General features: G+C 39.8%; 3 protein-coding genes and 2 long non-coding RNA genes across 11 annotated transcripts; all 5 read left to right on the top strand.

The window, feature by feature from the left end:
* Positions 1–2,878: 2,878 nt before the first annotated feature.
* Positions 2,879–19,232, top strand: LOC124864588 (lipopolysaccharide-induced tumor necrosis factor-alpha factor homolog). 2 transcript variants are annotated; one of them, XM_047359424.1, is made up of 5 exons: positions 2,879–2,899; positions 13,878–14,082; positions 14,259–14,294; positions 18,592–18,736; positions 18,868–19,232. In XM_047359424.1, the coding sequence occupies exons 1-5, from the start codon at positions 2,894–2,896 to the stop codon at positions 18,971–18,973; spliced, it is 498 nt and encodes a 165-aa protein (XP_047215380.1). In that variant the 5' UTR covers positions 2,879–2,893; the 3' UTR covers positions 18,974–19,232. The 2 variants fall into 2 exon arrangements, with proteins under 2 accessions (XP_047215380.1, XP_047215381.1); XM_047359425.1 differs by lacking the exon at positions 2,879–2,899 and adding an exon at positions 4,238–4,389.
* Positions 19,233–31,222: 11,990 nt separating this feature from the next.
* LOC124864102 lies at positions 31,223–38,288 on the top strand. The gene is made up of 3 exons (XR_007037259.1): positions 31,223–31,360; positions 37,579–37,815; positions 38,231–38,288. It is a non-coding gene; the product is annotated as an uncharacterized LOC124864102 (long non-coding RNA).
* A 1,065-nt stretch (positions 38,289–39,353) lies between these two features.
* LOC124864101 lies at positions 39,354–40,381 on the top strand. Its single transcript, XR_007037258.1, has 2 exons — positions 39,354–39,512; positions 39,923–40,381. It is a non-coding gene; the product is annotated as an uncharacterized LOC124864101 (long non-coding RNA).
* A 12,204-nt stretch (positions 40,382–52,585) lies between these two features.
* LOC124864948 (lipopolysaccharide-induced tumor necrosis factor-alpha factor homolog) lies at positions 52,586–58,814 on the top strand. The gene is made up of 3 exons (XM_047359890.1): positions 52,586–52,793; positions 58,300–58,444; positions 58,576–58,814. The coding sequence occupies exons 1-3, from the start codon at positions 52,586–52,588 to the stop codon at positions 58,679–58,681; spliced, it is 459 nt and encodes a 152-aa protein (XP_047215846.1). The 3' UTR covers positions 58,682–58,814.
* Positions 58,815–64,065: 5,251 nt separating this feature from the next.
* spag9a (sperm associated antigen 9a) lies at positions 64,066–112,008 on the top strand. Of its 6 annotated transcripts, none has more exons than XM_047359731.1 (31): positions 64,066–64,556; positions 68,346–68,466; positions 71,832–71,902; positions 71,991–72,079; positions 72,208–72,358; positions 75,933–76,019; positions 92,176–92,296; positions 93,196–93,289; positions 93,371–93,492; positions 95,870–95,884; positions 96,162–96,219; positions 96,330–96,482; positions 99,576–99,627; positions 99,716–99,846; positions 99,930–99,986; positions 100,841–101,005; positions 101,089–101,218; positions 101,750–101,839; positions 101,944–102,060; positions 102,157–102,331; positions 102,414–102,629; positions 105,487–105,718; positions 105,826–105,942; positions 106,183–106,263; positions 107,445–107,512; positions 107,676–107,824; positions 107,906–108,077; positions 108,244–108,357; positions 109,194–109,370; positions 110,108–110,245; positions 110,557–112,008. In XM_047359731.1, exons 1-31 carry the CDS (start codon positions 64,257–64,259, stop codon positions 110,673–110,675), a joined length of 3,882 nt encoding a protein of 1,293 aa, XP_047215687.1. In that variant the 5' UTR covers positions 64,066–64,256; the 3' UTR covers positions 110,676–112,008. The 6 variants fall into 6 exon arrangements, with proteins under 6 accessions (XP_047215687.1, XP_047215685.1, XP_047215690.1 ...); XM_047359729.1 differs by having other exon boundaries at positions 75,930–76,019; XM_047359733.1 differs by having other exon boundaries at positions 64,068–64,556; positions 75,930–76,019; positions 105,511–105,718.
* Positions 112,009–144,179: the final 32,171 nt, after the last annotated feature.

The raw sequence follows: 144,179 nt of genomic DNA, 5'->3' as shown, positions 1-144,179 counted from the left end.
TCATAAAATTAGCATATTTCATCCGACCAATAAAAGAAAAGTGTTTTTAATACAAAAAACGTCAACCTTCAAATAATCATGTACAGTTATGCACTCAATACTTGGTTGGGAATCCTTTTGCAGAAATGACTGCTTCAATGCGGCGTGGCATGGAGGCAATCAGCCTGTGGCACTGCTGAGGTCTTATGGAGGCCCAGGATGCTTCGATAGCGGCCTTTAGCTCATCCAGAGTGTTGGGTCTTGAGTCTCTCAACGTTCTTTTCACAATATCCCACAGATTCTCTATGGGGTTCAGGTCAGGAGAGTTGGCAGGCCAATTGAGCACAGTGATACCATGGTCAGTAAACCATTTACCAGGTTTTGGCACTGTGAGCAGGTGCCAGGTCGTGCTGAAAAATGAAATCTTCATCTCCATAAAGCTTTTCAGCAGATGGAAGCATGAAGTGCTCCAAAATCTCCTGATAGCTAGCTGCATTGACCCTACCCTTGATAAAACACAGTGGACCAACACCAGCAGCTGACACGGCACCCCAGACCATCACTGACTGTGGGTACTTGACACTGGACTTCAGGCATTTTGGCATTTCTTCCTCCCCAGTCTTCCTCCAGACTCTGGCACCTTGATTTCCGAATGACATGCAGAATTTGCTTTCGTCCGAAAAAAGTACTTTGGACCACTGAGCAACAGTCCAGTGCTGCTTCTCTGTAGCCCAGGTCAGGCGCTTCTGCCGCTGTTTCTGGTTCAAAAAGGGGCTTGACCTGGGGAATGCGGTACCTGTAGCCCACTTCCTGCACACACCTGTGCACGGTGGCTCTGGATGTTTCTACTCCAGACTCAGTCCACTGCTTCCGCAGGTCCCCCAAGGTCTGGAATCGGTCCTTCTCCACAATCTTCCTCAGGGTCCGGTCACCTCTTCTCGTTGTGCAGCGTTTTCTGCCACACTTTTTCCTTCCCACAGACTTCCCACTGAGGTGCCTTGATACAGCACTTTGGGAACAGCCTATTCGTTCAGAAATTTCTTTCTGTGTCTTACCCTCTTGCTTGAGGGTGTCAATAGTGGCCTTCTGGACAGCAGTCAGGTCGGCAGTCTTACCCATGATTGGGGTTTTGAGTGATGAACCAGGCTGGGAGTTTTAAAGGCCTCAGGATTCTTTTGCAGGTGTTTAGAGTTAACTCGTTGATTCAGATGATTAGGTTCATAGCTTGTTTAGAGACCCTTTTAATGATATGCTAATTTTGTGAGATAGGAATTTTGGGTTTTCATGAGCTGTATGCCAAAATCATCCGTATTAAGACAATAAAAGACCTGAAATATTTCAGTTAGTGTACAATGAATCTAAAATATATGAATGTTAAATTTTCATCATGACGTTATGGAAAATAATGAACTTTATCACAATATGCTAATATTTTGAGAAGGACCTGTATGTTCTATAGGTCCTGCCATATTCTGTTATTTTCGACACTTGGGTATTGCCATATATTTCATGTACTTGTGCTCATTATTCTTAGGTGTATTTCTTTAGTTCATTCTTTGTGTTTATCTTGCGATCCTTTTACATTTAGATTGTTTCCTGATAGTTCTATGTTTGGCATTTTGTCTAGGGTTTCTTGTTCAGCACTGTTCATGTTTGTCTTTTTCCTGTTCTCTGCTCTTTTCTTCTGTCTCAGCTGCTCCACATTTCCTCAGATTGCTCTGCCTTTTCATTGCCTTCGCTGCAGTTCATTCTCTCTGATTAGCTCTTCTGGTTTGCCTGTCATTTACCTCTGCCTCAGTATATGCACTTATATACAGTTTATAAGTGTATATACTGGTTCTCTTTGTTCCTCACTGGTTCCTTCTGTTTTTCTGCTGTCTGGTCTGTTTTTTACTCCATCTCTAATTTCTCTATGGTTCAAGTTGTTCCTACTAGTCTGCTTGATTTTGTATGGTCTTTTAATTTTAACCGTCCTCACGTTGTTTGTTCTGCATTTGAGTCTTTACCGCCTCAACATTCCAGAGATATGTTGCAAAAACCTAAGAGCTCCATCTTGAACACATGTTAAAATGTTCAGTTTCTTGACTACCACTAGAAAAATACAGACTTGGTACTGCATTTAGAGGAAAGGACTGCTAGGAAAAAGCCTAATATTTCTGAAAAAAAGTTACAACCTTGCAACTTTGAGAGACCCACAAGACCCCTGGAACAATGTCTTCTGGACAAAAATAAAAGCCAACTTAAATATTTTTTCCTCCATGTTTGATGAAGTGATGATTTTAATTGTTTTTGCTGCCACAGGACCCAAACATCTTGCAGTCACTGAGTCAAGCATGAATACTTTGTCACATAAATTTAAGACGACATGTCTGACAGTTAAAACTTGGTCCAATCAGAGTACTCAGTAGGGCCATGATCCCATAGACTGCAGCAATCTACAAAACAATCTCTGAATAGAAGGCAATCACAGGATTGCAATGGCCAAGTCAAAGTCCACACGTCAACCTGAAAACCTGGGGCTGCAACTTCAGAGAGTTGTGGAGAAATAAAACCTCGTTTTACTTCTCCACAGCTGAATTGACACAATGTTGTAAAGACAAGTAGGCCTTGAGAACAATGTGAGAGACGGATGGAGTCAAGCAGGAGACACCTACTTCAAGTTGTGGCAGGTAAAGCTTTTCTAACTAGATATTGAATAAGATAATGTACTTTGTTTTTACTCATGATTGCATTAACAGTCATTGAAACCTTCTTTATTCCACTCTATTTTCCAACTATGAATATAGTTCCAAGAGCTACCTGCTTCCATGCTGCGGATGAGAAAAAAAGTCTATAGAAATATGGTATTTATTCTTGCCTGAAACTGTTATGGTCAGCCAGATATAGGACCCCAGAATGCAGACCAGAAAGCCGCATGACGGTAAGTGTAAAATGATTTAATTAACAAAAAACTCACTCATAGAAGAGGCAGGAACAAAACAATGAACGGGCAGGCAAGACAGGCATGGCATGATCAAAAAACAAGACTTGAGCATGAAAAATGAAAGGATGTTTCCGCGACGACTAACTGAACAAGGCGTGTTTAAATGGAGCATGGTAAAGGTGGAACACAAAACTGATTAACATGGTGCAGGTGAACCGAATAAACTTAATTGACAGAACAAAACGTGACTGGAGCAAAACATGGCTTGAACAGAAGGCAAATCCAAGGAAACAAACTAATAGAAATATAACTAGAAACACATGAAACAAAAGCATAACCAGATCCAAAAACTTAACTTGACCGCACATGAACTAGAAGACAAAAACTAAAGCATGACTAGGAAAATAATAAACAGAGACATGATTAAAGACTGGAGCAGTGAAAAACATAAGGAAAAAAACCAGAAACCAGAAACCAAACAACCCCAAATCATAACAGAAACAGAAACTAGTGTATTTTGCATTTCAGGTTAGTCTAGGTGTTTGCATAATGTTCCCATGACAGTCCTGTGACCTCTGAAGATCCTCTGTCTCTTTCTTTTATGTTATCAATGGAAAATCATGTGGAGAAAAATGAATCATTGACCCTCACTCAAAGTGCTCAAAGTTGTGTACATAGCAAAGAAACTGACACGTATCTATTGTTGTGCAAGAGTCGGAGCACTAAGAGCTATAAAGAACGTGTCATCTCTTTATAAAAGATTGTGAAATCCACTTAAAATTTTACTATCAGTGATCTGATTTTATTTGGAATCTATGTGTAAAGAATGTCATGGGTTTCAACCTTATTCAGAAATTTAGGGCAGCGAATGTATTCTATTTGATTAAAACGTGTGGAAAGGATTAAATTGTTTGTCTTTAAATCACTCTTGCATGTATCCTGCTTAACTGAAATGGGTGAAACTGTCTCCACTAACAGATGCGAAGCCATAGAAGGAAGTTTACAGGACAGAAATAAGCTGTGGTTATTTTTAAATAAAATATTCAACTGTGATATTTGGATCATACAGTTGTTATTTGCATTGTGTTTTTTAACTCATAGATTTGGCTGAAAATTCAGCTAAAAAGCAAAAATAGCTAAAAAGGGGAAATTGCCTTAAAAGACTATCTTAGATTTTCTTTGGGTATATCATTTTGTCTCCTATATATGTATATTTGAAAAGCTTTCAAGTGAACAAGGCATTGCTTCTCTTTTTATTGCGGTGTGGCCCTGGTCACATGGGAAAAGAAAAAAAAGTAGAGCAGAACCATACATATTTCCAGTAAATCACTGAAAGAAGCAGGAAATGGTCATGCTCCTGATTCATTTCACAGCAAATATTTAGTCTTGGATTTGTTGCACTTGTTAATCATTCAAAACAAGACAAACTGAACAGAAAAACAGTTTATCTATTTCTTTTGTTGCTGTTTTTTCATTCGGATTCACTGGTAAGTTAAACTTGTTTTATATTTCTATACTCATAATATTAAGCAGCTACTGCCATGTTTATTAATTTTGGTGTTTTGTACTGAATTTTTATATAAATGAGAGGGGATTGCTCTTGTTTCTGTAACTGATTTCGGAGGAATGTAGAATGGGATTCAAAAAGGCTTTGTACAAACAAAGTAGGCCTGTCTGCAATGACCAGGAAACAGGGCTGTACTACCAGGAAAGCACTGAGCCACTGTTGCTTGGACAAACAACCTCAGGAAAGCTGGGAAAAGTGCTCTGAGCAATGGAAACCTATAACACAGACTTTCCAACTAAGTAAATGACTGACAGGATAAATTACTTCCTTATTGTTGCTGGTTATTGCATTCAATGTTTTTTTATTTTATTTTTTATTTTTTTGTGTAACTTCATCCTTCTTGCCTAGTCATTTTCAGCTCATAATATAAATAACTAATTTGCTGAGAAAATGTGTAATTTCAAGAAATGTTAGATAGTAAAATAAAATAAAATGTTAACCAAAGGTTCAAAAAAAATTTAAATCCACAGGTTACTATTTTTTTTATTTATTTCAGTGATGGGAACAATATAAAAAAAATGTGTCCCTGATAACTATGATTGACTTCTCTTCGTCAGTAGAGACAGAGTACAATAAAAAAGGGAAGAAACCTTTATAATATGAGCTACAACAGAATTTATTTTTCCCTTTGGGATAAATAAAGTATTTTTCGAATTTGAATTGAATTGAAGGGGACATAGTGAGTTCAGTCAACTTTTATAAAACAAAATGTTATTGTTTGCACAAGGACTTAATTTTGGAGTTAGTTTGTGATTAACTCTATATTCAGAACAATGTTAAGTCACTACAGATATTACTAAGAAGTAGTAATTTTGTATGGCCATGAAAGAAAATTCAAAATGTCAACATTTGAACGTAGCCAAGTCAAGTCAAGTTTATTTATATAACCAGTTCAAACAGGTAGAAAACTAAGCTTCACCTGCCACCAGTCGGTACCTCTTTTTTGGAGAACAGTCCACAGAAATAGCAAAACCACACAACTATTTGTATCTAGTCTAATCTCTCTCTAAAGGTTTGCATACTCTGATCAGGGGCATGGATCTAATTGATTTGAATGCTATTTTATTGATTTATATGATTATTTGTTTCCATTTCTTTTCCAGGGTGGTATAATTAGAAAACACACACCTTTATCAATTGCCACAAACTCAATCACGTTTCGCTCAATCTTGATCCTTTATGTTTTTTGAGTTACATTTGAACATCTCCATCAATTTCCTTTAACTTGAAGATGACGGTTTGGGTCAGATGGTTGAAACATGGCTAGCAACTAGTGATACTGGGAATTTTGTCATCGATCCAATACCAATTAAATATGGGGCTAGTATCGCTGAAACCATTACCATTACTTTTCTTGAAATGTCATGATCATTTAATAATTTTATGATTTTTCCTTTGGTTAGTTGATGAATATTATAATAAAACATGACAATTTTAGGCAAATAAAAATGTTGTTATTAACTAATTACAACAATATAAAAAAAAGGTAACAGTAAATCCCAAACACACATCAAAATGATTTCAGATTGGTTAGACCAGGCTAAAACTAACATTCCTGAATGCTCTTATACAGGTCCTTCTCAAAATATTAGCATATTGTGATAAAGTTCATTATTTTCCATAATGTCATGATGAAAATTTAACATTCATATATTTTTGATTCATTGCACACTAACTGAAATATTTCAGGTCTTTTATTGTCTTAATACGGATGATTTTGGCATACAGCTCATGAAAACCCAAAATTCCTATCTCACAAAATTAGCATATCATTAAAAGGGTCTCTAAACGAGCTATGAACCTAATCATCTGAATCAACGAGTTAACTCTAAACACTTGCAAAAGATTCCTGAGGCCTTTAAAACTCCCAGCCTGGTTCATCACTCAAAACCCCAATCATGGGTAAGACTGCTGACCTGACTGCTGTCCAGAAGGCCACTATTGACACCCTCAAGCAAGAGGGTAAGACACAGAAAGAAGACCCTGAGGAAGATTGTGGAGAAGGGCCGATTCCAGACCTTGGGGGACCTGCGGAAGCAATGGACTGAGTCTGGAGTAGAAACATCCAGAGCCACCGTGCACAGGTGTGTGCAGGAAGTGGGCTACAGGTACCGCATTCCCCAGGTCAAGCCACTTTTGAAACAGCGGCAGAAGCGCCTGACCTGGGCTACAGAGAAGCAGCACTGGACTGTTGCTCAGTGGTCCAAAGTACTTTTTTCGAATGAAAGCAAATTCTGCATGTCGTTCGGAAATCAACGTGCCAGAGTGTGGAGGAAGACTGGGGAGAAGGAAATGCCAAAATGCCAGAAGTCCAGTGTCAAGTACCCACAGTCAGTGATGGTCTGGGTTGCCTTGTCAGCTGCTGGTGTTGGTCCACTGTGTTTTATCAAGGGCAGGGTCAATGCAGCTAGCTATCAGGAGATTTTGGAGCACTTCATGCTTCCATCTGCTGAAAAGCTTTATGGAGATGAAGATTTCATTTTTCAGCACGACCTGGCACCTGCTCACAGTGGCAAAACCACTGGTAAATGGTTTACTGACCATGGTATCAATGTGCGCAATTGGCCTGCCAACTCTCATTCATACACCTAAGGGCAATTTAGAGTTACCAGTTAACCTAACAGGCATGTCTTTGGACTGTGGGAGGAAGCTGGAGTACCCGGTGAGAACCCACGCATGCACGGGGAGAACATGCAAACTCCATGCAGAAAGACCCCAGGCTGGGAATTGAACCCAGGACCTTCTTGCTGCAAGGCAACAGTGCTACCAACTGCGCCACCGTGCAGCCCGAAATACTAATTTCTTCCCACGAAATATATACGTGCGCACGAAATACTAATTCATTCCTACGACATAGGTATAATGTGCGCACAAAATACTAAAACAGCGCACTTTCTTAAATATACGGAACAAAACAACAACTGGATGGACAGGGATAGTCTGATCGAGTTTTATTTGAGGCTGGGGAGGAGCTACAAAGAGGTTCCAAAAAGCCTGGCATTGCAAGGAATTCTCATTAGTGAGAGGAATTTAAATAGAATATTGAGAGCCAGGTGTTAACCCTGGTCGGGAAACACAGGGGAGATGCTTCCTTCAGGGACGAAATGGTTGTTCACTTCAGGGTTAACTCCCTGTACTTGTGGGTCATGAGGGCTGAGACTTCTGTAATAGTGAAGGGACCGGACTGCTAAAGCAGCTGAGATTTTAATAACTGTACTGCACACTGATTGTACGTCAAATGTATGATGGCCAGCTGAATTTCCTCCCCGGTCGTTGTCGTGCAAACTGCCAAAACACACAGCCGCATGCACACTCTTCTTTTCTCTCTGCACTCTTCTTCGTGGTGCCAGTCTGACAGCACACAGTACCACGGCACGTATGCACACATAGACATTTACACACCCACTGTACACTGAGCTCCATCACTTGTGAGTTACACATCTCCTGCAACACAGGTCACTTGATGCCTACTTTGTGGGAACAAATCAGTACTTCATGGGCAAAAATTTGTATTTATGGGAAAGAATTAGTATTTTGTGGGAACAAATTAGTATTTCATGGTAACCTGTATATTTTTTTCCCCATGTCAGTTCCAGGGCATCGTACTCTTGAGCACAATCCTGTTAAAAATATGTGGACTATCATTAAACAAATCTGTACTAGGAAACCAGTCACTTTAAAAAGGATTCCTAATTCTAGAAGAGTGATCAAACATCAGGCCGAATTACCTCAGAAGCTTCTTGATTGCTTCAAACTGGATGTGGTTACGGTTAAACTGGTAAAGATATTTATGTATATATTTGTATTCCATCCTAATAATAAACAATTCAAATGGAACATTAAGAGCCCTTAATTATAAAGATTGGTGCTGATATTGGGTGTATGTAAACCTTTGACTGGAACTGTATTAGAGACAGAAAACAAGAGCAAACATTTCTGAGAAAAATCAGAGTACAACAAAGTTCCAGCATTGTAATGGATAGACATTGAGGGGATAGTGGGATGCTCCTTTTGTACTCGTAAGTTTTCTGACTTTCAATTTGGAAAACTGAACTGAAATGCTCTCTAAAATTTTACTTTCCCATTCAGCTGTGACTTCAACATCCAAAATTGCAGCCCTTATGGAAAAAGGAACAGAATTTTTTTTTTTTGATTTGCATCATTGACAACTGACTTCTCTGTAAATCAGTCACACACAAAGTATTGTTCGGTATGCTAATAGTGCTAATAGTGCTAATAGTAGTTAGACTAGTCATTTAGCACAACAGGTCTTTATTACTCCCCTTTAGGCAAGTAAATTTCCCTTGCCAGCTTCACCCTGTAAAAAATGCTACTGTAAAACATCCCCTGAAGGAAGTTAAAAATTACTCATGTAATCCAGAAACAGAAGATATTTTTCCCTCTGTCCATCAAAAAAGACCAATTTACAGAGATTTGGCTGAACTCTTTTACTGTGGCACCAGTTTCATGTTATTAAATTAGTACTCCTCTTCTTGCTCCATGTCCTCCCCCTCCTTAGGTCTGCCTGTATGTTGGCCAGCAGCTCAACTTTCTTTGCTTCCTCCTTTAACTTCTTCTTTTGTTGGTCTTGGCCACTGACTATCTGTCATGATGGAATAATTCTCATGGAATAATTCTAGATACAGCTCCACCTAAAATTATTCGGCCCACATACTTGCAGCCGTTTGCAACAAGCGAAACAAAATTAAATAGCTTAACACAATTAATGTTACAAGTGGTTTTTCCAAATCAAACAGGAAATACAGCTTTAAAGGACTATTACAGGCTATAAATAATTTGCCCTGCTCTTGACAAGCGTCTCAGTAGAGCACCCACTTGCTGTTTCAGCCTTCTTCAAATGTAAATCATAGCCAGCTTCCAGGTGCATTCCTAAAGAATCGTAGCCCACTCCAGATGGGAAAATGCCTCCAGTCCATTAATATTAATAAGTTTGAGTGTTGTGGCCACTCTTCACCTCCCACCAGTTACTGTGATGGGCACTAAAACTTTCTTTGTAACCAAGCCTAGGTGGACTTTGGGATATGCTTGGGACAATTGTCCTCTTTGGAAGGTCCAATGGCTCAGGTCCAAAGATTCAGTGTCCTCACATGCAGCCTGACATTTTTTCCAGCATTTCTTGATGGTTGATTGAATCCATCTTGCCCTGTTCCCCCACTCACTAAAGGTTTCAAGCACTGATTGTTCTTGTCAAACAATCCTGGACTCTGTGGTTCAATTAAAAACCAGGCAGTCCAAGTCTAAACCTCAGCCAGAAAGGGAATGTCGCTGAGGACAAACTGCAGGAGTCACATCAAATCATGAAAGAGTGCTGACGTCAGTACCAGAACACGGTTGAACGGGTGAAAAAAACATATTTTGAAAATGTCAGGTCATCCATCAGACATAACCCTTGTGTATTATTCAACACAACTGACCCTGTTCTTAACCCTCGTCAGAACGCCTGTTTGGAAGCATCAGCTGAAATATGTAATAATTTCGTAATGTTTTTTCTTCAAAAAGTTGCCGTCACAAGGGCTCTTATTATATCTCCTGACTCTGACCCATCTGTCTCAGCCCCTTGCTCTGCTACTTTTATTTATTTTGATCCTGTGGCACTTTTTTTTGGAGGATGTGGTGAGGCATCAAGCGCCCCATGGGATCTTCTTCCTTCGTGATTCTTTAAAGAGGTCTTTCCCAGTATTGCACAACATTTTGTTACCGTTATAAATTGTAGTCTGTCCTCTGTCCCTGCTAAACCTAAACTCGCAGTAGTTCAACCTCTTCTTAAGAAGCCTGGTCTAGATCAATCCCTACTGGCTAACTACAGACCTAATTCTAAGCTGCCGTTCATTTGAAAACTTTTAGAGAAGATTGTGTGCTGTCAACTAAAATCACTCTTGGAAAAAATTGCACTCTGGAAATCTTTCAGTCTGGTTTTAAAGCCTGATGATTTGGCACCCCTGACAGCATATTTTAAACCAACTGTCACTGACTTGGGTTTTAAATTGGACAATGATTTTAAATTGGACAGTCACATTAGAGCAAATGTAGGGTCCTTTTATCACTTAAGACAGATGGAAAAAGTGACATCTTTCCTGTCCAGGAAACTCTTTGAAACAACAATCTATGCTTTTATTGTAACGGACTTTAAGTTGTAGTGATTGCTTGCGCTCTCATCTGCAGATGGTTCAAGAAGCTGCTGACGTCTCATGACTGGTACTCCAAAAACAGAGTACATCACCCCTGTTCTGGCCTCACTCCACTGGTTGCCTGTTTTAGAGTTCAATTAAATTTATTATTTTTGTTATTAAATGTTTGAATGATCTTGCCCTGCCGTACCTCCTTGACCTTCTTCATCCCTACTGGGGCGACGGTAGCGACAGTGACGACAGTGGTAGAGGTTCCTCCTTTAGCTGGTGGGTTACTGGCTCGAACCCCCGCTCTGTCTGTCTCAGTCGTTATGTTCTTGGGCAAGACATTTTACCCGCCTTGCTTGCTGATGGTGGTCAGAGGGCTCGGTGGTGCCTGTGTATGGCAGCCTCACATCTGTCAGTGTGCCCCAGGGCAGCTGTGGCTACATTGTAGTTCACCACTGTCAGTGTGTGAATGTGTGTATGAATGGGTGAATGACTGATTGTAGTGTGAGGCGCTTTGGGGTTCTCAGACTTGATAAAGTACAAGAGAAGGTCATTTTACCAGCCATATGACGTTAGGTCAGTATGGGGTCAGTCATTGAGTTCACTGTTTTGTGAACTCACTTTTCTGTGGAAACTAGAAACAGTGATGGTGCCGCTTTTGCTTTAAGTTTAAAAATTACCGACAATGTTTTCAACTGAACAGACCAGGTATTTGAGTTGTTCATTAGTTACATCAAGAACATCTGATGCAACTAATTAAGCCCTTCACTAGTTTTTTTCAAAAACTAACAGCAAACACTCATTTTCACAATATATTTTTTCTATTTCCTTTTCTATTTTAAAAATTGTTACAACTTATTTTGTTGTGTTTATATGTTTTTTCTGTCTTTCTGATTCTTGTGCTACCACTCACCTGTTTCGCATAAGTAATTTATATCACAAGTAGCATTCTTCTGCATTGTGTTTGTTCCAATCCTGTCTTTTATCTGTGGTTTTGCTCCCAACATACTGTTAGTGGAATTCTACTCTGAAATTACTCAACTACTCAAAAAGACTTTACATGTGTATCATTTATGCTTTAAGAAGCTCTTGCACTTTTCTTTCACCTGCCTCCTCAGGATTCTGTATTACTTATGCATTTATACAGCCTCTCAATGATTCCACCTGTTGCATTGAAAAGATCTAAAAGCTCTTCTGTCTTTTTGCTGATACTAAGACTTTTATTGTGGCAAATTAATGCTGTTGTGGAATAGTTTTGTGCTCATAAAATGAGGAGGCAGACTTACACATTTGATGAGAAAATTCAGGTAGACAGTGGAGTGCTTTTGCTTTAAGATATCAAAACATCTGCTATATATTGGAGTATTTTCTGTGTATTACAAGGGATTTTAGTAAAATTATTTGCGATTGGAGTAGTTTTTTGTGCATTTTGGGGGATTTTAGCTAACTTGTTGATTAGAAGAGCACATTTATCAGCTTTTCTTTGACTTTATTGGAGTTGAAGGGTAATTTTAAGCTCTACCACCTTAATAGTGGGATGGGCACTGTGATGCTGCAACACACAATGTTGCTCCCAGTCATGCAAAGCTGACACTCATAAATTGTTTTACTACCAGGTCTTTCTGGGTAGACCAAAGGAAAAACCTGCCTTCAAAAGAAAAGCCCAGAGATTTTCAAAGGTAAAACCTGGCATAGACAAAACAAAAGCTGTATCTTGCAGTGTCATTATTGTATTAACAGGTATTTCTAGTCCAACCATTAGTGTTAATCAGAAAGATAGTAGCTTTGCACAATTGGTAGCTACACTGTGTGGTGTAGCATAACTGTTCCCATTTCCTACTGCTTTAGTCGCTGATTGCAAATGTTAACAATTGAAACTATTAAGAAACATAAAATCTTTACAGACGCTTTTAGGGTGTATTCACACCAGGAAAGTCATTTGGTCCGCTTGTTTGGTCCGGACCAAAACGAACTTTATTTTTTTCATTTGGTGTGGTTTGTTTTCACATTGTACTTTTTGCAACTGAACTACTACTTGTAAACAATGTCACGCGGGTGACGATCATTGTTCCCATTGGACAGAAATGACGGGGGCGGGACAGAGCTCAGACCCGGAAATTGAGGAAAACATCTGTAGACGTGCTGCGTGCAGCACCTCTATTCTGCATATTTATGCCGTTATTACAGCTGCAATATTATTGTGAGACTGAAGTTCAGCTCATTCAACACAGACTTTGAGATGTTCCAATTTTAATGTTGGAACCCCGTCGGACAATGCGTGCTGAACGCCGACGTGTCTCCTCCCACAACAAGCCAGTAGTGTTGCTAAGCAACACACAGTTTATCAGGTACGATTACCTTACAACACACACCTTTGCTACCGGCTACGGTGGCTTTTTATGTCCAAAGAGACGTACGCTTTTTGTATTCGGTTTGTATTCAGACCATAAGCGAACCGCACCAGAGACCGTTTGGAAGCGGACCGAGACCACCTCAAAAAGTGGGTCTCGGTCCGGTTATTTGGTCCGGACCAGGGTTCGCTTGAGTTTATTCACACCTGCGCACAAGGTCCGGACCAAAGGGGGAAACAAACTCTGGTCCGTTAAAAGCGGACCAAAAGTGGCAAGTGTGAATACAAAAAATATAAAGCAATAGTTGAATACGGACGGGAGTAAGTAACTTCATTCTGTGTCTCGTTCAACAAGAAGGCAGCCAGGATCCCGAATCTGTTAACAGGGAAAAAACTGAAAAAAAGCAGTTTTTGGGTCATCTGAAACCGGGTTATTGCTCTTAAATCTGCTTTTTACATTAAAAACATGTGGGTAGTAGAAAAAAGGATGTGTTTGAAAATGTCCGGTTTCCACCACTTTGGTATGGGTAGGTGCTGAAGTGTCTTACTTCCTTCCACCATAGTTCTTCATTTCAGGGAATCTCAAATGTATTTTTCACCAAACATGAAACACTCCTTTTACTCAAAGAAGGAACAATTTCATGGGATCTAGTTTGCATTTTATAAAGTATGTGCTCTCACTTCTACTTACACATGGTTATGAGTGCTCATTTATTTCATGTAAAATGCATGTAAAAAAAAATACAGCACTTTCAATGGCACCAGAGGACTTTCACAAATCATTAATGTTAAATGAGTTTGCTTTCATGTTTGCGGTTCCTGTACAACCCCAGTCCTTCTAAACATGACAAAAGTTCACAGTTTGTGGATTTATTCAATAACCTTAAATATATATTGGCTTCACACATATTTGTTTTGCAGGTGGGATTTCTAAAGATGGAAAAAGGACCCCAACCACAGGATCCGGCTCCACCCTACCCCGGCCCTCCCTTGAATCATAGCGGTACCGGGCCTCAGCCAGGGATGTACGCTCAACCAGGCTATCCTGCTCAACCAGGCTATCCTATTCAACCAGGCTATCCTGCTCAACCAGACTTCTCCGCTGTCCCTGCTGGATACCAGGGAGGTATGTGATCACTTCTTAACTATAGTATTACACAGTATATTCTACATAGTTTAGGACAAAATCCTTAAACTGCTGAAAACACAATATAGTGCTTGTTGATGGAGAGTTTTGTGTGTTTTTTTTTTTTAAAGACACATTTTTTCTTGTTTTTCTGATTTGTTTCTCACAAATTGCAGGTGTTGCTTTTGCTCCTGTCCCAGATGCAGCAGCAGGTGAGGCGGCCTGGTCCAGGAACATAGTGTTGCATGTAAAAAAAAATTGACATTCCATAAGCTATTAATCAAAATAGCTGAGGGTGGAGCTTTATGGTTTAGGCCACACACCACACTCACACGGTAACATGTCCTGAATCTGTTTTCGTTCTCATTTGTAAACCACAGTTGCTGCATGATTGAAATCTCTCACTCTAGAAGAATGGGACTGTTTGTTGGATCTGGGCGTTAACAGAAAGCTTCTGTTCTTGTTTTGTTTTGTTCAACTTCACTTTCATGTTCATCAAACCAATCTTTCACCAGTCTTACTGTGTGTATTGGTGCATTGTCATCCTGATACACGGCACCGCCTTCAGGATACAATGTTTGAACCATTGGATGCACATGGTCCTCAAGAATGGTTCGGTAGTCCTTGGCAGTGACGTGCCCATCTAGCACAAGTATTGGGCCAAGGCAATGCCATGATATGGCAGCCCAAACCATCACTGATCCACCCCCATGCTTCACTCTGGGCATGCAACAGTCTGGGTGGTACGCTTCTTTGGGGCTTCTCCACACCGTAACTCTCCCGGATGTGGGAAAAACAGTAAAGGTGGACTCATCAGAGAACAATACATGTTTCACATTGTCCACAGCCCAAGATTTGCGCTCCTTGCACCATTGAAACAGACGTTTGGCATTGGCATGAGTGACCAAAGGTTTGGCTATAGCAGCCCGGCCGTGTATATTGACCCTGTGGAGCTCCCGACGGACAGTTCTGGTGGAAACAGGAGAGTTGAGGTGCACATTTAATTCTGCCGTGATTTGGGCAGCCGTGGTTTTATGTTTTTTGGATACAATCCGGGTTAGCACCCGAACATCCCTTTCAGACAGCTTCCTCTTGCGTCCACAGTTAATCCTGTTGGATGTGGTTCGTCCTTCTTGGTGGTATGCTGACATTACCCTGGATACCGTGGCTCTTGATACATCCCAAAGACTTGCTATTTTGGTCACAGATGCACCAGCAAGACGTGCATCAACAATTTGTCCTCTTTTGAACTCCGGTATGTCACCCATAATGTTGTGTTCCTTTCAATATTTTCAGCAAAACTGTGCTCTTACGCTGCTAATTGAACCTTCACACTCTGCTCTTACTGGTGCAATGTGCAATCAATGAAGACTGGGTACCAGGCTGGTCCAATTTAGCCATGAAACCTCCCACACTAAAATGACAGGTGTTTCAGTTTCATTGTCCAACCCCTGTATATCCTCTGTCAGTGCAAACACTGTTTTCTTCTCAGATGTGATAATTACTGCTTTACATGTCAATATACCAGAAATGCCTTCTGTGTTTTGTTTTTCTTCCCCATAAAATACGTTGTTGGATTGTTTTAGTATAAATTTATGCCTACTCAAATGTTAAGAAGGCTGTACATTTCTTTGTACATTCACCAGAGGTCAGGATTTCCCTATAGTTACTGACAGAATGGAAACTTGATGTTAAGGTGTCAACATTACATGCTGTTGTCCACAAAGAACCCCGTCAACACATTCCTGATTATATTTATCAACTATTTATGAATTTCATACATTTTCTTGTTACAGCCATGAACTTCAGTGTATTTTATAGGGATTTTATGAATCAGACCCACACAAAGTAGTGCAATATTGAGAAGTAGAAGGAAGGAGATTGATGGTTTTCACACCTTTTTATTAATAGAAATCTCAAGAGGGAATAAGGCATAATGAAAACCAAGATACACATGACCTGGGACAGGGACAGAGTTGTGGAGAAGTTTAAAGCAGAGTTAGGATATAAAAACAAGATTAAAATCTTGGAACATCTTACTAAATACAACCCTTCATCTGAAAATGGAAAGAATCTCTCCAAACACTGAATGTTCATGGACATAGTTTGTATTGCTATTTTAAGATGACAGTTCCGTTTGTTAAATTAGCCCAGAAAAATATCATGAAAATATTTTTATCCCTGGGTGCTGCCCAAATTTTACCACTTCATCAAACCCAGCCATTTAAACTACATGTACATATCAAAAGTCATCTATATACAGATGTTCTGTATTCACTGTTCAGCCATATTCACACTACTTAGCAGGAAGGCAATTGTGACTTTTTTGTTTATTCAACAAAAATTTGAGGGGGGTGGCCGTCCGCCTAAACTAACAGGCCGGGCAAGTGTGGTTTAATTCAAGAAGCAGCCATGAGGTAACTCTACAGGAGCTGCATAGATCCGCAACTCAGGTGGGAGAAAGTGTTGGCAGTCAAGCATTCCACAAACTACTATATACTTTATTGAAACAGTAACAAGAAGAAAGCAATTGTAAAAAGACTTGAGAATTTCAGTTTCCTACAAGCTGTGTAAGTTACACAGCAAAAAAGATGCCTAGGTCAGATAAAATCAAAATGTAACATTTTGTAACCTAAATGCATAATGCCATGTTTGGTGTAAAACTGCACAACACATTCAACAAACCATCCCTATGATGAAACATAGAAGTGGCAGCATTCTGGTGTAGGGAGGCTCGAGCAGGGACAGGAAGCTGGACTGAGTTGATAGGAAGGAGAATGGAGATAATATACAGGGAAATCATAAAAGAAAACCTGTTAGAGGCTTCAAACGACTGGAGAATGACGTGAAGGTTCACCTTCCAGCAGGACAACTCTAAACATACAGCCACAGCTACCATGGAATGGTTTAAATTAAAACATATTCATATGTCAGAGTAGCGCAGTCAAAGTTAAGGCCTAAAGCTTCAGAATGTGTGGAACTGCTTGAAAATAGCTGTTCACAGAAGCTTTCGGTGTAGTCTGAATGAGTTTGAGCAATTTTGTATAGAAATATGGGCACAAATATCATTCTTTAGTTGTGAAAAGCTTGAAGAGACACAGCCCAATAGATTAGCAGCTGTAATTGCAGTTTAAGACAGTTTCACTTTGTGAAGCACTTTGTGTTGGTCCATCACATAAAATCATGATAAAATGCATAAATGTTTTGGAGTACATAAATATTTTTTAAGAAACCTTTCAACTGAGTTGTGGGACAAACCATTCCCAGAAACATCGCATAGTTTTATGTTTTCAGCCATCCATAATCCCACCCAGCCTCGTGAATGTCGCCAGTTACTGAACAGTCATATTTGACAACTTCCACTTCACGTGTGCGTGTACATATTTATTCACAGACTGCACACAGTTCACACACACAAAGTAAATTTCATCTTATACCATAAGAAATATCATATGCATTTTAAAAAAAATATTTCTTTTAAATCTTTTTTAGGTCTATCATGCTACCTCCAATGTAAATATACAAATGAAAAGGAGGAATTTGACTATACATACACTACCGGTCGAAAGTTTTAGAACAAATTTGTCATTTAATGTTTATGACTATTTACACTGTATGTAGATTCTCAATGAAGGCATCAAAACAGTGAATGAACACATATGCAATTATGTAGCAAACCAAAAATTGTAAAATAATTTTATATATGCTATATTTTAGGATCCTTAAAGTAGCCACCCTTTGCTGTGATGACTGAAATATTAACCTCTGGCCGTCTCTCAATGAACGTCTGGGAAGTTCTTTAAGACTATTTGGAAAACCATTTCAGGTGACCACCTCATGAAGCTTATGGAGAGAACGCCAAGAGAGCAAAGTAGTAATCAAAGCAAAGGGTGGTTGTAAAAATCTAAAATCTAAAAATGTTTAGGGTTATTTCACACTTTCTGTTTACTACATCATTTCATGTGTGTTCATTCACAAGTTTCTTGTCTCAGGTGGGAATCTACATTTTAATTGTCATACAAATAAAGACACTGTCATACCTGCTTGTGTTTTGAGTTCTTGAGTTTGTGTTTTGTTACTTTACCTGGTCTAGTCCTGCTTTCTGTCTCCCTGCACCCCAAGCCCACACCTGTTCTGTGTTTTCCCCTGATTGTCTGGTCACGTTTGTTGTTGGTTCCCCCTGGTGTTCAGTTATGTATTTAAGCCCATTTGTTTCCTTTGTTCCCCGCTGGTTCCTTATGTGTTGTTTGTGTTTGTGTGCACGCCTGCTACCCTGTCCGTGTCCAGCCATGAACATTAAAGACTCATCTTACCTGAAAACCTCGAGCTTCTGGAGTTCTTGGTCCACCAAAAAAAAAAAAAACACATTATGACAGAGACCAATTAAGTGGGAAAACCATTCTAAAACTTTTGACCGGTATTGTATAATACCAAACTCCTTTAAATTGTTGAATCATTTTAAAAGAATATGTAAGCATTTTTTATGATTGTGTATGTTGTATATTTCAGTGACTCATGTGGTAGTAACACCTGCACTAACAGACGTCCCTGGACAGACTTTGTGTCTTCACTGCCGGCAAACTGTGATCACTCAAACTCAGCACACACCAGGATTGTTGGCCTGGGTTATCTGTGGAGGGATGACCCTCTTGGGGTAAAAATCTGCTCAATGTTAAACATCTTCAAGGAATAAATCACAGCCTAAATTTCTTTAAAAACAAATACAAATAACCAAAGTTAAATAAAGTCTAACAGAATCCAATTTCCCCTTTTTTCCACACGCAGATTCTGGCTTTGCTGCTGTATCCCATTTTGCCTCGATTCCTGTAATGATGTGGAGCATCGCTGTCCAAACTGCCAAAATCTTGTTCACATATACAAACGAATGTAAAACGACTCCAAAGGAAGGAACTACTCAGTTTCATGAAGGAAAAATAATTCTATGCAAGTTAAATCTGAAGAAATGTGAATTCCAATATGTGATTGGTCATTTTAAAAGTTAGGATTAGGCAATCAGAGTAGTCTTTATTTTTATTGTCACAATAAAAAGAATAATTTTTTTGCTTCTATTGTGGTTGTTCCATATTTTATGCATGATTGGTGTCACTTTTTGTCATACTGATCTTTTTTGAACAGTTTTTCAGCAAAAACAAAACCCAAAAAATTAAAAGACGTGTTTAAAAAGTTGTTTCAAAGTGGATTGTTTTTTATAGTTTTTTAAGAACTTTGAGAACCAAGATATGAATGTGCATTTATTTTGTATTATTGTTTTTTTGATCTTGGATTCATGGCTATATAAAAAAAAAAGTGGTGGAAAAATGTGTTAAAATATTCCATACACCCATTGAATCTTAGCTACAATATAATATCAAATAATACAATATAATATATCTGACAGAATGAAGACTATGTAAATAGTCATAAACATAAAGAAAACCATTAAATGACAAAAGCGTTCTAAAACTTTTGAGCGGTAGTGTACGTAAACATAAAGATAGATGTGTGTGCTTGTGTGTATATAATCAGAATCAACTTTATTGCCAAGTTCGTACATACAAACAAGGAATTTGACTCCGGTACACTTTGCTCTCTGGTTTTTGCATTACAGAATATACATATATAAAATATACAAATATATAAATAAAAAGGTGCATTTGCAACATCTGTATGCTGTTGTTCTGTACTCTATTGAATGTTCATCAGAGAAACAACCTGGGGGAAGAAGTTGTCTCTGTGGCGGCTGGTTTTAGTGAACAGTGCTCTGTAACAACGGCCTGAGGATAGTATTCTAAACAGTTTATGTGCAGGGTGTGTGGGGTCTGCAGAGATTTTTCCAGCTCTTTTCCTGACCCTTGACCTGTATATGTCCTGGATGGAGGGAAGGTCAGCCCTGATGATTCTCTCTGCAGTCCTGATTATTCGCTGCAGTCTGGACCTGTCCTGTTTTGTGGATGAGCCAAACCAAACTGAGATGGATGAAGACAGGACAGACTGAATGATGGCAGTGTAGAAGATGACCAGCAGCTCCTGTGGAAGGTTGAACTTCTTGAGTTGCCTCAGGAAGTACAGTCTCTGCAGGGCCTTCTTTCGAACAGTGTCTATGTGCGAAGACCATCTCAGGTCCTCAGAGATGGTGGTTCCTAAGAACCTGAAGTGGTCCACAGCCGATACAGTGTTGTTGAGGATGGTGAGTGGGGTGTATAGGGTGGTGTTCTCCGAAGGTCCACCACCATTTCCACAGTCTTGAGTGGGTTCAGTTCAAGGTAGTTCTGACCGCACCAGTGTACCAGCCGATCCACCTGCTGTCTGTATGCAGACTCATCACCGTCCTGGATCAGTCCAATGACAGTGGTGTCGTCTGCAAACTTTCACGGACGAGTCCGATGAGGTGCAGTCATTTGTGTACAGGGAGAAGAGGAGTGGGGATAGAACACACCCCTGGGGGGCACCAGTACTTATTGATCTGGTTCAGGAGAAGATGCTTCCCAGTCTCACCTGCTGCTGTCGGCCTGTCAGGAAGCTGTTGATCCACTGACAAGTGGAGGCTGGGACGTTGAGCTGGGTGAGCTTCTGGTGGAGGATGTCTGGTATGATGGTGTTGAAGGCCGAGCTGAAGTCTACAAACAGGATCCTGGCGTACGTCCCTGGGAGGTCGAGGTGTTGCAGGATGAAGTGTAAACCTAAGTTAACAGCATCATCTGCTGACCTGTTTGCTCGGTAAGCAAACTGCAGGGGGTCCAGCAGGGGGCCTGTGATGTCTTTTAGGTGCTTCAACACCAGCCGCTCAAAGGATTTCATGACCACAGACGTCAGGGCTACAGGCCTGTAGTCATTTAATCCTACAATGGTGGGTTTCTTGGGAACCGGGATGATGGTGGATTGTTTGATGTAGGAGGGGACCTCACATTTCTCCAGTGATTTGGTGAAGATCCTTGTGAAGATCAGAGCAAGTTGATTTGCACAGGCTTTCATGCATGATGGGGAGACGTTATCAAGTCCTCCAGCTTTCTTTGTTTTCATGCGCTGAAAGAGCCTGTTTACCTCTTCCTCGGAGATCTTTAGTGCAGGCAGAGGATCTGAAGGTAGGGGGTTGGTTGTTTTACGGGTCGAATTTGTTCCTGAATGGGATGTAGACGAGATGGTTTGAGGCATGAATGGCTTCTTGTAATGTCTGCAGTAGAAGCCATTCAGACGATTCACCAGTCGAGGACTCTGTTCAGGATGGGTGGAGGGGCTCCTGTAGGCAGTCAGGTTTCTCAGACCAGTCCATACAGCTGAAGTGTCACTAGTAGAAAGGCTGTTCTTCAGCTTCTCACTGTAGCTTCCACTGGACAAAAAGGATTGGAATCCAGGAAGACGCAACCCGTATTTTTCAAAGATAAATGACATATCCGAAGATATGCAAAATGCTTGAGGTATTCAAATTCCGGATAGTTCAGGATCGGGACTACTTTGCATCCGGAGATATCCGGACTTCGGATACTTATCTCTGGAGTATACTGATAAATTCCAACGCGCGGATTTTCGGAGGATCCACCCACGATCTTCTTGCATTTTAAACAGATTTTCCAAAGATCCTCGACACGCATCCTGAAGTATACGCTAATATCCTGGGCCCGCATTCTCAAAAGATCTCTATTAGCATTTCCTTGTATATTGAATGCATCTTTTGAAGATTTCCCATTATCCTTACACATACATACATATGCTGAGCTTTTATTCTCAGAAGATCCCAAATTGGATTTTTTTGCATTTTCTCTGGATCTTCTGAAGATCTCGATACATATCCTACAGTGAACCCAAACCCTTAAACAATGGCATCTGGGATCTTCACATCCTACACATGACATTTGCAAGATGGTATTTATTCCTGTAACGCCTCAGGTATTTCAAACTGAAATATCTAGTTTAGCTTTTTTATTAATTACAAAAATATTCTACATTTTTAGGTCAAAAACAACTTCGAGGGTAGAAAACTCCCAGTTGAAACAGATTTATATACATTTTCTATAATTCTGCATATTTGCTATGGGCCCATGCACATACAGCTGAAACAGTGTCATGTTGTAGTGATCAGAATCTATATTGTAATATTGTTACGTAACCACTAACCAATAGCAAAGTATTTTGAATACAAATATAACAATACAGTTACATAGAGAAAATTTGGTTTATTGAAGTAGCCTACTGTTTATCACGAACCAACAACCACTGTGGAGTAGGCACATAAATTGTAACGCACAATCACTCAAAACACAGAGAACATTGAAATGGTTTTACTATATAAAACTCAAAGTTTTCTTAAAAAGATTGCATATAAAAAAATCAATACTTAGTTTTAACCTTTTGCAATATTTGTTTAACACCAAAATGAGAAGAATTACAAACACCTGACAACCTATCGTAAGCACTTAAACGCTATACAAAAATGTTCCTTGAACACCGCTTTAAATATTATATTCCTTTAAGATACATGGGGTTAATCCCGTTGGGAACCTCTCGCAGGCTGACCACACCGCTGGTCACTCTACGGTGGACCAGCCTTGAGTTGTAAGTAAACCTTTCCTCAAGAGCTCCCTGGCACTTTTTGATCATATCAGTGAGTTTGTCAGCCCTCCACGTTGGTGGACTGACTTTCCACACTGTGGTGTCCTCTTCATCAGTCTCCTCGTCACTCATTAATGCCGCCACCACCCCTTCCATGTATAGTAGATCTTCAGCACTCAGCAACTTTCTGGCCACCTCCTTGCGTGCATTAAGTAGCTGGAAAATTACAAAAATGGAAGTCAAAATTGGTAATAAAAACGTGTATAAACACAAACAATGAAAGATTAAGTGGATGTATCGTCTTCTGAACTTTTTTACTTCACTACATTTTAGAATATTTATCTGTTTCTAAAGCCACCCGTGTTTGCATCAAAACACTGAGCTGTCTGCATTCAAAAACTTACCCTCATATCTAAAAAGGCATGCAGAAAATGCTAAATTCTTAATATTAATTTTCACAATATCACTTTGTCCTGTGTATATAAGTTTACAGCATTAATGTCTTACCAATTAAGTGTTTACTGATTTTACAAATGTGGTCAAACAGACACAAATCTGTGTTGACACTAGCTCTGTAAAGTTTGTCTCATTTATTGGTCAGTACATAAAAAATAAATCATCATTTAAACTTTTTTAATTATTCTACCAGAAGTTGTCTGTCACCTGTATGAAGAAAAAGTCTCAACTAAAATTAGAGTTAAAAAAAACAAAACAAATAAAACAGTTGACGCATCTTGTGCTACTGTGTGGCACAATGGATTGACATGTCTATAATACGCTCTTTTATTTTGACAAATTAAGGTCTAAATTATTTTCATAACACCAGGTGGTTAAAGAGGAAAAGGCCAGGTCATGCTCATGGTTAGCATCTTGGAGAAGCGACAGAACAACAATGTCGTCTGAGAATTATCTTGTCCAAAAACAGTGCTTAGGATAGTTATATCCTTACTCTGTGCCTCCTGTTAGTCAGGGCTTTAAGTCTTCTGTCTTGTTTGATCTTGAACAATTTCACTACGCAAAAATGTTTAAAAACAGGTTCAATATCTAGTGTCCAAGATAAGAAGAATAATCATAATCAAAATTGAATCTATAATTTAAATCAGATGTATAATGCAAAGTACAAATAAACTGAACTTCTGAAGAATTTAAGCACCTGAATAAGATGGCAGAGGCTGCAAAGCTGACTTGCAGTTGGACACAATATTTCGGAGGTCCAGAGTGAATGCATCATCAGCTAGACATCAGACAGTTGTGTTTTGGACCGCTGATCACAGCTCAGTATTAGTCACTGGGACAGAAATGTGGATAGGGTTTTGAGTGATTAACAGCCAGGAGCTCCTTAAACAAGTAGCATGGAGTATAGTTCATTTTGGCAATTGTTTCAATTTCTTTCTTTCACTATCAGTTGAATAAGAATTAGAAAACATGCAGCCTTAGATGAAGGTGTACTTGATTGTCCACACTGGTTTATGTCCACTGCATTTGACCCATACTTTGATGCTATTGGGGGAACCTGTAAAGAGCTATATGGGCAAGCACATGAAGCAACAATATACAGATAGATATTGAGCCAGGCTAATGGTCAGAATCACATGCTGAGGGATTAACCTATTGTGGTTATTTTAGTAATGGGGAAACCAGAAGAAACCTACTCAAACAATGGAAACAATGCAAAGTCCACAGAACCAGAGATTATTCTGTTACATAGCTGTAGTACTAAACAATGGGCCACAGATTAACTATGCAGCCTATTTCCAAACAAACTGTTGTTTGTTACTTTCTCACCTTTCATTTCCTTTGTACTGCATGTCCTCCCCAAGAGCAGAATGCAGTCTTTTAATCTCTCGCTGAAAAAGAGGGCAAATTGTAAGAATAGTCATGCATCGCAGTAAATAACAAAATTAAAACCTATTAAAGTACCCCATAAAACATTTCAGGATTACCACAACTGGATCATTATTAAAAATGTGGACGGTCCTAGATCCTAATGCAGTAACATTCACCTGATATTGTTTCTAAAGATAGGATAAAATCTATTAAACTGACATGTACACAAAAATATTGGTGTGTACTATAATACTCCAAAGGCATTATCTGTAGACTTACAGATAATGCCTTTGGAGTTTTTGTTTTAAATTGAATATTCTGAGCTCCTTCTGGTAGTGTTAGGACCTTCTCTTGCAGTGCATCAATCTTTTGACTGATTTCCTCTATTTTTACTCCGAGGTTGGACACTGCATCAAGTACTTTACATATTGATCTAGGAGAAAAAAAAAGAGATTGGGTTAGCCCAAGTAATTACCCTTTGAGTTGAAACAAGCAGACACACATTTACATATCCTACTAGTTTATTTATATAGAGCCGATTCACAACACATGTCATCTCAATAGGTTTTTACTTGATGGTCACTGTGATGAGGATTTTGAGGGTGGATTAGGATTAGGCTGATCCTGCCTGGTTTACAAAACCTGGATGTAATTATAATTATTTTTCCTTAACATCTCGTCGAGCTAAAATGGCTGAATTACAATAGCGGCATGTTCCGCTCGTCATATGTGGAAATATTTCAGCTCCTCAGACAGCAGCTTTGTGCAGTTTTACATGTGGGTACAACTACAGATATTCTCAAACTTTAAGAACAACCCAGAACACAGAAACTGGGGAAATGAGGGGATGTAGGGAAGAGGGGGAGATGCTGCTAGACGGTGAGAGACTCATTTGGGGCTGCATGCAGGTATTAGCCGGGTACTATTCAGCTATTAGCTAGGTGCCGAGAAAAACGCCTATCTGATTATGGCGGGAGGGAGGCACTGGTACTGTAAAACCTGTACACAACCCGACATCAAGCCGCTAATTTAATCTAAAATGATAAAAACATGCTTACTTACGTCCATATTTCGTCTGATGTGAGACCGGTGTTGGTGGTGCTGCTACCAATGGCGCTTGCCCCTGAAGCGGCGCAGATGACGGTCTTGCTTTGGAACTCTTGACTTTGGAGTCTCATTCGGCATCCGTCTCAGTGTCCACATCACTATGTTCGGAATCTGATAGAATATATCTCCGTTTACGTACTGACATTGTTTCTTTGCTCTTCACCGTTTGCTCTAGCTAGTTTTGTCTTGTCGTTTGCAATTGCCCTGACTATCCTCTGCGCATGCGCGAACACAATCTGTTCCCGCCAATGTTACCAGGTGAGCAATGTAGGATTATCGTACTAGAGACATAAAATTATCGTATTTTGAGGGAAATTATCGTACATTCGTCATAACCAAAATAACAAGTCTGTTGATGTGTTGAATAGCGTCTAACAGGCACTCGCAGCTTTGTGGCCTCAGTACAAAATGGATTTATCAACAGCTGCAGCCCCACAGTGCCGAGCTCTACTTCTTCTTTTCTTTTTTTCTTTTCCTCAATCATGGGCGGGCGCAGTGGACTATTCAGCCAATCATGGCCGTTGTTCTGAGGCCAACGCATCACGTCACTCCGTAGGTCACATTTAGAAAAGGACGATTGGCTGGAATTTCCAGCATTTGTTCCCGAATCCGGACACAGATGCCTTCAGGGTTCACAAAAAAACTCCGACAGACTTTGGCGATAAGCTGATGACGACTGATTACAACCACACATTCACGGAATGGTCAAATTATCGTACATTTGGTCTTTTTTAGGAATATTGATCGTACATCGTTCAGAGAGCAAAATTATCGTACGAATACGATAATTATCGTATTCTGGCGATAAGCTGATGACGACTGATTACAACCACACATTCACGGAATGGTCAAATTATCGTACATTTGGCCTTTTTTAGGAATATTGATCGTACATCGTTCAGAGAGCAAAATTATCGTACGAATACAATAATTATCGTACACCTGGCAACACTGGTTCCCGCTCTTGAAGTTTAAAAGAAAATGTCAGTACATTTGATTAGCTTGTAATCACGTCACCGCCATAGAGAAAGGCATTTTTTTATTTTTGTTTCCACAGACAAAGGCATTGAGATCCAAATTTTTGTTTCTCGTTGTGTCACTTCAGTCAAGTACACTTAGTATGTTTATTTCTTATTCGTCTTTTAGATTTTGTATATTTATTTTGTTCCCATGAAAAAAATTGTAATTTTCCTTTTAGGTGCTAAAATACGTGGTTGACATTATTTATGATCCAGAATGTAATTTTATTTGCGTTTAAAAGATTAATCTGAGTAAAACCAGTGGTGGAAACAAACAAAAAAGTAAAAATACAAGTAAAAATGACAAATTACAAAGTAATTTAAAAAAGAATACCTTATATTTTTACATTTTGAAGGAAGTGTCTGTACTTTCTACTCCACTACATTTTAATCTGGTAAAAAAATGCAGTGGAGTAAAAAATATATTGAGCTTAGATCTGGTTTAGTCCCGATTAGTCATGGTTTAGACCTGGTTTAGTCTTGGTTCTCCATAAAAATCTTGGTGTATTTTATTTGAATGTAGATACTTTTTAACTTTTATTTAGTAACTATGTCGCTCCTGTATCTGTACTTAAGTGTGAAAACATAGTACTTCTTCCACCACTGAGTAAAACAATCTAACTGCTTTTTATTATTTCAGTTTATTTGACCTTGTGGTAATTAAAAAACACTGAGGCAAAGAGAAATTCCTGGTGTTGATTTTCTCAATAGCACTAATTTGTTTTTGCAACTGTACTTACTGGAAAAATTTATTGTGAAAAAGCTTGTTCATTTCAGTGAATCTACCTAAAAGGGGAAATTAATATGATGTAGCCTTGTTACATGCAAAATGAAATATGTCAAGCCTTTATAGGTTATAAGTTTGAGCCTACAATATCAAAATATAAACATTTTCTGAACCTTTGACTTTGGAGTTCTCAAAAGCCACAATCTTTCAATCTGTGTCCTTTGTGTGTGACCTGCCTGGGGACTGCAAATGAAAACTAGCAGTTGTGCTATAATCTGGCCTATTTTCCACTGCATCTGTTGCAGATGTCATTAATATGCATTGCACCTAATAAATTAAATTAAATTAAAAATCTAAATTGTAAATGGAATGACCGACTTTAATTAATTTTTTTTATTATTGATATTGTAATTTCTCGAGTGCCACCGGTTTGCGCATATGAGTTGCATCACGTGAGGAGAGATTGGAAAGTCAAAAACAGTAAACCCAGTCCAATTTAAAATATAATAACCCGTTAACAGACCAGTAACGTAAATGATATAAAACAAATGAAAAAGAAACCTTGTCTTTTATTTCCAAATATGTAATGGATATGATAGTTTTGTAATTTTAGCTCAACAATTTCATGTTAATGGCTGTTAATACACTCCATTTTGTTTGTTTTTTTGCGATTCTAACAATGGGACTGCCACACTCTAACATGATGCTGGAAAAGATCTATGCATTATTACCTTCTCATAAGTCCACATTTTTAATAATTGTTATATAAAAAGAAAAAAAAATCAAAATTTTGAATACTCAGATCCACAAAGATAATTTATAGATATATGTTTGGATACTTGACAGATCTAATGTTTTTGGATTTGTCAGGATATTACCTGTATATCTGACAGATCCATAAACCACTATCTTTCAAGATTTGAATCGTAAGGATCCGGTATTGATATTGTTCTGGATTTAGATATTCCACATATGATGTTCAATGAACTCACCATGCTCGTAATTGTCTTTTTGTTGAGTTATTATCTTCTAATCACTGCCTTTATATCCATAGAAAACATTTTCAATGTTTTAGATAGAATAAAAAAATTGTACAATTTTACAACACTCAGATCAAGACAGATAATATATATGTATATGAATGGATCTTTCACAGAGCTCCTCCCCAGCCTCAAATAAAACTTGATCAGACTATCCCTGTCCATCCAGTTGTTTTGTTCCTCCATGTGTTTGAGAAAGTGCGCTGTTTTAGTATTTTGTGCGCATGCTGTACCTATGTCGTGGGAACGAATTAGTATTTAGTGCACACATTATATATATTTCGTGGGCATAAGTTAATATTTTGTGGGCACCAATTACACACGTGGACAAAATTGTTGGTACCCAGCGGTTAATGAAAGAAAAACCCGCACTGGTCACAGAAATAACTTGAATCTGACAAAGGTAATAACGAATACAAATTCTATGAAAATGAACAAATGAAAGTCAGACAATGTTTTCAAACATGCTTCAACAGAATTATTTAAAAAAATAAACTCATGAAACAGGCCTGGACAAAAATGATGGTACCCTTGACTTAATATTTTGTTGCACAACCTTTTGAGGCAATCACTACAATCAAACGATTCCTATAACTGGACTTCTGCACCTCTCAGCAGGTATTTTGGTCCACTCCTCATGAGCAAACTGCTCCAGTTGTCTCAGGTTTGAAGAGTGTCTTTTCCAGACGGCATGTTTCAGCTCCTTCCAAAGATGCTCAATAGGATTTAGGTCGGGGCTTATAGAAGGTCACTTCAGAATAGTCCAATGTTTTCCTCTTAGCCATTCTTGGGTGTTTTTAGCTGTGTGGTTTGGGTCATTATCCTGTTGCAAGACCTATGACCTGCGACTGAGACCAATCTTTCTGACACTGGGCAGCACATTTCTCTCTAGAATCCCTTGATAGTCTTGAGATTTCATTATACCTGCACAGATTCAAGACACCCTGTGCCAGATGCAGCAAAGCAGCCCCAGAACATAACAGAGCCTCCTCCATGTTTCACAGTAGGGACAGTGTTCTTTTCTTCATATGCTTCATTTTTCCGTCTGCGAACACAGAGCTGATGTGGCTTGCCAAAAAGTTCAATTTTTGTCTCATCTGTCCATAGGACATTCTCCCAGAAGCTTTGTGGTTTGTCAACATGTAGTTTGGCAAATTCCAGTCTGGCTATTTGATGATTTGTTTTCAACAATGGTGTTCTCCTTGGTCGTCTCCCATTAAGTCCACTTTGCCGCAAACAACGCCGTATGGTGCAATCTGACACTGATGTTCCTTGAGCTTGAAGTTCACCTTTAATCTCTTCAGAAGTTTTTCTGGGCTCCTTTGTTACCGTTCGTATTATCCGTCTCTTTGTTTTGTTATCAATTTTCCTCCTGCAGCCACGTCCAGGGAGGTTGGCTACAGTCCCATGGATCTTAAATTTCTGAATAATATGTGCAACTGTAGTCTCAGGAACATGAAGCTGCTCGGAGATGGTCTAATAACCTTTAACTTTAACATGCTTGTCCATAATTTTATTTCTAATCTTCTGAGGCAACTCTTTCCTTCACTTCCTCTGGTCCATGTTAAGTGTGGTACACACCATGTCACCAAACAGCACAGTGACTACCTGTAGCCCTATATATAGGCCCACTGACGGATTACAAGAATGTAGACACCTGTGATGCTAATTAATGGACACACCTTGATTTAACATGTCCCTTTGGTCACATTATTTTCAGGCGTACCATCATTTTTGTCCAAGCCTATATTATTTTTTTAAATAATTCTGTTGAAGCATGTTTGAAAAGCAATGTCTGACTTTCATTTATTCGTTTTAATAAAATTTTTATTCATTATTACCTTTGTCAGATTCAAGTTATTTCTGTGACCATTGTGGGTTTTTTTTTCATTAACCGAGGGGTACCAACAATTTTGTCCACGTGTGTAGTATTTCGTGGGGACGATTTATTATTTCGAATTATTATTATTTTTTTTCCCCATGTCAGTTCCCGTGCGCTGTATTTTTAAGTATTTTTTTAAATATATTTTTGCACCATATTTGGTCAAATAAAACAAGCAGAGCATATCAGCACAAACATTTCAAACCAACTATATAGCGTGCTGGTGGAGGGGTGATGATTTGAGCTTTTCCGCAGCCACAGGAAATGTGCATCTTGCAGTCTTTGAGTTAAGCACAAATACCTTGGCACACAAAAGTATGCAAAGGTAAAATGTAAGACGTCCCGACTGACAGCAATCATTCACACTCGTGCAAAGTGCTCGCTCAAAGTGTCCATAGCATTGAAACTGACAAGTATTTATTGTTGTGCTGAAGGTAGAGCATTAAGAGCTAGTAACATTTAATCTTTATTTAAAGGATTGCAAAACCCACTTGAAATTTAACCATCATTGATTTGATTTAAAATCTATATGCGAAGAATGTCACCATATTTACAAATTTAGGCCAGCAAATATACTCTATTTGATTAAAAAGTGAGAAAAGGATTAAATTGTTTGTTTTTATATCACTCTTTTGCAAGTTTCCTGCTTAACTGAAACTGGGTAAGACTTTCTCTAGTAACAGATATGAAGACACAGGAAAAAGCTGACAGGAAAGATACAAACTGTGGTTATAACTGTGGTTTAATTAACTGTGGTTATACACCGGGTGTTTAGAATAGAAACAAAAAGAAGACTTTAAAATCCCCTCTATCATATCTTCTATTTTCTTTGGGTATGTAATTGTGTGTCCTGTATATGTATATTTGAAAAGCTTTGAAGTTATATGCTTCTCTTTTTATTGTGGTCTCACCCTGGTCACATGGGAGGAGAAAAAAAAAATAGGGCGGAACCATACATAGTTCCAGTAAATCACATCTGTTAGAGGAAGAGTTAGATGCTTCTATCAGTTTTACAGCTAATATTTATTCTGCGATTTGCTGCACGTCATTATCCTTCAGGACTAGTAAGACTGAACAGTAAACAGTTTATCCTTGTCTTTTGTTGCTGTTTTATAAATTAACTTCACTGGTGAGTTAAACTTATTTTTTATTTCTACTCACATAATATTGAGCTGCTACTGCCATATTTTTAATTTTGGGTATCTCCTGAGCCAGACAAGGTGAGGCAGATACATTGCTCTACCGAAAGGGCCTGCTTCATGAAGGGATTGCTCATGTTTTTCTAATTGATTTAGGATATATTTACAATGAGATATAAAAAGGCTTTATAGCAATAGAGTAGACCTGTCTACAATGAGCATAATTGACCAGGAAACAGGGCAGTGCTACCAAGAAAGCACTGAGCCACTGTTCATTGGATAAACAACCTCAGGAAAGCTGGGAAAAGTGCTCTGAGCAATGAAAACCTATAACACTGAGCCTTTCCAACTAAGTAAATGACTGACAGGATAAATTACTTCCTTATTGTTGCTGAATATTGCATTCAATGTTTTTTGCATTTTGTGCAACTTTGTCGCTCTTCTCTAGTCATTTTCAGCTCATATTATAATAAAGATTAAGCATTTGCAGAGAAAATTTGTTATTTGAAGTAGTGTTAGATCATAGTAGTAAAATAAAATTTACGTATAACTAATGGTTCAAAATTATTTCAAATACACAGGTAAAATTGTTTTCAAGTGAACTTTTGTAATAAAAAGATGTGAAGGTTGCACAATTTAGGAGTTGGTATGTAATTAAATGTATATTCAAAAAAAATTTAATTCACTACAAGTTATTGCACAGGAGTAGTAATTTTGTATTGGCCATAAAAAAATCAAAACATTTGAACATAACCAGTTCAAACAGGTAGAAAATTAATACTAAGCTTCGTCTGCCATCAACATATAAGTTGGTACCTCTTTTTTGGGGAACAGTGCACAGAAATAGCAAAACCACCAAAGTGATATAATTATACAACAAACAACTGTATAGATTTTTAAGTCAGTCAACGTATTCTCACTGTCTTGTTTGTTTTGAACTTGCTTGCGGTTGATTTGAGGTGAAGTTGCTGAATTTGAAAGTAGCTCTCCATTTTCATTATTCTGTGTGTTTGTACAATGCAATAGTACCATTCCCAGCAAAATAGCCCCACATCACTATGCTGCCACCACCATGCTTGAGAGTTGTTCTTAGATTTTTTTTCAATTTGAAAAAATACCTCTTGTCACTGGAGCCAAATATCTTTAACTTGTCTCCAGATGACATTTGGCTTGTCCATGTAGGCAGCTGTGAAAGTAGTGGAGTTTGAAGGTGTCGGATTTAAAGCAAGGATTTCTTTCTTGGTTGGCCCTCTCGCAGTCCGTGGTGTCTCAGTATTTTCCAGTTTAGGGCGATTAATGTTTTTTGAGAACATCCCAATCAATTTCCTTGTTTAATATGATGGCGACAGTTTGTGTCAGGTGGCTGTACAACTGGATGTTCTAACAGGATACCAAATCTCATACACACATAAAAACTGGTTTTAGATTGGTTAAAGCAGGCTAAAATTAACCTTTCTGAATGCTCTTCAGCTCAATACTGTTAAAAATCTGTGGACTGTCATTAAATGCCAGATTTGTACCTTGAAAAAAGCTAAAAAAAAGTTCCCTAATTCTGACTAGCAGAGTGGTCAAACATTCAGACAGAATTATGTGAGAAGGTTCTTGATTGCTACAAATTGGATGTGTTGCAGTTAATTTTGCTAAATGACACTTAGATGATATTGAGTGTGTGTAGACCTTTGACTGGAACTGCACTACAGACAGAAAACAAGAGCAAAAATGTCTGATAAAAATTAAATTATATAATTTCAGCATTGTAATGTTTTCTATGTTGCATGCACATGAGGATGGTGATAATAAACCATAAATCGCGATACAGAGAGGGGGTAATGGGGTGCTCCTTTGTACTTGTCAGCTGGATTTTCTTACGTTCAAGTTGGAAAACTGAATTGAAGTTAGTAAATGTATTTGTTACTGGGGTAGTTTTTGTGCATAAAGGGGTAGAACACACATTTATCAATTTCTTTGCCTTTATTTGAGTTAAAGAGCAATTTACCTGGCAAAGATAAAACCTCAGGTTTCCTTTAGTTCCTCCAACTCTTACTTAAGACCAACAATAGAAGGCAATAGTTGAACATGGGGGTTTTGTTAGGCCAAGGAGATTCTGTTACAGAAATGTCAGTGGCGCAACTTGCTTTGTTGCATAATGCTTCCGTGTAATTTCAGTAAAATCCAATGGTCGGTTCTTGTCTAGTATGTTTTATTTAAAGACAAAGTAAGACAGTAAATGCTGGTTTGGTCCAGCAGGTTGTTCCCTTCAAAAACATGGAAGCTTAGCCTCACATCATTGGAATATAGATGAACACTATATAATCAGTATATGTCCTATACATTAATAAATGTTCCCTTTTTGAAAATGGGGCATCCCTTGCATTTTCTTAAAGGGAGGAGCTCGTCCAAGCACCTTTCATGCAAGAACTGTCACTGGTCCTAAATATTTCATATCTGTCCACGTTACCAAGTTTAGAGGAGCACAATTATGATCTGTGTTTTTAGATTAAATGTGTTCAAGCAGAAAACATCTAAAACATGAGACCTGAAAGGTTTTTGACTTCACATTTCCCACTTCAGTTTAAAGGTCAAGGGAATTGGTGATTTCAGATAAACCTCGTAATGGGGATAAGTAACTTGTCAAGAGTTTGTCCGGTGTATCTTTCAACAGCAGGGCAGCTAGAATCCCAGTTCCCTGCATCTGTTTGCAGAAAAAAAAACTGAAGTGAAAAGAACAGTTTTTGTGTCAACTCTGAAGCAAGGTTATTGGAGTTAAATCTGCTTTCACATTAAAAGCTAAGTGGGGTATGTGGGTTGTGAGGAAAGAAGATGTGGTTGAAAAGTTTTTTTTCCACCAATTTGGTCAGTGAACGTGCTATGTTTTTTTTTCCCCCACCATAGTTCGTCAGTTCAGGGTATCTTCAAATGCAGTTGTCACAAAACATGAAATGCCCCTTTTAGTCAGAGGTGAAACAATTCAGTAGGATCTGGTTTGCATTTTATAAAGCATGTTCTCTCACTTCTTCTACATAGTTGTTGTTGTGAGTCTTTAAACAGGGGGTAGTGCTCATTTATTTCAAATGCAAGTCAGAAAAAAAGCAAAACAAAGCAGTTTCAATGGCATCAGAGGATTTTCACAAATCATTAATGTTAAAATGAGTTTGCTTTCATGTGTTTGCTCTTCCTGTACAACACCAGAAAGGTGTCATCATCCTCAAGTGTTAGTTGTTTGAGTTTTGGAATTCTTAATATATCTCTCTTTCTTCATTTTCCTTTTGCTTATATTCCCTTAGTGTTGCCATTTTAATTCCTTCACTCTCATTCTCACCTGATTGCTCTCACTGGCTTGCCATGCCTTTTTCCTCATTTACCCCTCTATTTCATCTTTGGTTTTCATCTCTCAGTGCTGGTTCCTCTGTATACCTCCATGTCCTCTGTTCTGCTCGTGTTCCACGTTTTGTTTTTCCAGGGCCTGTGTGTAAGTTTTTCTTTGGATCCATAAGCAGGAAAAGTGTAAATAATTATATTAAATTTAAGTTTTTACCAACCTGCATCTGGCTGAGAGTTGTTGATTTACAAATGCTTGATTCATTTACAATAATTACTAAGCAATGACTAACAAACCTGCTTTTCTTTTGTTATTAAATTAATCAGGTAAACAAATTTCAATAACTGTACAAAATAAAAAAAATGTTTTTAGTAAAAATTGTATTATTGGAATTAAAAAAAACAGATAATCAGTCTACAAGTACATGGAATTGATACATTGATTGTTTAATCATAAATAAATATTTATATAAAGTAGAAGATGCGTAGACAGTTGAATAGACGATGGCTAAACAAGAGGATTCCATCTGTAACTGTGGTCTCTTCTCCTGCCGATACACCAACAGATAACAGGTAGTGGGAAATGACAGAGTGGATGGGTGGGATAAGGCAGCTGTTGGTGGGGAAATCCCACTACAACCACCCCATTAGCTTAGTTTAGCTTAGCTTAGCTTAGCTTATCTTAGCAGCCAGACTGATCTGTAAGCGAAACTCTGCTGCTCCATAAACTCAGAGCATTTCAAAGTAGGCTAAATCCTTACGAACTGACTGCATAGATGAAGTTTTGAAGTCTACTTTCTTGCTTAAAAACATCTTAAAATTACTTTTTGTGACAAATAATGGTAATAAAATTATAAATATGTACATTGACCTTCTCTATTACTGCTTCTGGTGGTGCAATGCCTTGTTGCACATAACCATGCCCCTCCTGGGGTAACCTGAAAAGTCCAACCCCGGAGCAGGATCAATTACCAGTGAAAATAGGGTCTCGGACAAGTGAAATTACCCAGGTAAATTTGTATCAAAATTTCCAAAGCCCAAGGCTTTTCAAAAGCAATGGAAACAGAGTGTCATGATGTAGGGTTGTTTGGTTTTTGGTTTCGGGGTTTTTCCTTATGTTTTTCACTGTTCAAGTTTTGAATCATGTTTCTGTTTATTTTCCTGGTCATGCTTTTGTTTTGTCGTCTTGTTCATGTTTTGTCAAGTTTGGTTTTCGGACCTGGTTATGCTTTTGCTTCATGTTTTTCTAGTTTGTGTTCAAGAGTCTCTGTTTTGCTCCAGTCACGTTTTGTTCTGTTAATTAAGTTTATCCAGTTTACCTGCTCCAAACTAATCTGTCTCCTAGGTCCACCTGGTTTTCACGCCATATATTCACACTTGTTCTGTTAGTCTTTGCGGAAACATCTTTCACTCTCATGCTCATGTCTAGCTCTCATGTCTAGCTCTCATGTCTTGTTCTCTAACCAAGTCTTGTTTTTTTTTTTTGATCTTGCCATGTCTGTCTTGCCTGCCCGTTTGTTTTGTTCCTGCCTCCTGCTAAGTGTGAGTTTTTGTAATTAAACCTTTTTTTTCACTTACCATCACGCTGCCTGCTCGTCTGCATTCTGGGGTCCAATTCCAAGTAAACTGTGACACAACCGTGACACAAAGCTTTTAAATCCTTTAAATTATTATGTGGCTCCCAAGCTCCTGTGTGCGCTTTGCTCCTGCAAATACCCTATCAAACATGACAGAAGGAACCAGCCAACTGGACCAATCAGATAATCATTCAGGGAGCTTCACAGAGGTGCACCAATGGATCCAGTAGCAGTTGGAGGAGCCAAAGACCTTATATGATGATATAGAGATCTTACCTTCTCCACTGCCTTATTGAGAAGATAGAGTGTTATCTATCCTTTTGGGGATACAAGCTGGTGCTCGTGCCTCTATGGTACAGCCTGCAGCAAAACTGCTCCTCTCTCGCCTTGCAACCCAGCCCAGCAGTCCGACGCTGCTGCCTAAACCTTTGCTCATTGCCTCGCACTTTCTCCGCCAGGGTCAGCAGGGTTCCACTTCATAGCTACAGGAGAGAACGACAATGTTGAGACGCCTCCGCTTTTGCAAAGAGTCTGACTGATGCCTCATCTCGTCTTCTGAACGGTCCTCTTCCTGCCCTGGCGTCTTCATCCTTGTCTCAGGCTTCTAGGTTCCAAGCTAGCTCCTCATCACAGGCCACTACTCAGTTTTTCCAAGCCCAGAATTCTCCGCTGCCCACCGCTGCTCCTTTAGCGCCCTTCAGTGGGCAATAGCAGAAAATAAGTTTTTCAGCTTCCTCTGTGCAGCCTATAGCGGCAGCAATAAGGCCCGCTTCAAGTCTTCACGGTGCAGCTAAGCCCATTTCACATCGCCTCAGAACACCTGAACCTACTCCAAGTCTCCAATATAGAGCAATTCCCTCATCCACTTGTGCCATGACAACAGCGGGCCCCATGTACTCCATTGATGCAAAAACGACTTCCAAGCTTTTGACTGCACCAGCCTTAGCAGCTACAGCAGTCCTTATGTCTGCAGAATCAACAGTTCTCACATCTAATATGGTAGTTATATCAGTACATCTCTGGTCCAATGTATTTGCTTCAGAGACTCCTGCTGTTCATTCTTCATCATGATTGCTTCCATGTACTACTGTCATTCCGCTCCTGTACCACTTTCTGTTTTTCCAGTGCCTGTCTGTAAGTTTTTCTTTGTTATTAATAAATCTTCTAACTTAGCAAGCGACTCCTAAGCTCCTTTTTGTATTCTGGTCATGCAAATAAACTACCAAACATTACAAGAGGTCATAATTTCTGGTTTTAATCATTAAAGTTCTGGCAAATATATTTTGGTTTCATATATAATATTTGTTTTACAGGGGGAATTTCAGAAGATGGAAATAGGATCCCAACCACAAGATGTAACTCCACCCTATCCCGGCCCTCCCATACATTACGGCAGTGCTGGGCCTCAGCCAGAGATGTACGCTCAACCAGGCTTTTCCGCTCAACCAAGCTTTCCCACTCAACCAGCCTTCTCCACTCAACCTGGCTATCCCACTCAACCAAGCTTTCCCGCTCAACCAGCCTTCTCCACTGTGATGGAAATTCTTGCAGTAAGTATTCCACAGTGTATGACCTTTGGTTTACCTCACTCCAGTGAACATCTGTGTTAGAGGAGGAAGCTGTAAAAGTCATTATCAGAAGTTTAATGGTTAAGGCCATTTTTCAGGGTGATGCCTTTGGGAGAGTAGATGGTTGTTCCTAGGTAACCTTGTCACCTTTGAACCCGAGAAGGGTCTAGGGTCGTAAAACACAGACTCTTTGCAGTTGAGATAACACTGTCTTGTTCTGGTATAAATACTGTGTGTAAATAGCGTTCGGGGCTCTGTTTCACTGACTAACCTCAGTGTCAGGGTCTTCAAACGCTGAATGCCTTTGAATAAAACTTATTGAGACAAAGTCCGGATTTTCTCTTGTTATGAGTCAATTTCTACCCACTTTGATAAGAAAATTCCACAACAATTTTAGCGTCACGAACAGGATCTAACGTGCCAAAGGAGACCGCAGGATGGGACACGGACGCCTGGCCAGCCTGAGAGTTGTTCTCAGTCCACTTCCATTTTACGGAGGGGAGTTCTCATCCCCGCCTGCGGCTTCTGGACGATTAGATCCGAACTATTTGTCTTCAAATATATCTGGGTGAGAAGTTGCTCCGTATGATATAATGTATATTATTATTTTTATTACACATTAACCATCATCTCCTAACTAATTAATTAGGTTCCAGAGTTGCGAGAGGGAGGACATCAGCTGAGGGCCCGGTTACCCTGCAAAAGGAATTGCAGGGAGGTTTTCATTGGTAACAATGGGATAAAGCAAAACACACAATAGAATCAAAATGCTTGTAGTGATTGTTGCCTTAATAACATGTTTTTTGGATGTAGGATGACTTTTAGATTTATGTGTTTTACTATTAAAAGGTTAATGAATTAGTTTAAACTAGTTTGAAGAATTAGTTTTGCATACAGAATCATTGGTGATTTATTAGATTGAAAGTTTCCCTGGTGCCATTAAGCTAGCTGACAATTCAAGATATGCCAAAAGTAAGGAATATATTTTTGATAAAGAATCTGAGTCATGACTTTATACTTGGTGGGAATTATTTATTAGATTCAATTTGTAGGGTTTATTCATCCAAATTACATTGGATGTCCATTAATCTAATACTCATCTTTGTACAAGACAAATCAGGATGATATGTGACTAATTTCTAAGTGAGACATTGATGAACTGAATAACTAAAGTTTGTGTTTAGTTGTTAATGGAACTGAATTGCAGTTAAAAACATCTGGATTTTCTTTATGTTGCTTTCGTTAAATTCATAGTGACACATAGTTATGTCAAAATTCATTTCTTTGGTTCTAGGTTATGTGATCTTGGTTACTAAAACATTTTTGTACAAACTTTTTGCTGGATTGTCGCATGGGTTGGACCCTGCGTCAGAAGAGGGGAATGTCAGAATAAAGTAACATGGGGTTCCAAAAGTTTTAGCACTCATGGGAAAAAGGGTAGCTCATACCTCCAGTGAGGACTTAGTGACAATGCGAGAGAAACATTGTACTTTGTTTATATAAATGGTGCATAGCTCCCTAAGACCACATTCTGAAAACCTCTCTGAAATTATGGTGTTGATTTTTTGTGAAATTTTATATCTCCACAGATTAGACCATTTTTGAAATTCTTTTTTTTTTAAAACCTGGCTATATCACTCAGCCAGGCTACTCCGCTGTCCCTGTCGAATACCAGGGAGGTATGTGGTCATTTCTTAACTTTCTAGTATTCATTCATCTTCTGTACCGCTCCTCCCACAGTCCAAAAACATGACTATTAAATTGGTCTCTCTAAATTGCCCTTAGGTATGAATGAGTTGGTGCATGGTTGTTTGTCCTGTATGTCCCTGTGTTGCCCTGTGATGGATTGACAATATGTCCAGGGTGTTCCCTGCCTCTCGCCCGTAAACTGCTGGAGATAGGCACCAGGTTCCCTGTGACTCACTATGGAAGTTTCTAGTATTTCACTGCATATTCCACTTAGTTTAGGACAAAAAGTGTTAAAGTGTTGAAAACAGTGCTTGTTCAAGGAGTTTTATGTACTTTATGTTGATGATATTGTGAGACATTTTTTTCATTGTCTTGCTGAACTGTTTCTCTTATCTTGCAGGTGTTGCTTTTGCTCCGGCACCAACAAGTGAGGTAACCTGGTCTAGCTACATACTGGAAAGCATATGGATCCTATCAGCTATGTCTCAAAACAAGAGTGCAGACTTTTATAGTTTAGGTCACACAGCAAACTCACATGGTAATATGTCGTGAATTTGTTTCTGTTCAATTTGTTAGCCACAACCACTGCAATGGGTTGCTGCATGATTAAAATCTCTCACTCAGGAGAAATGGAACTGTTGGCATTAACATAAATTTTTTTCTCTTGGTTTGTTACTTACACAGTCCCATTGTAAGCACTGCGTTTAACACAGAAAATCCACAATCTCATACTGTTTGTCCATTCAAATCCATGTAAAACATTCCTTTCCTATTAGTCTGTCAGCAACAGTTTGACCCTAAGTGCATAGAGCAGTCTGAAACATTATTTCCAAATCTAATTATATGTTACATTTTCTAACTTGGACTCCTCTGTTCTTTTCTTGTTCATTAAATTCTAACAAAGACAAATAGATCAGCATGCAAAGCTGCCATTGCTCTGAGGATGGAACTATTATTGCACCTATATCCTCTGCCAGTGCAAACACTGTTTTCTCCTCAGATGAGTTAATTACTGCTTTACATGTCAATATACCAGAAATGCCTTCTATGTTTTGTTTTTCTTCCCCATAAAATACATTGTCTAACTGTTTTAGTATAACTGTATGCCTACACAAAAAGGTTCACTAAGGTTGTATATTTCTTTATACATCCATTAGAGGTCAGGATTTCCTTATATAATGAAAGTTACTGACAGAATGGAAACTTGATGTCAAGGTGAAAACATTACATGCTATTGTCCACAAAGAACTCCACCAACGCATTCCTGATAATATCAACTATGGTACAGTCCCTTGCAAAGGTATTTAGTATTTATAACTGTTAGGTATTATTTAGTCAACTCAGAGGTAAGAACGATACAGTTAGAGTTACTTGCAGCAAGGGTAGCCCACTTTGCAGTGAAACTACAAAGTTTTGACACCCTATCTCTTTATTTATATACACAATTCAACAGACAGTTCAGACAGGGTGTATGTGTGTGAGACGGAAAGGAGGCTGGTTCACACAGTGATAACAATGATCTCACACACACAGGGAGGAAGGCATAGTGCAGGTGCCTTGCAACACAAAGTTTTTACATGAGTGATAACAAGTTTTTGCACCCATCCAACAGTCCCTCCTTTTATCACAAGTAAAAACATTTAATATAAAAACGAGTAAGAAAAATACTTTGTATGAGCGAAAACCCACGGACGGTAAACAGATTATATTTTGTGGGAAATACTCATACGGTCCCGCCGCCCTCGGCGACCATTAAAAGTTAAATGTTGATTAATACTTGAAATCATAAAAATAAAAGAATAATACTTGAAATCATAAAAAAAAAAGAATAATACTTGAAATCATAAAAATAAAAGAATAATACTTAATGAAAACAGTGAAACATAATAAAGGAATTTAAAAATCTGCCCTGTTTATGTCATCATTGTACTTTTTCTCATTTCACTTAAGCAACAACTTCTTTCAATTTTCAGCTGTAAGGTCATTTTATGAAATACAATGTATGAGTACACTCAGGCTTTTGATGTGATTTATTTACAACATGTCATCATAATCGTCCCCTTCATTTTCGTGCATTTCTACCTAGTTCAGTGTTGCATATGCCACCATGGGCAATACCAGAAATTCTGTAGGAATGGATGTGCGTCATGTTCTTCCGTCAGTGTTCTGAGATGGGTCCCGTCTGATGTCCATCTCTTCTGGTTCGGTATCACCTCCTGTGGATCCTGCTTTAGATAGAGAAAGAGTCCTGCTACAAAGAATTAAGCTCAAGCTTATCAGTCCTGTCCACATGTTACAGGGAGCCATTTTATAATTGGGCGCAGATCAGCTGTTTTCTTCATCGGTTTGAGACGCTGGGCCATATGGGTCCTCCAACTCCTTTGAACCCGGACTTCCTCTGCTACCCCGTCGGTTGGTTTGGCTCCTGTAACGGCAAAACTGGCTTACAGTGGCTTTTATGGATCCAGGAAGGCCTCTCTGCTATTATCAGAGCTGTGGGCGTTGTCAGGAGCACTTGAAACGGCCCTTTCCACCAAGGAGTGCTCCAATTCTTCCGGTGGAGTGTCTTAATCAGGACCAGGTCTCCAGGCCTCAGGTCATTCTGTGGGATAGGAGCAGAGATTATCGGCAGACCACTGGACATTTGTTCTTCTTTTGTCTGCAACATTTTATTCATCCACTCAGCTAATGAAGTTTCCTGTTGTGCTTTCTCTATTTCATTCATGTCAGAAGGCAGAGAAAACAGTCTGTCATGTACTATTTCTTTGTGAATACAAATTCACATCAGCAACTTGGTGTCACGTGATCTCAGGCTCAGAACACAGTGGGTGGAGCCATACAATGATGTACAGTAGGTGGCAAATGGAGTAAGACCAGTTTGATTTGGAGTTATTCTCATCCATAATTTAACCAGGGATAGGCATTCGGGCCATGGCCTCCCTGTTTCTTCCATTGTTTTCCTTAATCTTTAACTGAAACCCTAATGCATTAGAACTTAGTTCTATTAATTTATTTACACAATGAGTTCCATTATCTGACCTTATAATCTGTGGGATACCATATGTGGGGAAAAAATGTGTCACTAGGTTCATCTATTACAACTAGGCAATATTTCTTCCCCCGTGTTTGCAACAAATTATGCATGATCTGCAAAAATTCTTTGAATAGCAGAAACATTTATAGTGTAGCATTAATGCTTTACCAGATGTGACATATTCCCCCCTTGACACGTGGGTCTTCCCAATGTGTCACTGTAGCCGCTGTGTTGTATAAATGTTTTGGGAGGATTGGTTTATCTTCTATCTGATAGATGTCATCTTTTTTCTGTGCTCCTCTCTTTAGCCAGGCCTTTATTTCTGTCTTGGGTGCTGACTGTTGGGCGTCTTTCAGCACGTCTGTGTCTATAAATAGCAGATCTGACATTTTCTCTTTAATAGGTTGAAATGAGTTAGTTCTGCCCCTGATTGTTAGGTATTATTTAGTCAACTCAGAGGTAAGAACGATACAGTCAGAGTTACTTGTGACAAGGGTAGCCCACTTTGCAGTGAAACTACAAAGTTTTGACACCCTATCTCTTTATTTATATACACAATTCAACAGACAGTTCAGACAGGGTGTATGTGTGTGAGACGGAAAGGAGGCTGGTTCACACAGAGATAACAATGATCTCACACACACAGGGAGGAAGGCATAGTGCAGGTGCCTTGCAACCCAAAGTTTTTACATGAGTGATAACAAGCTTTTGCACCCATCCAACAGTCCCTCCTTTTATCACAAGTAAAAACATTTAATATAAAAACGAGTAAGAAAAATACTCTGTATGAGCGAAAACCCATGGACGGTAAACAGATTATATTTTGTGGGAAATACTCATACGGCCCCGCCGCCCTCGGCGACCATGAAAAGTTAAATGTTGATTAATACTTGAAATCATAAAAATAAAAGAATAATACTTGAAATCATAAAAATAAAAGAATAATACTTGAAATCATAAAAATAAAAGAATAATACTTGAAATCATAAAAATAAAAGAATAATAGTTGAAATCATAAAAACAAAAGAATAATACTTAATTAATGAAAACAGTGAAACATAATAAAGGAATTAAAAAATCTGCCCTGTTTATGTCATCATTGTACTTTTTCTCATTTCACTTAAGCAACAACTTCTTTTGATTTTCTGCTGTAAGGTCATTTTATGAAATACAATGTATGAGTACACTCAGGCTTTTGATGTGATTTATTTACAACAAGTCATCATAATTGTCCCCTTCATTTTCGTGCATTTCTACCTGGTTCAGTGTTGCATATGCCACCGTGACTGACTGAGTTACTATTCTTTGTACCATGCATTTGCAACATGGGATAATACATATTGACAGGAGACACAGAAGGCCCATGCATGCTATTACTGGAACTAAGAGAACCTTAAACAGATTTATCCATCCCCCTGTGAGCATCCAATCTAACCAAGAAGAGTTAGGATCTGGGTGGTCATGTGCCATGACATTTTGCAGATTCCGTAGGTTGTTTAATGCTCCCGTTATGTTTGCAGAGTGTATATTATCTGGGATATATGTGCAACAGGTGTTATTCAATAGAACACAAACGCCCCCCGTTGATGCTGTTAGAATATCCAAAGCCATGCGGTTCTGAATTATCATGGCTCGCATAGCGCTTATTTCTGTGTTTTGACCCTCTTCTACTATTATGGAGTTATTTAGAAACAATCCAAATCGATAACTTAAAGTTTTCACACGCAGCATTAATTTGCCCACACCTAACCAGGGTAAGAGAGATAATAATGTTTTATCATCTTTAGACCAAAGTTTAAATTCATCTGGGACATTTGTTCCCCAAATGGGGTCATGTGGTTTAACATCTATTTCCCTTTTTGACCTCCTATGTGGTACAACTATAGTCTGCTTACTAAGTACCACAGTGTGATCTGATGTGAAAACTGGGGCACATACACCATACCAGCTGGGTGGAAGTACATAATAAGCATTATTACCACATAACCATGCCACCCCTTCTATCCAGTATGTGCCGTTTCCAGGATTATTCCTGTAAGTGTAGAAGTAGTTACATTTCGTAGTATTCCCTACAAAATGAGTATGATTCCCTATAATATTTTGTCTTATGCAGTGTCGATGGTTTCCGGGGTCTGTTACATATGCTTTGAATGGTTCTGATTTCCCTGTAATGTTGAGAGGTTGCCATTGTTTTCTGTCGCAAGTGCAGTTTTCTGGGTCACAGGTATAATTTAATCTCTGGTCACTGCGCAGTGTATAATTCACAACGATCTGATTTTCATCTGTCCACATTCCAGAAGTGTTAAATATGAAAGATTGGTTTGGCATAAGAAAGAACTGTTTATCTGTGTATCCTATCAGGCCCATTGATATGGCGCAACTTGTCTCGGTGAGGTTCATAGCTTTGACATATATGGTGGGGCCTTGGGAATGCACGGGCATTATAGAACACACATAACAATCAGTTTTATTTTGAGTTTTGGCTGTGTCATACACATAACGATACCAGTAATTTTGCAGAAATGGGTGTGTGTCATGTCCTTCCGTCAGTGGTCTGAGATGGGTCCCGTCTGATGTCCATCTCTTCTGGTTCAGTATCCCCTCCTGTGGATCCTGCTTTAGATAGAGAAAGAGTCCTGCTACCAGAATTAAGCTCAGGCTTATCAGTCCTGTCCACATGTTACAGAGAGCCATTTTATAATTGGGCGCAGATCAGCTGTTTTCTTCATCGGTTTGAGACGCTGGGCCATATGGGTCCTCCAACCCCTTTGAATCCGGACTTCCTTCTGCTTACCCCGTCGGTTGGTTTGGCTCCTGTAACGGCAAAACTGGCTTACAGTGGCTTTTATGGATCCAGGAAGGCCTCTCTGCTATTTTCAGAGCTGTGGGCGTTGTCAGGAGCACTTGAAACGGCCCTTTCCAGCAGGGGGTGCTCCAATCCTTCCTGTGGAGTGTCTTAATCAGGACCAGGTCTTCAGGCCTCAGGTCGTTCTGTGGGATAGGAGCAGAGGTTATCGGCAGACCACTGGACATTTGTGCTTCTTTTGTCTGCAACATTTTGTTCATCCACTCAGCTAATTAAGTTTCCTGTTGTGCTTTCTCTATTTCATTCATATCAGAAGGCAGAGGAAACGGTCTGCCATGTACTATTTCAAATGGAGTGAGCCCAGATTGATTTGGAGTTATTCTCATCCATAGTTTGACCAGAGACAGACAGTCTGGCCACGGTCTGCCTGTCTCCTCAACTGTTTTTCTCAGTCTGTTTTTTATTGTCCCATTTGTTCGTTTAACCAGCCCAGCAGATTGTGGGTGGTAAGAACAATGATTTTTTAACTGAAACCCTAATGCTTTAGAGCACAGTTCTATTACATTATTTACAAAATGAGTCCCATTATCTGATCTTATGATTTTTGGGATACCATATGTAGGGAAGAAATGTGTCACTAAACTTTTTGCCACCGTGAGCGCATCACAGTGTTTCGCAGGATACATCTCAACCCACTTTGAAAATGCATCTATAACCACTAAACAATATTTCTTTCCCCCTGACCATGATAATTCTATGAAATCCATGTGTATCGTGTGAAAGGGATGAATTGCTGCTGGGAACTGGCCTCTTTTGGGTCTCATGTTCCCCTGTGGATTATGTTTGCAGCAGATAATACATGATCTACAAAAATTCTTTGCATAGTCAGAAAAATTTAAAGCATAGAATTGATGTTTCACCAGATGTGACATATTTCTCTGTGACACGTGGCATTTACCATGAGTCACCACCGCCGCCGTTTTATTTAGATTTTTTGGTAAAACGGGTTTGTTTTCTATGTGGTATATATCATCTTTTTTCTCAGCCCCTCTTTTCAGCCAGGCCTTTATTTCAGTACTGGGTGCTGTCTGTTGCGCATCTTTCAGTACTGACATGTCTATAAATAGCAGGTCAGTCAATTTTAGTGTTAGGGGTTCTGTTGCAGCTTTCTTTGCAGTTATGTCAGCAAAAGTATTCCCCTTTGTTTCTGTGCTAGAATCTGTTTGGTGAGCCTTACATTTACAGAGTGCTATTTTACCAGGTAGCTGTATTGCTGATAATAATCTTTTCAAAAGATTAAAATGTATTAACTCTGTTCCTGATGATGTTTTAAAACCTCTATTCTGCCAGATTTTAGCATGGTGGTGTACTGATCCGAAAACGTATTGGCTGTCTGTGTATATAGTAAGTATTTGTCCTTCATGTAATTCACATGCTCTTACTACAGCATATAATTCTGCTGTTTGGGCTGAGCATGTATTGGGTAGAGATTTAGCTTCTATTATCCTATCGATGGTTGTTATTGCATAACCAACTCTATTCTTCTGCAGTAGGTATTAGAGTACTTGGATTTAAAGGGCACATCTTTTTAGAGTTATGTTTGGCTGTGATAATAATAGCGATGTCCGTGTGATATGCCTTGCATGTAGCGTCAGGTGCTTCTCTTAATATTCCTGACTTCAACATATCTTGTATTACTGACTTAATACCTTCTTCAGCTTCTGGCTTGAAGGGGTATTGGCGGACTGATAGCCTTTTTTCAGATATTAGTTTTAACCTTGTATGGTAGGAACCCCTTTATAAGTCCTACATCAGTTGATGATTGGGACCACAGTTCAGGTGGGACAGCAGCTAGGTCAGGATACATGTTGCTCTCTTTGCTCTCAGCTAAGCCCTGTATTTGTCCCTCTGCCTCATCTAAATGTGTCCTTGGATGGACTTTGACTATCCACTCCAGAATGAGCTTCCAGATTCCTGTATTAGGATCCACTTTCGACAGTGTCAGTGCTGTTCCTGCAGAGGTTTAAAGCCTCTGTTTTTCCAAATTCTTATTATTCTTTTTTATCATATTTTATAAAGTGTCCTTATTACATTTAAAAATGAGATCAATATTTTTGGTAGTTGCTATTATTATAAATAATGCTTGGTTTAGTTCTTATTAAAAATTAAAAATAAAAACTCACTCACTGATGAACACAAAAAATGAAAGGCATATTATATCTTATAATCTTATAATCTTAGTTTGTTTTACCCTGTTTTATAGATACACCGTACAGTTTCAGTCAGCTTTGTATTTAGTTCAAGTAACTAAAGTTTGTTTCAATTAACTCAAGTTTTCTCTATTTCAGTCCAGTCCAGTAATTCTGTTAAGGTTAATTTAATCTTATGTTAAGTTTGAGTCTAATTCAATCATTTTGAACCTGACTGGAAAAAGTCTAAACATCTGTTAAAATCTTTTTGTTTTACCATAGAGAACTGACCTAATATTATTATGGTACTGTTGAGGACTCTAATTTTTACATAACATGAAAGACATTTATTTCACAAAAACAGAAAGTCAAATACAGACATTTGGCCACATGAAAGTTTAAATAACCTGTTTGTAAAATAATTAGGAAAAATTCAAGACGGGTCTATGAGCTTTCTTATGGTTATCAGTATTTTCAATAGAGGTAGAACCTTTGCCATCTTTATATGATTTTTCGAAAAAGATTCTGGAAACCTTATTAAGATATAAATTTGGCAAAGATCATCAGAACATCAGACCTTTATTAGCGCTTTTAAGGTCCCTCAAAGATGCATTACAATGAAATCAGTCATTCCCATTCACACACATTCACACACTACTTACTTATTTCTCTGTCAGAGTAATTTTATTTGCAAAAATTTGAACATAATTTGACTTCTATTATTCTTAAAATGCACATTGTTTCCTCATAACCCCTTTTGTTTCCACAAGGTCTGTTTTGAACGCTTCAATTCTTTTTTATTCACCAAGAATCAATAAGGTGGTCTTAGTGGGTCCACCTTAAAGGTGTTGTCTGTTGGGTGTCATGTTATCATTGTCAGGTCAGTGAGGTTCATAAGTCAGTCAGAACCTTGGTCATTTGTTCTGTGCACATAATGTTTCATAGATCCAGCCTATGATTAGTCAGCAAAACTTCCACATTTAGGAGAAAAATTGATTGTTAATGAATGAGCTGCATTTCCTAGGAACACTGTCTTCCGCCTGGATGAGCATCACCTGTTGAAAAACTTTCATCATTGTTTGTTTCACATATTCAATCAGATCTTTATATTATACCAGTAGGTGAAGTTGTTAGTATCTCATGTAGATTAACATATACTGTTGCATTTGGAGAGGATCTCAGATTAAATAAACATAGTTAGAGCTTCAATCCAGGTTCATTTTGTGTCTGCAGACTTTAGCCAATTTTTATTTTATTTTATTTTTTTTTTATACATAAAGAGCAAGATTCAAAACATTTTCAAAAGGCAGATTGTGGCAGAATGTAGACAAAACTGCTTATTGATTGACAAAATAACATTCAAGCACACAATCACCATATTAAAAGGCTCTACTTCTAGAGAATCACTAAACCTCTGGGGTTCGGTTTTGGCCCGCGGACCTTGAGTTTGACACATGCAGGGTAGAGTTACAATTTTTTTTCAGACCTTTCAGCAGAGACAGGCTTCTGCTGTTTGCAGAAGTTTTATCTTTGTTTTCAGGCAGGTGCATCTCTTTGTCAAGGTCGTTTCACAGAGCTGAAATTTAACTTCTCTCAAAGAGGAAAAATCAAGAATGCACACAATCTGAGCCAAATATGGAATTATTTCCCTGTAAAATGAATCTTTTGCATTTTATCATGATATTGTTGGTAGTATAACACCATAGAATGATTTTTAAAGCACCTGTTTCTCACTAATGCTTGCCTACAAAATCTTTTACTCTCAGATTACTTCTTTAACAACATTCTGTTCTCCATTCTCTAGTCATTGTTCACTGGGTTGTCCAGTTGGACAGTTTCCATGTTGTCCACATTGTCACCTCGTCTTCTAAAACCATCTCTTAGTCTTTATAATTTGGGGCTATCTTGGTATTCTAACCTGGGATGGGTGGCAGTCCGCCCCCCTTTATTTGTTTTCAGTTAAGCTGAAAGTTTTTTCCTGTGCTTTTCTTAAGGCCTCAGTATTATGGCTATGTCAGTTAAAAGCTGCTCTTATTGTTTTTTTTTTTTAATTCATCTTTTTGTTTTAATCTGTTTTAACTGTGTGCACTCAGGGACTGAAAAGTCCCCTTTGAAATTATAATCTGGCAAGGTTTTTTATTGTCTCTTGAATCTTTTGAATGCATAATCTCCAGTTTAAGATCCCCATGTAGTTTTAGGTTTTCAGTGATAATTAAGTTACCTGAAAATCCGTATTTTTATGCCATCGTGTACATATTTCTGTTAAATCAGAGCTTTTTCTCTGTCACTTCCCCATTGTTCTTTGTTATTTTTCTCTTTTTAGTTTTCATTATTTCTCATTTTAGATCCCCTTGTAATTTTAAGACATCCTTTGTATCTAATTTGCCCAAAAACCCATGTTTTTTATTTTTTATTCCATCTATGACAGATCATACCTGCTCCTTTTACATAGTTCTCCATAAACTTTACCTCCCCTTCTAAGTCAATTAGTTTACTTTGTTTCTTCCCCATTATGTTTTATGTTAGTTTAATTGTAGTATAAATGTCCCAGATAAAAGGTCACTGGCATGAGACTTTAAGGAGAGGACATTAACACGCCCTTCTACTGCGACTAATTTGCAGCGGTGTTAATTTTCTGGAATGAAATCCGACCTGAATCTCCAAAGTCACCAGTACATAGTTTTAATCTGGGCAAAAGAAAACACAGGACTAGCAGAATCCTGCTATGATTCTATTAAAATGCTTAGTCCTCCATACACACACAACACAGTCACACAGTTAGTTTCAGGTACCTTGTAATTTTTCTAAGTTAACTTGGTGTTATTTTATGAGCTCAATTTACTCCGTTCTTTTTACTTTTATAGCGCTTATTCTATTCCCTCGCAGGGGAATAACCCTTAGTCGTTTTATTTGGCCCCCTTCTTGGCAGGGCCCTACCTTAATTTGTCACTATTCCTTTCACGGTGGAATAAAACCATACCAATGCAGCGTCCTTACCGGCGACGCACTACCAACGACTTTTAAGTACTTTTCTTCTTTTATTTATATAGCGCTTACTCTATTCCCTCGCAGGGGAATAATCCTCAGTCGTTTTCTTTAATCCCCTTCACGGCGGGATTGTACCAAATTTGTCACTATTCCTTTCACGGTGGAATAAAACCATCCGAATGCAGCGTCCTTACCGGCGACGCACTACCAACGACTGTTAAGTACTTTTCCTATGAACTGTATTTTAAAACTGTCTCACCCCGGAGTTGACTTCTTGGTGACTCTCTGGACCCTGTGAGAGTCACCCCGCGCCGAGGAAGACAATAACCCACTGGCCAGGTGTGAATTCACAAACACCGGGACTTTCAGCCACTCCGGCTAATGGAGGCTGTGCAGCGGTGCTTCGCTCAACGTCAGGCTTCCCCCACGGATCCCAGAGTCACTGTTAAAGCAAAGAGAAATAAGGTTATTGAATTAATCCGGCTTCGGAGGACCAAAAAATGTTAGGTATTATTTAGTCAACTCAGAGGTAAGAACGATACAGTCAGAGTTACTTGCAGCAAGGGTAGCCCACTTTGCAGTGAAACTACAAAGTTTTTGACACCCTATCTCTTTATTTATATGCACAGTTCAACAGACAGTTCAGACAGGGTGTGTGTGTGAGACGGAAAGGAGGCTGGTTCTCACAAAGATAACAATGATCTCACACACACAGGGAGGAAGGCATAGTGTAGGTGCCTTGCAACACAAAGTTTTTACATGAGTGATAACAAGTTTTTGCACCCATCCAACAATAACCCTCGTACATTTTTTTGTTTAATGTATTTTAGAAGGGTTTTACATAACAGACCAACACAAAGAAGCACAATATTGTGAAGAAGAAGGATATAAAACAATTTTGTCGTGGAAAGTAAACCTTTAAACAATCTGGTGAGACCTCCAGTTGGGTATAGCAAGATGAAATATTTATTGCTGTTGCAGCAGGAGAGTATCAGACAAAAGTATTAGGCTTTACAATTACACTTTGAAGGTAAGTCTTTCATACCCACTGTCAAATCCCCTTCCTGCAACTCACACATACACAAAGTTACAAACCAAAGGAATATGCTAACTTTCTTAACTCCAATATCCTGTCCTTGCCAGCTTCCGTTTGCTTGGTTCCTGCTTAATGAACTCACATTCTGTTTAATTAACCACAAGTTAACCCATAGATTCAATCACAAATGTCACATATTGCATTTTCCTAATTCCTATTTGCTGCTTTTAAGTGTAACTTCTACTGATAACCAAATCTTCCAAGAATATATAAGGATAAACAAAGATAGGTAATTATAAAAATTCTTCTACAAATATCCAAATTTTTGAACATCTCACTAACTTTAACCGTTCATCTGAAAATGTAAAGAGTCTTTTCAAACACGGAATGTGCATGGACATTGTTTTTGTTGACAGTTTACTGTTTTAAATTAGCCCACAAAAATATGGCGAAAATGTGCCTTTTTGCCCTGTAGCTCAAATTTTATCACTTCCTCCCCAGGCTTTGCCAGGCCAGCCGAGAGCATGTCCTGGGCCGTCCCCTGGGCATCTTCACAGTATTTTCTGTGTCCTCTCCAGGGTGTCTGGACAAATACTTCCCCGGGGTTCCAGACACCATTTATAGGTTCTGGGAGAGACCATGGAAATTGTGGGGGATGTATGCAATTAGTAGTTGTGAGGTTTTATGGTGTTTGGGTGTGTAGGTTTAAAAAATATAAAATATTTATAAAACGTAAGGGGGGATATGTATATATTTGATAAAATGTATGTTTGAGTTGGAAGTTGTGAAATGTTAAATTCCAAGTAAAGAATGGTTTAGTCCTTTATCAGCTGTGCCTATTTAAGGGGCTTGATGCTGTTATGGCTGAATGGTATGCACCTGAATAAACCAACTGCTACTTCCACCATCCTCTTACTTTATTATTATTATTTCTCACTGGCAATCCAGCTGTGAAGGCTGCCTGGTAACAAGTAGTGTCAGAAGAGGGATCCTCAAGCTACAGTGAGAAGATGATGACTAGAGGTGGGAAAAAGCCAGACCAAGAGGACGAGCCTGAAGGGGTTGGAGCTTCATCTGGTCTAGAGGCCCCGGCAACAGCCAACCCTGTGGACAGGTTGGAGGAACTGGCAGACTTGGTGAAGTCTCTTTTGCAGTCTCAAGCAGCCAAAGACCGGAAGATAGAGAAAGATTTCTCTCGCCAAGAGCAAAGGTGGAAAAGTATGCAGCATCAATTTCAGCAAATTCAGCTTCAAGTAAATGCTGTATTTGATAAACCTGACTGTTCTAAAGCACCACCTCCCCCCATAACATCTGAAGTATATGGACATGAATCAGATGGTGGTGACATCCAGGTGGCCCTTTGTACCAGGTCTAATTGAACCAAAATGTCTTCCCTTATCTGTGGATGACAACATTTCCTGGCCACATTTGAGAGGATGGCCCAGGTGTGTCGCTGGTCCAGAGAAGAGTGGGCTGTTCGTCTCGTCCCCCTGTTGACAGGGAAAGCTTGCACAGCTTTTGTTCTTATGGATATAGCAGACTCAGAGAACTATGACAAAGTGAAAGAAGTAATTTGGGGCAAAGTATGAGATCACAGCTGACACTTATCGACGCCGCTTCAGATCCCTGAAGGTTGAACCAGGTGAGACGTGAACTTTATGTAAGATTGAAAGACTTGTTTTCAAGATGGGTTAAACTTGAAAGATCTACTGTACAAGAAATATCTGAGCAGACAATTCTGGAGCAGTTTTTGAGAATGGTTAATCCAGAGTTGGAGATCTGGATACGTAAGCCTGACCCGAAAACAGCAAAAGAAGCAGCTGGCCTGGCAGAGGTTTGCACAACAGCCAGGAAGGGAAGCAAGAGCACCTATTTTGGCTGGGAGACCCACAATGCCCAACCAAGTAAGTCCATTGGGGGTGAACAGGGGTGTGGTCATGTTCAGCCTAGAAATGTTTCTAGTTCACGGCAGCTTCCCTCCCAAAGACCTCACCATGTTAAAAAGTCATTTCCCAAGTCGTCATTCCAAGATATAAGATGTTATAATTGTAACAACTTTGGCCATACACAACACTTTTGCCCTGCCCTGAAATCAGAGCTATCTCTTTTGTGTGCAGTTTCAAGACCAGCCACAGAGATGGTAGAAAAGAAAGTTTGCATTGTTCCTGTTCTAGTTAATGGGTAAAAATAAGAAGCTTTGCTTGACTTTGGATACTTCCAGTCTCTAGTGCACGCTAGCTTAATCTCAGAAGAAAAGCTAAGTGGGGTGGGGGCTAAAATAAGTCGTGTGCATGGAGATGAACATTTTTACCCTACAGCTGAGGTTTATTTGACAGTCGGAGGTCAGACGTACCTGTTAAAGGTAGCGGTAGTCCCCTCTTTGCCATATCCAGTTTTACTTGGGAATGATATCCCCACTCTATTTGACCTTATACATCAGTCAGACCAAGTGCTCACTGACAGAGACACCCAGAGCTCAGTTAAGTTTAAAGCGATACCAGCAGAATCAATGAAACCCTGTCATGAAGTCACAAGAGCACAAAGTACAAAAACAAGACTGGAAGAGCTGCCCTTCTTTGGGGAGTCTCTGGAAGCAGAGCTGGGAAAGACTAAGAAGTCTAGAGCTCAGAAAAGAAGAGATAAGTTCAAAGGGTCGGGTGATGAGGGGACAGCACCGTTGTCTAAGCTAAATAACCTATTTGAGTTTGACATTCCCTCAGATTTAGGGGCACTTCAGAGGGATGATCCTACTCTAAAACTCTGGTTTGAAAAGGTGACAGGGGTCGTGGGAACTAATCAGCACCAGGTAAACTTTCTGGAAGAGGCAGTTTATATGATTAAAGGAGGTATCATGTACCAGAAAAAAGGAAAGTGTGAAGCTTTAGCCCTCCCACAACAGTTCAGGCACAAAGTGATGGAGCTGGGGCATTCAATTCCCTGGGGAGGTCACATGGCATTTCACAAGACACTGAGTAGGATCAGCAGCCATTTTGTTTGGCCAGGAATGTATACTCAGATTTCTAAGTTTTGTAGTTCTTATGAAAAGTGTCAGTTGACTTCAGGCAAGGGAGTAGACCGAGCTCAGCTACAACCACTGCCAATCATGGAGACACCTTTTGAAAGGCTAGGCATGGACATTGTGGGTCCATCAGAAAGGAGCTCTAGAGGTTATTGTTACATATTGGTAATTTGTGATTATGCTACACGGTACCCGGAGGCCATTCCACTTAGATCCATTAAAGCCCGCCATGTTGCTAACTGTCTCCTGCAGCTTTTCTCTAGGGTAGGAATACCAAGAGAAATTCTTATAGATTGTGGGACAAACTTTTTGTCCAAATAATTGAAGCAGGTGTACAAATTGTTAGGGATTAAGGGACTTAATACCACCCCTTATCACCCCCACACAGATGGGCTAGTGGGAAGATATAACCAGACTCTCAAATATATGCTGCCCAAGTTTGTCTCTGACACAGGGGCTGACTGGGACCAATGGCTCCCTTACCTGCTATTTGCTTACCGGGAGGTTCCGCAGGTTTCCACAGGCTTCTCACCCTTTGAACTGTTGTATGGGTGCCAAGTGAGAGGCCCACTGGATCTGCTGAAGGACTGCTGGGAAGACCCCAAGCAAGAGGGTGAAAACATTGCAGCATATGTCATCAATATGAGGGAGAGACTGCAGGAAATGGCATCATTTGCACAGGATAACATGAAGGCAGCTCAACAACATCAAAAGACCTGATCAGAAGGCCAGAGATAGGGTCTTCCTTCCAGGGCAGAAGGTACTGTTACTACTTCCTACCAGCGATAACAAGCTGCTGACAAAATGGCATGGACCATATGAGATCACCAAACAAGTGAGTAAAGTTGTTCATGAACTGCACATGCCAGAAAGAGCTAAGAAATATCAGACATTTCATGTCAACCTGTTGAAAGAATTTCACAGTCGACAGGTGCTTGTGCACCAGGAGTTATTTGTGCGTGCAGTTAAGGATGAGGAGGTGACTGAAAAATTATTTCCAACTAGCACATCAGAAGGTGCTTCAGTTGATCTTTCTCATTTGTCCCCTATTGAGCAGAGCAACATAAATCCTCTTTAGGATCCTCCGCTTTTTGGAGAAATCCTGGGATTCACATCACTGGTTCAACACAGGATTCGGGAGAAAGAAGATACACCTGGCCGTCAAAAGAGCTATCGAATACCAGAACGGTTGGTGCCAGTGCTAGAAAAAGAAATAAAGCTGATGTTGGATTTGGGAATAATTGAGGAGTCAAGTAGTGAGTGGTGCAGCCCAGTTGTGCTGGTACCAAAGAAAGATGGCTCCCTCAGATTCTGTATTGATTTCAGATATTTAAATGCTATGTCCAACTTTGATCCGTACCTGATGCCCAGGGTTGATGACCTATTGAAGAAAGTTGGTTCAGCAAGCTACATTACAACACTTGATCTGTGTAAAGGATACTGGCAAGTGGCTTTGGCACCAGAGGCAAGAGAGCTGACCGCCTTCAAAACTCCTTTTGGTATGTACCAATTTAAAGCCATGCCATTTGGGATTCAGGGTGCACCAGCAACATTTCAACATTTAATGGATCATGTACTGAGAGATGTGTCAGCATTTTCTGCAGCATATCTGGATGATGTTGTAGTATATAGCCAGTACTGGGAGGAGCATGTGATTCACCTGCAGGAGGTGCTACACCGCATCAGAGTGGCTGGACTGACTATTAACCCCAAGGAGTGTAGCCCAGAGGGAAGTGGAGTATTTGGGCTTTGTCATTGGCTTTGGGAAGATAAAACCTCAAGTTGGAAAGATGGAGGCAATTCAGGCCTTCCCAGTTCCAACCACAAAGAAGAAGGTAAGACAATTCCTTGGTTTGGTGTGCTGGTACAGGACATTTGTACCTTCTTTTGCAGACCGATCAGCTGTACTGACTGACCTAACAAAGGGTTCAGGCCCCAACAAAGTGCACTGGACAGAAGAATGTTATTGAGCATTCAAAGACCTCAAGGCAGCAGAATGTACTCATCCAGTTCTACACAGCCAAGACTTCAGCAAACCATTCGTCTAGCAAACAGACGCTTCAGGAGTGGGGCTTGGAGTGGTCCTTCAACAAGAGGTGGAAGGTGAAAGGAGGCCTGTGGTATTTTTGAGTGGCAGCTGCTCGACAGGGAGAAGAGGTACTCAATGGTGGAGAAAGAAGCATGTGAAGGGCCTCAGGTATTATCTTCTGGGACGTCACTTCATTCTAGAGACTGACCATCGTGCCTTTCAGTGGTTAAGACACATGAGGGATGCCAATTCCCACATCGCTGGATGGTACTTGTCTCTGCAGTCATTTGATTTTACGGTTCAGTATAAACCAGGGAAGTCCAATGTGGTTGCTGACTGCTTATCCAGGATGGAGGACTGAAGTTCTGTGCTCTTAAGGGGGAGGAAATGTAATGAAGAGGTCTTCATTACTTGGACTATCCTTATTTAAGTAATTCATAGCACTTTCAGAGCACCTTTGCACTTTATTAAAAGCACTTTATCTAGCAATTTAACAAACACTTTATTTAGCACTGCACTTTATGCATGGATTTGCACTTAATCATTTGCACACAAGTTTTAACTCTTTATTGAATATTTATTAAATATTTTAATAATGAGCATGTAGTCTTTTGTTCCAGGCTCTGCACAGCTGCTCCTCATTAAGAAGTGGGGTGGGTGTCTGTGAAAGGAGAATTGTTATTTAGAGCAAATAAGGTCTACTGTTTTGAAAGTTGAGGAAATGTTTGTGTAAAAGACACCATTTATAGGTTCTGGGAGAGACCATGGAAAATGTGGGGGATGTGTGCACTTAGTAGTTGTGAGGTTTTATGGTGTTTGGGTGTGTAGGTTTAAAAAATATGAAACATTTATAAAAGGTAAGGGAGAATATGTATATATTTGATAAAATGTATGTTCGAGTTGGAAGTTGTGAAATGTTAAATTCCATGAAAAGAATGGTTTAGTCCTTTATCAGCTGTACCTATTTAAGGGGCTTGATGCTGTTAGGCTGAATGGTATGCACCTGAATAAACCAACTGCTACTTCCACCTTCCTCTGACTTTATTATTATTATTTCTCACTGGCAATCCAGCTGTTAAGGCCGCATGGTAACAATATGTTAGAATAGAATAGGCATGTGTTGAAACACTTGAAAATAGCTGTTCACAAAAGTTCTCAATTTATTCACATAAAATCCTGTTAAGTAGATTAATGTTTGCCATTGTAAAATAATATAATGTTCAGAAAATATAAATATTTTTTGGAAGATACACTACAAGAGAGTTGTAGGGCAAACCATCCAGAAAAGCCCCACATAGTTTTATGTTCTCTGATTTATTTTCAACCATCCATGATACCACCAAGCCTCATAAATTTCACCAATTACTGAACAGTCATATTGGATTACTTCCACTACACATGTATGCATGTACATATTTATTCACAGACTGCGCACAGTTTGCATAGACAAAGGAAAGCATCCTACACCATTTGTGCATTTTCAAAAATGTATTCTTTTAAATGTTTATGCTTCTTAGGCTACTTACAAGGTAAATATATATATATATATATATATAAGTGTTAGATTAGAAAGCAAAGGAAGAATTAACTATCACAACAAACTCATTTGAACCATTAAATCATTTTAAAAGAATATGTAAGAATTTTTTTATGATTGTGTATGTTGTATATTTCAGTGACTCATGTGGTAGTAGCACCTGGACTAACAGACGTCCCTGGACAGACTTTGTGTCTTCACTGCCGGCAAACTGTGATCACTCAGACACAGCACACACCAGGATTGTTGGCCTGGGCTATCTGTGGAGGGATGACCCTCTTGGGGTAAAAATCTGCTCAATGTTAAACACGTTCAAGGAATAAATCACAGCCTAAATTTATTTAAAAACAAATACAAATAACCAAAGTTAAATAAAGTCTAACAGAATCCAATTTCCCCTTTTTTCCACACGCAGATTCTGGCTTTGCTGCTGTATCCCATTTTGCCTCGATTCCTGTAATGATGTGGAGCATCGCTGTCCAAACTGCAAACGTGTTGTTTACATATACAAACGAATGTAAAACCAGTCCCAAATACAAACTTTTGTATTGTTTATCACTCATGTCTGCTCTAAGTGTCTTTCCCTCCTTACATGTCACAGAAATGGAGATGGGGAAAGGAATGAGTTATGCTTTTATCAGCAACATCTAGGGACCTTTCTGACCCCACACACACACACACACACACACACACACACACACACACACACACACACACACACACACACACACACACACACACACACACACAGCCTGAATGTTTGTTGAACTGTGTGTGAACCAGCATGTATAAATAAAGAGAGAGGGGTGCCAACACTTTGTAGTCTGTACTGCAGAGCTACCCTTGCCGCAAGTAAAAACTGACTATGTGTCATTCCTTGCCTCTGAGTTGACTAATTAATACCTAACAGACCTCATTCTTTCAACACATACTGTTGCTGAACCCAGACCTGACCAACTGCAGTAACCTCAGATCATAGCACTGCCCCCACAGACTTGTATATTAGGCACTAGGCATGATGATTAATGGTGATGGGTGCATCACTTCACCTGCCTCTCTTCTTACCCTGACGCCTCCATCACTCTGGAACAGGGTAAATCTGGACTCATCAGACCATATGACCTTCTTCCACTGCTCCAGAGTCCAATCTTTATGCTCTCCAGCAAATTAAAGCCTATTTTTCCGGATAGCCTCACTGATTAGTGGTTTTCTTAAGGCTCCACAGCTGTTCAGTCCCAACCCCTTGAGTTCCCTTGGCATTGTGCGTGTGGAAATGCTCTGTTGGGACCATACAGACATGGGTTTCAACACTAAAACTCCGGTACATACTTTCCTGGAACTTTTCAAAATAAAGTGCATTAACCTTCTTCCAGCACAGCCAGAAAAGGGGGTAACTGCGGACTTCCTGTGGCGCCATTACCCAAATAAAAGCCCCCACCTTTCCACAAGTCTTTCTCTTCCAACCGGTCAGGAGGGGAAACACAGCGCGCTGAATGTCTTTTGCTGGCAAAAAGACCTAAATTCAACTGGATCCCAGGAAGCCATACGATCACCGATCATATGCAAAGTTAAGTAGAATGGAATACTGTCTGTGTATCCAGTATTTTCATTCATGAACGGGGAAATTAAGGTGTAAGAGTTGCTTACATTTTCTCTTCGAGGCCCCACAGAAGCAAACGGTGTTCGAGAGAAGCCCCGGTGGAGAAGCTGTTTCGACAAGCCGAGTCTGGAGGAAAGACTACGGCCCGCAAACGTGTTTACGGTAACGAACAGCTGGTCACCTTCTGATCGGAAGAAACTGAGGAAGTTAGCGGGAAGCTAACTCTTTGTTCACGACGGATATCTTCTTCCAACTTCGCCCTTAGACAACATTCCCTCAACAGGTTCAGATGTTGGGTTTTGGGCAGATTAACAGTTAGGATGAAATAATCTGAACGTTTTCATGTTATGAAGTTTGTTTTGTGGAACTTGGCTATCTTGGTGCTAGCATGCTACCTGTAGCACACAGGCCGGTTCGTGTTCTTTGTATGTTTTAAAGCTAAGATAAACTTTATTAAAAGGGTGGTTTTAACCAGAACATTGCTCATAACGCGCCGTCAGCGCTTATGCATTTTAACCCTGGTATTTTAAAGGTATGTGTTGATTCTGGCGCTAAACTATCTTCTAGCTTAGCACTTTAGCTAGCTTCTTTGTTAGCCCAACGGCCAGCCGGTAAGAACCCGTGTGCTAGCATTAAGGCTAGTCAACAGAAAGGTTGTTAGTTTTCAAGCTAGTGAATAATAATCCCTGAACATCATTTGCTAGAGTTGATAACTAAGTAAACACCATTAAGCCCCATTTCTCCAGAAAGATTTGGCTCTTTTCCAAAATACTCAATAATATTTCTCCAAATATTATTTTAATAAATAAAGGCAGTTAATTAGACACCGTTGAGAATTAGTCATCCAGGAGGTTGGTTTTATTCAGCAGATCATTATTCAAAACATTATTTTATTAAAATAATATTTAATCCAATCTTGCATTGTGAATGGTTGTCTAAACATTTGCTGATTATTTTCTAAGTTCCAAGACTAACTTAACTTCACTTCCAGATTCTTCAAGATAATCCTTGGTTCTCAAACATAAACATTGCATGGTAATGTTGCATCACTCTTTTTGGTCATGATTTCTAATCATCTTTAATCAACTTGTTTATATTGTACATAGTCCATTAGTCTTCATTATTCTTTAATTCTGCTTGGTAGTTTAGTTGGATTGTTTTAGCATAGTAAAGAGTTTGTTGATTAAAATGTGTTTGACTTGTGAGTTAACTTATTTTTGTTAATAAATTCTTGTATTTTAAGAAATTGTGTGAATTCATTCCATATATGTGCAGAGTTTATGCTGTTCAATAATGTCAGAGCTCGTCTCACACCTTTCTATTCTGTCCTAATACCATTGCCTTATTAGGGCTGGTATTCACAGGACAACCCTTAACAGACCGAAATATTATTTGGTAAAATATTAATATTAAAATATTAAATAATATTCTCATATTCATATTTCCAATAGCTCTTACTTTCACTATTAAACATAGCCCGGAGTTCTACTGTTGGTTTCCTTTGATTTGATTTCACCAAATGTTTAAGTGATCGCCAATCATTATCATACAAGATTTTTACATTTCTTCCTCGAAGACGATGGGTCCCCACTATCCTTCCAGTTTTTAATAATGCGTTGATCCTTTAATAATAATTTGACCCTTCTGAAACAGACTGACATCTTTTCCACGACCACTGGATGTGTCTTTTGACATGGTTGTTTAAGAAATGAGAAGCAACTCATTGCACCAGTTGGGGTTAAATAACTTGTTGCCAGCTGAAACATAACCGCCCATGCAGTTATTATCTAATGGGAGGCTCCTACCTATTTGCTTAGTTAAATCCAGGTGGCGACTTTTTTTGGCCAGGCAGTGTATATTGCTAAATGCTGTTTGGCATCATGCAATCTATGGAAGCAAATCGTTACCATATTTCAAATGAAAAAGCATTTCAGAAATGCTTTTTCATTTTAAGAATGTGGCTGCATTGTTTGACTCAAAAATTAAATTAGTAATCAATGCATTTGCATTTTCTTCAAGACTGCTCATTCCTTCACTAAATTAAAATGAAAAAGACATTTGAGATTTATTTTTTTAAATATGCCCCAGCAAATAGATACCAGAATTCAATTTGAAATGTAAAATTTGAAAATGAAAAAGCATTTCCAGAAATGCTTTTTCATTTTAAGAATGTGGCTGCGTTATTTGACCCATAAATAAAATTAGTAATCAATCATCCTCTTTGCATTTGCATTTTCTTCTTCATGACTGCACATTTTATGCCATAATCAAAAAGAAAACAAAGCAGACATTGCTTTTTCGTTTTCGTGGTCCGCAAAGTACTGCCCAGAACTCGAAAACGAAAAAGCAATCCGAGCTGCGGGCGCAGAAGAGTGACGTCAGCAGCCGCTCTTCCTCAGCTCCCTGCTGACCGAGCTACCCATCTTGTTCGGTGGGAGGCACGTCTGCATTGCATTACATTGCAAACGTGCCGAGAAATTGATTGAATTGCAGCAGGACCGAGCTCAATTTGTTGCAGTGGCAGGCAGAACTGGTAGTTCCGCCACAGCTCCACAGTTCCGGTGGCCACCGAAGCTGCCACCGGAACTGCCACAGCTTGCCGCACGGTGGCACGGGATTCCGCGAGGATGCCAGAAGGTGGCAGACCGGCCGTAAAAGCTTGCCAATGCGGTTGCCGCTGTTTTTGTGGAAGCTGATGCTGATTATTGGGAAACGGGATGTCATTATTGTTATAGCCTGTTACCTTTACATAATGATTTCATTATTGATTATTATTTAATAAACAGCTTTAGACCCATAACATAAGGTGATTGTATTTACTTGACATGGAAAATAAATAGCACTATGTGTATGTGTGACGTGTTGAAAGGATGACGATTTATTGCACAAACAGCCGGTTTATTATAGAGCATGAGCGGCTATTCTGAATTGTCACTCACAGAAATATATAAATAAATGTTTAAAAACACGCTGGATGTCCCAGGCCATAAGGCTGCCACAAGGATGCCACAGCCTGCCACCGGAACTACCAGTTCTGCCTGCCACTGCCACAAATTGAGCTCGGTCCTGCTGCTATTCAATCAATTTCTCAGCGCGTTTGCAATGTAATGCACTGCAGACGTGCACAGCGCCTCCCACCGAACAAGATGGGTAGCTCGGTCAGCAGGGAGCTGAGGAAGAGCGGCTGCTGACGTCACTCTGCTGTGCCCGCAGCTCGGATTGCTTTTTTGTTTTCGAGTTCTGGGCAGTACTTTGCGGGCAGACCACGAAAACGAAAAAGCAATGTCTGCTTTGTTTTCTTTTTGATTATGGCATATGTGCATTTTTGAAGAAGAAAATGCAAATAGGATGATTGATTACTAATTTTATTTATGGGTCAAATAACGCAGCCACATTCTTAAAATGAAAAAGCATTTCTGGAAATGCTTTTTCATTTTCAAATTTTACATTTCAAATTGAATTCTGGTATCTATTTGCTGGGGTACATTTTGAAAAATAAATCTCAAATGTCTTTTTCATTTTAATTTAGTGAAGGAATGAGCAGTCTTGAAGAAGAAAATTAAAATGCAAATAGGATGATTGATTACTAATTTCATTTATGAGTCAAACAATGCAGCCACATTCTTAAAATGAAAAAGCATTTCTGAAATTGCTTTTTCATTTGAAATATGGTAATGATTTTTTCTTCCATAGCAATCATCATCTAATCAGGTAAGTAAAAATAAAACATACATTTTAGTTTAGATTTCAGTGTTTAGGACATTTAGGTGATATTAGGACCTAGGGGCCCAATCTATGAGCATACATGAAAATTTGAATAAATAATGACACTTCTTTACTTAAATATTAAAGCAATGAGCACAGTAGTGTGTCACTGCAAATGGTCCACCTTAGCGTGATGTGACGTCATCACGTGATCCTGTCAACGACTCAGCTGTTGGACGGTGGATTCACAGATCGCGGGAAATGTAAGTGGGATGTTCGAAGGTGAGCGCTAGAAATTTGGTATTTGTTATCTTCCTGCTTATAAAGATGTATCATTTCTTTTTCACATGCAGTGTAAATCCATTCAAATATTGCACCCAACCCAAAAAAGAAAACAGAAAAATAAAAGAGAAGTTGTACATCTTTTGTTTGTATGAAAATATTTTATTAAATAAAACGTAAGATTATGTGTTGATACAAGACTAACGGAATTTTGTATTTGTGCTTTCCGGAAAATGAAAAAGAATTTAGTCTGAACACTTGTGTTTATCTAAAGATGCTTTGGGAAGTCCAACCTTTCGGAGTGCATTTGAAGGCAGCACGAGACGAACGAGGAATAAATAGGAAGATATCCACGTAGCTTATATATCCATCCGCCGTTACAAATGTGCCCGTTTGTTTAAAGAAAGCCTACTTTAATTTAGGAGATATAGGCGTTCATAGTGGCGGGGTAACGCGAATAAAACCCCACACCGGCCGGTCCTTTTTGCTGAAAGGGAAGAGGACGAAAAATGGAGCTGGAAGACGGAGTTGTGTACCAGGACGACCCGGGGACATCTGCGATGATGTCGGAGCGGGTCTCGGGCCTGGCCAGCTCCATCTACCGCGAGTTTGAGAGGCTCATCGGCAAGTATGACGAGGACGTGGTGAAGGAACTGATGCCGCTGGTGGTGGCCGTGCTGGAGAACCTGGACTCGGTGTTCGCGGAGAACCAGGAGCACGAAGTGGAGCTGGAGCTGCTAAAGGAGGACAACGAGCAGCTCATTACCCAGTATGAGCGGGAGAAAGCGCTGAGGAAACATGCGGAGGAGGTGAGCTGAAAGAGAGAGTGGGAAAAGAAACAAAACAAGATGTTTATTTTGTCTTTGGAGGTTAACGAGAGCCGCCTAGTATCCCTGAGGCAGGTGAATCCACCTATACACGTGGCAGCATCCACCTAGCCCACTCAGGATGTAAACAAGACTAACACCGGACTCTATAGTTATAGTCGATGTGTTTTCTGCTGAAGTAGTCAAGGCAATAGCACAGTAATGAGCCCAGCTTCTGTCAGATAGATAAGTAATACACGAGCTTTGGTTATTGCATCAGATTGTGAAGTCACATCTGAGTCCTGTGGGAGTCAGAATGAAGGAACAGGTGACGTGACTCAGCGTTTTTGGCCTTTACTCTACCCTATGTGTGTCTAAATACCTAAAACAGAGAGGTATAAAAACCATGCAGCTGTTAAAATACATTTACTTTAACTTTTCTATCATAATATGAGCATCAGCTCCAATATACATTGGATATTGGGGTGTGATGGTGCTATAGTATTTTAAGGAGTAAAGAAAAATATAAAAGGGATTTCTTTGCTAGTATAACTGGGTAATACTGAAGTTCTCTGAATACTGGGAACATAAGAGCAGTAGGATAAGGATTAACTGTAATACAGCGGCCTCCAATGCAAGTCCTCCACTACCACTTTCCTGCAAATATTATGGGACTGAACTGGAAACAAGAACAGGCCTCAGTTCAGTCATGAGTGTAGTGCCAAAGGAAAAATATTCTGTTCGTGCTACAGCTTTTAGTTCCAAGGTAATAATAGATGCTACAGCTTTGTAATTAATTGGTAGTTAATAAATGTATGCATTATTTTAGAATATGCCATGTTTAAATCTGATTTATTTACATATGGGGGCTTCTGCACAGAGTCTGCACACTTAACACATGCAGGGACAGACCGCTAAACGGTCAATGTGTGGGAAAAACTGAAAAACAAGGCAGAGAGACAATTTGTCTAACTTCAGAGTACATTTAGGATCAATAGAAAATGCAGGGAATTTTTTTTTTTCTGGCTCCTGAGAAGCCCCTGTGCTCAGTTGGCAGTAGTTCGACGCTTCAACATTTTTGGCAGAACCAGCCAAAGATTGGTTTTGAATCTGGCTGACTTACACAGTGCACACATGAGGAAACACACACTTGCTTGTATTGCTGCAGACTGTCAGGATGGGAACATTCTGGACAATTTGGATAAAAACTGTTGTAACCTTCTTAAAAAATAAACATTTTATTAAAAAATGTCTGAAATCATGAAATCTACATGTTACCTAAAAGTATTAATATCATTGGATTATTATTGTCTATGTCATCGACAAACTGCAGCAACTTTGGTGTTTAATTAACTAATATTTAACAAATAACATTAAATATCCATTTATTTCTCTTTGTTGATGCGTATTTTCATAAATTATGGAGGAAAGTAGTCATAAAAAGGTTGAAATCTCATGTTTATTTTAATTTCATTGTTTGTTATTTTCTGAAAACTCCATTACAGAGCTTGTTGACTTCTTTAAGACATGAGAGATTATGATTCCTAATGAAACCAGAAAAACTCTACGCATCCTCATAGTGGCAGACATTATTTATCGGAGTCATAGAACTACATTCTTTCAAGCAGACTATGAGTACATAGTAGAACATTATTTTTAAACGTCGGCTGTCAAAACTCCCATGGCAGACAACTCAAGGAAACAAAAGTTGGGTACCAAAACTAAGAAGCTACCGAGTTGCAGTGGGGAGAACTGGCTAACTATTGTAAAAACATAATTCCATCAGTTAACACTGGTTCAACCGTAACCTGCAGACAGAATATGATTTAGATCTCAATGAAAAACATCTTCCCAGCCTCTGGATGAAAATCTCATGAGCATGCTTCCCTCTTCCCAGCAGTAGTTGTAAACTGTAATTTTCTTGCTTTTAGTTAATTGTTAAATTATTAAGTGTTCAAAAAAGTATTCTTTGCTTTTATTCTTTGAGTTAAGCCGTAAAATAAAGCTTTTTAGACTTAGTGTGATGCTTTTTATTATCTTTGAAGAGCTTGCACACCTTTATTTTAGACTCCAGCTTTTCCTCCTGTATTGTTGTATTTTGAAAGCTCTAGATGAAATGTCACAAATGAACAATAACAAGGCCCTCTTTAGGTCTTTTGAAAGCTCTATAAGGCTGTTGTAATAATGCTTAAAATCTAGAAAGACAAGAGACAGAATGTATGCTTTTAAAAAAGGAAAGCTCATTTTCTTTACAGCACACTTGTAGGATAAGTGTGTGTCGTGTTTTAGAAAACATAATTCCCAACTTGTGGCCGTGTTTGTTTATGGTATCTGCACTGAGCCTCTGTTTTTGTAAGAACGTGACTCGGACCGTCTGCCACAGTTTGTTTCTTTGGCCCACGGCGAGGAAACCGGCCCAGTACACAGCAGACGGTAGTTAGTATAGTCAGGCACGCAGAAGCAGGGAGACAGCAGACACAAATACCCACAGACATTAAATTCAATCCAAACTCATTTAAAATCATAAAACTGCTGTTCATTAGATTGTCCGGCGACAGTTATTTTTAGTTCATTTCACAGAGGAACACTGAGTGGGAAGGGACACATCAGGCCTGCTGGTTACGTCCAGGTCATGTGATCCTTTCTCAAACTAGAAACATCCTCCAGCCTTCATTTTTGCATTTTCTTCCTTTGTTTTACCGTTTTCGTAATAAGTGTCAACAGACAAGACCCCAAGTGCACTAGAAGAAGGATGCTGCTTGCAGATGAATGTAAAATTAGTTAATTTTTTGTGCATTTCAATGTGCCTGAGAAATGCCAAAAGTTGTCACAGTTATCTTATTGTTACCTGATGATGATTGTTAAAGATGATCAGGAAGTTATATATCCCTGCAGGCTTTCCACAGTGCTGATTTATTACATCTAGTGAAGTGGTAAAGTAAGCTTGCACAAAATGTCCATTTAGGATTGAGAGCAAATTTTCTCTGACCCTATTACAGCAGGATTACCTCTTTTCTGATGCTATTCTAATTCAATTGCCGTTGATACACAAATGCAATCAAAGATGCAGAGATAAAATGAAAGAATACTAGTTAATGACAACATAAAAATAATTAATTTTGTGTACATTTGGGGATCTAGCTAGGCCAGTACAAAAATGGAGCCCAGTTTGTGGCTCTGTCTGTCAGAAGTAAGAACATTGATTTCATTTTGCTTCCAGGTTAGTTTTGGGAACCCAGGCTTTTTATGATTAGAGTGTTACATTTACAAATACAACAAGTTCTCTTTAAATATGTAATAAATGCAACTATAGTTATTTTTAAAGCAACTGAGATTTTGGAAAATTCTTGTTTTACCTCTGCAGTCATACGAAGTACAAGGCTTTGTGAGTATTTGTAAAGTAAAGGAAGAGCTTTGTGCCAACAGGAAGAAGGGGAACCACATCTGGGCCTCGGCTAGCTCAGCTGGACAGGAAGTGGACACATACAACATATTTTCCCATCAGGGGTCCGCCCAGAAGGGAACTGGAAGGAACTGAAATATATCATCCAAATTCTGAAAATAATCATTTAGCATGAAAACAGTTAATGGGATGACTGATATTGTTCTTTATTCTGTTAATCCTCTGTATCAGTCGCTTTGCAACTATGCAATAAAACAGCAGGAAATTAAAGCAACTCTCACCTTAAATCATTTCAAACTGTGGATGCTAAATGAGATTTGATGGCTTTCAAATGAATTCTAGTTTTTATGACGGAGCCTTCTCTGTCTATCTGTGTTTGATCTGAGTAGAAGTTCATTGAATTTGAAGACACCCATGAGCAGGAGAAGAAGGACCTGCAGAACCTTGTGGACCGGATGGAGTCTCACTCACGGCAACTGGAACTCAAAATCAAGAACTATTCAGACCAGAGTAAGCACACACACAGACAAGAACCCTTAGATTCTGTCTTGTTTTACCCAGACGCTGACCGTCACTACTGGTCATAATCCCCAAAAATATAAATCATTATCTGTTCGTAAATATATTCAAAATATCTAAAAGTTCCATCCATCCATCCATCCATCCATCCATCCTCAGTTTAATAAACCGTCATCTCTGTCTTTGTAGGAAAATGGTAATAGGATTATGGGATTTGTGTTATTCCCCTAATGCTACTTTGTATTAGCACATATCTTGCTGGATTAAGCGGCACAGGAGAAGAATTTGACTCACAGTTTCGGTCTTGTTGGAAAATTTGGATTTGCAGACAGAGCAGTGCACAAAGCAGCAGAGCTGCTTAAAGTGAGTCATTCACTTAAAGCTTGGAAAAAGATGGAAGCTCTCATTTTTCCACCACATCTTTTTATACATATTTCTCCTTGACTCACTGAGCACTAAAATACATGTAGTCTTTTTAGTGTACAGTTTGACTGGTCAGGGGTTGGAGCTAAATCACTGCCACTCCTTGTGGTGAATCATTAATCCATTTCTGGATGCTGAAGTACTTGATCTGATTGTTTTCAGAGTCATAGTCCACAGCTACTGTTCAGTCAACAAGGCCATAGTGGAACATTAAACATAATCTCAATGTGCCTGAGAAATGCCAAAAGTTGTCACAGTTATCTTATTGTTACCTGATGATGATTGTTAAAGATGATCAGGAAGTTATATATCCCTGCATGCTTTCCACAGTGCTTTCAACAGGGTGATGTGTGTTTACATTTATTTAGTAAATTATCATGTCTTCTAAATGGGATCTTAGGTATTTTGATAATGTATTTAAAGGTATGTCCCTGTTTTTGCTTTAATTCATAAATGGCCAGTTTATAATTCATATATTGCTAATGCATATTATATACAGGATGTTTACATTTATAAACAAACCATATTTCCAGTTTAGGACATCCTAATGAAAAGGCCGTTTAACAGCTTTTACACAGATGAAGGAAGTGATAGTTTCCTGTCCTCCTGTGTTTTGTTTTGCAAGTCCTGTATAGATGTTATATATAGATATTATAGTTCAACCAGATGTTTGTGCACATATACTGCCTAGTAGCACTGAATATACGGAAAATTATTTGATTTCATAAATATTGTTTTATATTGTAACGATTATCTCATCTGCCCCAAATCTACTGTCATTGCAATGCTTCCAACTCAGTCTGTGACATTTAGTTTCTACTTTCCAGTAGAATGAATGTGTAATTGAATGCCATTTTTGATATTATCAATGCACTGACGTTATAGTTCCAATTTTCTAAATATGTAAGTTGAAGGTTGGCCTTAAGCTAATTTTCATGGAATAATAATGCCGAGGAGGTGGTCAGCTGGCACGTGATCCAGAGAGAGCCAGCCCAGTAAACGCCTCTTGTTGCTCTGGTTTTGTTGAGCCAGTAAATGCTTTACCTGCTGCTGGTGCTGCATGTGTGCTTTCTCCTGTGCTGCTTTCCTTTCTGCTCCGGTTTCAGGCAGGCAAAGCAGCCAGAAGTGGATGTGCTTACTTCCAGAGCAGGAAGTTGTTTGTGCAATGTTCAATAAGCGATATGCTCCTGTGCGCAGCATAGCCCCAAAAGGTTGTTTCACACAGCAGAACTGTGTATGATTACATTTTGGAGCACAGGCAAAAGCAAATGTCAGTGAACGTATTTCTTTATATTTGTAAGCCCGGAGACGGTGATGCAAGAACTCAAGGAGCTTTTAGGCTGTTTTTATAGAATATCATCATATCAAAAAGTTTGGTGTCCCAGAGAAACTGTCTTCATTGTCCCTGTTGTTATATTAGCATTTGACCAAGCAATGCTTCTAGCAGTCTTTTCATATAGGGTTGGTGTGACTGTTATTTCGCTTGGTATATGTTTTTAGTGGGTGTGGGTGGAGGGCTGGAATTAATCATATTAAAATAAATTTGTATTTAGTGGTTCAACTAACCAAATTGAGTCAGTGTACAAATAAACATGTTTGGGCACGCAATACGTTATTTAATCCTTACTAATAATAGAGGAGGCTTCTTATGCTTTCATCACCAGCGTTGGACAACACATTTTCTCGTTGATAAAAAGGCGTGGCTACTTGTCCTACACTGATTTCAGACTTTGAGATTATTGTCCGTTGTAGACAAAATTACTGGTTGTGAGCTTGAATCGGAGGTGTGTGTTCATTCAGCGGGACGTGCACCTGTTGCTAATTTTGTTCCCTCAAGACCAACGACGACAAATAGAAGTCAGTGAAAACTGTGCAGTGTGACTGTCTGTCGATTGTTATCAGGGTTTCCACTGCGCCTAAATTTCATCATCTTCCTCTCTCTCTAATAATAAGAGCGATAACACCAGTAAATTGCTTTCCCTTCAGTGTCGGACTGATATAATTTCCGATACTATTTTTGCTGCTGCACTTTGAAGGTGCAGTTTGGCGTCTTGTTTGTCATCAGGTGACAGGAAATGGTATCTGGATTTGATCATATCGAGCTCAATGTGACTCAAGTCCTGTATAATTTTTTTAAATCACACCAAGTGGCTATGATTAAGCAAATAAATAAAGCACTATCAAAATGAACATGTGTGTAGCTTGTAGACAACTGGGAGAAGTGGTTGACCCTCTATAGGGAGTGGGGACTAGGTAAAGCAAACAAATGTGAAAGCAAATAGATGTTTTCACTGTTCATATGTGTTGTAATCAAAGCTAAAGGTGGTCCAATATAAAGTAAATACAATCAGCATCAAAAATCTAATTGCTGAAAGGAATTTCTAGCCTCATCCCAGTAATTTGTCATGCTCTCACTCAGGAAGTTGTGCAACATGACTTAGTTCACTTCCGTATTAGTCTCTTGGGATTTGATGAGTCAAACCAGCTAAATAAAATCCCTCTGTGTCAAAGTCCATGCTTGAATGAGACATCATTCAGCATGCAGATGCTGGAGCTGCTGTAACTGATAGTATTCAGGCTTCTCTGTCTGCAGCAGCAGCTCACAGCGCGGTTTAGTCTAAAACTAGTGCACTAATAGGGGATTATGTGTTTTTGTCACTTTATACATCGACCCAACACCGAAACCCCTTCTCACTGATATTATTGGCCCGGTTGACTGAAATTATTTCCAAACTTGAATTTATAATATATTATTTATATATTATTTTAGAATTGTAAGTCAACAATCATGCAAAAGCTTAAAATAATGTTAATGTTTTTGTTTTGAGTTGCTCATTCCCTTCTTTTGGTTTTTCCTATATTCCTGGCACTGCCTTGTTTTACATGGCTTTAAATGACCACCTGAAACAGAACAGTGTTCCTGTCCCGTTCAGTCAGCAGGTTAGAGGAGAATGAGCTGGTACTGAAGAAGGAATGCAACACTCTGCACCAGCGGCGTTCTGAGGTAAGGAGAAAGAAAGAGGAGGGAATGTTTCAGAGTAAATCATTATTATAACCCTGACATCTTCTCTGTTTCGCCTTTACTTGTGCAGATGATCCATAATTACATGGAACATATGGAGAGGATCAAAATGCAGCAGATAAGCGAGACGTCAGAGTCTACGACTGGTGGCCGGGTCAGGTGAGGCAAGCTTGTTTGGGACAAATGGATAGGAACTACCTTCATATTCAAACAATATCTGAGTGAAGATTTATTTTGTCTTTCCACTTGTCTTCGACCTCAAACCATTTTTGAAAATCTCCATCTAGGAAAGAGCGGCCTCTTTCTTTGGGGATTTTTCCCCCCTCTGGTGGAGCGTCTTTGATAATCCCAGATTCCCACACCAGAGTGGAGACGCCAGGCACAGAAGGCTGGAGGTTTTCTGACTCCTCTCAGTTACTCTCCAACACTAGTCTGAAGGTTGGTGTGTGGATGGCTCCTCCCTGGGTTGTTGTAATGGGATTTTCTTTTCCATAAGAGAATAATGTAAGCCTTATTGAGCAGACCCTACCAGGCTGCTGACTCATGAAGGCATTTAAAAAGACGAAAGGTTCTGAGCTCTGTTGCCTCTAAAACTATGCCTTTTTTCAGTGAATGAGCCTGCTGTGAACATCTGTCATTCTGATCTACTAGAGTTCATCACTTGTCAATGTGAATTAGAAACATTTGAAATAAAATAAAAATGCACATCTATTCACATTAAAACAAAAACACATCAAATTTAGAATACGGTATAAATGCATTTCTCGCCTGTTTCAGGTTTTTGTACTAAAGCCTTTCAATCGATGAGTTTGGGCTCGGATCCATTGGAGAAAAAAAAAAGGAGAGCCTTTAATAAGGCTCGTGTGTGACCACAATGTCGTTGGGCTCTGACAAGGCCACCTCTGTTGTCAGACCTTTCTTTAACCACTGATGAATATGCAAGCTTCCTCTCCCATAGAGGCCAGTGGAGATAATTAAATGTGTCACGTAAATGTTACATATTGTTACGTTTAGTTTGCTTCTACTAATGATTTACATTGTTGCCAAAAAGTGTTTAAATTTGTTTTTTGTTTGTTTTGGTCACAACTAAATGTTTCCGATCCTCGAACGAATTTTTATGTCAGACAATGATATCCTGAGTAAATATAACAAGTCGTTTTCATACAATGGTTACATTTTTAGGAACAAAACACATTTTTTCCCCAGCCACCCCCAGTCTGGGTTATTATACCAGACTTGTACAGTCAAGAAATCACTTAAATGATTTTTCGACAGGACGCAACAGATCTGTTAAATAAATGTAAGATTTGTTGAAAAACAAAGATGTAAAGGGTTAACAAGCTTTTTGAGGACTGTGGGTCTCCAGAGAACCTGACTGAGAGTTATTATTCACAAATGGAGAAAACATGAAACGGAGAGGAACCTACCTACTAAAATTACTCCAATAGAGCATCAACAATCTGTGCTCCAAGTCACTAAAGAACTCAGAACAACATCTAAAGCACTACACACCTCACTTGCCTCAGTTGAAGTCAGAGTTTATGATTCTACAATTTAAAAAAAAATTCTGTAGGCTGTCGGAAATTGGAACATTTTGGAAACTGTTGCCATGATGTTCATTTTCTGAAGTGTTAAGTTAATTTTACAACAGATCTAACAGTCAAACATGGAGGTGGCAGTGTGATGCTCTGTGGCTGCTTTGTGGCTTCAGGACCCTGACAATGTGGCTTAATTATTGGAACCAGTAAATCTGCTCTCTTAAAGGAAACCCCGGTGGAGAATGTCCGACTATAACATCGTGGGCTGAAGCTCAGGCTTATAATGATTATCCTGCAAGAAAACTATGGAAAGCACACCAACAAGTTGATTCCCATTTTGGAGTGGCCTAGTCAAAATGTGTCCGGCTGTGGTATGACCATTAAAGGGTTGTTCATGCCCCCAAAAAACCCTGCATGTGGCTGAATTAGAACAATTCTCAAAAGAAGAGTGGGCCAAAATACCTCCGGAGGGATGTAAGCGATCTGTTGCCAGTTATTGCAAATGCCTTATGGTTATCAGGTTTAGGGTTAACAGGTCCAGTAGGACAAAGAAGCAAACGCTGGAGAAATCTGTACGTGGGTGGATAGTTTTTAACAACATTATATGTTGCAGGAATCAGCATTTATAATTCTAATTCAATTTATAATTACAATTGCGATTGATGTACATCCAGAAATTGTGAATAATTGTAACTGCTTATTTTTTTTAGTAAGATAATATAGTAATGTTATAATACATTATTTACTCAGCTTGTTAGAGTCTGTGAAAGTTTCGACAAGGAGGGTGGCAGCATTGTTTCGTTGCGCTGCTTTTTTATTTATTTATTTATTTTTCGTTGTTAAAAATGGGACCTCACCTCTACAGAGCAGTGCATGACTGGAGCAACGCTGGTGCTTTGTACGCATCCAGTCACAGAGAGAAAGCTGCAATCCGATTTCCTGTTATTGTGAAGGATGTTTATTGTAAAAGCAAGGGACCTTTTAATATCAGGAGTTTTTTATGTGATCGAGGGCACTTGTGTTTAAACAATGAGGTCATATTCATGTTTATCTTCAGTTTTTCCTGCAGACCGAATTAATGCATTTAATTACATGCATGTGACTGCATGTTAGTCATTATATGCAATATCATTTATTTAGTCCAAACCATTTCAGTGCATCTAAAAATCATTTCAAATGTATTTCCATAATATTTTCAAAATAATAGCTTTTTTTTGCTTATGCTTGAGTAGAACAGCTGCCTGGAAAAAATATAATAACTGCTCCAGACATTAATCAACTTAATATTTATTATACCTTTGTTATTTAAGATGCTTTATTAAAAAATCTAAATTTTCATTTTTTATTTCTGAAACTGATTTATATTTTTCACCACTTTACTAATATTAAAAACTACATTAGTGGCTAAAAGTTTTGATATTGACAGAAATGTAGCTTTTTAAAAAAAATTTTTTTACTAACTTTACTGCTTCACTGTTGCTTCTTCTATGATATATTGAAGTTCAACAATAAATGTTCAACAAGAAAAACGTTTTACTTGTATATGCATCAATTTTATGAAACCTGTCCGAAGGTTCTGAATAACATCAAGATCTGGGAATTGTTTTGCCAGTAGATCTAAAATGTGAAAGATTGGATCTCTGAGCCTCTTAGTTATCACCTTTGTTGCTGGAAAAATCATAGTTGAATACAAAATTGCTTCTCAACTTGCTCCTGGAGGGTATTTTGATACAACTCCATTTTTAGAGCAAAATTATAATTCAGTTTACTCTCTTGGACCCTCATGATGCTTCGCTGTTGTTATGACACAGTTATAACCTTTTCCTCTCTGGACAGCCTTTTATCCAGACACTGAACACTTTTTATTGTATTCTAGAATTTAAGCAAATTACCACAAGAAGAACTGAAGCAGCAGAGTTTAAAAACAGAAAAAATATTTCCCTTAACCCCAAAACATGTTGCAGAAGCTAAAATGTTTTAGTTTTCATCCCACTGCTTAATTATGTTCAACTTCAAAAGTGAAAAAATGTTAGAATATGGGAAGACAAATTTAGTTTTCTCACAATAATTGTTATATACTATTTCAAACTAAAACTGCATTCATAATTGTTAAAACTATGAATGATAAGACTTTTTAATTGTATTTATATGGAATAAAATGCTTTTCTTTCATGTTTAAATCTTAAATGTTCAGAGTTCAGAAGCCTTGTAGGCTGAAAAACACTTTTCTTTCAACTGGCTTTTCCTTTATCTTTATCTAACTACTAATTTAAAACAATTTATGGTGCTTTATGTGTTGCATTACACTGAGAAAAATGCAGAACTTAGCTTCATTAAAGACGTTATGACATTATAGTGTTTACAAATGCACCTTTTCATTCACTTCACAGTCATGCACACTTCTGAATGTCTGCATTTATGCTGAGTTGCTTCTGCACATGCAAGCCTTATTCTTACTCCCCCCCCCCAAGCAGTTGGACTTTGTCAACCCCCCGGAGGAAAGGGAGGGTAAGAGTGTGCAGGACCCTACTTGGGGGAATTCACTGGCAGACGACTGCAAGGTAGTTGGACAAGTGTGTGCACCGGCTCTCTGGCTGCTGACGTCACAGTTCATTGTTTGCATGCGTGTGTGGGCAGTAAGAGAATTTAAGTGCACCCTTTCATCAAACATTTTGACAGGTGGGCGGGACTTCCGGTGAGGGCGGGACTTCCGGTGGGGGCCATGTGGTTGCCATGTGGGCAGGGGGGTGTGTCCAAGGGGCGTAACAGTGGATGTTGATTGGTTGTCGTCATTAGGGGCGATACCTTAAATGAGTCAATTAAAACACAGGGGTGTGTTTAAGGGTGTTACGGGGAAGGCCTTAAATGAGCCAATTAAAACACACAGGGGTGTGTTTAAGGGTGTTATTAATAATCTGTATGTTTTTTCAGGCGTTAATACATCTAAAAAACAAAACAACAAAAAAAAGACATGCATCCTTTTATATTTTTAAAGGTATAATCAACTTAATGTTGACCTATCACATGAAATCCTAATAAAGGAACTGTGTAACCTGACAGAATTGTAAGTTAATTTTGCTTTACAGCAGGACCTATTTGTTGAATATATGAGCCAGTCTAAATCCGTTCAAAATAGAAAAGACCTAAAAAAGTAAATTAAAAAAAATTGTGCTTCACTACATCGATGGAACGAGAAAAACCTTCAGCTTCTGCGTCAACATACTGGAAAAGCAGCTGAAAATAGGTAAGACGAATATCAGATTAACAGAAAAAAAAAAAGAACATCAGTATACTGTTTCCAAGTTACAAATTGACTAGCAATGATGTGTTTGTTTTTGAATCATGAGAGACTCCATTTTAGGAAAAAGGAATGATAATTTTAGTTACCTGTAGCTTTTCTAAAAAACATTTTACTTTTTCATCTTAGAGTTACAGGGTTACAACTGTTAGGGGCGATGTCAGGAAAGGGGCAGTTACGTCTGTTTCTTAGATAACATATCACCTTTGAACTCAAGAAGGGTTTTGGTCTTAAAAACATAGGCAGCTGAAATAGGTAAGACGAATATCAGATTAACAGAAAAAAAAAAGAACATCAGTATACTGTTTCCAAGTTACAAATTGACTAGCAATGATGTGTTTGTTTTTGAATCATGAGAGACTCCATTTTAGGAAAAAGGAATGATAATTTTAGTTACCTGTAGCTTTTCTAAAACATTTTACTTTTTCATCTTAGAGTTACAGGGTTACAGTTATTCTATATCCAACTGTTAGGGGCGATGTCAGGAAGGGGCAGTTACGTCTGTTTCTTAGATAACATATCACCTTTGAACTCAAGAAGGGTTTTGGTCTTAAAAACATAGTCTTTGCAGTTGAGATAACACTGTCATGTTCTGGTATAAATACTGTGTGTAAATGTTGGGGCTCTGTTTCATTGGTTAACCTCAGTGTCAGGGTCTTCAAATGCTGAATGTCTTTGAACCATAACACTTGTTACATTGAAAAATACCAGTACTGACAAGAAAAAATGTCGGTAAATATTTCAGGAAACTCGGAAATTGTGGCTTCTTCTTCTGATAATTCACAAAAGCACAATGACATCTTAAAACGTAAGTAAGTAAGTAAGTATCATTAAATGCATGTGAATGTTCTCAAATTTTGTTTATATATATTGTTTATATATATATATATATATATATATATATATTTGTTTCTTTGTCATAGAACCCACCGCTGATGACCTTGATGATTTCATCTTGACACAATCAGATTATGGTAAGTAAATGTTAAATGCAATAAAATATATATATATATATATATATATATATATTATAGTTAACCCTTGACAATGTTTCAATTTATAGATTTGATGAGAGAGGTAAACCCGAATGATCAAGTTGGAGGGTTCAGCGGCTGGAATCCACACTCCAAATTAAGAAGGCGAATTATTTCCAAACAAGAAAAACTCCCAACTACATCTGAACTTTCTTCTAACACAGAAATTACGACAGATTCTTTGAATACTCCTCCGCCAATTATCATCATTTCCCCTGAAGACACACCGGATAAGTTACCGGCACCTCCAGAAAGTAAGTCCTAAGAACTAACTGTTTTTCTTTGAGAGTGAATGTATTTTATTTATGTGTTATTAGAGACTTTTGTTTTAAACCTCAGATAAAACTGTTTACAGATTCGACTGAGAGCTCTGTGGAAGACATAGTTGTCGAGCAGGAGCAAGGTAAGGAAATAAAAATTAAATAAAAACAATATATATATATATGTATTTTAAGCATAGTTCAATAAAAATGTCATATAAACCTGTTTACAGATACATCCAAAGATGCCACATTAAATCCGCCCACCAGAAGGTCGCTTTTCAAAGATCAAGACAGCTTTCAGCAGAACGGCACAGTTTCAGTCCAACAAGAAGTGAAATCTGGAGGTTTTACCGCAAAGAATCGGAGTAAGATTAAAAAAAAAACTTGTGTATTTTAAAAACTATTTTCGTTTTATTTATGAACGCTGTGCTGCGCAGCGTAAGATAACTTTTTATTGTCTTCTGTTTTTACAGAATATTTAACATCAGCACGGTGACGTTTTAAACGTAATCAATCAGGCTCTTTCCGATTTGAACAGCGAACCGTCTCCACACAGCAGCATTGAGGAAAATGATTCACCTGACACTCATCAGAATCCTTCTACGTCACACGCCGCAGATCGGCACGGTGACGTTTTAAACGTAATCAATCAGGCTCTTTCCGATTTGAACAGCGAACCGTCTCCACACAGCAGCATTGAGGAAAATGATTCACCTGACACTCATCAGAATCCTTCTACGTCACACTCCGCAGATCATCACGGCGGTAATTTCAATACGGGAGTAGCGGTTAGTTCTGATCAAATAGAGCGAGATCCTCCAGCTGTGGTTGAACGTGAACATTTTAATAACCATGAAATAAGGAGACCTTTTACCATACCGCCGCCCTGTCCAAGTAACGTTCCAGATTTAGCAGCATTCTATACAGACATCATGCGTATTATAATTGAATTAGCCGACGCTGCGAGATCGTTAACCAGACGTAACGACGTTGTGCAGCTGGAATTAGTGGGTGAAAATCTCAATCGTCACATCACATTTACTGTTACAGATGATGGAAATATGATCCTGCCTGCTTTCGAAAACTTCCTCGACGATTTAGTACAATCGAATGCAAATATACCTGTAGATAATAACATGGAATTTGTTCTTCAGGTTGTTAATGACCCAGCAGGAGGTTCTAAGCGTAAAGCTGCAGGAACGTTAGACTGTGAACTGTTTAATAAGAAAATGCGTCATTTGTATATTATAAACAATACCGGTAATCAGTTATGTTTTGCAATCAGCCTCGCACACGTCTCTGATCCTGAGCTCACGGATCACCGTGCTGTAGAACTGGGGAGGAGATGGCAGCATCAGGCAGGCCTTGACGAGCAAACAGCAGTTACTTTTAGTGATATTGGTAAATTTGAAACCATTCTGAAGAGAAAAATTGTAGTGTTTCACAAAACCACGGGCTCTACTGCTCTGTGTAAATTTGAGACCAGTTTCCCCGATCGTTCAAACCCTCTGTTTTTGCTGTTATTTCAAGGTCATTACTATGGGATAAAAAATCTCAAAGGTTTTATGGGGTGCAGATATATTTGTAATTACTGTTACGCCAGCTATCAGAATGCCAATACACACCATTGTGAAGGTTATTGTCCAGTGTGTCGAACATATAAATGTATGCAAGAGATTAGCAATCCTGTAAGCTGTGCAGGCTGTCAAAGAATCCGTCGTAATTCTTCATGTTTCAGCAGACACAGGGAACCGCGCATCAGAAATAGTGCTGAAAGGCCTATGAGTGACTGTGAGTTGGTAAAACTCTGTAAAGTATGCAAACGGATATACGTTATTCCAATCAGTAAACCGAATAAACCACACGTGTGTAATGTAAAATGCAGTATTTGCGGTGAAAATGTACCCCCCAGCCTAGACATTACATGCGATGATCATAAATGTTACATTCTGCCTTGCAGTGCAATTAATCAGCTTGATGATAAACTGATTTTTTATGATTTCGAATGCCTCGTCAATGAGAGCGGCGTGCATACCCCCTTTCTGGTCTGTGCTAAAACGTTGAAAGGTGATGAATGGTACGCTTATGGACTGAATTGCACCCAAAAATTTCTCCTGCATTTCAGGAGGCCAATGTACAAAGGTTACACCTTAATAGCGCACAATGCGCGGGGGTACGATGGTTACCTGATTCTCACAGCAATGCTGCAGTTAGGCATTAAACCACATATCGTCATGGTAGGGAGTAAAGTTCTCTGTTTAACCGACCCTGATTACAGGTTAAAATACATTGATAGCCTGTCCTTCATGTGCATGAAGCTTAGTGCCATGCCGAAAGCGTTAGGCTTTACCAATCAAAGCAAGGGTTTTTTCCCCCACCTATTTTCCTCTGAACAACATCTCCAGTATGTAGGGGCTTTTCCTCCTCCATCCTGCTACGCTGTAGAACGCATGAGTCTTCAAGAACAACAGGTGTTTAGCAGCTGGTACAGAGAAGCGAGCAAAGAGGTCTTTGACTTTAAGAAAGAAGCAATTCGTTATTGTAAAAATGACGTTGAAATTCTTTTTCAAGGATGCTTAAAATTCAGAGACGAGTTCTTTAAGGAGACAAGTGTGGATCCGTTTAAAAGTATCACAATAGCATCAGCCTGCATGAAGATTTTTGTAACCAATTTCCTTCCTCCTCAAACCTTAGCCATTCCATCACCTCTGGACTACAGACGTAGCAGTAAAACGTTCTCCAGCGCGTCCATTCAATGGCTCGGCTGGATTGCAGACAGCAGAGCCATATTTATCGAGCATGCATTAAATAGGGGTGAAAAGAAAATCGGGCCATATTCAGTGGATGGGTATGCAGAGATTAACGGTGTCAAAGTTGCGTTTGAATTTTATGGCTGTTTTTTCCACGGCTGTAAAAAGTGTTACATGCCTCATGACAAGTGTCCGTTGAGAGGGGTCGCATTTGAACAGTTTTACGCAGCCACTGTTGAGAGAAGCAAGGTGTTACAAACTGTGTACGGCCTTCGTCTCGAAGTCATATGGGAGCATGAGTGGATTGAAATGAAAAAATCAGACCCAGGGGTGATCAGCTTTCTTGAGAAAGTTAATGCACCCGAACCGCTATCCCCCCGGGATGCGCTGTATGGTGGACGCACCTGTCCTATGAAGTTGAGGTACACAGCGGAACCGGATGAAACTGTACACTATGTGGATTACACATCTCTGTACCCTTATGTAAACGCCAACTGCGTTTTTCCCCTCGGACACCCCACCATCATTTACAAAGATTTTGATGACCCCAGCAGCTACTTCGGTATAATCAAAGCTGTGGTCTACCCACCACGTAACCTGTTGTTCCCTGTTTTACCTTACAGAACATCCCAAGGTAAACTTGTGTTCACTCTCTGCCGCTCATGCGCTGAATTAAATAACCAGTCAGGTCCCTGCATGCATAATGATCAAGAAAGAGCTCTGACGGGAGTTTGGGTGACTGCAGAATTCTGTAAAGCTTTGGAGTGTAGTTATCGTCTTGCTAAAATCACAGAGGTGTGGCATTTTGAAAAGAGAAGTGATACAATCTTTAAAGGTTACATTCATTGCTTTTTAAAGGGTAAGCAGGAGGCTTCAGGCTATCCGTCTGAAGCAGTGGATCAGGAGAGTAAGTCAAAGTATATAAGCGACTACAAACTGCATCAGGGCATCCAATTAGACCCTGAGAAAATCGAGATGAATCCTGCCAAAAGGCAGGTTGCAAAATTGTGTTTAAACAGTTTTTGGGGGAAATTTGCGCAAAGAAGTGATCTGTCTCAGACCACAGTCATCACTAATCCTGAAGACTTTTCAGCTTCATGTTCTCGAGTAAATACAGGGTTAACTATTTTCATTTTTTCAACCCTGAAATGTGTGTAGTGCAATGGAACTACAGCAAACGTGTCATATATCCACCAAGTAAGACAAATAATGTGTTTATAGCAGCATTCACCACCGCTTATGCACGTTTAAAACTTCTCAGCAGCATGGAGAAGTTACAGGACAGATTGATTTATATTGACACGGACAGTTTGATTTATGTGACAAAAAGTGGTGAAACTCCTCTGGAATTGGGGAATTATCTGGGTGATCTTACTGACGAGTTAGATGGTGACAGCATTTCGGAGTTTGCATCGACAGGACCCAAGAGTTATGCATACCAGACCAAAAACCGTAAAAATGTAATGATACGTGCTAAAGGCATCACTCAGACGCATGAATGCAGCGAGAGGGTCAATTTTGACAGCATCAAAGGGCTGGTCGAGGGCTACTTACAGGGGTCAAGTGAGGGTGTCATTGAAATCCCTCAGCACACGATCAGGAGGGATAAAAAGAGATTCCGTTTGACAAACGCGACATTTCTTAAAAAGTTTCGACTGGTGTATGATAAGAGACGTCTTTTTTCTGACGGGACAACTCTGCCTTTCGGTTATTAGAGTTGAAGAAGAAATAAAATAAAAAGTCACATGGATTTACAGGAGATTGATTTTGATCCTAGATTTAGAGCCCCTTTCTCATGTATGATAGTTGGACCCAGCGGTTGCGGGAAAACTTTCTTTGTAAAAAGTATTTTACAAAACTGTAATCATGTCATGGATATTGTTCCAGAAAATATTGTATGGATTTACACATCTTTTCAACCCATGTATGCTGAATTGCAGAAGATGAATAAAAATATTACCTTTGTGGAAGGATTGCCTCATTCTTTTGAAGATGAAAACCTGTTTCCTCCTGATCAGAATCATCTGATTATTCTAGACGATGTTATTGCTCAAGCCTCAGATGATGAAAACGTGATGAAAGTCTTTACCCAGTTTCGTCACCATCGTAATATGAGTGTTATGATGTTGACTCAGAATGTATTTCATCAGGGAAAGTTCAGTCGCACTATTAGTTTGAACTGTAATTATATGGTGTTGTTTAAGAACCCGAGAGATAAGCTGCAGCTGAACATATTGGCCCGCCAAATGTTTCCATCTCAAAAGGGTCTCTTCTTGGAGAGTTTTGAAGACGCAACGAGAGAAGCTCATGGATATTTAATCATCGATTTTACGCCTACCTGCCCAGAACATTTCAGACTGAGAACGGGGATACTTCCTCAGCAGTGGCCTGCTGTGTACGTACCCAGAACAAAGTAAGTCATCATGTCAGCGCGTATAAAAAGGAATTTACCATTATTCAGAGCTTTGTACCAAGCCTGTCCACAGAAACGTAAAGATATTCTCGCACACTGCTCTCCCGACTTTATTCAGGCTCTGTGCGAGATTGCACTGAATATCCTAAAAGGTAACATTAAACTATCACCCTCTCAACACCGACAATTGAAGAAACAAAGAAATATCATCAGATTGTTGGGTGATAAAAGAACCGGATAAAAACTAAACAGTTGGCTCTCAAAAAGCAACGAGGTGGTTTTATTCTGCCCATCTTAACGGCTCTTGCACCCTTGATCGGTGATCTAGTGGGTGGAATCATCAGGAGATAATGTCTCTCAGAACATCGCAGAAGATGTTTCTCATTTCCCCTCATCAATTCAAGCGTCTGACCCAGTCAGACACGTCCATCAGACAGACGGCGGAGGAGAATTTGGATGCTGAAATGAGAGCGATATTAAACGAGCCGGGTTTGACTTCTTATGAAAAAATCAAGAGATACGATGCTCTTCTCCAGAGGTATCTGACTTTACTTAAGCAAGGTGTCAAAGAAGAAAAACAGCGGGTCAGTTTAACGCTGCAGCGTGACACAGAGGTTCCTGAACATGAGCGGTCCCAAGAAAAACAAGGCCCAGGGCAGGACGAGGCCCCTAAGGATCAGGTTCTTACGGAAGTACTGAAAAGCCTTCCTAAACACAATCGTAAAAATGCCGAGTACATTTTGAAGAAATTATCCGAAAGAAGTGAGAGTTGGACTTCGCGAGGTGAATTTGTATTTAACGGAAATATTATAAAGGGGTCCCACATGATTGATTTGTTGAAAAATCTCATGCTTCCGTTTAAAAAATCTGGAGCATCACAAACCCGAGGATGGTCTGACTTTCTACACACCTTGTCAGAGGTAAACATACCTATATCTTCAGTCATTAACCCTTATGCTCGTGAAGAATATAGACGTTTCAAAACAGAGGGTACATCGATTGAAAATGGGGGTACACCACCCAGCGTTAAGCAGAGAAGAAAAAGAAGAAGAAGGCAGATAACTCATTCTCCCCACTGGTCGAGATCTGAGCTGGAAGATCCAAAAAATGCTGATGGGAGATCAAAAAAGTCTCTTCGTAAGACGACACTACCACCCCGATGGATTACATTTTCACCATAAACCGTTATAAGAAAATGAAACATGTAGCCTATTTCTTTTATTCAATAAAATATTTATTGATTATATTTTTCAAGTCTAACTTCGTTCTCTACTTCACACACTAACATATGATATCATTACACAAATATTAAATCATAAGAAGAAAAAAAAAAAAACAAACAATGAAAAAAAAAAGACATTTTAAATTCCATAACAATCCAGAAACATCTCCAAAGAGCATGTTCCGTGAGTATAAAATGTACAACTTTGATTAATGACACATTTCTGATATTTTTTCACAAAGTTAGATACCATTAAATCATTCTTAATCACATCTCCGGTGTATTTCGACAACACTTGCTGCATTGATAATCCGCACGCTCTATGACATAGATAAAAAATGCAATGGTGACCGCACACAGTGGACAGAGTGTTTTGAAGCTGATTATTATGATACAATATTTTTGAGGATCTGTCTTCTAAAAATGTTACGATGCTTGACGGGTAGAACTCGAAATCCGGAGAGAATCCATAAGAGTCAAAAAAGCTGGATTGACCATTCTCATCCAATGTCAGAGCTAGCCAGTGTTCCCCCGGCATGTGTGAAGGATGTGTATTCACGATAAAGTAGGCCGGCCCTGGGAATTTGTCAGCTAGCAGCGGCAGCTGGTCGCACGGCCACACACCGCAAAACAAATCTCCCAGCAGATGACGCATCAGGCTCTCAATTTCATGATTATTCATGCCTGATTAGATTAATAATAATCCACCAGCACACGCCTCTTTGAATCAATCTCTAAAATAGAATCATAAAAAGCGTAGATGATCAGCGTGGTGGTATATGGCAACGGGTTTCTGAAGCGCATTTCCAATCTTAAATTCCCACTGGAAACTGGAGATAGAGCATCTGTGTCCTCACCCGGGTTAAGATTAAATGTGAATAGAGAGTATCCTTGATTAAATTCCTGACGTGATATACTCAGTGGAAGATCTTTTATATGTCGTCCTGTAGCCGTAAACAAGTTGTAATACTCTCTCACTGAATGACCTTGGTTAAAATTTGGCTGGAAGGCTTTAGCAGGAATTTGTCTGCCATCCTTACACAAAGCTAAATATTCCATATCAAAATGATTAAAGTCAAACGGATTGAGATTGCGTGTTCCTGTAAAAGCGTCATGATCCAGTAACGCAATCACCACATACTTGGGAAAGATGCCTAAGAAAAGATTCTCTTGGTTGCATACCCTTGAATTTTCAGGGATGGAATATGTTTTTACATTCACACGTGAAAGTGGATACAGAGCATTTGCTTTCATTAAAGCTGAAGCGTGCCCCAGTCGTACAGCTGGAGAGACAGTAACTTTTTTGATAAAAAGAGATGCTCCTAATATCCTGAGTTTGTAAGTGGAGTCTCTTGCGGCCATGAGACAAAAGGCATCGTTGGCTCTTGTAAGTTTAATTTTAAGGTCAACAGAGTTTAAAAGAAGTCTCTCGCAGAAAAATATGTCGGCATGCAGGGGGCCTAGGAGATGTACCTCCCTGGAATTTGCCGTAAAGCCTGCTCTGCTGTTAAGACCTTGGTTAGGGCCGTTAGTTGTAACAATAGAGTTCAGAGCACCTGCAGTGTCTTTATAAAAAAGACCAGAGCTAAACTGGGTTTTTAAAGAATCCTCAGAAAAGTTTAACAATGTCTCAATCATGGCTCTATATGGATGTGTAGCGCTGGATTGTGAAATCATTCGATCTCCGAGAGTGACGTCACACTGACTGAAGATGGTGTTTAACGGGTAGTTGATGAGCCCTACAGGTGCATCATCTGGCAGGTTTGTTCCATTCTCGTTAATAATTTTCACTCTGAGATGCAACAGCGTATCGTTGAGATCCAGATACTTTTCTCCGTCTCCCGGAATGAAAAACTCGATCGGCCCTCCATCGGTGATTGCTGATAAAGGCTGGATCTCGGTGTAAATTTTATCTTCGATCAATAGCTGCGTCATCGGGGCAGAAAATAAGTCCAACTCTGCCAGCGTGCACTCTGATGATTTGTTATGTAAAAGAGCCATTATTTAAATATATCAAAACTTGCGGATGACTTCCTTCCTCTTCGTTTGTCAGCTGCGACTGATCTCCTTTTTCGCGTTTGTCGTTGTTTTTTAACCGTCCTTAAACGATCACCAGGGGGTCTTGTTCTGGGTCTTTTGGATAAAACCATAATTCCTGAACCTTCTTGACCGTCGATGTGTGCAGAACCACTCATTTTACTCACGGCTCTACCGATGACATCCGAAGCGATATTTGATGCAGCCGTTTTAAGATGGGGTTTTGCAATTGCAAATCCTTTTTTAACCAGAGGGGATACGAAGCGGAATAATTTTGAAAATAATGATCCAATTCCGCGTCCGTACATGACCGGGGCCCCATAAAACCCTGGCAGATTACCGCCTGATTGACTTACATAGTAATTTACAAAGCGATTTGGATCACGTCTCAGACTTAGATGTGCCATGTTCTCTCTTGCCTGCTTGATGCAGTGTTGAATGACCAGCGTAATATGAATGATAACCAATCAATCTTAGAGGTTATATACATATCTCTGGAATAGTTTATACAAATAAAATTTATCTCAGGCTACGTTGTGATATCACCGGTCTGAAGTGTAGTCTTATGACGGTCTTTCCATAGACGAAATTTACAGGAACGTTTTGGTCCGATTTAAGTTCTATATTGATATTTTCAATATGTCTTCTGGAGACTGGAAGGTAGTGGGCGGGGTTAAACGTCTGAGTAATCATATCACTGAATGTGCCTTGTACTTTGACGGTCCGCAGTAAAGGTGCAAAAGTGTCGCCTACTATTTGTGGGCTGACCACGTCGCTGTAACAGTATAGGTGATAGAAACCAGCCTTTATATCCGCCGGAAAAGGAGCCAGTTTTGGTTCAGAAACATGAATCCATTCCCCTGGTTTCACGCCCATCATATAAGCTAGAGTGCTGAAGAAGCGTATTTCATACGGACTATTTGCTTGAAATGCAAATCTCTTTTGAACTTTGCTGAATTTAATGCGTAAACCCGATTTCAATTTTTTGAAAAACATTTCCATCTCTGTCTCGAGTTGAACAACGCTGTTATAGTAGCCACTTCTGATCCTTTGCGTATTGATCTCCACATCACCAACCTTCCTCCATTCAAAGTAGGCATCATAATCCGGTAAATTATGCCATGTATGAGGGTATGAAATCTCGGCTAATGCAACCATCCATTGGCCTTCTAAATCAATATGTTGAGCTAAATTTACACGGAAACTTGAACTGGTATTATTTTTAAACACTTCCATGCTAGCATTAGATGGAAGAGTAACGTAAAAGCCATCATCCTCTACCTGACGGTTCATGATGCTGTGTCAACTGTGAGGTTTAGTGCAAACCTTTTTTATACGTTTCGAAGTTCATCAAACTTGATCCAACTGTTGAATTTCTCAGGCCAGTTTTTCCAGCTTACAAAAACCTGTTTGACTCCCTTGACCGTACGTCGTTTTAATATTTTTTCCACTTGATACATCTTGTCGTTAAATATTTTTACTTTTTGAAGTTCCTCAGCGTAAAAGGAACCCTCGATAGGTTCTCCATCCAAATCTTTGAGTTTGTATACAGGAGGAGAACGGGGTATCCGGTCATAGACTGTAAACACTTCATCCGTAAAACTCTGTTCGTATTTTTTGTCAAACACTCCACGGACCTTGGATATTCTGACAAGATCCCCTTGTTTAAACGTTGTCACTGAGTCCTTGCAATATCTGTTGGACTTGACATCATACAGATTCTGAAACACTTGAAAGGCATTTTCTGGGGTCACTTCCATAGGGCTCATTTTAATGCTGGAGTGGTAGGAATGGTTGTAGCTTCTAGCTAGGTTTTGCAGTACATCGACGTACCGCCGGGTATTGTTAGCTGTAAAATATCTCCACATCCTTGTTTTTAATGTGCGGTTAAATCTCTCGACCACTGAAGCTTTTGCTTCACTCGCTGTGGCAAAATGTTCAATACCGTGTTTCTCCATTAAAACTTTAAATTTCTTGTTAAAAAATTCTTTACCGGCATCAGTCTGAAGTTTTTTGGGGATCTGACTTTCTGTAAAAACTGATTCAAATGCCTTTACCACCTCAGCGGCTGTTTTCCTCTTCAAAACTCGTACATACGCCCTTTTTGAAAAGATGTCAATGACTGTTAATAAATAATTATAACCATCATTTTCCATGGCCAGAGCTTGCATGTCACAGAGATCAGCCTGGAACTGCCTCAATGGTCTGGTGACAAAAACTCTGTTTCTCGGGAACTTTATTCTTGCAGGTTTATGTAGAGTATAGGTATCTTCTCCTGATAAAAAATCTTTAACTTTTTCAACCGCAACCTTCTTTCCCGTTTCATCTTGCATAACCCTCCTCAGCCTATCTACACCCCCAAAACTTCCCGGATTTGAAGGGCTATAATATACTTTCTTCATCAGCCGTCTTCCTGCCATCTCTGCCGATTACTTGTTAAATAATGAGAAAAAACACACAGGAGGGTAGATTTATCCTTTTTTTTGTTTTTGTTTTATTTAATATAAACAAAAAACAACCAGAAAACAAAATCAGATAAAATGCAGATGAATTCAAACACTACTAGCTTTTTAAACAACACTTTTTGGGAAAGGTTACTATGTTCCTACTTTAATTGTATTTAATAGTTAAAAAAAAAAAAGAAGAAAAATCATATAATGCAGATTAACTAAAGTACTGGAATACTAAAAAAAAAAAAAATTATACAACAACAAGTCATCAAACATGTGAGATCAGTTTGTCAGTCCATAGCACTCTGAAACAGAGTTAAGTTGTTTGAGATGTTTCTCATCGACCATGCGATCATAAACGTGCGCTATTGCACTGTGGATGCCTTGTACCGATTTCAGTTCATATAAAACCGTCTTGGCAATCGTCTTCACTCTGAAGTCATCCGCTTGTATGCTTCGAAGTACCAGAAGATTCTGAATAGCAGGAATGAGTTTGGGGGTTACGAGTCGTCGTACGATGCGTTGAAAGTTGACTTGGTAATAATCCTCCCCCAGTACCTCCAGGCAATGGTGTTGACGCTGGCTTGGGTGGTTCGTTATACATCCATAGCAGGTTTCTCTGAGATAGTTCAAAGAGGTTATGTTGAATAAATGAAGTATCGCTGTTTTCACCGTATTGATGAGGGTGGTTGAGAACCAACCGTCAATTTCGTCCTCCTGGTTACTCTCATCCTCTGCTGAAGGCTGAGGGTCCTCCATCGGTTCCAGGGTTTGTGTAGGGGCTTCGGTAGAGGGTGAGTAGCCGGTGGCTACCTCCTCCTCCACGACCACCTTCATGTCTTCAGGCAGGACATTCGCGTCTACAGACTCAGCCATGAATAGCGGTGATGGTGAGCAGAGGTCTGGAGAAAGCGGTAGATATTTCATGTTGTATCCTGTAGGTGATGCAGGACTGTAGTGGTTCTCTGAGAATGAGGATGTTGAGGTGGATGGTGAGAAGAGGTCAGGGGAAGGCGGATGATATGGTCCAATGTTGAAGCTTTCATCGTGCTCAGGAGAGAAGTGGATCTCTGCTCGGTGGTTGTAGAGACCCCTGTATGGTGTCGGTCCACTCATTCTCATGATACGATTCTCAGTGTCTGTGAGCTTGCAGTTATCCCCCCCGTATATATATCATAGGAAGGGGCGTGTCCTCAGAAGAGGGTTCGTTCTAAACGTAAAACAGGAAACGTCAGCGTTTTTTTCACTGACATGACATCGATCCAACTTCGTGACTTTTGGAAAAGGTCGGAAAGACGATGTCCAATTTCACTCATCTTCTCTGCCCAAGCTTCAAACGGCAGAGCCAGCATTGTCTTGAATACGCCGCAGTCCTGATTGAAAGCCTCCAACACAAACAGATCTGAGGGACTCGTCCGGTTGTTCCTGCGTCTGCTTGCCCGAAAAGACCAGCGGCCATTTGCTGTGGTTTTTGACCCCCACACTGCGCTAAAGAGAGGTTCTCTCTCAGCTATTTCAACATCGGATGGTATATGAAACATTCTCGCCCGTTTTACAGGTCGAGGAGACAGTTCATTTTCTTCTTCTTCTTCTTTCTCCCTCTCCTGCCTTGAGACTGTTTCAGGGCTATCATTAAGGTGCGGGATTGCAAGCTTTAACACAGCCCAGTCGCTGTGGGTGAGTGTACACAGAGCCAGTGATCCATTAAATACCTCGTCTTGATCCAATTGATACAGGCAAAGCTCTCCTATTTCATACATGAAAATATAACCCCAGCTGCCAACCAGGCCATATGGCTCCAAAGACCATTCTTCCTGCAGAGTCTTGAACGGGGGTCTTTGTACCCTGCAGATGTAGTATGTTGATTTCTTAGGAGCATTCAATTCACGGGATGAATACTGGTAGACGGTCACTGGGGTTTCGCACAGAACTGACATACCTCTTGGCCGAACCGAGGTCTGATTTTCAACCATGGTTGTTGAAGTTGATTTTGGATCCTCATCATTGGTAGAGTATGTCACGACGGGAATTCCGATAGGTATCTCCGTTGAGGAAGTATATGATGCAGTTGCTTGTTCATCATCATCATCTTGGCACGCGTTGCGTTTCTCCTCCGCTTGACGATAAACTCTCTTAACTCTAGCCATTGTTGAACGGGTGTTCTTTTTTTTCCAACGAATGCTGCATGTACAGTGCAGAGTTTTATCTCTGTATTTAAAGTAAACACTAAGGCACGCCCTATTGTTTTCATTGGGTTATTCAAGGTTTAACGATGCTTACAAACACACCCCCTCTATTTTTAATTGGTGCTGATGCCAAACAGTTTCCGATAATACCATATTTGTCTTGTTCTATTTATAACAAACACACCCCTGTGTTTTAATTGACTCATTTAAGGTATTGCCCCTAATGACGACAACCAATCAGCATCCACTGTTACGCCCCCCTTGGACACACCACCTGCTTGACCACGTGACCTCCTGCCCACGTGGCAACCACATGGCGCCCATATGGCCCCCACCGGAAATCCCGCCCTCACCGGAAGTCCCACCCACCTGTCAAAAAGTTTGATGAAAGGGTGTACTTAAATTCTCTCTGCAGTATTTTCATCTTTTTCCAAAGAGTTGCATCATTTAAAGACCCTCACATTCCCCCTGTGCTGTGCAGTGTCACATGCAACCATGCCCCCCGTCTGAATGGGAAACCTATGTGCACATATGGGAGCTGCTTAATTATTTATGTGTTAAAGTCAGTGACAGCCTGGTTGCATCTGGCCTCTTTTCATTTCAGTTAAAAGGTGTAAGTTTTAAATTTCACTTTGCTTTGTGTTTGTGCTTCATTCATGTGCATTAACTACCATGCCATTGTAAAATAACAGCTTGCTCTCCGCCTCCTACCGCGGTAGTTTTGAACCAGTTAACTTTTATTTTAGTGGGTTTCTTCTGAAGCAGCTTTTGGTTCATTATCCTTTGTGGATTTATGTTGTGTAGATTTATTCTGTTGTGCATCGTTGTTCTTGGATGTTGTGGTACGGCCTTCACAGTCTGTGTAGTGATGTTTCCCTGTAGTTTTGAGTTTCTGAGTTATGTGCTCAAAAAAGTTATTTAGAGAACCTAATATTCATCTGTATGTCCGGTATGTTTTGTGACCTAAATCTGCCCCATTACTTTATAATATTTGGCTTCATTTACCATTACATTTAGACCCTTTGAACCTTCCTCTCTATAACTAATTGCCTGTTTCATAAAAGGACGAACTGTCAGACATCACCGGCTCCAAATCAACCACAGGCTCAGACATGGAGAAAGAAGAAGGGAACAGTAAGAGTACACAGGTGCAGGCTGCACCAGGGACCAGAACCATATCAGACGGTATGTTCACACATACAGATCTTTTGGAGTCTTTCCACATTTAGAGAGTTTTCCCCATTTTTCTTTGCAGTCTAGCTCAAGCACAGTCATATTGGATGGAGAGAATATGTTAAAAATCAATTTTCCTTTCCAAAGATTCTTAATTAGATTTAAGGTTTGGGCTTTGACTAGGCCATTCTAACATATGAAAAGAGTTTAATCTAAACCGTTCTACTGCAGCCATCTTTGAATGACCTTGTTGTCCTGCTGGAAGGTGATCCTCCACCGCAGTCTCTAGTCTTTTGAGACCTCTAAAAGATTTTCTTTACTTGCCCTGAATTCAACTCAATCGATCTTCCCATCAACCCAGACCAGCTTCCTGGTCCCTGCTGAAGAGAACCTTCAATAGAAATCCAAACTTTCCTGGCTCAACTTAACTTAGCTCCAAGGTGCATAGAAAAGGACAATATCTGCTAGAAGAAGAAAAGCTTCTTGACAACATGTTCTTGCCACCATCATGTTTCACAGCTGGATTTATGCCAGGAGTTCTCTCAGGTGGACTCTGTTTTCTTATTATATGATTTGCGATGGATTTCAAGGGCATCTAATTAAAAGGGGCTAAGCTCACTTTTAAGATTTTATTTGCAAATAAATTGTTGAACACCATATATGCTCTTTTTTCCACTTCACTGTTATGCGCTAGTTTGTGATGCTCTGTGAAATACTTTGAAGTTTATGGCTGTAATGTAAAAGAAATTTGAAAAACATTTGAAGGGTTATCATACATTCACAATACACTGTATATTTATTTTTAAACTTCTACAAAATGTTTTATGAGGCTCTTGCCTGGAAACTTATTTTTAGCGTTCAACAGAAAATATTTTGTACTCTTAATCTTGTTTGCTCTGTTTCTCTTGTAGGTTTGCCTGAAAATGAGGAAAACTCAGATGTGCAGGACATTATTGAGTCCACTCCTGAGCTGGACATGGATCTGATTGGATACAAACCCTGCAGGTAGTACAAGCGGCGCTCTGTTTGAATCAGATTTTCTCTGCACCAAAACATGATTTTCTCTTGTTACGGTTACTCTTTCAGCACTCCCACGAAAGGTATCGAAAACCTGGCGTTTGACCGTAACACAGACTCCCTGTTTGAGGAGCTGTCCTCTGCGGGGATGGGGCTCATAGGGGATGTGGACGAAGGGGCCGACCTGCTGGGTGAGTTAAAACCTTGTTTAAACGTGGACCATTCCTACACGGTTTTCTGAGGACATTTCAACTGGATTTTATGGCGAAAAGCTTCTATGAAATGCTTGGATTTGCATATGATTTGAAAGGGATTGCTGTCGCTTCACAATATTCACTATATTGATCTAATGAAGCTTCATATTCAGGTTTTGAATGCTATGTTAAAGGCTACACTGTGGTCAAAGAAAGAACAGAATCAGCTTTGAAGTTTTGCATATTTTCTGAGGCTTCTACAATGTAGTGTCGAAATAATGTTTCACGCTGTTAGATTTTTTTTTTTTTTTTCAAACATTTTAAAAGTGAAAGCTGAACTGTGGTTCCTGAATTTTGCCTCTTTACCCTCACATGGAAACATCGAGTATTTAAGCAATGTCGGGAGGTTTGAACTGGATTTTAAAAGAACTAAATGTCGTAGCAAACTATTTTGAAAGCAGTTCTTCTTTATGTGACTTTAATCTACCTTTTACTTTCTGATGTGATGTAAAATAATTCAGTTATGTGACTCGGCATTAACTTTTTATTTTATTGCTTATATTGTCAATCTGATTAACTTTAGCTTTACTGCCAGTTGCAGAGCCTTGGAAAAGTATTTACACGTTGAACCTTTTGTAATTTTACAACCACAAACTTCAGCGTTTTCTATTCTGCGTTCTAGACCAACACAAAGCAGTGCACAGTTGTGGAGTTTAAGGGAAAAGGAGATATATTCTTATACTTTTAAATTAAATAAATGTCTAAGAAGTGTAGATATTGAGCCCGATGTTTGCTCTGATACTTCTAAATAAAATCCAGCACAAGCTATGTCCTTCAGAAGTTAATTGGTGAATAGAGTCCATCAGGTTATAATAAATATTATAAATACAGATTTCATGTGAAAGCATTAGAGGTTTAAAGTAGAGTTAGGTTATAAAAAAAAATATTACATCCTTTGAACATCTCACAATGACCTACAATTCATCATCTAAAAATGAAATATCTGGCACAACTGCAAACCTACTAAGGCATGGCCGTCCACCTGAAGAGGAGCAATAATTAGAGAAGCAGCCAAGAGGCCTTTGGTAACTCTGGAGGAGCTGCAAATGGTGACTGCTCAGGCTGGAGAATCTGCTATCAGTTGTGCACTTAACAGATCTGAACTTTATGGATGGGAAGTCCATAAGAAATCCCACAGTAGCTTGCCACAAGCCATGTAGGGAAAACAGCAAAAATGTGTCAGAAGGAGGTCTGATCAGAGGAGACAGAAAAGGTAATGTGTGGTGGAAAACAAAAAATGCACATGACCATGAACGTACCAGCCCCCTTGTAAAATATGGTGGTGGCAGCATTATGCTGTGGGAATGCTTTTCCTGGGCATGGACAGGGAAGTTATAAGAGTTAGAGATGTGATACACAGAGCTAATTGCAGATATTTTGCAAAGAACAATGGGAAAGTCTCTGGAAGTGCAATGCTGATTAAGACATATGCCAAAAGTCTTTAAACTGTAACTGCAGCCCAGTGTTCCTTTTGCTTTACAGTTATCATCGCTTTGGGTTGGTCTGTTACATGAAATCCCAATAAAATAAATGGAAATTAGTTTCCACCTTTTGGGACAAAATGGGGTACAAATAGTTTTCCAAGTCACTGTAAATCTGTCACCTGTTAGATTTTGTTTTATTGTTCAGTTGCCCTAAACCCTCACTGCTACATTATAAAATATAATAGCAGCAGAATATATTTTACTAATGGTCACCTACACCTGCTCCACACTTCTGTTCCTCTCTGTATGCTTTGGTCCAACTGTTAAATACTATCTTAGCCCTGTAACCATGGTAACATCATCTCTCTCTCCTGTATCCCATTCTCTGGCTGTTATCCATAATCCCAGTGGAATACTCTGGTGTGTATACTATCAACCTTTTCCTCTGATGTACAGTTTTCTGCCCCCTTGACTTCTACTCATTAGTCACCCTCTTCCATTATGCACCATTGTTATACCTCAAACCTTCATTTCATTACTTTAAAGAACAGTTGGCATCAGTAATACACAGTTTATTCTTCGGCTTTGTTTTTACAAGGTCCTCTGCATGAATGATGGAGTTGAATCCTTTCTTTTTTGCAGCTGTAAATGTATATTTTTTAGCCCTCGTATTTGTATTCTTGTCTTCTGATGCTGAAATAGTCAGATGCAACCAGCCTGAGAGATTTAGCAGCAGCTCTTCCGTTATGGCTTGTGGGGTCTGCTGCTACAGATTCAGCTCAGGCTCCTTCATCATTTTGGTCATTTCACTGTCTCATGCTTATCCCCATTTCTCTATCTGTCTCTCTTTCTTATTCTTCCGCCTGACTCGGATTGCATGGTTTTCTCAGACCTTAGTTTGATTGGTAAGACCTCATCTGCTCTTTCTATTCCTCTCCTGTCAGTCATGTGCGTGTGCTGTGCTGCTGTTTGTTGTTGTTGTTTGTTGTTTTGTGAAACCTACTGTGGTAGATATCCCAGCAAAAGGGTTTTTGTATTTGTGTTAAATTAGATTTAATTTTGTAGTTAGTTTAAATAGTCTGTGTAGTGCTAAAATAATCAGAACTTTAGATTGATGTCTGTTTTTAAAATATGTGTTTAGCTCATAATGTTTGAATTAATGCTGCTTTCACTCCTGTTCAGGAATGGGTCGGGAAGTGGAGAATCTAATCCAGGAAAATTCACAGCTGCTTGAGACAAAGTGAGTACATTTTGCAAAAGTGCATTTCAATAAATAGATAAAAGCAAAGGTATTCTAATTTATTGAAATTCTCCTGCACAACAACTCTGTATGTCCATTGGTTTTTCCAGGAATGCTCTGAATGTGGTTAATAAAGATTTGATCCTGAAGGTGGATGAGTTGACCTGTGAGAAAGAGGTGCTGCAGGGGGAGATGGAGGCTTTGCTGCAGGCCAAAAACAAGATAGAGGAGAAAAACAGAAAGCTGGAGGAGGAACTGAAAAAGTAAGTCAGAACAGATACCACTAAGGGTTGGTTTTCAGTAAAGCTACCTGATTGTGTCCCCAATTAATATTTTAAGGGTCCTTGAACCTTATCTCAGCCCTATACCTTTGTATTTCCACTAAGCTCTGAGGTATGGGGTAAATTACCCAAATATTTTTATGTCTTTAGTGCTGCAATGCTGAGGTTGATTTAGATAGCAGTTTCGGGATAATAAACAATCCACTTCCATAAATAGTTTCTGTCAGCAAAAGAAAGCAGTGATTTAGCAAAAAAATGAAACATTCATCAGTTTACAGTTGTTTCATTTTGAGGAACAAATAGAATCACTCTGAAATAGAGAATATAGCTATTTGTCCTAAAACATAGCGACTGTATTTCATTGTTGGTTTAAAGCAATACCCAAAAAAACCGCACTATTGCAGATGGCATAGGAAACTCATGCCTTATACTGAATTTGACACTGTAGCACACAGTTTGTTCCCTAGGTAAGCCAGGCTGCCATGAATTTTTGTTTGGGATCTTCAGCACAAGTTCTGCAAGTCATGCATTCTGCATGTATGTGCCACGACTACAGAATGAACTCATCTGCGACTTAAATTACACAACAATGATCCAAAATTAACATTACATAATTTCATGCTACACTGTGAAGACTGCCCATTCATATGGGGATCCAGGATACTTGAAACTGAAACTAACTTCATTTGCGGTCTGATTATTTGACTAATAATTATCTTACCACTTAGGGCACCCATGGGCCATTGAAACTTCATTCTGAGACATCAGCGGATGCTTTAGAGGACAAATCATGCCTTTACATTCTTCCTTTTCACACTTAAATCATTCACTTGTGGTCTCTATAAAGTGGAACTGCAATGCTTTGGTCTGAACTCCTTGTTATTGTAGCTCCACAGGCTCCACTTTTATCCCTGTTCTGTGTTCCAAACAAATGGTAAATGGACTGAACTTATATAGCGCTTTTCCAGTCATACAGACCGCTCAAAGCACTTTACACTAGCGCCACATTCACCCAATCGCACTCACTAACGCTCACACATTCATACACCGATACGCAGATCGGTAGGCAACTTGAAGTTAAGTGCCATATGTGATGAGCCAGTCTTCTCCCCTATAGATGATCAAGAGTACACCTACAAGTCAAAGTCACGATACAACTAAGCAGCTGAGGTTCATCCTATGGCAGGAGGAAGCTGGAATCGAACCCACAACCTTCTGATTGCAAGACAACTACTCTTCCTACTGAGCCACAGTCGCCTCAATAACACAATATAAAGATGTCTCCGGAACGCCTGGAGAGACTAAATTCAACTTTTCTGCCCTGCTACAGACTCGAAATACACAACGAAATGTATTTAAAGGCTAAAAAAATTTATTTTGTATAATATGTCCCCCTTTAATATAAAAAAATAAACAATCATGAAAAGGTGACCTCTACCGCTTTTCCACCAACGCCGTTCGGTGATTTCAAGCCGTTGATGTGTGTTTCCACCGACAAAAAAGAGGTTCCAAAGTTCAAACTCTGGTTCAACTCTGGCACCGCAGAATATTTAGTTCTTCTGCGCAAACCGCAACGTCACCTGTGGGCGGGTCGAAGCTGCAGACAACATTAACTGTAGTTTATGGATGCTCTCTTTTTGCATTAGAAGGAACATTCTGTGCAGCTAAGCAAGCTCCGCTGTCTTACTACCAAGCTTCCCCCCCACTTTGTGTAACGTCCACTCTTGATGACTCATGCTTGGAAGGCACGTGAACTGAACCTGTTCAAGAACGAGAGTTCTTTCGATAGAAAAACGCTAATCATGTAGACAATTACAGCCAGTCACGACACGTCAGAACACTGTGAATTTCACCTGTTGATCTCAGTATAGTTAGAGCACATAAAAACTGACACACATACCTCAAACATGTGGCAGGACTCGATGTTCCAAAAACATAATTTTCTCTGTGCTAGGATGCCTGGCAAGATGCATGCATCAGTGTGACAGAAAAGCCAGAGTTACTCATTTTTAAAGACTTCTGTGAGACTTTACTCTACATTGCTTTAAAATATAACTAGTAAAACAACCTAATAATGTTGAGTTATTGATCCGACGCCTTTGGTCTCATCTTGCTCTGCTGCTGACGCTGAAAGTGCGTTGCATCTCAGCTGATTTAAGCTGCAGAAATACTGTGAATGTTATTTATGTTTGTAAATTGCACCAATCAATTCAGTTCAGTAAAATGTTATTGTGATTGTACATTAAACAATTAAATTCTGCTTCTCTGGTGATGAATTGAAAACAAGACAGACGTGATTAAGCCACAAAATAAGTAACGATATCGAAAAAGAGGTCAAATACATATTCGTACACATACTGCCTATTAACACATACACACATGCTAATATGTATATACATATGCATGCATGCATGGATGTACATATATAAATACTACACATATGTGTTGAAAACATAAAAGCAAATTTTTAAATCTAGAGGTACAAATTTTTAATGAGCTGAGGAGCCTCCTTAAGTGCAGGAAGATGAGAAGTTGGTGACCTAGATGTAAAAGGTCTCATATGATGTTAGTAGCATCCTAACCCTAACCCTAACCCAGTCGGTGATATCAGACTTATAGTACAGATGGGAATTGGCAGAAATTAGGTTTAGGGGAGATTTAATTGAGATGAATTTATACAGAAATGTAGACGTACAATGCTGGAGATACTCAACTATAAAATGCACAAAGATCCGCTTTGAAGGTTCAGGGTCATCTCAAAAGTATCACCCTGCTTAGTAGGACCACTTTGGGAGTAGAATTTCACCCCAGGAGATCTGTTTGGGCCTTTTGGTCAGTGCAGTCTCAAAATGGTCTTAAAGGACACAAAAAACCCACAAAACGTCCCTAGCTTCTGGTCAGCATGTATTAGTCTTTTTTTATTGTCTCAGAGTTTAAAAATTATTGTTCAGACTGTGATCTAGCTATTAGATTTTTAAAAACAAAAGTATTTTTTTGATCACAGCTCTATAGAACTACAAACTAAATGTCAAAATGTTTCCCGTCCTGTTAAGTGTTGTAACCGATCTGTTTCAGAGTCCGACAGGAAGTAGAGGAAGTGAAGCAGAATAGCAAAGATGAAGAAGATGTAAATCTCTTTTTTTTCCATCTGCACAACTGATTTTTTGTTTTTGTCCTAAGATAATGATTGTATTTCTGTGTTTGCCTTCCCACAGAGTGAGGTACCAACAGCTCAGAGGAAGCGCTTCACCAGAGTGGAAATGGCCAGAGTGTTGATGGAGAGGAACCAGTATAAGGAGCGGCTGATGGAGCTCCAGGAAGCTGTGAGGTGGACGGAGATGATCAGGTAACTAAATGAATGGATGAAGCTGTTTATTGTGTGTCTGTACACATAGCTCAACACTAAAGTGATCATGTCCTCACCTGCAGGGCTTCAAGGGAAAATCCAACTCTCACAGAAAAAAAGAGATCAAGCATCTGGCAGTTGTGAGTCCTTCTAAATGTACTTAATTGCATAAGTCTTTAAGGACTTTACTCAGAAAACACTTCCAAGTCCTTCATGAAGCTAATTTTTCTTTAAACCCATAAATCTATTCTTTTCATTATCTATTCCTGGATTTGGTTTTGAAGGGGCAGCATTAGGTAAAGATGATTTGTTCTTGTTGAACCTTAAACTTTCCTTTACTGGCAAAGAACTGTTCCTGAGTATTTAATGTCTTTATCCAGTCGTTGCACTGAGTGGTTGTTATTACTAACTTCTTAGTGAATACACTCCTTGTGTTCCTGGATCTTTCTTATCTCCTGCCTGCTCTGTGCCTTTTGGTGTTTTTTCTATTATGTCTGCTCACAGGAAGCTGCAGGTACACCACATATACAAATGGTTTATAACTCCAGATTCACAAGTTTTAAATATAGATGCTTCAAAGAGATCAGTAGAGGCAATATTTAGACCTATCAGGATTAGTTTAGAAAGGAGAAGTGACAAAGAAATCCTAGGCAGATGTGTTTGATGTTTTATTTTTCCTTAGTTGGAATGAGATAATGAATGCACAGTCAATCACATCTGGTGTGATTTAAATTAGATGTTTTTTTTTAATGCAGCAATCAATCAGTGGAAACTTATTTAAATGGTTGTTTTATTATTAGTTTGACTGTAGAAAGATGTGATAGAAAGTGTTGAGTTAGACTACAACTCCTAGCATGCTTCCTTGTTTGTCGTGGTACAGTAAATGTTGGTGCTCCTTTACTGTCTGGTTGTTGACCCCCTACCTTGCTCTTCCCCTGCACTCCTTTGTTTGCTTTGTGTCCCTCTCGGCTTTCTGCAACCTCGCCACCTGCAGCTTCAGCAGACTGTTTAGCTCCTCCTCCAGTTCCTCGGTGATGAAGACAGTGGAGGACCAGTCCAAATTAAAGTACAACTCCCCAGGGAGCCTGGTGAAGCGGAGCAGCACTTTCTCCCAGTTCCCCACAGAGAAGTCCAAGATATTTGACTTCATGAATGAAGGGTGAGTGATGTATTGACATGCAGTGCATGGGTACAGTGCATCTTTTGGCTAAAGACGTGTCTCTCTCTTGGATCTTCATGTAGAACGGAGCAGTGCAGCTCGCCCTCGCATAAGGAGAAGAAGAAAGCCCAGTACCGACAGGTTAAGGCCCACATGCAAAAAGAGGACGGACGGGTCACTGTGCACGGCTGGAGCCTGCCGAGCAAACACAAGGTGTGAAATGTTGACACACTTTTGCATATATGATTTAGATTTTTCTGTTTTTCCAAATCAAAATCTGAAAAGTGTGGTGTGGGTCCGTATTCAACCCCCTGAGTTAATACTTAATACCCCTCGGCAAAATAGCTGAAATTAAGTCAGATTGAATAGAGAGCATCTGTGAAAGGCCTTCCCCTTTTTCATATTTCTATTTGTAAATAAAAAATGTAAACATTTTCTTTTCAGCTCATAATAATGCACTATCTTGTGTTGACCTATCAAAATGAAAGGTCCCAGTAAAATAAATGGAGGATTGTAGATGTAACTTGACAAAATGTGAAAGGATTCTGAATCCCTTACAAGGCAGTGTAGGACTGATTGTCATCGGTTGTCATGATGATCAACACAGTCTATTTTTTGATATGGTAACCTTGCATCACCTTGTTGTATGTAATTATCTTAACTATCTTAAAATTTGATTCATATTCGGGATTTTAGCATCAGTCCCTTCATTTGATGCTTCTCTATCTGCTTTTATTTCTGCAGGTTGTAAATGGGGGGCAGATGGAAAACAAAATGAATTTACCTGTATCTGTCTACCTGCGGCCTTTGGACCAGAAAGATGCTTCTATGAAGGTAGAGAGTTGCATAGCTGGAAAATGCGGAAATTTAAGCAGCACATTTCAGGACTTTTGGTGTATTTTATTGGATTTCTGAAGACACATTTGTCTGTTACTCAGCTGTGGTGCGCTGCAGGGGTCAACTTGTCTGGGGGTCGGAGGGTTCCCTCATCAGAAATGACAAAGCAGATAAAGGGCTCCCAGAGTAGCCTGGACCAGCTAGAGCAGGAGAACAAGGTAAGTATTTCATAGATGTTTAATCTGATGTTTAAATAGTAAATAAGAATGATTTTTAAAATTGTTTTCTGTTTGTGTAATTGCTTTAAAAAACAGGAAAAAGGGGAGAAGGAGCTGATTGTCCAGGATGAGATATCCAGTCGTGTATGGGTGTGCATGAGCACCAGTTCCTCCACTAAAGTTATGGTACTGGATGCCACACAGCCCACCGAGGTGCTTGACACCTTCTACGCCTGCAACACACATGTAGCCTGCATTGCTAGTGTACCTGGTAGGTTAAGGGGTCACGCTTCATATTCAGTTTGATTTACTTTTAGTAGTTTGAAAAAAATTATCCTGTGTGTTACCTTCAGGTGTGTTAGATTCAGATTATCCTGCCGGGGAGGAGGTACTCCAGGAGCCGGAGGCCAGCCAAGGGGACGGGGTTTCGCTGGCCGGCAGTGTGGCAAGTGTGGGCTCAACAGGCAGCGATGGAGCCGCGGCAGCTGAAGGCGTCACCGCCGTTCTTCAAACCGCAAGCTTAGGTGTCTCTGAGCAGCCAGCGGAGTACAGCGCCACTTCAGGCTCAGGTAGTTCATTGCAGGGAGCCGATTTCTGTAAAATCTCAAATTTTTCAAACATCTTGAAGATCAACTGCCTATAGTTCCCACAGTTTGCGCCATTAACAAGAGGTATATGACCTAGCAGTATTTGTTTTGGCATTATTTATAGTATCACACCTCCTTGATACAGAACGTAGTCATAGTTGGAATTGGGAGAGAGACCAATCATTATGCTGAGTCAAATTTGACCAGTCTTTTATTTTTAGCTTATATTTTCTGAAAGCCCTTTATGCGCAGTGTCTGTATCTGTCTATTGGTTGCAAAATATCAAGTTTGTTGTTCTGCTACTGGACTGTGTAACTGATAAGATTAGTATATACTAAAGAGTAAATTAGTGGGTTTCAGTATCCAAAATGGAAAGTATAAAATATGTAACTTTTTTTCACGATTGAAAAACATAAATATAGTGCAAAATAAACAAACATTCTCTTTATGATTATTTAAAATGGTAATAATTGTTTAAATACAGAATTCAATATTTGAATTTGGATATCATTAAGTGCAGTTGAACAATAAATTAGTGAGCAATCTTGTAACTAAATAAATCATATATCCTATTTGTTACAATTTGAATAAAATCTTAAAATGAATAAATAGATAAATAAATTATCTATAAATTATATATGTATCAATCAAATATGGGCATACTTTTTTATTTACCATATATGTATGTGAGTCTGTTGTAATGACAACATCATTTATTTTTACTTTAAATTTATCATTAATGATGTATTTCATACATTTTTGTCTACCTATAATAGTGCATTAATGTTAGGATTTATTTTTTATTTTTTATTATGTCCCAAAAACATACAGGGGTTGGACAATGAAACTGAAACACCTGGTTTTAGACCACAATAATTTATTAGTATGGTGTAGGGCCTCCTTTTACGGTCAATACAGCGTCAATTCATCTTGGGAATGACATATACAGGTCCTGCACAGTGGTCAGAGGGATTTTAAGCCATTCTTCTTGCAGGATAGTGGCCAGGTCACTACGTGATACTGGTGGAGGAAAACGTTTCCTGACTCGCTCCTCCAAAACACCCCAAAGTGTCTCAATAATATTTAGATGTGGTGACTGTGCAGGCCATGGGAGATGTTCAACTTCACTTTCATGTTCATCAAACCAATCTTTCACCAGTCTTGCTGTGTGTATTGGTGCATTGTCATCCTGATACACGGCACCACCTTCAGGATACAATGTTTGAACCATTGGATGCACATGGTCCTCAAGAATGGTTCGGTAGTCCTTGGCAGTGACGTGCCCATCTAGCACAAGTATTGGGCCAAGGGAATGCCATGATATGGCAGCCCAAACCATCACTGATCCACCCCCATGCTTCACTCTGGGCATGCAACAGTCTGGGTGGTATGCTTCTTTGGGGCTTCTCCACACCGTAACTCTCCCGGATGTGGGGAAAACCGTAAAGGTGGACTCATCAGAGAACAATACATGTTTCACATTGTCCACAGCCCAAGATTTGCGCTCCTTGCACCATTGAAACAGACGTTTGGCATTGGCATGAGTGACCAAAGGTTTGGCTATAGTAGCCCGGCCGTGTATATTGACCCTGTGGAGCTCCCGACGGACAGTTCTGATGGAAACAGGAGAGTTGAGGTACACATTTAATTCTGCCGTGATTTGGGCAGCCGTGGTTTTATGTTTTTTGGATACAATCCGGGTTAGCATCCGAACATCCCTTTCAGACAGCTTCCTCTTGCGTCCACAGTTAATCCTGTTGGATGTGGTTCGTCCTTCTTGGTGGTATGCTGACATTACCCTGGATACCGTGGCTCTTGATACATCACAAAGACTTGCTATTTTGGTCACAGATGCACCAGCAAGACGTGCATCAACAATTTGTCCTCTTTTGAACTCCGGTATGTCACCCATAATGTGTGCATTTCAATATTTTTAGCAAAACTGTGCTCTTACCCTGCTAATTGAACCTTCACACTCTGCTCTTACTGGTGCAATGTGCAATCAATGAAGACTGGCTACCAGGCTGGTCCAATTTAGCCATGAAACCTCCCACATTAAAATGACAGGTGTTTCAGTTTCATTGTACAACCCCTGTATGTAGAATCAGTCAGTGGGTGGGGCTAACACTCCTGTCATTGATTGGTCTAAAGGTACTTTAGACCAATCAAATGTCCCGCCTGGTCGCCAGTCCATTGCAGGGCAAAACAGAAACACGCAGGACCTTTTTGCTGCAGGGCAACAGTTCTACCAGCTGCTAACCATCCAGCCAACAAAGGAACAAATACATTCTTAAATCATATAATCAAATTAAATAATAATATAGGTTTTCGCATAAATTAAACATGTAATGTAATTTCTTTTTACAATACTTTTTTTATTCTTGCATATGAAAAATATTTTGACAGTCCTACAAACATATGTCAGTCTGTTACTGTATATATTTCATTTTTTTTATTATTACATATATAAATAATTATTTAAGGATTTATTTATCAGAATGTGGCGATTTTTACTTTGAGTTAATAGTATAGTAAATGGGTTTGGTATAGCCTGTGGTTGTTTTGATGTGTTTACCTTTCAGATCCTTTTTTATGGTATGTCCCTGCTATGTCAGTTTTCTTTGTTCTGATTGATTACCTAGACATTTCTTGCTGTATTTGTGTGTAAACTCTTAACTTGTGTGATCGTCTTCCACCATATTCAGTGAACTAATAGCATAGCTGTTGCAACATTTGTGTTGTATAAATCTCTCTAGAGCTCTTGTGCTCCATCGTTCTTTGAGTTGTAAATTTGAAACAAGGATTCTTAAACTTTTCCCAGTAACTGATGCTGGGACAGTTGTTTATTTCTCAATTCCTACAGTTCAACTGTCCAGAGAGACAAGCCCAACAGAGGACGGGGTTCCTACAGCCGAAGAGGCAACAGAAGCGACAGAGGCCAATGCCGGTGTGGGTGAAGGAGAGGAAGATCAGGGAGCATATCCAAACCAGCCAGGAATTTACACAGAGCATGTGTTTACAGACCCTCTGGGGGTAGGGCCCACTGACTCCTGTCCTGCAGAGGCACAGAGGTGAGAATGATTAGCTCTGAAAAGGAGAGACAGTAAACCAACTACTCTGAAAGTATTCATAGATAAATTGATAATTTTGATACATCTGCTGATTTCTTTACATTCAGGGGCCTTGTGCAGGATGGTGAGCCTGCCCTGCCAGAAGTCATTGATACGTCCGATAGTGAAGTCCTGAGAATGAGCAGCGCTCTACCAACCATGTGGCTGGGAGCTCAGAACGGATGGTGAGCACTGCAGCCTCCAGCAGAGGGCGCTGTTAGTTTTGGCTAAAATGAAGGGGCAGCTCCACCATTACTGAACAAGTTTATTGACAGAAAGTTATAATATGTGGTAATAAATGTAATCTGTTTAATGTTGCCATTGATATCATAATTTCCCCTGAAGTAATTATGACCTAGAGTACTTAATTATACATAGAAATCATCTACTAAAGTTCTGAATGTATCTGTCTCTTCATCCTAAAGCCTGTATGTGCACTCGTCTGTGGCACGATGGAGAAAGTGTCTCCATGCGATTAAGCTCAAAGACTCCATCCTCAGCGTTGTGTAAGTACAGTGTTAGATGTGCCACACCTACAGTACCATTCACACTTATTCCCGCTGATGGTGTATCAAATGTTTCGTATTAAACTAGTCTTTTTCTTTTATCTCTTACTAAAATATTTTAGAACAATTTATGTTTATTTTGACTACCGGTACATTAATTCAAAGGGGAAAAAATCCCGCCATTAAAAAATCACTGATCCCACACCTACTGTCAGCCTTGCTTTTATTCTGTGCACCACTTCCTGTTACTATTGGACAGAAACCAGTATTCACAAGGTTAGAGGATACAGAAAAGGATGTTGGATCATTCCTTCTTTGCACTATCTCTGTCCAGAGTCCTTGGTCCTCTTCAGGTCAAATGTCCAGGTATTTTAAAGAGATGGGGATGCCAGGCACTTTTAACAAGGTTCCTAAACCCTTTGGAGGAGAAAAAGGCCCACAGATCTTTGACAGGCATTGGATGCTTTTCCATATATTTGTCCTTTGTTACACACCAGACCCACCTGGAATGATTGTTGCCAAAAAGATCTTCGGTCTTACTTTGCAAATCAGAGTAGAGATTTTCAAAGCACACGTTTACGCTTTCGCCGTCCTTCTCATTGTGTCCGGTGTCATGATTATCTTGGGTCCTTGACCTTGGCATTGGTTCTCATAGTTTCAGGTGTTTTTAATCTTTTATTTATTGCTCCGACTGTAAGTGTGGGCGCTTCTAGAGGAGGGGAACGAGCTGCTTTATTTGAACCGCTTGTTCTCTTGTCTTTCCCATTTTGAAGAATAGCTAATAGATATATAGAGGCTTATGTGTCATATTCATATCCTGTGCAATCAGGAAGTCATCGATTTTTCATTGAGTGTTCCTAGGCGTTTACAGTATCAATCTGGAAAAGTAAAGTGGAAATTGGAAAGATGTTTTCAGTTTCCTAAATTGTACAGAAAATGTTAGAGGAAATTTGGTTTTATTAAAAAAACAAACGTTTGTTAGTATGGATTGTTTTCCTCCTCTGAAATGTGCTCAGATTTAAGGCTGGGTTTTTATGTTTTGTTGTGCTTAACATAATGGTACAGCAATTAACTATCAACTTTTTTTTAAAGCTTTTTAAACAACTTTAGAAGTGCTGATAATTGTTAAGGGTACAGTAACACAGAAAACATGTCTAACGGATGTGCTTTGCTTGTTGCAGACACGTTAAAGGGAGGGTGTTGGTAGCTTTGGCTGATGGGACCTTAGCAATTTTTCACAGAGGCGCCGGTAAGTGTGCAACATGCAGCTTCTGAAGTCAAAAAACATCACCAAGAGTTTAATATTCATTTTGTCTTTTGATCATATTAAATTTCTTATGTAATTTTTTAGCAAAAACTATGTCTCATTTTGATGATTTTGCCTTTTTTTACTCTGTTGTTGCTTTTTTCAGAAGGTCAGTGGGATCTGACCAACTACCACCTGTTGGATCTGGGGCGGCCACACCACTCCATCCGCTGCATGACGGTGGTCCATGACAAGGTGTGGTGTGGCTACAGAAATAAGATTTACGTTATTCAGCCCAAAGCCATGAGGATAGAGGTACACTAGTTCTTTGAATCTTGTTTCAGTTAGCACAACATAGGCAACATTTGACATTTATTGTTGTATTTCACTTTTAAGAAGTCATTTGATGCTCATCCTCGCAAAGAGAGTCAGGTGCGCCAGCTGGCCTGGGTCGGAGACGGTATCTGGGTGTCCATCCGACTGGATTCAACGCTGCGCTTGTTTCATGCCCACACCTACCAGCACCTGCAAGACGTGGACATTGAGCCTTACGTCAGCAAAATGCTGGGTATGACTGCTGTTTAGAACCCAGATTAGTTGTTACATGAGACCATATAAAAGTTATTTGAGGTCATGTTTATTACTCCAGAAAACTGTAATTAAAGTTTTATTTCCTGTGTTTTTACGAGATTCTGAACTCATTTCACTCTTGTTTCGACTCGGTCCCTTTCCAGGTACTGGTAAACTTGGCTTCTCTTTCGTGAGAATCACAGCTCTGGTGGTTTCCTGCAACCGACTATGGGTGGGGACAGGAAATGGAGTCATCATCTCCATCCCATTATCTGAAGGTCCCACAAGCCTACATTACATAATTACCCGAAAGGTGTATAATGTTGATTTAGAGTAAACATACACACCTCCAGATGGCAACAGCATCAACAAAAATATGCTGAATCTCACAAAAGGCCTTCAATTTTAAGTTATTGCATTTGTAGCATGAAGTTAGCATTTTTAGTATTTTGCTCTTCAACATATGCTCTGTTTGGATATGACTTGTTGATAATTTGACTTGTAACATATTTAATTGAAGTTCCAGTTCAGGGTCTGTAGGGAAACCTTCTTCTGCATCTAATGTTTTACAGCTGCTAGGGATATCTAAGCAGAACATGCAGAGCACATCACAACCTAGGCACTGCAGCAGCCAGCAGGGTCCCTCTGTTATTGTAAAGAAAACGCATGTTCCTCAATGCAACAACAAAAACAATCTACACCCACAGTTTTGCAAACCATTCACATAAAAATAAGCAATAATTTTTAAAATCTGCTGTTGAGATGCGAATGACAGGTATCAACAGTGGAGTTACGTTTGACCGGGATACCTATATGTTTTCACCTTCCTGCCCTGCTTTTCTAGCCACTCTGTTTATTCTATTTGACTGTCTGTAATATATATTTCCTCTAAAACAAGGTCAGATGGTACAGAGATGATTAACATCCCGGGTAAAACATGTAGAATATAGGAATCTTTTCCATGGACACTGTTGTCTCTAATACACTGGAACTGAACTATTCATGTTTACTTTAATCAAGGCCCTTTTATTATCCAGATTACTTGAAATAGGGGTGATGCACAGATTTTAATATCAGCAGGCGTTGTTAATATATTTCTCTCTTGTTTCTTTAGCTAACAAGACAGCAGGGATAGTTTCTAATCGCCCAGGCAGCGCTGTACGGGTTTACAGCGATGACTGCTCAGAGGGCGCTGTGTCGTGCAGCTTCGTGCCGTACTGCTCCATGGCCCACGCCCAGCTCTGCTTCCACGGACATCGGGATGCAGTAAAGTTTTTTGTCACAGTACCAGGTAAGATCCAAGGGCTGACGAGGCAGATGTTGGTATGAAACGACTATCAGATGTATATTTTAATCTGCTTGCATGTTGTCTTCATTCTGCTTCAATACTTTGCTCCTTTTACTTCGGCTCTAACTGAAAGGTATAAATAATGAGTTAGTTTGATCATCAATATATGTCAGAGCAAAAGCCCTCCTGTAACTCCAGGATATATTATTTTATGCCTTTTATTATTTATATTTTAACATATTTTTCTTGCAATTATTTTATGCTTATTCTTTGTTATTTTCTTTCTGTTTTTTCTTTGATGCCATGTAAAGCACTTTCGATTGCCTTGTGTATGAATGGTGCTATAGAAATAAACTTGCCTTGCCTTAGAACTTCTATTGATATATTTAATGATAAGTTGTGTCACTTAAAACAAACGTGGTTTTCCCATCCTTTTCTGTAATCTTTCATTATAAAGTGTGTGACATATTACAATTTCTAGCTGAACTTTGGTTTCTTAGGTTTTCCTGATTAACAGTGATTAGGGTATATCAATAGGTAGTCAGCAGAAAAAGACCGGAATAATTATTTTCACAGCTGTAGTTTTAGTTTGGTGGATGAGATGATATTGCATTTGTGTCTGTCTTTTTTTATTCTGTTCCCGGGCTCTTTGTTCTTATCAAGCTGTAAGTCAGCTAAAATAATCATAGATTAGCTAAAAAGTCTTTCTGGACTGCTTCTTATTCGGCTTTCTGTCCCAGGTCAAGCGATGCCACCTCCGGGCAGTGCAGATTCAGGTTCTGATGATCCTCCATCTGAATCCTCAGACACAGCAACCTCTGAACCCAAAACATACCTGGTCATGAGCGGAGGAGAAGGTTACATTGACTTTAGAATCGGTGAGTCCAACACACTTCATGTACAGGGAGCTCCTAAATGTCTGCACACCCCTGTTATGATGCCAGGTTTTGATTTGATTGTTTCTCAGTTGAATTGTCCAGAATTAATGTTTCATTATGTGCGGAAAAGGTTTTGAAAAGATTTGTCTTTGACTATTGTTTTTACATTTCCACAACCTGGCATTTTACCAGGCATATGCACGTTTCGTACACAGTGGAGATACAAATTTAAGGTCGAGAGAAACAGCGGATGTCTCACCTGCTTACTGTGATGCAACGCCGTTTGCTTGACTCCTCTACCTCCTCCTCAGGCGATGAAGGCAGCGAGCTGGACGGTTTATCCGAGCAGGCCAGCAGCCAGCCGGTGGCGCCCGCCAAGACCGAGCGAAGCCACCTCATTGTCTGGCAGGTTGCCACTCCTCATGAGTGAAAAACATCGCAGATTGCTGCATCAGCTGCGGGGCCCCCCAGCAAGCCCGCATGTCCCGCTTCGTTTTTTGTTTTTTTTCCACTATCCTCTTTGCCTGAGTAAAAAACTTCTTTGTAAAGAAAACAAAATGACAACAACAAAAAATACTAATTATTTTTATTCAGTGTTTTGTACCATTTTATTCCTTAAGAATTTGAAACCGGGAAGCTCATGTTTATGTTAACGTAAAAGAAACCGTCCAGATGTCCGCGCTTCTGAGTTGCACTTTCAGCATGATTAGTCCAATCATGTTAATGTTTACCTAAAGGGTTTGAAAATGAAAGGTAAAAGGGATATTTTAGTAGTTTTCTGTTAATTAAAGCCTTTTTTTCTGCATAATTAGAATCAAACCTAATGGGAATAAACCTTGTTTCAGAGACTGTTTCATCATCTAGGTTGCCACATGAAGAAACATCCATGCACTTTGGTAAGGTTTCCTTGTGAATAGAAGAACCAGGTTAGCATTAGTTTGCATGAGGAAGTCCTTTGTCCTCACTAAAATATGTGCTCGGCCACCCTGGAGCTAAACCTCCGTCCCATCGGTGAAAAAACATGGCTGCCAGTGCCGTCAGCTCACTGCTTCCTGTTTGCTTCAGCTCAATGGCACTTTAAAATGTTAAATGTTAGTCACATAATAAAGTCTGGAGGAATACGAGTGTAAGTAATGTAATCTACTGTGTCCTGATTCTATGAAGGGAGAATTAAAATGTTCAAATTTTTGTTTGCTAGGATTTTACAGTAACCAAATGTTGGAGGAAGAAAACGAAAGGTCATGGCTCTTTTTTTATTTGCTAGTCGAGGGATTTTTGAGTTAATTGGTTGTATTAGATTTTATTACAGGGGACCACACAACACTAAAGAGAGTCTCCCATTATTTCTCCTTCTCTCTTGTTTTTTTATTTGTCCTTGTACTGAAGGTCTTAAAAGGCAATTATGACGTTTTTATTGTTATTTTGACATTTTGAGTTCCTTTGGGAGCTACTTAATGAAATGAGTGTTTTAATGACTGACTGATATGATAGCAAGATGGCTGTACGATTTCAGATGTTTTAATTTGTTTTTATATCAAAAGAGCGGGGGCCAAGTTTGATCCCAAGTCCATTTCATAGCAGTAACTTTATATTGTGTGTGTGTGCCATTCCAGTATTTATTTTCTCCTTTGTTAAGGAGCCCATTTGGGCTCAGAATGTAACTTTCTACATGAAAAAATATCATAGGAGGCTATTGTAAACAACATAGTCCAATGAGTTTACATGATTGTTAATAATGGTTAAATAAAATAGATTAATGCAAACAATTGTGTGTGTGTGTTGTTTTAAAGAAACAACTAGCATCTATTGCTTATTGCCACCTTGTTGGATGGAACGGACATGAATATACTTGTTTTTGTGAGTTTGTATCAAAGGTTTTATGTTGGGGTCTGAATGCTATGCTTTTTGTGTCACACTTTAATATTTCAGATCATTCAACAAATTTAAACCTTAAACAAAAATAATCTGAGTAAATACAAATTATTAAGGAAAAAGGATATCTAAACCGACCAGGCTTCTATAAGAAAAGTAATTGTCCTCTTGTTAAACGATTAGGGTTACAAATGTGATTAACCAGTTTTTAGGTTCAATTTCTAGATCCACACCCAGGTCTTATTACTTCTAGACCTGTAGAAGCAAGTCACTTAAATGGGACTTGTCTGACTGCATGAAGTAGGTTAAAATCTGTAAAGGTCTGTGACATATATACATTTTCAAAAGGTTACAAAGCCACTTCTAAGGTTTTTGGCATCCACAAAACCACAGTGAAAGACATTATCCACAAATAGCGTAAACAAAAGAGTTGTAAACCTTCCCATGCCCTAGCAAGATTACTCCAAGAACGGATCAATGACTCCTCCAGGAGGTCAGGAAAGAACTCAGAACATCTAAAGCATCTACATTGCTGCTTCAGGGCATGAATGACTTCCTGTAATTGATGGAAACATGAATTGTGCTCTCTCCAAGATAAATCCAGAATGCATAATATTTTAATTTCATCATGTTGAGTTTTTTGCTACTAATCCATAATGTACTGTTTCCCCTGGGAAAGACAAGAGAACATGCCACAAAAGTAAACCAGATGTGTTTTATATATTTAGTCACGAAATAACTCCCCACAAAAACGTACACATATCTACAGTCTATAAGAATAAGAAAAAAGAATAGGAACTCAGCTTTACATTACCGTCTCACACAGTGAGGAAGGCGAGGTAAAGAAAAAAACTCCCCAAAGCTCATTGTTTTAGACCTGCAGCAGATTTTTAAATGTGAAATTATGCTACTGCAACAAAAGAGGAACTTATTTTAAAATAATAGCATTTTAACATGGTTTTCAAGAGTGCGTAGGACACTGTGTGAAATAATGTCTACCACAAGGTGGTGCTATATGCTTTGTTTTGCTGATTAGCTGAAGTTTTTTTTGCTTGTTTGTTTCCAAGACAGCTTGCATTATATCCAGATGTTTTTATCCTTGTAGAATGAGTTTTATGTTGGACTTAACCTGACTTAACTTGTTTTATCACATATCAAAAGTTACTGGTTACCTCAACTTGACCATAGGGGGGTCAATCTGACTCTGATTGGTCATTAGTTGGAGTGTGACTGACTTGTCTGTCCAGAGCACCCCCATCTAACCTAAAACGTGTTTGTATTACCTGTTTTAAATGAACTAATAAAGCAAACTCAGACAGACCTTCAGCTTTTCTTGATGTAATCCTCATGATGCACACAGGAAACAAACCCATGTGGTCTCCTCTCAGCCAGTAGGAGGCCGTCAAGCTTGTGTGTGGATGCAGCATCTCTACACATAATTACTTCCCTGATATCACAACGCAGAGCCCACCTCCCACCCACTCTCATCCTCTTCAGCCACACATGAGCCAACAATGATGCCGCAAACAGGCACACAAAGAGCTTCCTGACGTCACACAGGCGAGGGATTCTGAACCTGGATGAAAGACTGAATTACAGCTGAGAGGTTGGATTCGATCAACTCATATCCTTTTTAATACAGAAACAAATACCCAAGGGATTCATGTAAATAAAGATGGAAACATGGGATTTAAAAATCAGTTAATGCTATGGAAAACTTAATTAATATTTAAATTACTGACGCTTAGCTTTAAGTATGATTTTAGCCAATTGAGGCTAAAATCATCAAAGAAAAATAATAAAACCACAACATTTTTTTCTCTAAGTTGTAACATTTCTTCTCAAATGATTCAGTCTGGCAGAAAGTGTCCTCCTCAAACATGGAAAAGTTGGACCTTTGCATTGACTCAAACAGGCAGGTGGTCAGTACTACCTTCACCTGCCTGCTGTGAAAAAACCTTGCTGTCAACTGACTGCAGTTGTCCTTAATCAGCAGGGCCACCGTGGGTACATTCAGTCTGTTCAGTGTTTCCACTGTCTTCTCCTGGACCATCCCGCTGTTTTCTTAGCCTCAGTTCTATTTGTTGATCTTTGGTCAACTGTAATGAATCCTCCATTCTCATTTACAGTGTGTCTCTAAGTCTACACAAAACCTAAAGCGTGTCAGGTTTTAGAGACTTAAAAAAAAAAACAGCATTGCATAGATTTGCAACCTATGTTTTTTGTCTAACCAATTTGTTTTGTTGATTTATTTTTGGTTGAACATTAAAGATGGAAAAACATAACAGATGATAGAGAAAACTGAATGGACTGAAAAATATGGCCTAAACAGGATATAAAGATATCTCTGCAACACCTGGAGAGACTAAACTCAACTTTTCTGCACTCCTACAGATTCCAAGTACACAAAACAAAATGTATTTAAAGGCTAAAAAATTGGATTTTGCACGATATGTTCCCTTTAAACTTAGTGTCAAATCCATGTTCTGCCCAAAACAAACTAAACTAACTGCGAAGTGATACAGAATAAGTTTCTAGAACTTTATTGAAAGAAGGGAAGTGTGAGTTGTGATTAATTGATGAATTGCTTGACCGGTACTTCCTAACTTGCACTGCCTCATTGCCCTGATGTGCTCCTAATTATGAGCAGATAGGACCACTTGTTTGCAGTCTCTATTGCTTTATTAAAGCTAACCCCCTAGACAGAGCTAAATCTTTTAATTTTTTATGCTTTGAAAGTTTACACTCATACTTGGCTTGAGTTTGAATATTGTTTTCATCACCATGACGTTCATGTAAAACAGACTGGGCACTAACTAAAGAGGAAGAAATCTGAGAAGTCTGGGGAGCTTTAGCAAATATCAATAGAGTGAAACAGATATGTCAATATGATGTGATGCAGGGCTCCTTTTCTCTTGGCCACTCTTCGAAATAGAAAAGACAGGAAAACATGCCATACAAATAAACAAGACGTGTTGATCTTGTTACAAGTAAATAGCTACTCACCTAAACTTGCCCATATTTATTGTCAGATCAGAAGTTCAAAAGTTTAAAACTTTTTTATTAGGAAAGCCCATAATTGTGGAGGATGCTGTGACTGGTACTTCAGGATCTACTGTACATGTATGTTTTGTCTTTTGTTTCTTGTATTTCAAGCTATTAAAAACTTGTCAAAAAACTAGTATTTGCGATCTAGACATTTCAACCTGCAACAATGAATAAATAAATAAAATAAAAAACACCTGATTGCACGCTTTCCTTTTAATTTTACTCCACGAGGCTAAAACCGCCCCATAGTAAAGGATGCACACCTCAAAACATACACACTTTGAAGCTTTGTTTTCCCTGCAGTGTGGGAGATTCTGATTCCCAGACTGCTCTGAGCTTCTTTACCCTCCTCAGAAATCTTTAAATAAATGCAAATTACATCAGCAAATAAAAATGTTTGATATAATGAACAGCTAGAGCGAGTGTGTCAGTTCACAGGAAGACAAATTATTTTAGATTTTAAAAATCATTAATTCATGTTTTTTCTGGAATGTTAACTGTTCATCTATTCAAATTCATGTTGAATTTATAGAAGGAGGCAACAGGGTGCTGTAGCCCACCTACACTGCAGTACATGGTGTTTCCCCCACTGTGATTGAAAAGCCTCCTCAGGTCACGGTAGGAGCGTCCTTGCCCTCCCACTGAGGTACTGCAGTATTTTCCTTTGATGGGCTGGGCTAAGCGTTTTCAAGCCCAACACAGCTATTTGGCATCATGGCTCCCTCTCCATCATGGCATGCTGTACATGAAGTATAAGGTGAGGCCTGATCTCAGCTGGATAAAATAAGGCAGGGAGATGATATGGGCTGGCTTGCATGGAAGACTATTTATAGGGAAGGAATAAAAAAGTGCTGAGTGGAGTTGAAAACAGGGACACGGTGTGACGTGACATCAAATGCCAGTGGTGAGGCAGAGCGTAAGTGTGGGTGTGTTACGGCCCCTGGCCTCTTGAGGCTGTGCAGGCTCCTTTTCTTTTTTTGTTATGCAGATTCAGCTGTGGGGGCACACCTTCCTGATTGGCTGTCTGGAGACTGCTGGAAGGCAGCCGCGCCATTGGACCAGCAGAGAATTGCAAGCCAATCAGATGCTAATGAGGCCCACCTGCAACATATAAATGCTCCAGTGAACATTCTCCCAGTGGGGCAGCTTGTAGAAAGAGGTTTTGGTCAGCTGTCCCACACCTTTGGTGTTTTCAATTGCTTTGGGCAGTTTTGGAATATTTCTTGTCCTGTTTGTTCTGCTAAAAGGGTTTTGACTTTGTTGTAGTTTGCCTCTCAAGCTAGAAGCTCATGGTTGGGAGGCTTGGTACCTCCCTTTTTGTGAATGTTCTTTTCTTTTTGAGTTCCTTAAACTTAATATTCCTCAGGCTGTTTTTTTTTTGTGTTACCTGGGTAAAATTGTATTGTGGCTTTGTGAAACCCTGTTTTGTAATAAATCCTTTTACATTCTACTTGTTTCCTCTGGACACATCATTATGTTACTGCCCCTGAACCCCTAGACCTGTGTGGGCCGTAACAGGGTGCAAAGCAGTTTCTCATCTCATCCAATTTTTAGGGAGAACACACAAGCATCTTGTTGAATTCAATTAGTAAAACACCAGCATTATTTGTATTCATCCATTTACTTCATCCTTTATAGGAAATACCAGAAACTATTTACCTTAAATGGATGAGTAATACTTGGCTTTGTACACTTACTATTGAAGGATGTGCAGCATGTGTGAGTGCTGCTCTCTACATGCTCCATGAGTGTTTGCACACAGTACTTCTGTGACGTGCAGGACAGAGTGACATCACTGCCCACAGCACAGTGTGACAGGCAACAGGAGATGTGGATAATATTACCCCCCCCTTCACCGGCTCTGGTTTCTTTTTCACCAGTGGCGTAGGCATTGGACTGTTGTCGTTCTCCTCATCTTCTCCCATTTTTTTGTACATTTCTTTACATCATTTTGCTTCTGGAATCAGGCAGCAACAGGACGGTTTTAGTCTTATGAGTCACTCTTTGTTTACTTTTAAAATGTATGATTCATGCTGATGATCGTAATTTTTTTCCTCAAAAAAGGTAATTTAGACCTTTAGGCCATCTTTGCTCTTTATGAAAATGATTTTTTTTTTTTTATGTGAGGTAAACAGAAGGGCTGAGTTAAATAACCATCAGAATATTTACAGATAAACTAAATGAAAGTTTTAGAAAAAAACTTTCTACATTTCTACTTATAATAATTTTTTTGGGATTGTATGTGACAAAAAAACAAAAAAGTGCAGAATTCTGAAAAAAAAAGAAAATGATATGTGGTTTGATTTTGTTTTACAAATAAACATTCAAACTTCTTTTTCGACCTCTTCACTCTGAAGCTATTTAAGTAGTAAATTGCTTTGAACATCTGACAATTCTTCAACTCACAACATGCAAGTAGTATGGCACAACTACAAATCTACCAATACATGACCATCCACCTAAACTGACAGACTGGGGAAGAAGAGAAGTAACCACAGAAGCAGCCATGACACTTATGGTAACTTTGAAGGAGAGATCTAGAGCTCAGGTGTGAGAATCTGTTGACAGATCAACTTTCAGTCATGCACTCACAGATCTTGTCTCTATGGAAGAGTGGCAAGAAGAAAGAAATTGTTGAGAGAAAGTGATGAGAAGCCCTGTTTGCAGATTGATATAAGCCATGTAGGGATGTAAAACACGTGAGGAAGAAGGTGCTTGGCTATATGAGACCAAATCTGAACTCATTGACCTTTTTATTTTTTATTATATGTGTCAGAAAACAAACACTGTAGATCTCTCTAAACACACTGTCCCCACTGTGAAACATGGCAGTAAAAACATTGTGCTTCAGGGATACATTTCCTCAGCAGGTATAGGGAAGCTGGTCAGAGTTCTTGGAAAATGGGTGGAGCTAAAAGCAGAGTAATGCTGGAACCATGTTAGAGGCTAAAAAAGACTTGAGACTGGGATGGAGGTTTAAACTTTAAAGAAACTCCCAGCCACAGTGGAATATAGCAAAATGCTAGAAATGGCTCAGTCAAAGACCAGGCAGCTATGCAGATCTTGCAAATCTGATGTGTCAGCCACATATTGTGATTATTTTTCATATTTAAGAGGTCAGATTTACCATTTTACTTACTGATCATGCCAGACTAAAAGGGGTGTATAACTGCATTGACCAGGTGCAAACCACATGTGGAACAGTCCCATTTTCAGCTCACATCTATCTACTCTTAAGCCTTGCATCCCTTGCTTCCTCCTCTGCTTTCTCTTATCCTAGCCGTCATCATCCTCCTTCTCAGCCAGACTTTCTGAGTCTGTGATGTCCCACCGTGAGGTCCCACCGCTCAGCTTTTGATGCCCCAGTGTTTGTCTGATGTGCTCCCACCGGGGATTCACAGCAGGGCTAACCTTTACAAGAGCCCCCCCAGGGTCAGGTTCACTTGAAGACCTTCTGAGAGACATAAGAGAATACTGAGGAGGTACGCCCCCTTATTAAAAGAAACAACAAGCTTTTATTACTCTGTGTAGGTGTATGTTTATGTGTGTGACTAACCAAAACACATGCTGCCTCCTCGTAAATTTTTACTTTTTATTTAGAGGCCCATCCTAACAGACTATATGGTATCAGTCATGATGTTAATGACCTACACATCCTTCTGGGAGTCACAAAGCCCTATACTGGACAGGTCCTTAGCCCTCTCAGACAATGAAAATGATAATAACAAATATTTATTTTACATTTTAGTTTTTATTTACATTAAGTAATACAGGTATGTTGTCAGTGCACCTTTACAGGGGATCTCTTAGTAACACATCATGATAGCTTAAATGTATTAAGCTGCTGTAATATATTTGGGCTATTCTCTCAATAGGAAATTTAAGAAAGGTAGTTTATGAGGGACTTTACGTTTTCATTGTTTTCTTGAATGTCTGACTGGGTTTGGAAATACCTTCTGTCTAGTCAGTACCGTTCCTCAAATACATGTACATAGACTAAAAATATTGGGGCACACCATGAAATAAATGAATTTTAGTGTTCCAATCACATCCATGACTGCAGCTGTATAAAGTTTGGTGTGGGGAAACTTGACTGGCCTGCCCAAAGTCCTGACCTCAACCTTTGGGATGTATTAGAGCAGAGGCTGCAGTTCTGGTTTCGTCATCTTACTATGAACACATCCCTAGACCTTGTGAAAGATGTTTACAGAATAGTTAAAGCTGCTATTGCTGGCAAAGGTGGGTCCATCAATAAATTGGACCTTATAGATTAAGAATAGGATGTCATCAAAGATCCTGTATATAAAAAAGCAGATGGACAAATACTTTAGGCATTATAGTGTTTATGGTACAATGTACATACAAACAGATTAAAGCAACATACAGTATTTACTTCACTGAATCAAGACATTACATTTGGATGAAGTAGGTACTCGGGACGTGACACGGTCATTTATCTCTGAGGGCCAGAAAAACAAATCCAGAAAGATGATAGTAGTGACACACTGGCTGATGTTTATGATTGCTTTATGATCACTGTATATTTTCTTTGGTAACACAAATTATAGTGGTAAAGTTAGTTAACTTCATGATGAGTTATTTTTTGTATTAACCTTGCTTGTAGCAAGGAAAGCTTTGGTGAATGCATCCCTCTGACTATTCTGTACCCCCATTTAATTACAATTTCTGTCCTTTCTTCTATCTAGTTGTACCCATAAACAAACCATTTGGTACCGTTGTGATACAACTATTGCACATCAACTTATTTCTGTTTGTAGTTTATTGTTTTCTTAAATTATAGAGATAAATCGTTTGATGTATGATTGAATTGAATTGTGTGACTTTGTATTACCCAGTTCAATTTTTGTTCTGAACCCTGTTAGAATAGTTGACCCTTTCCCCAAAAATCAAACTAAAATAACTAAGTGGCATCTTTTCACTGGTGGAATATAACCACATTCCTTGCAGTAGATGTGAAGATAAGAGAAAGTGGGTACAAAGTGTTCCTCTACAGGGTATGAGTTGAAGCATGCTCCTCGCTAAACATCCAGTTGTAGATGGCTCTGTTCTGTACCAAACAGTTGGATAATTTGTTAAAATGATGGAATCATTTGCCGGAGGTGAGTTAATTGCTGGGACTTGGCCGACATAAGTAGTAAAGCTATCTGCAAGATGCCGATGGTTTGTTCATGTGCATACCAAAAAGTGTGTTGAGGCCTGAAATTTTGAGTCTGAGGCTTCACTTTGCTAGCATATATTTTTGTGCGCACTAGTTAAACGTTTTCTTTGACAGCACTGGATGTCCCTATTTAATCACCTTATTTACTGCATGTATGTTGTTGTTCCAAACTCAAAAGGCACAGACAGTTTACCATGATGCTCTTTAGTATTATGTGTGAGCCATAGCAAAACAAGAAACAATATTTGAAATTTAACAGAAATAAAACTAAGCATAAGCGTACAACTATTGACATTAGGTAGATCCTGCAACCAGGAACCATGATGAATTATGAAGAGGCTAACATGTTACACCCAGAGATATATTCTTGCCCCATCCATCAGTCCTCCACAGCTTGTAAAAGGGAGCCACTCCCTATTTCCTCCTTCAAATGTCTACTTTCTCTGCCTGCTGAGTGATTTTTTTATGTGTGTAATGTGTGAGCTGAAAACTGTCAAAGATGTTCCCATGGCAACCTCAACCCAGCAAAAGATGCACGGTAGGTCAAGGAACATCCAAGTGTGTTTGAATGTGTGTGTGAGTGGGAAATAGACAGACAATGTGGGTATAGAAATACCCAGAGACACCTAGAAATTTTGACATAAATTCAAAGTATGAAAGTAGTCTCTATAGGCATCTGCACTGACAAAGACCACTGTCTTACATGTTTACATGTTTTTATGTATGTATTTCACTAGTGCAAGGTTTCCCTCTTCATGATTTCCTTCATGGAATGTGCAATTTAGCATTGCTATAGAAAAAAGGATTTTTAGGTTTAGATTCTTTCAGGTTATTGCAACACAGGGACCTTTTTAATGAGTGGTTGTGTAAAGTGGGTTTATTCATGAGTTTCTAAACTGCTGTAGACACCAGATGAGAAAACATCAGTCTCTAAGTTGAAGCCATGTACATCTATGTTATATAGATTCTTCTTATAACTGCTAGTACAGTGTTTTTCAACCACAGTTAAAAACTACCATCATCTTGACAGACATAAAATAATAGTACCACAGTACTTGAATTTAATCAGGTTGTTGGGTAGGGCCTACATTGACAAAATAAAAACAACAAAAATAGAAAAAAAAAAACAGTTTTGTCATATAGCACTGCATTAATGGTTTAAGAATGTGACTTAATTATGTGCTCCATTTTTACTCAGAAGTGGAAATATGGCTGCCTTGCATATCAGCAGTAAACAGCAAACTACTTTGTTCACATATTGGCTGTTTTTTTCTCTCGTAAAATGTAGGACACAATAGTATCCACTTACTGAACATATAACTATAGTCTTAAAGTAAAAAATTAAGAGAATTACATCATTAGTTTCTGTGCTAATTGTATTTAGCGTTGTCTTCAAATTTTCTCTACTTCCCTTCTCTTTTTAGAGGTTCCTGATGAAGCAAAAATTAATGTGCTTGAATAACTTTTGGGTGCTGGTAGCTAGTAGTTAGCTGGTAGCTACCTAGTACTTTGAGCTGTATTAGATGGGTGTTTTTACACCAACTCTTATAGGAGCAGCTGTTTACCTAACTCTTCCATGAGAGTTCCTCTGTATTTTTCCTGTCTGACTTCTGTCTTCACAGGGTAAGATGCTAATTGCTCAAAACGTTTCCATCTAAACAAAATATATGTAAAAACCAAAAACTCTACTTATGGAAATAAAAAATACTTCTCCTACTTCATTTTCCAGAAGTGTGTACCATTTCTGTCTTATGAAAAATGGTATAAACTTTACAGCCAGGAAGCCAGCAAAAACCTGTGCTGAGCACTGTGGGAGGATAAGGTTTATTATGAGATCTAATTTTATTCTGACTTTTACTAGATAGTTACTAATGTCAAAATCCGCCAAATAGTGTGAAACATAGTGTGTAGGATAGGATAAAATAAAATAAATTGAGCTAGGAGACAAATTGACAGACATTTGTCACTTTTCCTGAGTCCTGTTGTGTAATAGTCAGATACTGATTGTCTGCATGCAACCTGTGGTCTTCAATTTGCATTGTTTCTTGTCATTCCTTTCTCCTTTTTGTTTTTCTAAAGTGTATTTTAATTATACTGGAGAATTCAACTTTGTCATATTTCCGTATTTTCTTGTTCTTGGCTTTTTAATTTATTTCACATACAATTCTTGTGAGACCAAGCCCATTTTCAAGGCTGCATCTTAGAGATAAAATCCCACTGAATCTCCACACCTTTAACTGTCAGGGATGTGACCTCATATGTGTCAAACTAAATTAATCTCTGCTCGCGTTTGTCTCTCTGTCTGTCACACTTATGTGAAACATAACATGATCAGCAATGGCTCCTTTGGGTTTTACAGGATGCTGCACGCTGGAGACATTAAGCAGAGGTGAAGGAAATTTACAGTATCTGCCAAGGTTGAACTGCAGTAGTGAAACGGGTCTGCATGAACTCCGGGCCGCCTCGCAGGAGAAAGAACATACGTCTTTTTTGTGACGGCATGAGGTGAGCAGCTGGTGCATCTTAGCCGTAGGGGAGAATACCTTTTCTGTGAGTTAGGATGCCTTTTTCATGTGACATAGTGCCCTAGTATTTATGAGGGTGGAGGGAGCCCTTTAGACTATTGCAGAGAAAGACTTATGGACTGGAAATCAATGTTCATTTGAGAAAAAACAGAAGTTTAGGTTTAATAATTGTGTGGTTAAGTTCCGTAAATAAAAAAAAAGGGGAACATTATTACTGTTAAAGACAAATAAATTTAAACTATGCATTCAGTGCATCTAAAGGTACAATGATACTCTGTTATGGCTCTGGTATGTGTGTTGTTGTGTGTCTGTGTGTGTGTGCTTGCTTTTCCATCAGTGGGCATAGCCAGGCAGACTGTAGCACACACACCTGACTGCAGTCCACTGATTAGGCTGCTGTGGATAACAGGAGCTCACTGACGTCCACTTTCTGCCTGATGATCGACCATAATCGTATAATCAAGGTTCCTGTTGTAATCTCAGTTGTTTAACCTTTTAGATACTTGTCCTTTTTGTTTCCAAGGTTCACTTCTATAACCTTACCCACCTCCGGAACCCCCTTCTTCTGTGCACATTCCCCTGCTGATAAGAGCAAAGCACATTCTACTTACTTTTTACCATACTCACCTTCCATTGAGCAGTTGTTAACTCCTGTATTCTTCCTCCCAGACACCATCTGAAACCAGAAAGCAGCAATTACTGAACAGGTCACTGAACTTTGTCAATGGCGTAAGATAAACCACTTTTGTGAAAAAATGTTTCCTGTCTGATACCTTTATGTGGGTCTGTAAATTAGGCTCAAACATGACACTCTCAAGTCTGCACACCCAGATAGTCCAACTGGTGGCTCAGATCAATAGGGGCTGTCACATTCTACTGCTCCAAGTTTGGTTTCATGATACATCTTGTCGAAACACGGAGAGCAGGGGTTCTTAATCCTGGTCCCTACTGCGTGTTAGGTGTTTCCCTTCTGACACACACCTGATTTACATGAATGGCTTCTGCAGCACTCGATGGCATGCTGAGGAAATAAGGCAACAATTTGAATCCGTTGTGCTGGTGCAGAGACTCGTTTAAAACATGAAGGACAGTGGGCCCTGATGACTAGGATTGAAAACTACTGACCTAGACCTTTTGACTGATGCATTCCTATCATCCCCCATGGTGGGGTTGAGAACGCCAAGAATTCTATCTAGTTCTTCGTACCCAGAAAACTTGTCCTCTTCTTCTCCAATACTGCCATTTCCTCAAAGCATGGCAATTTTTTATATTAATATATTTTTGGTGTAGTTTTTTTTTATTTTCACCTGTAACATTTCATCAGACCATATTTCAAAGCTTTTACCAGGGCCCTCACTCCACATCTGATAAAAAGCCATTTCCCCAAGATAGTTGCATAAACATGTACACACCAAAACTAATACATAGTTGATGCACCTTTTCATTCTGTTTCAGTGTTCAATCTCCATCACTCCTAATATATAGTATAGTATAGTATAGTATAGTATAGTATAGTATAGTATAGTATAGTATAGTATAGTATAGTATAGTATAGTATAGTATAGTATAGTATAGTATAGTATAGTATAGTATAGTATAGTATAGTATAGTATATATAACTATAGACAGAAAGGTTACAAAGCATCAAAAGGGTCTAACTACACAGCAGTATCAGTGAGAAACACAACATTTCACAGCATTAAATACACACCATGGCACAGGGAAGACAGCAAGAAATTAAAAAAAACAGGGACATCAAAAACTAGTTACCCAAAGGTGCAAAAATTAAAACAAATTAGACTGGGAAAGGTCAGAGAGGCTGACAACAACACTGAAAGAGTGGCATATGTTTAAAACAACTGATGGTTGTGTTGTATGTGCGACAACAGTCTTCTCTATCCATATGTCTGGACTAAGGATGAGTTGAAAGACAAAATTCTCCTGTGAAAGATGGTGTGGCAGCATCATGATCCAGGCTTACTTTTCTTTAGAAGAACTGGGGGTTTTATTAACGTGGATGAAATTATGAAGTTTCAAATGCCAGTCAGATTTGACCCCAAATCTTCAGGTGACATCTATTTTGCAATGGTTTAGACAGAGCCCAGAGCTAATTCGAAGTCCTCACAGTCTGACAGATTTGGGAAACTTTTGTGAGGTACATGAGGCAAATATTATTGAATCAAGACATGGGATGGTGATAGACTCCTGCCAACGAAGACTGAATGCTGAAATTGAATCAAATGTGCGTTATCAATCTTTCAGGTTTAAGGTTGTGCACACTAAGCAACCAGGTTATTGCACTTTTTCATTAATTTGTTTTTTTTTTTAGTTAAACTGCTTAGGATAAATACCACATTATATTTAAAAAAAAAAGTTTTGATAGGATTTATTAAAGCCTCAAAAAAACATCACCACCATGCTTAGGTGACAATAATTGTGAAATATCCTTTCCACCAAAGAATTTGCATTTTACACTCTCTTACTTGGCACGACTTGACAATTCATTCACACTTTTCTTACCTTATTTGGTGCAAATACAAACACTCCCTATGATGCTGAGCCAGTTATTTTGGGAATGCCTCCAGCAGATTTGAGTTGCAACAATAACAGAACCTTGACTGAGCAGCATGATGATGATATCAAAGCTAATATCAGATTAGCAATCAGGAGAGGAGGCATGACCTTTACATAAGCTTCGCGTTTGTGTGTGGTTATCTGTTTCTAGGCAATTGCCACTAGCTCATTATGTCATAGTGTTTATCCCCTTATAGCTGCATGCCTGATCACTCTTGGTTGTATCAACATGTTTAGTATTTTGCTTTTGCAAAGTCTGCCTGTTTCAAAAAATGAAAATAGTAGTTATAGTTCATAAGTCATTTCTAAAACCTTACAGTTAGACTAACAGTTATAATAACAGTACTGAGTGAATTTCATCTGCTTTATTTACAATTTTACATACAGGCCAACACTAAAAACATCAAAATTAAATATTTGACTCTTGCAAAAATATTCATATACCTTGAACCTTTTTACATGTTATCACCATACGACCACAAACTTCAATGTATTTTATTGGGATTTTAGGTGTTAGACCAAGACAAAGTATTGAATAATTGTGAGGGAAGGAAAGTGGAAGGAAACTAAGGAAACAACCATTTTAAACATACACCCAGAGCTACACTGTAGTGGTTTAAATCAAACTATATATTTATGTGTTAGAATTGCCCAGTCAAGGTCAAGGCGTGAATCTGCTTAAGACTATGTGACCAGACTTGAAAACTGATGTTCACAGATACAGGTCCTTCTCAAAATATTAGCATATTGTGATAAAGTTAATTATTTTCCATAATGTCATGATGAAAATTTAACATTCATATATTTTAGATTCATTGCACACTAACTGAAATATTTCAAGTCTTTTATTGTCTTAATACGGATGATTTTGGCATACAGCTCATGAAAACCCATAATTCCTATCTCACAAAATTAGCAAATTTCATCCGACCAATAAAAGAAAAGTGTTTTTAATACAAAAAACGTCAACCTTCAAATAATCATGTACAGTTATGCACTAAATACTTGGTCGGGAATCCTTTTGCAGAAATGACTGCTTCAATGCGGCGTGGCATGGAGGCAATCAGCCTGTGGCACTGCTGAGGTCTTATGGAGGCCCAGGATGCTTCGATAGCGGCCTTTAGCTCATCCAGAGTGTTGGGTCTTGAGTCTCTCAACGTTCTCTTCACAATATCTCACAGATTCTCTATGGGGTTCAGGTCAGGAGAGTTGGCAGGCCAATTGAGCACAGTGATACCATGGTCAGTAAACCATTTACCAGTGGTTTTGGCACTGTGAGCAGGTGCCAGGTCGTGCTGAAAAATAAAATCTTCATCTCCATAAAGCTTTTCAGCAGATGGAAGCACGAAGTGCTCCAAAATCTCCTGATAGCTTGCTGCATTGACCCTGCCCTTGATAAAACAGAGTGGACCAACACCAGCAGCTGACACGGCACCCCAGACCATCACTGACTGTGGGTACTTGACACTGTACTTCTGGCATTTTGGCATTTCCTTCTCCCCAGTCTTCCTCCGACTCTGGCACCTTGATTTCCGAATGACATGCAGAATTTGCTTTCATCCGAAAAAAGTACTTTGGACCACTGAGCAACAGCCAGTGCTGCTTCTCTGTAGCCCAGGTCAGGCGCTTCTGCCGCTGTTTCTGGTTCAAAAGTGGCTTGACCTGGGGAATGCGGCACCTGTAGCCCATTTCCTGCACACGCCTGTGCACGGTGGCTCTGAATGTTTCTACTCCAGACTCAGTCCACTGTTTCCACAGGTCCCCCAAGGTCTGGAATCGGCCCTTCTCCACAATCTTCCTCAGGGTACGGTCACCTCTTCTCGTTGTGCAGCGTTTTCTGCCACACTTTTTCCTTCCCACAGACTTCCCACTGAGGTGCCTTGATACAGCACTCTGGGAACAGCCTATTCGTTCAGAAATTTATTTCTGTGTCTTACCCTCTTGCTTGAGGGTGTCAATAGTGGCCTTCTGGACAGCAGTCAGGTCGGCAGTCTTACCCATGATTGGGGTTTTGAGTGATGAACTAGGCTGGGAGTTTTAAAGGCCTCAGGAATCTTTTGCAGGTGTTTAGAGTTAACTCGTTGATTCAAATGATTAGGTTCATAGCTCGTTTAGAGACCCTTTTAATGATATGCTAATTGTGTGAGATAGGAATTTTGGGTTTTCATGAGCTGTATGCCAAAATCATCCGTATTAAGACAATAAAAGACCTGAAATATTTCAGTTAGTGTACAATGAATCTAAAAAAAAAAAGTTAAATTTTCATCATGACATTATGGAAAATAATGAACTTTATCACAATATGCTAATATTTTGAGAAGGACCTGTACTTTCCAATCTGACAATCTGAGTTATTTTACAAGAATGAAAAAGACAGTATTTCTGTTTCTACATGTGCAAAGCTGCAAGAGACATGGCTCAAGAGACAAGTGCAATAAAAGGTGGTTTTAAAGTAAAGTAGTCAAGGGTGCTTTTTAAAAACCATGTATCATCTTCATTCCACTTCACAATGATGCAGTGCTTTGTGCTGGTCTGTCACATAAAATCCCAAAAACATCCATTGATGTTTGTGGTTTTTGTCATAGGCACCCGCCCACTAGGGTCGGGTAGAGGTATCTGCAGAGGTAGTATCCCACATTTCTGTGTCCCGGCTGCGTGTGTGCGCATGCAAGAACAAAAATAACCACAATCTGAGGAGAAGAAGAAAAACAACAAGCTTCTTTTAAGAAATGTAATAAGGAAATATCTGCAGTGATATTTTGGTGAGAAATCTTTAGTTCAGCTTCTTCAGCTAGAATAGCTCAAAAAAGCCCTTCACATCTTCCTTGCTGTGTGTAATGTAAAGATAAACATGACGCCTACTTTACGCTGCTTTGACACAGTTCCAGCTGTTTCAACATTTAATTATTGTTCTAATGGTAGATAAAGGCAAGTGTGGGCAAGAAGCTACTTTCTTCAACACACATCGGCCTCACATAAATGACATTTTTTCTTGTCTTTCCCATTTTCAAGAGTGTCTAAGAAAGAGCACATTTTCATGACATCATATTTTAAATTAAACAGAAAGTCGTGGACTTCATTAAATGATTCTTGGCACTCTGATCACTTTAAGTAAGTAAAGAATAAGAAATGCTTTTGCTACATTAACTCTCCAGTGATTTTGAAAAAGAAATCTGTTATTGTGGGTCTTGTTCCCCCACTCAATCACTGCACTCATATTGAAGGAATTATTTTAATTTTATCAGGGTGAGTTTATGCTGCAGTTAATTTACTTTCAGGCTTTTTACACACCTTCCGGGATGCCAACAGATGTACCCGATGCTGACACACAAAGCTAAATGTTAGCTGAGACCATCTCTCATGTGAATAGATGAGCACCACATGAGTATGGTGAAACGAGTAGTAATGTGAGTTTTAATGACAAATACAGTCAATGGAAGTTATACAGGTGCATGAAAGAAAATTTGGGTAAGTATGTCATTATTTATGTTTTAAATAAGATACAAAGACTATTCACCAAGAAGAGAGAGCTGAGCCGAAAAGCAAAGCTCTCAATTTACCGGTCGGTCTATGTTCCTACCCTCACCTATGGCCATGAACTTTGGGTCATGACCGAAAGAACGAGATCCCGGATACAAGCGGCGGAAATGAGCTTCCTCCGTAGGGTGTGGCCGGGCACTCCCTTAGAAATAGGGTGAGGAGCTCGGCCATCCGGGAGGGGCACGGAGTAGAGCCGCTACTCCTCCACATTGAGAGGAGCCAGTTGAGGTGGCTCGGGCATCTATACCGGATGCCTCCTGGACGCCTTCCTCGGGAGGTATTCCAGGCACGTCCCACCGGAAGGAGGCCCAAGGGACAACCCAGGACACGCTGGAGGGAATATGTCTCTCGGCTGGCCTGGGAACGCCTTGGGCTCCCCCCGGAGGAGCTGGAGGAGGTGTCTGGAGAGAGGGACGTCTGGGCGTCTCTGCTGAGTCTGCTGCCCCCGCGACCCGGTCCCGGATAAAGCGGAAGACGACGAGTACTAGTACGAGTACGGGTACAAAGACTATTTTTCTGAAGCAAGTAAAGGACTGAAAGTGTGTAACTGCCTACCTCTGATAGAAAATGTTCTTTTGTGTATCTCCAAGGTATAGATATTTAAAATATTCACCATCAGAAAACTTTAATTAGTATATTGCCTCTTGGCCCTGATGCCTTTGCCAACTGGTCAGAGGTACACATTCCTATGTGGTATTAAAATCAGTAGGTTTAAAGTGCATTTTAGGTTCACATCATTCAAGCTCTTATTTCTTGCGGAGAGTGGCTGCAAATGAAGCGTGCTTGAGAGAGAACCTTTGGTGAGGGCATAAAAGGTAAGGCTAAACACAGCAGACCATGGGAATCATGACTAGCTCAAGGGCTGAAAACAAGTTGGATTGATGCCTCCTCTGACAACAACCGGGGGCTGCTCAACTGGTTAGGATCCACAGTGGGAGGACACTGAGATCAGTCAGAGCTGGATCCAACTAAAACAGAAATGCACTGGGAGTTATTTCATTGGAAACAGGAGTAAAGAAGTTTGAGCTGTACCCTTACCAATTATTTTCTTTATTTATAGTTAAAACCAGGTGTTTACATACACTGTATGAGAAGACACATGACCCTTTTTTCTCTATCTGATGATAAATCAAACAAAACATTTTTTTAGATCAGTTAGGATTAACTCAATGATTTCTATCTGCAACAATAGTACGAAGCAGACAGCGGACTTAGTTACAAAGTGGGATTGCAGAAAATTTTGAGAAGCTTGTGGAAGGGGATCTACAACATTTGACCCAAGTCATATAGTGTGAAAGGCAATTCTACCAAATACCAAGGAAATGTATGTTAAAACCATATCAAGCCTGTCCATGACGTTTTGCCAGCCTGCTCCTTGTTAGTACTCTGCCCATGTCCCGTGTCCTACGTTTCAGTGTAAGTTTACCTGTTGAGTAATTATTTAATATTCAAATCACCATGGAGCTCCCACGCTCCTGTTTGCATGTTGGTCCTACAAAACACCTCTACAATCTGATAACTCTAGGTGATTTGAGTCAGAAAAGAAAATGTGGTTCCAACAGTATGGACTAAGATTATCATATCTTTTTTTTAAAGGTCTAAGTTTGGTAACGTTACAGTCTAATTCATAAAGTCTCCAAAGTTATACATCCTTTTAAATAAATTGAAAAAGAAGAAATCCAGCATGTAACCTTCAATGATTATCTTTCAAATTGAGACTCACTATAACTCTAATTGATTACTGTCATTCTCAGTCCCATTTAAGAGGACAACCCAGTAATTATCTGCTTATTTCTCATTCTACATTTTAGCTTTGTGGCAATGTTCTATTGTGTGTTATGGCTGTTCTGATTTATGAAGGCTGCTTTTATGCTGTTATAGAGTTGTTATAACCAAAAACACATCAGTTAGGGAAAAATCACAATTTATATGATTTTTCAACCCCCAAAACAAGCTCACCTGAAATGTTTGCAATTTGCTGTGCAACTCCTGCCGAGGCACCTCCTGGCAAATGTCTGGTTGCTTCTTTCTCATATGCTGTGAGAATTGACCTGAATTAAAGAGGCAGTTCAATTCTTATGAGAAAAAAATGCTATAGATGGGTAAAATGTTTCTCCATCTCATACTGTTTTGAATATTTTTCTCAGCTGATTTTATTCATCCTCAGATTAAGAAAAAGCTTCATGTGTGACATTTTTACCTTTTTTATTTGCTTCTAAAGTCATCCAGACTGTCATTCCCAATTTCAGCTTGCAGGAAATATTTGGTAAAGTGAAGCACAGCTGAAGGCCCTGAGGGCCACAGATAAAAAGAGCAAGTGCGTGAGGTTTTATGCGTTTTGAAAAAACTAGACAGTTGAATTATTTCTATGATTATTTTTTTTAGCTCTGATTCTTAATAATGATTCGGTCACACTTCAGTAATTCTGCTGTCTGTGGATAGTTATGAATTTGATGCTTAGATTGGTTTTGAATGCTAATATGATGATAATTTTTGACGTGTTTTCACGGGTTTGCCGACCAGGGATGATTTTTCTAAGGTTTTGTGTGAGAACACCTCATTTGCTGATAAAAGTTTGACATGAATTATCTCCCAAAGGTTACAAGTTATCTTTTGCTAGAATTTGTTTTTCCTAATTTTTGCGATTATTATTATGAATATATTATTTAACAATAATATTTTAATATTTTATTGAGTAATAATTCAGTCTGTTAAGTGCTGCCTGGTGAATACCGGCCTAATAAGGCGGTGGTGTTAGGACAATAGTTAAAGGGGTGAGCCAAGCTCTGACATTACTGACTGCAAAACCATGTGTGTGCAAAACTCTGCACACACATGGAATAATAATGTTGAATTGGCTGCCTTTATTTAGTACAACAATATTTAAGGACATATTATTAAGGAAATATTAAAATAATTATTATTTTGAATAAAACTAATTCTTTCTACCCTGCACATTTAGTAAAATAATATTTAGGAAAATATTATTTTCTTAGATTGGAAACTAATAACCTTTCTGGATAAATGATTCTTAACTTGGTGACGACAAAGCCTGTGGGCTCATAAGATGACGATCATAAGTCATGTGTTACCTTAGCTGCTAGCGGTTGAAGCTAAGAAAAGAAAGCCTATAACTCTTTAAAGTTGAACATGTATCTTAAAATACCAGCAATAAAAGGATCAAAATGCATGAGCATTGACCCAATCGCATCATTAGCTGAGCAGCTGGTCAACTTGCAATTAGCTGAGTTTTCTTAACACACACAAAAAAACTGACGTAATTAAAGCATTTAGACAATTTCCTTCTGAACTAATCTTCTCTGCCCAAACACCACCTCTTACGTGAACCGTTCTGAAGACAGAGTTACGAGTTGAGAAGCGAAACTGTCCCGATCATCCACTAGTGGGCATTAAAAAGACTAGTGTTGCATTTAATGTTTAGCTGGCCGGGCCAAACTGTATGACAAAGGCATGTTCGGCTCCTTCAGTGACCAAGGTGTGGCAGGTAGCTCTCCCTACCTGGACAAGCATGCAGGAAGGCGTGCAATGCTGCTGTCCCAATGTGTTCTTTTCCAGGCCGTGGGGGGAAATCTGTTTCAATTCCAGCTCTGACTCCTCCTCCTTCTGGGCTGAGCTGGAAGTAGGTTAATGTGATTTTTTTTAAAGGTTCCAGAAAAGTTCATACCTGCCTTTAATGTTTATCCATGGCTGGGGCCCCAACATAATTGTTAAAGCCACATTTCCAACTTAGGAGATATGGTGTGAGTGGGACGTTAAATGCCGCTTACCTCAATGCCACGCTGGAAGAAGAAGAAGAAGAACAAAGACTGAGATGTGTGAAGCTTTGATTAATCCAAAAGATATGCCCTTACCATTTTACTCTGATCAGCAAGCCCAATTCTTTGTTCTTTTTTCTTTCAAAATCGCCTGCTTCAGTGGTTTCTACATTCCCGAGCCCTCTTCTCTGCATTTCTGAGACAATCTTCTGTACAAACATTCCTGTTGGAGAGATTATTCTGTGCAACACCTAAGAGATAGATGACATGTTGCCCTTATCATCTTTTGGTAGCTCAACCTGAGCAATACAGGGCAGTTATAATTGTGATAGGCCTGGACTCCTTCAACAGACATATAGATAAGGAAAGGGACCTTTATTCTGCCTGTTGAGTGAGATCCTTTGATCCAGAAAGGAAGTGATGTCTCCATGGCCATGAGGTGGGGGAATTCTGTTGACCTTTAATAGAATAGGATCAGATGTTGAAGAGAGAACTTAAAACCCTGTGTACTTGTCCCTCAGCTCAGATAGAATCAGAATAAAACGGAAATATTTCTACAAGGTTTCATTAAAGCCCGATGAGGTTTAAATAACCATTAGAGTTTAATCAGTTTGCTAAATGTTCCTGCTTTTGCTCATACATTTTTTTTCTCTTATCAGTAGAAGCAAATTGTTTCTTCATTATTAGTTCAGCCTAATTTATTATTACTTCAGTTTGTCTTGTTTATAATCACTAAGTATATGTAACTATTTATTAGCTGGATTAATAACAGATTTACACATTAATTTAATCTGTAGCTCATAGTAATTTTCTTACAATATTTTAATTACTATTTGAAATTAAATAATTAATTACACTAAGAAATACATACTCCTGACCTTTTTAAATGTGATACAAGTGGTGTCCTGGGAACATCAAGGATACATATCAGATAAATAGATAGATAGATATGAGATAAATAGAAGAGACTAATTAAGTGATTAATTATACAGAAAAATAATGTTAATATCCATCAGATGTTTGTATGGATTAAAAATATATAGTTTTTTCACATGTCTTTTTTGTCACTGTGTCCTGTCTGCCAGAGTAGCACTCAGAATTGGTGGAGAATTATGGCTAACGCTATGAGGCTCTGCTTGATAGTTATGAAAGAAACTTTATTAGAAACCACTTTGGGATTATTTCAATTGCAATGGACACTGCAAAGAAAAATGAAAAAAAAAAAGAAGTAATAAAGAGAGTGAGGTGGGGCAAAAAGGAAAAAGGGGAGAGAAGGAGACGAGAATGGAGGACAGAAAGAAGGGTGAAGAGAACATCTGCGTATCTGTTAACACCTGAATCTAAGGTGTGAGTTTGCTTGTGAATATAAGGTTTCTCCATAAAAATATGCAGTAGCAAGTGTGAGGACCTGCAGACCTGCCCCCCTAGACCAGAGACAGACACTGAGGAGATCTGAGCCACAGACATCCAAAGGTCCCCCCAGAGCATGGGGACCCTGGGAGGACCACCACCAGGACTACTGCAAACCCCCCAAAGAAGAGCAAAGAAGAGGCCCAGGGGAACCACCCAGCAGCCACAGTGCAGAAGCCCTGAGTCTACGCCAGAGCAGATCCAGCCATGGACCCATAGACCCAAGACCCGGGAGCATATCACCAAGCAGAGGCAGGGGGCCCAGGCCCTGGCAAGCAGTCACCGGAAGTGAACATGCACACACCAAAGCACATAGCACTGGACGCCAAGAACCACCAATACACCAGAGGGCAGAGACACCAGCCACCAGCAGGAAGTATGGTGGGGAGGAAGCAGGCCCCACATTTGATGAGGGGCCTAAACTGATCCAGGAGAGGGAGAAGCCAAAGACCCAACCTGACACAAAAATAGGCACACACACACACACAGACACAATCATACATTCCCACCTTCATGCGAACACATAAAAAAATATAAACAACCACACACCCAATGTAAAGACACACAACAATAGATGTCATACACTCACTCACACTCCCCATACAAACTCTATACTCCCAGGTCTGGGTACCAAAACCCCAGAGTGGCAACCAGTCCCTGGACCCAGGAGGTGGTCCCCTATCTTCTGGGGTGGAGACAGGCAGATCGCCCGAGTACCAGCCGGCTGATGCCTGCACTGCCCAAATCCGAGCGCCCCCGACCCAGACCGCGACCTCCCGATCTGACCCTAGCAACCAATGACCCCTGTCCCCATCCAGAGAAAGGGACAAAAGAGGGTTGTACCTGGTCCAAACGAGCCTGCCAACCACAGCCCAGGATGAAAGAGTCCCTACCCCCTAATGTTTTCTGATCTCAACCCCATGAGCACCCCACCCTCCTCAAACCCCAACATGAATTTTCCCACAGGGCTATACCCAACCAGAACAGAAGAGTAGTTGTCTTGCAATCGGAAGTTTGTGGGTTCAATTCCAGCTTCCTCCTGCTGTATGTCGATGTGCTCCTGGGCAAGGCAGTTAACCTCAAGTTGCCTACCGATCTGTGTATGAATGTGTGAGCGTTAGTGAGTGTGATTGGGTGAATGTGGCTCTAGTGTAAAGCGCTTTGAGCGGTCTGTATGACTGGAAAGGCGCTATATAAATTCAGTCCATTTACTATTTACCATTTACACAGATGAGATCCACCCGAAAAAGCCAATGAAGACACATCCAAACAGCACAGGTTCCACACAAAGCCCCACTCCAAGCACCTCCTGCCCTCCACCACACAGCACGCAATGGCAAGGGCCCCGCATAATACCACCCCAGCCTCTGCCCACAAGCGCAACAGAGCACCACCAAGCACCGTGCTCACAACGGACCCAACTGACACCACACCAAGACATGACAAACTCATCTGGCGGCACACAAAAGCCATGCACAAAGCCCACATTGCGCTAATGCACTCCCACCAGCATCTCAAAAATAAAGACCCCCAGTAAAAGTGAACCCCAGCGACATACCCGCCAGGACCCAGCCCCTCAGGCCCAGTCAGGATCCCAGCCTAGGGGCTACATGCCCCAGGAACCCCGGGCCCCTAAGCCCAGCAGAGGAGCAGCACGGCCACTAGGCCAGTAACCTATGTCCGCAGGCACAGGCCCCCCAAAAGCATTGCATGCAGCCACCAGATGTCACCCCCGAGAGCCACCAAAGCCATAACCCCGTGGGGGCCACAGCCCTCAGCGCCAGATCCACCAACAACCCCAACCCAGGGACACCCCAGATACCCCAAACTTAGACACCCCCCGTATCTGCAATGCCCCACAGGTCAGAGCCAAAGGTCCCCCACACCCACTAGGTGATGGAGCCAATTAAAGGAGCCCAGAGAAATTGATCTGATGTGGAGGCAGAGGCTGTCTCCAGACTTATGTAATCCAACAAAAGGTGTCTAAACTGGTTAAGACTAAGCACATGTTTATTTTTCCAATTCATGAAGGTAGTTTTCTTAGCGATGAACTGAATTTACCAGAACCTCTGAAGAGGTGTACATAACCATAGTGCATGGATGTAACTGTCAGGTATATTGCATGTGCACTGTAAGCAAGTATTAGATGGTGCAAAACCCATCCTGAACATCCTGAATATCTGTTGACCTGTATAGTGTACTCTATGAAGGATTTTATATTGTATTAATTGTAAACTGGGGTTACTAGTCATTTTAAAAGTTCTTAAACATATCTGAGACCAGGTTTGAGACCAATCATTTTTGACTGATTAATCTGCCTCCCATTTCGTAATAGGAAGGGATATTGATTCATCTATTTTAGACTGTCCTGTATATTTTAGACAGTAATCTGGGAGGGTTGAGATTAAGGAACTCTAGTACACTTGACACATTTGTAACCTAATGTTATTAAGCTTAATTTATTTTTTATTACAAATAAAATTTTGATTTTTTAAAAATGTATTCTTGTCTATCCCATATTGTATAATTACTCTGTTAAAAGAGAGAAACTGAATTCCTTAAAATTTACACTACCGGTCAGATGTTTTGGATACATATTCTCACTTAATGGGTATCTTTATTTTGACTATTTTGACTCTTTATATGACTATTGAAAATGTTCTCGCCAAAGGAAACAAAACTATGAATAAGCATACATGGAATTATGTAGTCAACAAAATGTGTGAAATAACTCTAAACATTTTTTATTTTAGATTCTTCAAATTAGCCATCCTTTACTTCGATCTCTTGGCATTCTCTCCATGAGCTTCATGAGGTGATCACCTGAAATAATTTTCCAAATAGCCTTGAAAGGACTTCCCAGAGGTTCATTGATAGACGGCCAAAGTTTTAGTATTTCAGTCATCACAGCATCTAGTCCTCCTTTATCTTTGGTCCTCTGTATCGTTTTTAGGCTAATACACGGGGGTTTATCTTTCCAAAGAAATTTAGTGAAATGATTTGTAAAATAAATTGAAACTCTTGAGAAATAATTTATCAATCCAATTACCTGAGAGAGAGAGGGTTTTCCTGATTGTTGTCTCTAGTGGTTCAATAAAAAGAGCAAATAATGAGAGGGAAAATGGGCATCCCTGCCTGATGCCCCTCTGAAGACAGAAGCTAGAAGCTGTTTGGTTATTTGTCTTGATACATGCTGTATGGGGACCTGCTATAATAATTGCTAATTATAGCAGATAGAAAACAAATTAGGAAACTCAGATGATTTAAGATCATTTGCAGCTGTGGTAGATTCATGAATTTCTTGTAATAAGACGTCTGCCTGTAGTCTTTTAAGCTGGTTAAACATCTTAAACCTTTCTCTCTGGTGCCAGCTCCATGCACATTCCATGTGGTGAACCTTAGTAAGCCCATAGTTGTGTGCGTGTACTTAAAGTTGGACAGCGCATGTCACCATAGAAACAAATACACCCAAGTGAAATCATAGTTAGTGCTTGGATTGCCTGATGTAAAGTCCAGAAGCAGAAATATAGTAGAGAAAAAGACAGAAAATTAAGAGGGTGCCGGGGGTAAGAGTGGGTGAGAGATATAAGGTTATGTTAATAAATATTTGTGTGTGTGTGTGAGTGTGCATGTTTGTGTGTTACAGAAAGAAAGAAAAGTGACAGAGAGGTTTGGTAATAGACGAAATAGGAGGAGACAAAAAGGAGTGGATACCCAAAAGCCCAGCCTTGGCCCCACCCACATCTAGCAATGTCAACATCATGCTGAGCTGTGCTTTACATTACATTATAACTCCAAGTTCAGCTAACCTCTTATCTAACAAGTGATACATGTTTTAGGCTAACCAGCTGTTGCTCCTAATAAAGCCATGGAGTGATCTCCCAGTCCTTAAACAAATAACCATTAATATAGAGTTTATCTACAGCCACTGTGGCTCCGGTGCCTTCTGTGATATATTTCTTCCTGATTGGGAATAATACTTGCCTCTGATCGAGGATCTTCTTTGGGGTCAACTTTGTCTTCTCCTCTGCCTGTTCTGGTATGCCGGAAAAGACAAGGTTTTCCTTGCTGTGTCATTGCATCCATAAGTGTTTTCACGCTATCCCTCAGTGTTTGGTTCTCAGCTGTGAGCGAAGCTAGTTGTTCCTGGCTGAACTCCAGAGACTCCCTCAGAGCTTAAAATTCCCTGTGGAGAACTTCCACCAGGGTGAGACGAGCATCCAGACTGGTTACCTTTTGTCAATAGAGTCCAGGACATTGGTATATCTTTTTTTTTTTGGAGATATAGTGGAGGTGCTGGCCAAGCACTCTGAACGGGTGCGTTTTGATGTTGGTGTGGTCATGGGTGCAACTTTTTGTGGCTTCTCCATTACAATGTTTTCAAAACATTCGTCCACGTAGCTCTCCAGGCTGCCCAAAGTTTCCTCATCTAGTTTGTTTTATTGAGAAAATATGAGACAGCATTTAAACTATTCCATGTTTGGCTGGAATTTATTGGCTTCTTTTCCCTGAGTTTGTCATGTCTGTTTGCATACCAGTATACTGCCCTATTTCTTTCACAGCTCTTATGAGATCTCAGCCGCTCATCACCTCCAGTGACTTTCTGAAGTCACACGTACTTACATCCTGTTTTCATATGTCATAAAGGCCACTCAAACAGGGTGCGGTTTGTGCAGCTCTTGCCGCCGGGTTCAGCACGCGTGGGCTGTTTGCTGCAAGCCGCTGCGCTGGCTGGGTTGGCGGGACTATTTAATTGTTTTGTTGTCAGCAGCGTATTTGTCCCATGCTAAGAAGCAAGTGCTAGCACAGCCCGGCTTAGGAGAAAAAGAGCAGCAAGGAAGATGAGGCTGTGGGTGCACAAAACTCTCAAGTCCATAGAGCAGCTTGGGGAGTTCAGGTTTGTGAAAGAGCTCCTTTGGACAGTGACAGATTCTAATGGAGTTTTGATGAAAATTCAATCTGGAAGACTCACGTCCACCACCGGCTCCGTACTATGACTCCATCATGCGTCTCCGCTCCAACCAATCAGCGTCAAGTCTGCATTCCTCCTAAGCCAATCACCCTTCAAGGCTTCGCTTTTAAGGACCTCCAACCATGGATCTCCCTGCTCTCCCGCCGAGCTTCGACCCTCCACCACCCCATGGCCACTATCTGGCTTCCTAGCTCCTTCCAACTCCCTTATTATCGGGCCTCCACTCCATCACCAGTATCAGATCCCAGGGAACTACATCGTAGTACATGGAGCATACATTTACTGAGGCATGAAAGCCAAAGAACTGTGTTTAGCAGCATTAATAGGCACTTCAATTATACTCCAAGGATGTTTTCAAGGGGACTTCTGTCTATAATTTATTTTGCCTTTATTTATAGTGTCTGTTTCTTTGTCTACATTTCTTATATATTTATGTATATATTTATTTATTTTAGCTTTATAACTTCTCTCTGTTGTTTGGTAATTTCCTTTTGTTTCTTATGTTTACTTCTTTATTCAAAGTTGCAGACCTACCTGTCTCAAATATTTCCCCAACAGAAGTTGACTACCGGAATGTAAAATAGTCTTACTTGAAAACACCCCTAACACCCTGCTTTTTTGTGTATATATATATATATATACAGGGGTTGGACAATGAAACTGAAACACCTAGTTTTAGACCACAATAATTTATTAGTATGGTGTAGGGCCTCCTTTTGCGGCCAATACAGCATCAATTAGTCTTGGGAATGACATATACAAGTCCTGCACAGTGGTCAGAGGGATTTTAAGCCATTCTTCTAGCAGGATAGTGGCCAGGTCACTACGTGATACTGGTGGAGGAAAACGTTTCCTGACTCGCTCCTCCAAAACACCCCAAAGTGGCTCAATAATATTTAGATCTGGTGACTGAGCAGGCCATGGGAGATGTTCAACTTCACTTTCATGTTCATCAAACCCATCTTTCACCAGTCTTGCTGTGTGTATTGGTGCATTGTCATCCTGATACATGGCACTGCCTTCAGGATACAATGTTTGAACCATTGGATGCACATGGTCCTCAAGAATGGTTCGGTAGTCCTTGGCAGTGATGCGCCCATCTAGCACAAGTATTGGGCCAAGGGAATGCCATGATATAGCAGCCCAAACTATCACTGATCCATCCCCATGCTTCACTCTGGGCATGCAACAATCTGGGTGATACGCTTCTTTGGGGCTTCTCCACACTGTAACTCTACCGGATGTGGGGAAAACAGTAAAGGTGGACACATCAGAGAACAATACATGTTTCACATTGTCCACAGCCCAAGATTTGCGCTCCTTGCACCATTGAAACAGACGTTTGGCATTGGCATGAGTGACCAAAGGTTTGGCTATAGCAGCCCGGCCGTGTATATTGACCCTGTGTCACTCCCAACGGACAGTTCTGGTGGAAACAGGAGAGTTGAGGTGCACATTTAATTCTGCTGTGATTTGGGCAGCCATGGTTTTATGTTTTTTTGGATACAATCCGGGTTAGCACCCGAAAATCCCTTTCAGACAGTTTTGTCTTGCGTCCACAGTTAATCCTGTTGGATGTGGTTTGTCCTTCTTGGTGGTATGCTGACATTACCCTGGATACCGTGGCTCTTGATACATCACAAAGACTTGCTGTCTTGGTCACAGATGCGCCAGCAAGATGTGCACCAACAATTTGTCCTCTTTTGAACTCTGGTATGTCACCCATAATGTTGTGTGCATTTCAATATTTTGAGCAAAACTGTGCTCTTACCCTGCTAATTGAACCTTCACACTCTGCTTTTACTGGTGCAATGTGCAATCAATTAAGACTGGCTACCAGGCTGGTCCAATTTAGCAATGAAACCTCCCACATTAAAATGACAGGTGTTTTATATATATATCCTACTGTCTGCAGTTGCATGCTGTGTTGACAGGAAAAACATAAGGGCATCAATGGTGCACTCCAAAAGCTAAGCCCTGGTTCAGTTCCTATCGTACTCGTACTCGTCGTCTTCCGCTTATCCGGGACCAGGTCGCGGGGGCAGCCCTGCCGGAGTCCAACATGCACCGGGAACAGGTCCGACTTAGTGCGGGCAATGCGGACCAAACTCCTGCTCCGCTCGTACAGGGACCGGATGGCCCCTAATAAAGGGCGCCCGATTCCATACTCCTGGAGCACCCCCCACAGGGCATCACGAGGGACACAGTCGAATGCCTTCTCCAGGTCCACAAAACACATGTGAACCGGTTGGGCAAACTCCCATGAACCCTCGAGCACCCTGTAGAGGGGATAGAGAGGGGATAGAGATGGTCCAGTGTTCCACGGCCGGGACGAAAACCACACTGCTCCTCCTGAAGCCGAGGTTCGCCTATCGGCTGGACTCTCCTCTCCAATACCCTGGGGAAGGCCTTACCAGGGAGGCTGAGGAGTGTGATCCCCCAGTAGTTGGAACACACCCTCCGGTCCCCCTTCTTATGAAGGGGGACCACCACCCCAGTCTTCCAGTCCAGAGGCACTGTCCCCGACCGCCACACAATATTAAAGAGGCATGACAACCATGACAGCACAACAACATCCAGAGATTTGAGGTACTCAAGGCATCCACCCCCGAAGCCTTGGCATCACGGAGCTTTTTAACCACCTCGGTGACTTCAGCCTGGGTGATGAAAGAGTCCAACCCCGAGTCCCCAGCCTCTGTTTCCACCACAGAATGCGTGATGGCAGGATTGAGGAGATCCTCGAAGTACTCCTTCCACCGCCCAATAATGTCCTCAGCCGAGGTCAGCAGCCTCCCATCCCCACTATAAACAGTGTTGGCGAAGCACTGCTTCCCCCTCCTGAGGCGCCAGACGGTTTGCCAGAATCACTTCGAGGCCAACTGGTAGTCCTTCTCCATGGCCTCACCGAACTTCTCCCAGGTCCGGGTTTTTGCCTCTGCCACAGCCCGGGCCACAGCACGCTTGGCCTCACGGTACCCGTCAGCCGCCTCAGGAGTCCCACAAGCCAACCACAGCCGATAGGACTCCTTCTTCAGCTTGACAGCATCCCTTACCGCCAGTGTCCACCACCAGGTTCTGGGATTGCCGCCGCGACAGGCACCGCAGACCTTACGGGCAGCTACGGGCAGCAACATCGACAATAGGAGCGGAGAACATGGTCCACTCGGACTCTATGTCTCCAACATCCCCCGGGATCTGGTCAAAGCTCTCCCGGAGGTGGGAGTTGAATACATCCCTGGCCGAGGGCTCCGCCAGGCGTTCCCAGCAGACCATGCGCTTGGGCCTGCCAAGTCTGTCCGGCTTTCTCCTCCTCCAGCGGATCCAACTCACCACCAGGTGGTGATCAGTGGACAGCTCAGCCCCTCTCTTCACCCGAGTGTCCAAAACATGCGGCCGAAGGTCTGATGATACGACAACAAAGTCGATCATCGACCTCCTGCCTAGGGTGTCCTGGTGCTAAGTGCGCTGATGGACACCCTTATGTTTGAACATGGTGTTCATTATGGACAATCCATGACTAGCACAGAAGTCCAATAACAAAACACCGCTCGGATTCAGATCGGGGAGGCCATTCCTCCCGATCACGCCTCTCCAGGTGTCACTGTTTCCCACGTGGGCGTTGAAGTCCCCCAGCAGAATAATGGAGTCCCCGGGAGGGGCACTATCTAGCAACCCCGACAGGGACACCAAGAAGGCCGGGTACTCCGCACTACCGCTCAGTCTGTAGGCCGAGACGACAGTCAGAGACCTATCCCCAACCCGAAGGCGCAAAGATATGACCCTCTCATCCACTGGGGTAAGCCCCAACACGAGACACACGCTGAGCTGGGGAGCAACAAGCAAACCCACACCAGCCAGCCGCCTCTCCCCGTGGGCCACTCCAGAGTAGAAGAGTGTCCAACCACTCTCAAGGAGATGGGTTCCAGAGCCACGCTGTGCATGGAGGCGAGCCCGACTATTTCTGGTCGACATCTCTCGACCTCCCGCACAATCTCAGGCTCCTTCTCCCCCAGCGAGGTGACATTCCACGTCCCTAGAGCCAGCCTAAGCATCCGGGGATCGGGCCGCTGAGGTCTTCACCTTCATCCGCCACCCAATCCTCTTTGCACCGGTCCCTCGCGGTTCCCCCTGCAGGTGGTGGGCCCACTGGGGGATGGCCTCACGTCTCTCGTTCGGGCTTGGCCCGGCCAGGTCCCGCGAGGAGCAACCCGGCCACCAGGCAGGCTCCGGCAAGTCCCGACCCCAGGCCTGTCTCCAGGGTTGGACCCCGGCTCCGCCGTACCGGGCGACGTCACGTGCCTCGATATTTTTGTCCTCATGAGGGATTCTTGAAAAAAAAGAAGAAAAAGAAAGAAAATAGCTTCAGTTCCTATTTCTGTCCATATTAGCTGTGATTATGTTCCTGCATAAGAAACCCTGCTCTAAATAACAAATGGCCTAAACCTTACTGGTGGCTGGTAACCTCATGATCCACATAGCCCAAAGGGGAAGTATATTGATGTAAAGGAATGCTTAAGTGTTAAAACATCCAGATTATGTTTTTGTTTTTTATTTTTAACAGCTTATTCCTATATTGGATTTATTACTTCATCGGTCTAAGGAGACACTGTGCAAAACTATACTTTCACTGATTTGGACCAGAGCTCCTGCAATCATGAATGCATGCGTCAGAAAAAATTAATATTTCACTGTGGTTCTTCTTATGTAAACACAGAAGGTTTGATGTATTCTGACTGTTGCACAGCACATTGCAAACATTACGAAATTAGATTAAAATTTGACTGACTTGCCTGGTGAAACATTTCACTGCAAATGTGGGGTGTAACTCAACATGTTCTTTCAAACTGTTGCATGAAATTGAGGTCAGTAACTGTGAAACATACCGGATAGTTTTATGGAGGAGCCTGTATGAAATACAACACAAACAGCTGCACTCTGTACTGTCAAATTGAGTTTAATTTAGCTGTTTTTTTACTACACATCATAACTCTCACACCTGCACCTTGCACCCTGAAGTGCCAGCTCAGAGTGTGCTTTA

This window comes from Girardinichthys multiradiatus, chromosome Y, assembly GCF_021462225.1.
Source record: "Girardinichthys multiradiatus isolate DD_20200921_A chromosome Y, DD_fGirMul_XY1, whole genome shotgun sequence".
NCBI classification, from domain to species: domain Eukaryota; kingdom Metazoa; phylum Chordata; class Actinopteri; order Cyprinodontiformes; family Goodeidae; genus Girardinichthys; species Girardinichthys multiradiatus.
The sequence above is the reverse complement of the archived record's forward strand: the minus strand, read 5'-3'. Positions and strand labels throughout refer to the sequence as shown.

What these genes read in the sequence shown, in the direction of transcription:
- LOC124864948 (XM_047359890.1), top strand. Translation starts at nt 52,586, where the DNA reads ATGATGACTAGAGGTGGGAAAAAGCCAGACCAAGAGGACGAGCCTGAA. An exon ending in CCAAGAGCAAAGGTGGAAAA is followed by an intron (nt 52,794 to 58,299) that starts GTATGCAGCATC and finishes TGTATATTTCAG; the next exon opens with TGACTCATGTGGTAGTAGCA. An exon ending in GGAGGGATGACCCTCTTGGG is followed by an intron (nt 58,445 to 58,575) that starts GTAAAAATCTGC and finishes TTCCACACGCAG; the next exon opens with ATTCTGGCTTTGCTGCTGTA.
- LOC124864588 (XM_047359424.1), top strand. An exon ending in CCCTGCTGGATACCAGGGAG is followed by an intron (nt 14,083 to 14,258) that starts GTATGTGATCAC and finishes CACAAATTGCAG; the next exon opens with GTGTTGCTTTTGCTCCTGTC. An exon ending in TGTCCCAGATGCAGCAGCAG is followed by an intron (nt 14,295 to 18,591) that starts GTGAGGCGGCCT and finishes TGTATATTTCAG; the next exon opens with TGACTCATGTGGTAGTAACA.
- spag9a (XM_047359729.1), top strand. Translation starts at nt 64,257, where the DNA reads ATGGAGCTGGAAGACGGAGTTGTGTACCAGGACGACCCGGGGACATCT. An exon ending in TGAGGAAACATGCGGAGGAG is followed by an intron (nt 64,557 to 68,345) that starts GTGAGCTGAAAG and finishes TGATCTGAGTAG; the next exon opens with AAGTTCATTGAATTTGAAGA. An exon ending in AGAAAGATGCTTCTATGAAG is followed by an intron (nt 101,840 to 101,943) that starts GTAGAGAGTTGC and finishes TCTGTTACTCAG; the next exon opens with CTGTGGTGCGCTGCAGGGGT.